At 37.1% G+C, this 138277-nt stretch overlaps 7 protein-coding genes and 1 pseudogene across 14 annotated transcripts; 5 read left to right on the forward strand and 3 right to left on the reverse strand.

Moving 5' to 3' along the window:
- Positions 1-48840: 48840 nt before the first annotated feature.
- LOC140857161 (ethylene-responsive transcription factor ERF105-like) lies at positions 48841-50155 on the forward strand. The gene has a single exon (XM_073255673.1). It carries the CDS (start codon positions 48946-48948, stop codon positions 49822-49824), a length of 879 nt encoding a protein of 292 aa, XP_073111774.1. The 5' UTR covers positions 48841-48945; the 3' UTR covers positions 49825-50155.
- Positions 50156-53717: 3562 nt separating this feature from the next.
- Positions 53718-54966, forward strand: LOC105043733 (ethylene-responsive transcription factor ERF105). Its single transcript, XM_010921409.4, has one exon. It carries the CDS (start codon positions 53829-53831, stop codon positions 54678-54680), a length of 852 nt encoding a protein of 283 aa, XP_010919711.2. The 5' UTR covers positions 53718-53828; the 3' UTR covers positions 54681-54966.
- A 9359-nt stretch (positions 54967-64325) lies between these two features.
- Positions 64326-74375, reverse strand: LOC105043732 (vacuolar protein sorting-associated protein 32 homolog 1). 2 transcript variants are annotated; one of them, XM_010921408.4, is made up of 5 exons: positions 74153-74375; positions 68945-69044; positions 68045-68130; positions 67877-67958; positions 64326-64623 (listed from the first exon to the last, which is right to left on the reverse strand). In XM_010921408.4, the coding sequence occupies exons 1-5, from the start codon at positions 74219-74221 to the stop codon at positions 64619-64621; spliced, it is 342 nt and encodes a 113-aa protein (XP_010919710.1). In that variant the 5' UTR covers positions 74222-74375; the 3' UTR covers positions 64326-64618. The 2 variants fall into 2 exon arrangements, with proteins under 2 accessions (XP_010919710.1, XP_073111196.1); XM_073255095.1 differs by having other exon boundaries at positions 68045-68169.
- A 3251-nt stretch (positions 74376-77626) lies between these two features.
- Positions 77627-86155, forward strand: LOC105043731 (ranBP2-type zinc finger protein At1g67325). Of its 4 annotated transcripts, none has more exons than XM_010921403.4 (8): positions 77627-77782; positions 78004-78049; positions 80916-81034; positions 82585-82801; positions 83067-83134; positions 83219-83300; positions 84096-84208; positions 85816-86155. In XM_010921403.4, the coding sequence occupies exons 1-8, from the start codon at positions 77768-77770 to the stop codon at positions 85969-85971; spliced, it is 816 nt and encodes a 271-aa protein (XP_010919705.1). In that variant the 5' UTR covers positions 77627-77767; the 3' UTR covers positions 85972-86155. The 4 variants fall into 4 exon arrangements, with proteins under 4 accessions (XP_010919705.1, XP_010919708.1, XP_010919707.1 ...); XM_010921406.4 differs by having other exon boundaries at positions 83237-83300; XM_010921405.4 differs by having other exon boundaries at positions 77628-77782; positions 85819-86155.
- Positions 86156-89595: 3440 nt separating this feature from the next.
- On the forward strand, positions 89596-106493 carry LOC105043730 (plasma membrane ATPase 1). Of its 4 annotated transcripts, XM_073255675.1 has the most exons (22): positions 89598-89989; positions 90193-90321; positions 90956-91075; positions 91180-91296; positions 94977-95114; positions 95285-95419; positions 95973-96152; positions 96384-96590; positions 96732-96851; positions 97110-97229; positions 97722-97844; positions 99289-99393; positions 99502-99646; positions 100273-100437; positions 100507-100745; positions 101329-101361; positions 103276-103357; positions 103477-103637; positions 104300-104512; positions 105101-105283; positions 105741-105919; positions 106108-106493. In XM_073255675.1, exons 2-22 carry the CDS (start codon positions 90268-90270, stop codon positions 106202-106204), a joined length of 2916 nt encoding a protein of 971 aa, XP_073111776.1. In that variant the 5' UTR covers positions 89598-89989; positions 90193-90267; the 3' UTR covers positions 106205-106493. The 4 variants fall into 4 exon arrangements, 3 of the variants coding, with proteins under 3 accessions (XP_073111775.1, XP_073111776.1, XP_073111777.1); XM_073255674.1 differs by having other exon boundaries at positions 89597-89989; positions 100273-100745; XR_012140670.1 differs by lacking the exon at positions 106108-106493 and having other exon boundaries at positions 89596-89989; positions 100273-100745; positions 104300-104450; positions 105741-105759.
- Positions 106494-108281: 1788 nt separating this feature from the next.
- Positions 108282-110527, forward strand: LOC105043729 (pentatricopeptide repeat-containing protein At2g44880). The gene has a single exon (XM_010921396.4). The coding sequence runs from the start codon at positions 108424-108426 to the stop codon at positions 110326-110328; it is 1905 nt and encodes a 634-aa protein (XP_010919698.2). The 5' UTR covers positions 108282-108423; the 3' UTR covers positions 110329-110527.
- Positions 110528-111635: 1108 nt separating this feature from the next.
- Positions 111636-115571, reverse strand: LOC105043728 (3-isopropylmalate dehydratase small subunit 1-like). Its single transcript, XM_010921395.3, has 2 exons — positions 114724-115571; positions 111636-112060 (listed from the first exon to the last, which is right to left on the reverse strand). Exon 1 carries the CDS (start codon positions 115496-115498, stop codon positions 114731-114733), a length of 768 nt encoding a protein of 255 aa, XP_010919697.2. The 5' UTR covers positions 115499-115571; the 3' UTR covers positions 111636-112060; positions 114724-114730.
- A 901-nt stretch (positions 115572-116472) lies between these two features.
- On the reverse strand, positions 116473-118891 carry LOC114914139 (protein Brevis radix-like 1; annotated as a pseudogene).
- Between the last annotated feature and the right edge of the window lie 19386 nt (positions 118892-138277).

Genomic DNA, 138277 nt, shown 5'->3' on the forward strand with positions numbered 1-138277 from the left:
CGGCCCATAAAAAAAAAAAGGGGAAACGGAAGGAGACTCCCGAAGGGAGTCTTCTTCTCCGATGAATCCCGATTGGAGAAGAGTTCTAGGACTCTTAAAATTTCAGGATCCTCTATGAATAAGCCTCCCCTCTCCCTCTCAAACCTTCACCGGTGATCTTCAAGCTTAAATTTTCCTCTTTTCTCCGTAGAACCCGCGGCAGCCTCTTCTCGTGTTCATCTCAAAAACTCGTCGGAGACCTCACCGGAGTCAGAGGTAAACCGTCTTCTCCTTTCTCTCTTCCTTCCCCTCCTTTCCATGGCCTCGTGCACCCTCGCCGGCCGTCGGGATCGTCGAAAAATCCATGAAAAGGGCGAATCCTGTTTTGCTCTGTTTCGGCCGGACTCTTCCCTCTCTTTTCCGGCCACCGGCGCCGCCGGTTGCGGCATCTCATTCTCGAGATCAGACCCTCATCTCTCTCTCTCTTTCCTGAAGGTATTGGCCGCCGGTGACCGATCAATGATCGAAAAAAAAAAGAAAAGTAGCGATCCCCTGTTTTTCGATCTCTTCTTGACTCTCGCCGGCCGAACCTTGCCGCCGGCCGTCCCTTGCTCCACCGTCGCCTCCACCTGCTGCCGGACCTCCGACGAAGCCGCCGTCTTCGCCGGAGTCGAGCCACTGAACCCTCTCTGGTCCTCCCCCTGTTTTGGTCCAAGGGAGGCCGCGGGAAGAAGAAGGAAAAGAAAGAAAAAGAAAAAGAAAAAGAAAAAGAGAAGGCAAATGAAAAAAAAATGAAAAAAAAAACAAAAGAAAATAAAAATAAAAATAAAAAAGAAGAAGGAGAGAGAGAGAGAGAGAATTTTCCTCTCTCCTTTCTCTATCTTTTCTCTCTCCTCTCTCTACCTTCTCTCTCTATATTTTCTCTCTCTAGATTCTCTCTCTAAATTCTCTCTCTAGACTTTTCTCTCTCTTTATGAATTTTTTCTCTCTAGAGTCTTTCTCATTCTTTGATTTCATCACAGACCGTAGAATAAACTTGAGATGAAAATAAGATGATCTGAGATTGCTCCGAAATTCGTGCGGTAGATCTGATTCCAATTCGATCCTATTCGAAATTTGTAACACTTGATTCATATTGAGTCACCTTGATAGGACCTCTAATGATCTTGATCATGAGTGCCTCATCGGAAGGATACGAAGGTTTCTCTCTCTACTTTCTCTCTTTAGAATTTTCTCTCTCTTCATGGATTTTCTTTCTCTATAAGTCTTATGGATCAATGGAGGATCCAGATACTTAGATAAATCTTAATTTTGATTAATCCTAAGAGAGATCCTTGATTTGTGTTATCAGGATCAATTATCGATAATTTCTCTATATGTGATTCTTATATTGATCAGAGTCATGAAGAGATGATTGTCTGCATATGATATCGAGTGGAATATTTTATTAAAGAAATTCATAAATCAAAGAAGAACATTGATTTCTGTGTTTGGATCAGTCACCGATAAAGATAAGAATTCCTGTACATGATCACCATTATATATATGCTATTTTACTGTTGGTCTTGCATTATTGATTTTGCATCGTCGGATTTGAGATCGATGAATTTAGTATACCTGAGATACTGTTATTTGATTTGGAGCATGAGTATGTTATGTCAATATATATGTATCAGAGATTGATGGCATGATTATATGGATATGACATATCTGAATTGATCATAATGCAAGTCGGAATTGATTTGATGAAATCAATACATAATGATTAAATGAAAAGAAAGAGATATATGGTATGGACTAGTCTTGTCATATGGAACAGCCCGCCAGGAGCTTATGCCTGAGACAGCCCCACTGGCTTACAGGTGGATCAGCCGACCAGGAGCTCATGTCTAGGACAGCCCGCCAGGAGCTTATGCCTGGGACAGCCTCTCACGAGCTTCGGTACGTGGGACAGCCGACCAGGAGCTCATCCTGGGACAGTCTTGAAAGGCTTTTTATGTGAAAATTGATTCGAATGATGACTGAGGTATAGACTTGGGTAGTCCAGAGCCAGAAAAAAAAGGTTAAAAATCATGTGATTATGAAAAGAAAAAAAAAAGATAAGACGTGAAATAATTGTTGAACAAAAGTATTTCATCTGTTAACATATGATGATGCATCTATTTTAACAAGATAAAATTTATGAATGTTTGCATTATTCTGGACATTGAACATGAGATTTTATATTTTATTGCTTATTCTTATTTTCAGATTATATTATTATTGGTGTGATATGAAAATTCTTACTGGGCTGTAAAGCTCATACCTCTTCATCTTTCTTCTTCTCAGAGTTACAGGATGCTTATGATTGGCTATCACTTGAATTTACGGGTGAGCAGAAGGATAAATAGAGTGTCATAGTATCTGATCAGAGAATTGAAGAAATTTAATTTGTAATTATGTAAGATTTTATGAATTATTATTAAAATTAATTGTTATGGATGTTAAGATTGTAATAATTTATTTTGGCCTTGTATATTTTTTAGGACTTGCTCTAAAGAGTGTGCGGCTATTACGTATCTGATTTGGATGTTAGATTCGAGATGTGACATGTGATGTCATCTTGGATAAATTAGATATACCGACTAAAGATAGCAACAAAATGAGTGGAATAAACTAAAGTCTGTCACAACAAGCGAGTTTACAGTGATGGCAGCCCACGGTGGTAGGTTCGTGAACTCTGGCAAACTGGATGTTGGCCTGGTGCAAGTGGGCGGCATCAAGCTCACTTGCCTTTATTCGTGGATAAGCCATCGTTCTCAGAAGGTTCCAAGTTGGAGTAAAATATTCTGAGAAAAGTTTTACGCGTTGCACTCGCCACGGTGGAAGGACATCTGTTCACCTCAATGTTGCTTAAAACCAAAGGCAGGACGCAAACCAGCGGGAGCCGCTTCCACGTTCTTTTGTCTTATCCGTTGCATTCGTTAAGTTGGATATATTCGTGCTAGATTTATATTATCATTCCACTTTCAATCAAAAAAAAAAAAAAAATTGCGCCCTTGGTATAAATCCCATCCCATCTTTAGTCCAATAAACAAATCCTTATCCTCCATCCCATGTGTTCCAAAAAAAAAAAAAAAAAATGCAGCTATCTGAAGAATGGTATGTTTGTACAGGTAGGCTGTGAATGGGCTCAGAGTTCTATGAATCATTTTTGCATTGTGAATGCAAAGATATAGCGAAATCAAATCAGTTATATACTTCTAGATATAGGTTAACACTTTCCAAATCCACACAAATCTGGGCTAAGTTCAGGTTAAGCATTAAGTGAATTATATTTAATTCACTTGTCTCCCCTTGGGAGAAGTTATCCCTTTACTCTGCCTCTGTCCTTTCTTAAATTAAATATCAGCGCTTAAATACTTGATAATTCAAGATATCTAAATATTTATGACAAGCATTATTGGCGAATCCATTTATCAATTCAGGCTTCTATATAAACAACACAGCAAGAAAAGGTTACTGAATGAATCGTTTGCATTGCGTGTCTTGTGATGGATCTTGGCAAAATAATCTTCATACTTGTCATGTTCTTTTCATATAACTAGTTCATGCATCCTTATGGATTATCATAAGTAGTTTCCACTGTTGCAATTCAAGTGATTCTGTTGATGTTCCTTTTCTTTTAAAACAAAAAGTTCATCTTGTAGGATAAAATGGGATATACAATAGCAGATAGCTGTCCCCAGGTAACAAGCCACAGAAGCCAAACACAAATTGGGCAACAAATCCACTTTCATTGATGCATTATTTATTAAAAACCATGTATGGAATTCATAGATGATCCCAACCTCCAAAAGTAGGTAAAATGCTTTATCCCAAAGAAACCATGGGGAAGGTAGTACTGTTTTATCTTTAGTTGCTTGCACACCACAGCATTCCTTTTTTCAGGAGAAAAACACTATAGAACTCTTCTCAAGTCTTCTTATGGAATCCATCTGGCAACTCTGGTGCATCATGATGCTAGATGATTTGATTCTTGGCTAATAGCACATCATTTTTGTGCACTAACCCTCAAGAAAAGAATTTCCAGTGTGGACATCGTTTTGAGCAATTTGTAAGCATGGTTGTCATGGTCCCAAAATGAGTGGACCACTCCAACCGAGCTGACCGAGAATTCCACCTTACAATTAAGAGTGGCAGGAGCCCATCGTACTTGGTTCCTGAACTAAACGAAATTGGGTGGAAGCTTGGAGCAAAAGGGCCACACCAGCTCACTCTATGGATAAGTAATAAGTCTCTTTCAAGGAAAAGGCAGTCTTCATTCATTCAAAAGAAAACTGCTCCATTTAAATATATTCACCAACTTGTCTCCTCTTATCATAGCAAAGACACGAGGCAGTAACCTCATATCAATCTAATGCTCTGTTTATCAGCCTTCGCAGGATCAGAGTTGAATCAAATATTTTCTACTCTCTGTTCTTCCATTCAGACAAGAGGCAATAGCCAAAACCTAATCCATATCTTAAAAGATAATTTCAGAAGCATCGTCGAAGCTGTTTATGGATCATAGCTTCTTCAATCACGACAAATACCTTTACCTCATTACCATAAAAATGATTGTTTGACGTTGAACTAAGCTTAGTATCAAATAAAAATGACATGAAATTAAGCTTCTTTGTTAGTGATGCATGCATCTGTTAGATAATAAAAAAAATGAATGTATCAGCACGTTTACATAAAAATAAATATATTATCAACAGATTAGTTTTTGTTTATATATACGGGAAAAAAAAAAAAACCGTCTCCTCTCATCACAACAAGGACATGAGACAGTGACTTGATACCAATCCATTGTTCTCTTCACCTTTCTCTGCTGGATAAACAGTTGGAATTTAATATTTTCGCATTATATTCTTCAATGCAGACAAGAGGCAAGAGCGAAAACCTAATCCATCTCTTAAAATATTATTTCAGAACCACCATCAACGTCGTTTGCAGATCATGGCTTATTAAGTCGCAACAAACACTCTTTACCACAGCACTGTACCAAAAAAAAACACTCTTTATCTCAGCACCATAGCATTAATTAGTTGACACAAAATAAAACACTTTTATTAGTGTTGCAATCCTATGAGATTGTTAAACACCACCATTGCAGCATATTTACACTTTAAGAAGAAAAAAAATGTGAGAAAGAAAACTACATCAGCGAATGACATAAAACCTGTACCCTCTCATCCCAGCAAAGACATGAGGTAGTGACCTATTTTTTTTTTTTTTTAAGGTACATGCAGACGATCGTACCACTCTGAAAGTAGCTAAAAAAATTAAAATATAAAAATTTTTGCAAGACCAATAGAATATTGTCATCCTATTGCCAAGCCCAATCTCTAAAGTACACTGCAATAAAAGATGCAATCCAATCTGTTGCGCTATTCATCTCTTGATAGACATACCTCATCACTGTTGAAATGTGCTGTAGATCTCTCTGATTAGAAATGCAATCTTCTAATTAGAGAAAAATATGTTTGTATAATTCCTAAATTGTAGATCCCTCTAATTAAAAATGCAATCTTCTAGTTAGAGGAAAATATGTTTGTATAATTTCTAAATTGTATATCCCTCTGATTAAGAATATAATCTTCTAATTAGAGAAAAATATGTTTGTATAATTCCTAAATTGAGCTCCTGAAAATTAACAAAAAGAGCCCTTTTGGTCCTAGAGAAAGTATTCCTTCTTCCTCTGAAATCCTCGTCTTCACCTTCTCTTCTATTTTTTCTATTTTTCAACATGGTATCAAAGCTCTCTGTTCCATGAATACGCTCTATTCCGCCTCATTTCAATAAAAAACCTGAGCCTCCATCGCTACCACTGCCGCCTCCACAGCCGTTGCCATCAACACCGCAGTCGATGCTGCTGTCACGACCACTATTGCATCTCAAATCTTCTCCGGATCCGGCGTCTACCACACCCTACCATCGCCATCGCTGTTGCTGCTTCCGCCGCCGCTGCTGCCATCGCCACCGCTGTTGCTGCTTCCGTCATTGTCGTCGATGTCACCGAAGTTGCTACTGCCGTCAATGCCACCGCCGTATCCACCCGTGAACCACGGGATTGAGAATAGAAGCCGCTGACCCCCTTCTCATTTGAAGCATCTTTTTTGGAAGTTTCTGAATATTATCGAGATGTCTTTCATGAAAGCAGATATTCGATATTTTTTATTCGTCATCTGAGTTTATCTCAGATCGTTGGTGAGAAAAATTCAAATACCTTTTCCTCCCTTAAGATTGTTCTGGTTTACTTGATCATTTAAGTGTTTTGTTTTGACAATGGGTGATAAAAATCTTTTAACCATGGAGGATTTAGAAAAGTTAATGGTTAGGATGATGGAATCTCGTACCTCGAGTAGTGAGTTTTCAAAGATCACCCTAGAAACTAATCCGATCAAATTGGATGGGCCGGGTACCTACTTGAGTTGGACGCGACATGTTCGTCTAATTTTAGAGTCTCACAATCTTGAGGGGTTTATAAGTGGTACTACAAAAAGGCCAGAAGGAGATGAGATAGCTGTTAGACAGTTGAATTCTAATAACTCTCAGGTGGTAGCATGGCTCCTTGCCTCTATGGTACTAAGTGTTGCTCATACGGTTGAGGCACTGACGAATGCTTATGAGTTATAGCAGGCTGTAGCCACAACTTATTCCTATAAAGGCAATAATATGCATGCCCATAAGATCCAACGAGAGCTTTGGGAACTTACTCAGGGTTCCCGATCTGTAACAGAGTATGTTGGAGAATTAAAAAGGTTGTGAAATGATTTTGATTTTTATAATCCCTTTACCCCTACTCATCCTGGTGATATTGATGTGTTCCGTAAATGGATAGAGCGTCAGTGCCTTGTGAATTTTTTGGATGGACTAAACCCAAAGTTTGAGTATCGACGCTCTTCTATTCTCGGTACACAGGAGTGGCCAACTCTTGATGAAGTTATTTCCTTGGTTCTTAGTGAAGAAACTTGATTAGCCACTATGTCTCTTTCTACGAATACAGTTATACGATCTACACTTGTGGTACAGCCAACTACTCTTGGAAGCTCTTTTCCTATCAATTCTGCTCAAGAAACTCAGCCTTGACCTCGTGGGGTTAAGATTTGTGACCACTGTCATAAGTCGGGCCACATCAAAGCTTACTGCTATGAGCTGCATGGTTGTCCAACTAAAGGCCATGGTCGTAGAGGTGGTCGTTCTGGTAGAAGCCGTGGTCAGTATAATCAGGCTCATTTTTCTTCTATGGAGGATTTATCAGCCGAAGAAATGCAACTTTTGAAAAAATTCAGATCTGGTGTAAATATTTCTGAAAGCAGCACTTCCACAAAAGATTCTTCAAATCAACCAACCAGTTCTCTCTATCAGGATAATTTTGCCCAAATAGGTATCAATGATCAAATTCATGCACTTATCTGTAGTAATTTTTCTCCATGGGTAGTTGACTTTGGAGCATCCAATCATATGACTGGATCCTTTAGAGATTTTATGTCTTATATTCTCTGTTCTGGTCGTGATAAAGTTCATCTTGCTGATGGCTCTTTTACTCCTATTTCTAAAAAAAGATCTATCAAATACACTTCTGAATTATCCTTATCATCTGTTCTACATATCCCTAGATTTTCCATCAATCTCCTATCCTTAGTGCTATTATGAATGATCTTGATTGTGCCGTAATTTTTTTCAAAACACATTGTGTCTTTCAAAAGCCAAAGATAGGAAGAAAACTTGAGACTGGCATAATGCGTAATGAGCTCTACTATTTGGAGGGAGGAGTGTCCGAAGGCTACTCAAAAACCAGTTTGACGGTTTCATCTTCACAAGAGGAAGATCTGTTGCTCCAGCATTGCAGGCTTGGTCATCTTCCATTTACTCTCTTAGCTCATATGTTTCCAACTATTTTTGAATCATATAATAAAGAGAAGCTTGTATGTGATGCCTGTGAACTAGCTAAACACATTAGAAGTACTTATCTAGGCTCAGGTCAGTGTAGTAAAGCAATGTTTGAGGTAGTTTATTCTGATGTATAGGGACCCTGTGGGACCACTGCTATTTCTGGTCATCGGTGGTTCGTCACTTTTATTGATTGTTTTAGTCGTTGCACTTGGATTTATCTATTGAAAAATAAGAATGAAGTGTTTCAGTCATTTAGAGATTTTCATAAAATGATTGGTACTCAATATGAAGCAACTCTTAAGATTTTTCGCTCTGATAATGGAATAGAGTATCTTAATAAAGAATTTGAGGAGTATACACATAATAATGGTATTATACATCAAACAACTTGTGTTGATACACCGGCTCAAAATGAAGTTGCTGAAAGAAAGAATAGACACCTACTTGAAGTGACAAGATGTTTGATATTTTCTATGAATGTTCTTAAGTTCTTATGGGGAGAAGCAGTGTTAACTGCAGCGTATCTAATTAACCGAATGACATTTCGAACTTTGGACTATAAGACACCTCTTGAATGCCTACAAGGAACTAATTCTTTCATAATTTCCCCCAAGGTATTTGGCTGTGTTTGTTTTATTCGGGATCATCGACCTTCGATTGGCAAGCTTGATGCTCGTGCCCTCAAGTGCATTTTTGTTAGTTATTCCTCTACTCAAAAAGGGTACAAATATTGATGTCCGACTGAGCGAAAGTTGTTTATCAGTATGGATGTAATATTTTGAAAGTCTGAGCCATTCTATATATCTTTTATGTCCTCTTCCTCTCCCGTCATCTCTGGAACTGATCGAGAGGGGGAGTTCTCTAGAGAGAGTTAGATGTTGGTACAAATGATGGATCTAATACTCAGGGAGAGTTTATTTCCATTAATGCTAGTTCTGACACTCAAGGAGAAGCATCTAAAACTGCATCTGAGACTCTCTCATAGCCTGTTACTTCAGTTTCATCTGATTCATCTCCTCTCTCAGAGCCTATTATGCATTCTCTAGTCTCCAGGTCTTCCTCTCCTGTCCCGACGATTTCATCTTCTACGACGAATGGTAATTCTCTTGTACCTCTCATTTATTTTACATTAGATAATGATGATCTAAATATTTCTATTGCTTTACGTAAGCCTACTCGTCATGCTGGTATTCCTGCTCGACTTAAAGATGGAGTGGGGTATAAACATGACATTACTAACTTTGTATCCTATGAGTCTCTCTCTCCATCTTATCAGAGTTTTATAACTTTTTTGTCCTCTGTCTCCATACCCAAGAACTGAAAGGTTGTTAAGGAAGATCCTAAGTGGAAAGCCGCCATGCTTGAGGAAATGCGAGCACTATAAAAAAATAATACATGGAAACTTGTATCTTTGCCAGCTGGTAAACAAACTGTGAGATGCAAATAGATTTTTACAGTTAAACAGACACCTGAGTGTACTATTGAACGGTACAAAGCTCGTTTGGTAGCAAAATAATATACACAGACTTATGGCATTGACTATGATGAAACTTTTGCACCTGTTGTAAAAATGAACTCTGTTAGAACCCTTATATCATGTGCTGCTAACTTCGGATGGGATCTGTTTCAACTCGATGTAAAGAATGCTTTTCTTCATGGAGAACTTCAGGAGGAGGTATATATGGATATTTCTCCAGGATTTGCTACCGCTCAGACAGTGGGCAAAGTATGCCAGTTATGACGCTCTCTTTATGGTCTGAAGTAGTCACCTCGTGCTTGGTTCGATCACTTCCAATGAGCAATCATTCAGATGGGGTATAAACAGAGCAATGCAGATCACACACTCTTCTTTCGGCATAACAAGGATAAGATTGCTATTTTGATTGTCTATGTTGATGATATTGTGGTCACAGGAGATGATTCTGAGGAGATAGCTTATTTGAAGGCTCAGCTGGCACAAGCATTTGAGGTGAAGGATCTTGGACATCTTCGATATTTTCTTGGGATAGAAGTTGCTCGTTCTTCGAAAGAAATTTTTCTCTCCCAAAGAAAATATATTCTAGATCCTCTTACAGAAATCGGTATGTTGGGATGTCGATCTATTACCACTCCTATTGAACAAAATCATCGACTAGTAGCCGATACCGGTGTCCTTATTGATCGAGAATGTTATCAACGATTGGTAGGGTGTTTGATTTATCTATCTTATACACGGCCTGATATTGCATTTGCCGTTAGTGTGGTAAGTCGTTTATACATGATCCACGTTCAGTTCATATGAATGCTATGACACGGATACTTCATTACCCCAAAAGCTATCCTGATCGTGGTTTGCTTTATTCTTGTCATGGCAACCTACGGGTGGAGTGTTATACAAATGCTGATTGGACTGGATCACTTGATGACCGTCGCTCTACCTCAGGTTACTGTACTTTTATTGGAGGTAATCTAGTCATTTGGCGAAGCAAGAAACAAAATGTAGTTGCTTAATCTACTGCTGAAACAGAGTATTGAGCTATGGCATATGGCATGTGTGAAATTTTATAGTTGCGAATCTTGTTATTGGATCTAGGTCTTTATCAGTCATCGCCCCTTATGCTATATTGTGACAACAAAGCAGCAATCAATATTGTTAATAATCCAGTACAGCATGATCGGATGAAGCACATCGAGATCGATCGATATTTTATCAAGAAAAAGCTTGATGCCAGAATCATTTGTATGCCTCATGTGTGATCTGCTAGTCAACTAGCAGACATTTTGACCAAAGGTTTTAGTATGCATTCTTTTTCATTTATTCGTGACAAGATAGGTCTTTATGATATCTATAACTCATCTTGAGGGGGAGTGTTGAAATGAGCAGTAGATCCCTCTGATTAGGAATGCAATCTTCTAATTAGAAGAAAATATGTTTGTATAATTTTTAAATTCCCTCTGATTAGGAATGTAATTTTCTAGTTAGAAAAAAATATGTTTGTATAATTCCTAAATTGTAGATCCCTCTGATTAGGAATGCAATCTTCTAATTAGAGAAAAATATGTTTGTATAATTCCTAAATTGAGTCCCTGAAAATTAATAAAAAGGGCCATTTTGGTCCTAGAGAAAGTATTCCTTCTTCCTCTGAAATCTTCGTCTTCGCCTTCTCTTCTATTTTTTCTATTTTTTAACAATCACCACTGCAACAGAGAGGCGAAACACAATCGGGATGTTGGAGAAAAATGGATGAGCTTCTAGCTATCTCGTTCTATCATGGATCCATCCAATGACGGTGGCAGAGTCATTTTCGATGAAAATCCTCTCCGTCCGCGGTTCTTGTTTGGCAAAGATGAAACTCGATTCTCGGAACAGAAAGCCAATGCCTTTTTTACGTGCTTTTGTTGGATCAGAGTTAGAGTCAAAAAAACTTTCTACTCTATGTCCTTAGAGATAGATGAGAAAATGCCAAAACCTAATCCATATCCCTAAACACTAAATCTAATCCATATCTTTGCCCCATAACCATATAATGCATCGAAGTGATGTGACATTATGGGTTTTCTACAGTAGTACAAACCTATAAGATTGTAAAACACTGGACTCTTCTCGGCATGCTAGTTTGCCTACAACCACTGATAAGTTTGTAAAACACTGGACTCCTATGAAAATTATAGTGAATGTTACATATGTGATAAGTTTGCCTACAAACACCGATTGGATTTGTAAATTGCAGTCAACATCAGTCTACAAATCCAGTCTCCCACCATAACAAGGTGACATGACATTATAGAAGACACTATAGAAAAAGTAAAGCTACTACACGTCAATCCTAGCCAGAGGATGCTAAAGGAAGGTTGTAAATGGTCCTAATGTTAGGCTATCATTATGGCGCGGTTCATTTTTAACGTTCCATCAAATTTATGGTTTTAGGAACTCCGGGCTAGTGCTCTGAACCCGATCGGTGATGGCTTAGAGCACGTTTGATTCATGATCAGAATCAAAATCTAAGTGAATTGGAATGAAAATCAGAATAACCAAATTTTCTGATGCATTTGACTCGTGATTGGGATTGGAATCAAAGAGGAATCAAATTTAAGTTTTGAAGGATTAGAGATTCTCATTCTTCTACAAAAATCGAACTTGAAATGAAACTCTTTTCTGACCAATCAGCTGGAATGATGTACCGAATTTTCCTTCCAATGGTGTTGGAAATAGTCGCACCAGCATCTGAACCTACAAGATCAGTCAAATCCCTCCTTCCGCTCGACAAAGCAGTTGTCAACCCGAGTTCAAAGGTGTCGAGAAGCCCAAACTTTGACCAAGTTTTCTTAGTCTCTCTTCTCTGGTCGGTATTGGGGGGCATTCATTCGACCTAAAATAATTGGGATGAGTGCAAGGTTTGAAATTTTGTACATACATAGCAACTGACCAAGGACTCAAATTGCAATGTGTTTTATTGCATTTCAGTTTGTCAAGCAAGCATTGAAAGCTACAGGCTTAAGCCTAAAAATTTCTATCCACGATCCCAAACTGCTACATATTGACTTTGCCATTAGCCCAAGAACAAAAATGGGCGGGTATGCGTCACACCTATGCATCACTTTCTTCTAGTAAATGGCCTTTTGCGGATATCGTGGATGGTTCCATGCACGCTTATGCAAGGCTAGCAAGGAGTGGAAGAAAACAGTTTGGATCTAAGAAGGGGAATGGTTGCTTACTTGAAGGTTGGGTTCAGGTTGCATCTTTTATTCAAAAAAAATGATTCTCTTCCTCCACCTCTCTTTTTCCACGACATCAATCGTTGGATCGTGCAAAGACTATTTCAAGATATGTGTAGACAGTAGAAAAAAAGGATTAAATGCTCTAAAATTTATGAGAGATGCAATCCAAAGATTGCCATCACAAAAATAAAAAGATCGATCATTTTTTTGCATGAAAGATACCATCCGGATCAGATGCGGACCTCTTCCTAACAAATTGATGGAAGGGAATATAATTATTCTGGATAAGTCATCATCCCTGGGAGTGGAATATGGTTGAAAACACGTGCTCGTGATCCCATCAATCACTTAGCTTGGATGCTACGTTCTCGTGCGCGCGAGCAACCTCAGTGGCTTCTCGCCCTGCTAAGAATTGACTTTTCGTGCAAGCATCCGTCAGGCGTTGTCGGATGCACCAACTCCACGCATCAAGAATTACTCCCATGCAACCAAGCGCACCCGGTTTTTTCCAAATATCCAACGGCTCCCATGAATTAGAAAGAGACCCATCCACTTGTGTTGGTTTGGGTGCTGAAGGGACGGCACCGGTGCATGTGCATGCACCCGTCCCTTCCCGTGGAGCCCAAATTGGTCCGGATGCCTGACGTCCCGTTCCCCTCTATCAACTGGATGCAAGTGGCTCGCCGCATTGAATGCGCCAGATCCAAGCCGGGCCCACGTGCTCCCAACCACTGTTCCGATAGCGGCATTGTCCGTTATAGCACTGGGAATGAATCCCTGCGGTACTTAAAAAAAAATCATAGAATACAATACACGCTTCGAGGATGTCCATCACAAAATGAATGACTGCACGTGCATAATATTAAAATAAAAAAATAAATAATTTTCATAAATATTTAAACTATTTAGATAAATATTATATAATATTATATATATAGAGAGAGAGAATCCAACGATAGTTTTTGAGTATCAGAAAGGATCTCGTACCTATAACACTCATCGGCACATATTGCTATCCATCGTCATATAATTTTTGATAATTATTTTAAATTTTTATAATATTAAAATAATTATTTTTTATAAATTATTATAATAATATTATCATTTTTTCATTACGCATTCGATTAGAGAATATTATTTTCTTTCCGACTAAATAATCTCTAGGTTTAATGGGGAAAGTTGATGCAAAAAAATAGTTTTTTAAACATAATATATTATTTAAAAAAATGATGCAATTACGATTTACAATAATATGTTATAACAACCCCTACCTTTTTCTTTTTTTTGTTATTATATATAGAGGGCCTAGAAACTATTATAACAATCTTGATAGCCTCTTACTATATTTTTACAATATCAATAACTAAAATTAATAATTTATTTTTGAATTATATATATATATATATATATATATATATATATATATGTGTGTGTGTGTGTGTGTGTGTAGGGAGAGAAATTAGAATCAGATCGATCAGATTTACATACAAATCCGATCAAATCAAAACTATATAATAGAAGTCCTACATCAATAATTTGAATCATTAAATGTGGTCTACTATTTCAAACTGTTTGCACACAAAAAATTATATGATTTGGAGATCTTTAGTCTATGTATCAAATAGTCAAAAATTAGATGATCTAAATAAAATTAAATTAAATATATTTTTTTATTATTTGATGCATAGATTAGGAATCTTCAAATCATATAATTTTTTTTATTTATAAGTAATTTTGAGATAGTAGATCACATCCAACAATTTAGATCATCATTGTAGGAATTTCATTGTCCAATTTTGACAAACCAATGAGTCCAAATCTGATCGACCTTATCCAAATCTGCCCCTATATATATATATATATATATCTACATATGTATGTATATGTGTGTGTGTGTGTGTGTGTGTGTGTGTGTATATATATATATATATATATTAGATGATATAGTTTGCACCATTCCTATCATTTTTATCACTACTATCAAAGTTAATTTTGAGAAACTTCGAAGGAGGAGGCTCCTAAAAACTAAAAAGAATCTTCTGAATTACTGTAGAAAAATCATGAGAATCTAAAAAATCTAAGACATCAAAGAATGGATTAACAGTGTCGAAACAATCACATTTTACAGCTAAACAAATAACTCTCTATAATATTCGATATGCAAATATAATCATGGTTTCAAAAATCAAATTATTATTAAAAAGCTAGATTTAATTGGCAATATACATCATCCTATCTTGGATAACATTTGCAAATAAATTCAATGAAGAATCATTGCTCATTTTTCAAGACCGCCATGCTCCATCCTTCAAATCAACTTCATCGTTCTTCTGTTCGTCATTGTCATTTCGTACGTTGCATGTACATCCGCATTTTCACTGTACGTAATTGGAATAGCTTTAAAATCGTGTCTCATGTGGTCAATTCTAGATATCAAAGTCTCGCCTAATAAATTTTTTATACTTTCATTTTTATAATCTTCCTATCTTTTTTATATTGATCCTACAAAGAAATAAATATCGTCAACTACCATATGTACAATTGAGAAATCAAGACCACTCCTAAGAACATTTGATTTGTATTTTTTAAAATTTTAATTCTCTTAATTCCTTCTCTATCCATCTATCTTCTATATATATTATAATTTTTTTTTAAAAAAACTCTTGCTCCGCAAGCATTGCGTACCATAACTTATGCATAAATTATAATTATATTATAATAATTTGAAATTTTTTAAATAAATTATATTTATAGCTTCTGAATTAAGATAAATTTTTTTAAATGATCCCTAAATTTTACTCTCCTAACTTTCTGAACCATTTTAATATTGTCCTTGGGTGGATTCCGATCATTTTATCCCACCGAAAGGCTAACATGGCAACCTCCAGTGTTGACGTGGCAAAATCCAATATTTACGTCATAAAATTCAGTATTTACATGACATTAAAAGTAAAAAAAAAAAAATTGCTACCTTCCCTCTCCCTCACGCCCTTCTCCATTGCAGCTGGCCCTCCACCCCGTGCCACCCCCTTCTCTTCCACGATCGCACCGTCGTTGACCACCATTGCAGTCTCCCCTCTCCGACCATCCCCCACCCCATGCCACGCCCCTTTCCTCCTGCGACCACACTGCCCCTTCCCTGCTGCAGCCCCCTGCCACCCCTCTCCACTACAGCCCCCCTGCCACCCTTCTCCGCCATAGCCCTCCAGCCTCCTCCTCCAATCATGTCCCGTTATGCCCCCGTGTGCCCCCATGATTGAAGATGAAGGCCCGAGGGCTGGCAGTGAGAACCGCAGGCATACGTTGAGGTGACGGCTTTGGGATTGGAGGCAGCGACGGTGGTGAAGGGCGCGGTCGGTGACACAGAGGTGGAGGAGAACGACGTCGCGATGCCGGCTAAGAGGAAGAAAAGGATCAGAACCACCGTCGTGACAATGGCCTGGAGGATGAAAGAGAGGACACGAGCGCCGCCCTTGGGCTTTTCCGGTGGTTGGTGTAGATGCATCGTGATGGAGGGAAGAGAACCGATCCTCTGCACTAGGGCAGGGCGGGATGGGGTGGGGTCGAGGGGGGCACCAGCACACAACCCACCGATGCCGGAGAGGAGGGTCGGGGCGGGCATGGTGCAGTTGGAGGGGATGCAGTTGGAGGGGGCAGGGGTGCGACCGGAGGGGGTGTGGCAGGGTGGGGGGGCGCCAGGGTGAGCAAGGGTGCGGCTGAAGTGGTTGGTCAGAAAGGAGGAGGAGAAGAAATATAAAAAAAATAATAATAATAAAATATTATTTTTTACATATTAAATTAATAAAAAATAAAAATAAAAATAAAAATATTATTTTTTATTTCAGATCAATATCGATGACTGCCACATAAACACTGATGACTATCACGTAAGATTTTCAGTGCGAGAAAGATACCGAAAATGAGCAAAAAAATAATATTAAAATAATTTAAAAAATTTAAAATTTAAAATTAAATTTTTATAATTTAAAAATTATTTTAAAAAATTTAATATACTTTGAGGATTACAGATATTATTATTATTATTATTATTATTATTATTATTATTATTATTATTAAAAGGGGCGTCTGCTTGGTTTTAAGATGAAGAGCATGACGAGCTCCCACCATTGGTGACGTTACGGGCTTTCAACCTAAGCTCTTTTCCAAAATAATATAAAAAAAAATTAATTATCAAAATAATTCAAAACCTAACTTTTTTACCAAACTAATGCAAAAGGAGAAAACACCATTCAAAATGATATTTTTTCCCCCTTCCACGTCACCCTTCTTTCCACGATGGCATCGTCCCAAAAAAAAAAAAGAAACGCCTTAAAAATGCCATTCTGAATGGCGTTTTTAAAAACGCCATTCAAAACGGCGTTTTCAATTTTTCCCACCAAAAAAGAAAGAAAAAAATCGAGAAAGAATGAATTTTTTTTTAAAATTTTAAACTAATAAATAAATTAAAATTTTAATTTTGATTGAAATTTAAAATATAAAGATTTGAATTTGTAATTCAAATAAAAAAATAATTTTAGATTTTTTTTTTCAAATTTTTTTTAAAAAATGTCTAAAAAAATCTTAAGAAATTTAAAAATAAAAAATATCGTAGAAAATGAAAAAAAGAGAAAGAAATAAGAAAGAAATAAAAATTTTAAATTTAATTGAAAAACATCATTTCAAATGCTTGTCAAAAAATAAAAAAAATAAATTTAAAAAATAAAATGTACCATTAAAAAATAAAAATTTTTAAAAAATCAAAAAAATAATAATTATAATTTAAATTTTTTTAAAAAATTAAATTTTAAAGATTAATTGAAATAAAAAAATTATAAATTGAACTTTAAAAAAAATAATTTTTTTTAAATTATTGTAAAAAAATTATCTCAAGAAAAAAAAATATTATAAAAAAATAAAAAATACCCTAAAAAAGAAAGAAAGGAAAAAAATAGAATTGAAAAAAAAATTAAAATTTTACAATATTTTAAATTTTAAATTTTAAATTAAAAAAAAAATTTCATTCTTTCTCGATTTTTTTCTTTCTTTTTTGGTGGGAAAAATTGAAAACGCCATTTTGAATGGTGTTTCTAAAAATGCCATTCAAAATGGCGTTTTTAATTTTTCCCACCAAAAAAAAAGAAAAAAAAATCGAAAAAGAATGGAATTTTTTTTAAATTTTAAATTAATAAATAAATTAAAATTTTAATTTTGATTGAAATTTAAAATATAAAGATTTGAATTTATAATTCAAATAAAAAAATAATTTTAGATTTTTTTTTCAATTTTTTTTTAAAAAATGTCTAAAAAAATCTTATGAAATTTAAAAATAAAAAATATCATAGAAAATGAAAAAAAAGAGAAAGAAATATGAAAGAAATAAAAATTCTAAATTTAATTGAAAAACAACATTTCAAATGCTTGTCAAAAAATTTAAAAAATAAATTTAAAAAATAAAATGTACCATTAAAAAATAAAAATTTCTAAAAAATCAAAAAAATAAGAATTATAATTTAAATTTTTTAAAAAAATTAAAATTTTAAATATTAATTGAAATAAAAAAATTTGTAAATTAAACTTTAAAAAAATATTTTTTTTTAAATTATTGTAAAAAAATAAAAAATACCCTAAAAAAGAAAGAAAAGAAAAAAAATTTAAAATTTAAAATTTAAAATATTGTAAAAATTTAAAATTTTATTTTTTTTGAATTCTATTTGTTTCCTTTCTTTCTTTTTTAGGGTATTTTTTATTTTTTTATAATATTTTTTTCTTTCTTTAGATAATTTTTTTACAATAATTTAAAAAAAATTATTTTTTTTAAAGTTCAATTTACAAATTTTTTTTATTTCAATTAATCTTTAAAATTTAATTTTTTTAAAAAATTTAAATTATAATTCTTTTTTTTAATTTTTTAAAAATTTTTATTTTTTAATGGTACATTTTATTTTTTAAATTTATTTTTTATATTTTTTGACAAGCATTTGAAATGATGTTTTTCAATTAAATTTAAATTTTTTATTTCTTTCATATTTCTTTCTCTTTTTTTCATTTTCTATGATATTTTTATTTTTAAATTTCTTAAGATTTTTTTAGACATTTTTTAAAAAAAAATTGAAAAAAAAATCTAAAATTATTTTTTTTATTTGAATTACAAATTCAAATCTTTATAATTTAAATTTTAATCAAAATTAAAATTTTAATTTATTTATTAGTTTAAAATTAAAAAAAAATCCATTCTTTTTTGATTTTTTTCTTTATTTTTTGGTGAAAAAATTGAAAACGTCATTTTGAATGGCATTTTTAAAAATATCCTAAAAATGAAATTGTATTTAATTCAAATTTATTTTTTTTAAGTCACATTTATAAAATACCCTAAAAATGAAATTGTATTTAATTTAATTTAATTTTATTCTTTTATGATATATTTTTCCTAATCTAATTTATAATTTTTATAATTTTAAATTTTAATTTTAGTTTTCTTTCATTTTTATCTTTTTGATATTCTATTACGTATTTTTTTTCTTTTATTTAAAATATTTCTGAAAAATTTATATTTCAATTAATTTAGTTATTTAAAAAGTAATTTTTAATTTCAATTAAAATTATAATTCTTATTTCTTAAAATTAAAAATTATAAACTTTGTTCTTCAATTACAATTGTAATTTCTATTTTTTTTCAATTCTTTATGTTTTTATAAATTTTTTTTAGCCTATTTTTCAAATTTTTTTGAATATTTTTAAAATAAATTAATTTTAATTTGACAAAGTAATTTGAAATAATATTTTTATTTCAATTAATCTCTAAAATTTTATTTCTTTTAAATTTTAAATTATAATTTTTTATTATTATTTAAATTTTTTTTAAAAAAAATTTTAGGATAAGTATTTCGAATGATGTTTTTCAATTAAATTTCAAATTTTTATTTCTTTCATATTTCTTTCTCTTTTTTTATTTTCTATGATAATTTTTTTTTATTTCTTAAGATTTTTTTTGACATCTTTTAAAAAATATTTTAAATAAAAAATCTAAATTAATTTTTTTAATGAATTACAAATTCAAATCTTTATATTTTAAATTTCAATCAAAATTATAATTTTAATTTATTAATTAATTTTAAATTTTAAAAAATTAATTTTTTCATTTTTTCACGATTTTTTCTCTTTTTTTGTGGAAAAATTTGAAAACGGCAGTTTGAATGGCGTTTTTAAAAACGCCATTCAAAATGGCGTTTTTAAAGACGCCGTTCCAAATGACGTTTCTTTTTTTTTTTTTTTTGGGACGATGCCACCGTGGAAATGGGGGGTGACGTGGAAGGAAAAAAAATGTCATTCAAAATAGTAATTTTTTTTTATATTAGTTTGATAAATAAATTTCGTTTTAATATATTTTGATATTTAAGTTTTTTTTTATATTATTCTGAAAAAGAGCTCATGTTGCTTAAAAGCAAAGGCAGGACGCAAACCAGCGGGAGCCGCTTCCACGTTCTTTTGTCTTATCCGTTGCATTCGTTAAGTTGGATATATTCGTGCTAGATTTATATTATCATTCCACTTTCAATCAAAAAAAAAAAAAAATTGCGCCCTTGGTATAAATCCCATCCCATCTTTAGTCCAATAAACAAATCCTTATCCTCCATCCCATGTGTTCCAAAAAAAAAAAAAAAAAATGCAGCTATCTGAAGAATGGTATGTTTGTACAGGTAGGCTGTGAATGGGCTCAGAGTTCTATGAATCATTTTTGCATTGTGAATGCAAAGATATAGCGAAATCAAATCAGTTATATACTTCTAGATATAGGTTAACACTTTCCAAATCCACACAAATCTGGGCTAAGTTCAGGTTAAGCATTAAGTGAATTATATTTAATTCACTTGTCTCCCCTTGGGAGAAGTTATCCCTTTACTCTGCCTCTGTCCTTTCTTAAATTAAATATCAGCGCTTAAATACTTCATAATTCAAGATATCTAAATATTTATGACAAGCATTATTGGCGAATCCATTTATCAATTCAGGCTTCTATATAAACAACACAGCAAGAAAAGGTTACTGAATGAATCGTTTGCATTGCGTGTCTTGTGATGGATCTTGGCAAAATAATCTTCATACTTGTCATGTTCTTTTCATATAACTAGTTCATGCATCCTTATGGATTATCATAAGTAGTTTCCACTGTTGCAATTCAAGTGATTCTGTTGATGTTCCTTTTCTTTTAAAACAAAAAGTTCATCTTGTAGGATAAAATGGGATATACAATAGCAGATAGCTGTCCCCAGGTAACAAGCCACAGAAGCCAAACACAAATTGGGCAACAAATCCACTTTCATTGATGCATTATTTATTAAAAACCATGTATGGAATTCATAGATGATCCCAACCTCCAAAAGTAGGTAAAATGCTTTATCCCAAAGAAACCATGGGGAAGGTAGTACTGTTTTATCTTTAGTTGCTTGCACACCACAGCATTCCTTTTTTCAGGAGAAAAACACTATAGAACTCTTCTCAAGTCTTCTTATGGAATCCATCTGGCAACTCTGGTGCATCATGATGCTAGATGATTTGATTCTTGGCTAATAGCACATCATTTTTGTGCACTAACCCTCAAGAAAAGAATTTCCAGTGTGGACATCGTTTTGAGCAATTTGTAAGCATGGTTGTCATGGTCCCAAAATGAGTGGACCACTCCAACCGAGCTGACCGAGAATTCCACCTTACAATTAAGAGTGGCAGGAGCCCATCGTACTTGGTTCCTGAACTAAACGAAATTGGGTGGAAGCTTGGAGCAAAAGGGCCACACCAGCTCACTCTATGGATAAGTAATAAGTCTCTTTCAAGGAAAAGGCAGTCTTCATTCATTCAAAAGAAAACTGCTCCATTTAAATATATTCACCAACTTGTCTCCTCTTATCATAGCAAAGACACGAGGCAGTAACCTCATATCAATCTAATGCTCTGTTTATCAGCCTTCGCAGGATCAGAGTTGAATCAAATATTTTATACTCTCTGTTCTTCCATTCAGACAAGAGGCAATAGCCAAAACCTAATCCATATCTTAAAAGATAATTTCAGAAGCATCGTCATCATAGCTTCTTCAATCATGACAAATATCTTTACCTCTGTCACACCCCCGATCCGAGATTGTGAATCGAGGGTCATGACAATCGCCGCATACTCATAGAAAACTCTTCCAATAAGCATTCAAGGTATCTTATCATGCTATCCTAAAACAACAGCAAAATAATTAGTCAATAATTTAAATCCAAAATATAACGATCTAAATTTCTTCTTTAATATCTCAATAAATTCAACAATGATTCATAGGCCTTACATCAAATTCAATAAAACTTTCAACTTAAAATAAAAGTATGGAGATTCTGCTTTTGATCATTCTTCCATTCATATCTTATATCATCTTAATTCCTCAACATCTGTAAAAATAGTAAAATATGAGGTAATGAGCTAGACAGTCCAGTAAGCAATGATCACTTTCAACAGATTTCATCAGGTATTTAAGTAAATAATCATTTATAGAAAATAAACATATCGAGTTCATCAATTTGAAATCAATTTCGATTATGCAATATAGTTCATGCCAAATTTATTTCATTTTTAAAATTTGAGTTTCTTTTGAGATTTCAATTTCTTTCCTTCCTAAATTCTTTTCGTCGACCATGAACTATGACCACATTTTTTCTGTGGCAGGGTCATAACACCGCATATCTTTTTGCGGTGAACTGTAAATCATCTGGCAGCAAAGTCCTTCGGAATCGCTAGTCTTTCTGACGATTTGTCGCTGGTCTCTCTGGCGACATGTCGCTGGTCTCGCTGGTGACATAAACTCTCAAGATAAATCAATTGCCAACGTATATGCCCCCATTGGCGGAGTCCTTTACATAGTCAGATTGTCAATTCATATTGTTCTTATATCAGAATTTTTCATAAATCATGTCTCATATTCTAATTTCAATAAGAAAACATATAATCATGTAGTATCGAAATCAATCAATATAATACATCATGAAACCAATATGTTCAATCATGCTTCATCATAACATTTCAAATAAGATATTTTTATAACAAAATATCATTTCATCCAATTCATGCATCGTTTCTCAAATCATGTCAGAAAAATATATTATAATTTACTGATAAATCTAGAAAAAATGAAACATTACTTACCTCGAACATATTTCAATAAATCCACATAATTCTATAAAATTTTTTTCAAAATTCTTCAGTTCATAAATCATATCACAATATCCGATTATCAGGTATCAATGATACCTATACGAAATCGAATTTAATAATCAGAAAGAATACGAATATCATATTTCAACGGTTTAGATTGAGTCCGATCATCTAATTTCATCTAATCAAAATCTAATTAGGACATAAACGATCCAAAATTTGACTATTGGATCAAATCGGATTCGAAGTGATAGGATCGAGATTTCTTCATTGGTTTCATAAAAATCAAGTGGAGGGAGAAAATCAGAGGAGAGAGAATTCATGAGGTACAATTCGAATTGATCACGTGACACAATCCAACATTACGATTGATCCAATATCTCGATTGGTGAAATCAACATGATCAAATTAAGTCATGGCTAGATCAGGATCATGGATGATCAAATCTAAGGATTCGTGATCTGATTAAGGTGAGTGCCAACACACTGCCCAACAATCATGGATCAAGATTCTTCATCAGATCAGAAATATTAAAAAAAAATTTATTGATAAATCGATCAAGAGAGAAAAATCGATCGAGAGTGAAATAACTTTAGAGAGAAAAAATTCTAGAGAAAAAAATTTTAGAGAGAGAAAATTCATCTTGGACTCCTCAGACGATATGATTCAACAAATCCGGTCGATCAGATCAAATTATGCTAAGATTATCATGTGGATAATTCAATAAAATCATGAAAAATAGAATCTTAAAAATATCTAATCTGATCAAAGTGGATGTCGATGTACCGTCCGACGATCGCAGATCAAAACTCCATCACTAGGATCATTTAAATTCATCATCATTCTTCTCAAAATTTTAAAAAATCTTAGGAGAGAGAAATAATCTAGAGAGAGAAAGTAGAGAGAGAAAATCCAATTTTAGAGAGAAAATACTAGTTCAGGCTGAAGAGAGAGAGGAAAAAGAGAGAAACTCTCTTTCTCATATTTATATCATTATTCATTTATTTAATTTTTCTTTCTTTTTTTTCTTCTTCTTCTTTTTTTTTCTTCACAAGAGAGAGAGGAGAGAGAGCCCTATTATTTTATATATATATATATATATATATATATATATATATATATATATATATATATTCTATTTTTCTACTTCTCTTTTCTTCTTCTTCTTCTTTTTTCTTTTTCTTTTCCTTCTTCTTTATTTTTTTCTTTTTCTTCCTTCTTCTTTTTCTTTTTTTTCTTTTTCTTCCTTCTTCTTCCCAGACTTCCTTTGGCCCGAAACAGGGGACCTCACAATCCCTATTGGCTGGCCGACCGGCGACGCAACCAACATGGGGACGGCCATCGCAGGAGGGCGGCGATGGTGTGGCCCGAAAGAACCAAACCGATGGTCGGCGGCGACCACCGACGCTCGAAAACCAAGAAAAACAAAGACGGAACATTCCAAAACAGGAAATGACCTTTTTCAAAAGAAATCCGACAATTGTCGGTCGAAAATTGGGATTCAAGGCCTGAGGAAGATGACCAGAGGTGCAGCACATGGCGACGAGATCATAGATCTCCGATTCGATGATCAACGACGATGGACGATGCCGGAATCAATCAAAGACACGGAGGGAAAACAAGGCATTTGAGATTCGATTTTTTTTTCTTTCCAAAATCGACAAATAAACCACTAAAATCTTTCTTAATAATCCAAAAACTTGATGATGGGCTTCCTCAAAGGATTTTTTACCTGATTTCGATGATGCTCAGCCCAAAATTCTTATAACATAGTGATGACCTTCCGAAACAAGAGAGATGAATAGAGAGAGGAAGACGGCGAGAGAGGAAGGGGCTCTGCTTCTTCTTGACGGTGGAAGTTCATGGAAGGGAGAGAATGAGGGTCTCCTCTTATAGAGGAGCCCAAGAGTTTGATTCAAACTCCCCTTCATCAGAGAAGAGGACTTCGGTCGGGAGTCTTCTTCCTTCTTTTTTTTTGTCGTTTGGGCTGGGGTTTGTTACATGGATCGGGCCATCACATTCTTTCCCTCTAAAAGAAAATTCATCCTCAAAATTTTTCTTGCTTAAGTCTTCATAGTTTCTTACTTGAATCTCATCCACAAATATTTCAATATTCTAATTCTTGATATAAATTTATTTTAAATCATTTCATAAGGAAAAAGTCGATACATCAAATATCGATCTGAAATAGAACCATTCATTTTCTTATTTATAAAAACCAACATCTCAAAGATTTTTAATATTTCAAGATTTTAAAATTATGATTTCATTTCCTATAAAAATAGTGTTCAATATCTCATGACTCAAATTAAAATCAAATCCATCTCTTATATATAGAAGAAAATCAATGTCTCTATTCTTGCATAAGAACTTCATTCATCATCATCATTTTTTTAAAAAAAATATTAATCGCTCTTAATTAATCAACCCATCATAAGATAGCAAAGCATACTTATATGAATCATACAATGACATCCCAATCAATCAAAATTCAAAAATATTTTCGCTTATTCGTACTTTCAAAGGTTAAAGATTTATCATTTCAATCTCATTCTCGAACTTTTGATATTTTAATTCTCAATGCAACTTCATCATTAAGTAATTTCATAAAGATCAATATCATCAATGTAGATTAGAATCAATATCACTATTTCTAGTCATCGAAATTTTTTTACTCAAACCACTCTTAAATATTTTAATCCTTGAAGCAAATTTTATCATTAAGTCATTCCATAAGAAGAATCAATAACTCAAAAGTTGATCTAAATCAAAATTATTTTATTTTTTTTCTTATAATCAAAATCAATGTCTCTATTCTAAGTAAGTATATCAATTTTCTTTATCTAAATATTAACTACTCTTAATTAATCAATTCATTATCAAATTAAATTATAAATAACTCCAATCCATCTTTTGTAGAACAATCGTCAATATCAATAGATAATCTTAATCTTTTCCATTCAGTCAGAGAAATCATAATGATCAAAAGAGTTCAAACTTTAAATTTTATTATACCTTGGAGATAAATATTTGAGTATAATAATCTAATATCAAAATTATTATTCGATAAATAATCTCAAATTTTTCTTAATAAATAAAAAATTATAAAATTTAATTCTAAGATAAAAAAATTATCTCTAAATATTCTAAATCTAAAATAAAAATCAAGGGTCCACTCATCCTAGAATTAGGATGCTAAATATTTTTTTTTAGCATAGTAGACGGAAGTGCTACTTTTGAAAATCACATTAGGGATATCCAAAAATTATTCTTTCCAATATCAATGAATTTCTTATATCAAATAATATCATCTATCATAATTCTTTAACTTAAAGAGTCAACATTCCTGACTTACTCAAAGTAATCCAGATTATCATGCTTCCGCTGTGCATACTGTTCTAACAATCAAATTCTTAGGTTCACCAAAAAAAAATTGATCAAATTATTTTTTTATCTTATCAATAGAAAAGATCTAAAATTTTAAATTTCAATTGAAGTCAAAGATTAACTTTCGATTCTCATTCATACTTTTACTGGTGTACAATAATCTTGATTAACCTTGAGTCCAATATCATATTTAAAACCATCATATAGATTTACTATAATCAATATGAATCAAATCTTAATTCTCATATCAATTCAATTTGATAATTTTCAAATCAAAATCTTTATAAGTCAAATCAATGTAAAAATCCTTCGATGCTCCACCAAATTTGGACATAATCCGAATATATAAGAATTTCAAATCATTATTTTTTTTCTAAAATTTCTATCATCAAGATCCTTAATATCTATCAAGTATCCTTTCACAACAATCATACAAGCCTTAAAAATCAAATCTCCATTTAATAGTAGATTCAATTAGGGACCTCGTTAACAAAAGCAAAGAAACTCCATATCAATTCCTAAATCCAAAATTTCTAAATTATAAATTCACATGGGTCCCATAATCTCAAATAAATATAAATCATATCTTTTATCTTAATCTAAAGATATCAATCTTTATTAACAACCTCAACAATAATATTAAAAAATTTCTTGATCAACTTAGATACAAAATTTTTAAATTAAAATTTTATACACATCATATAATCTCCAAGAGACACAATAAGATCTATTATTTAGATCCAAGGATGATGATTAAAGATTCAGTATAATGAATATCTTACAATCTCATAATCTATTTCATCCATAAAAAATAAGTTTCTTTGTAATATCCTCAAATATGCATTCATCCTAATATACCACTTTATATATATGATCCACATATCAAGTTCAATTTCGATAAATATTCTAATCAAGCATCATAAAAGACTTTCTTAATCCATCCTGGAATAACATTTTATCATCAATTCTTTATCCTCTCAATAATAGTCAACTTCTAAACTAAAAGTAATATCATAGTATTATTCTCACATCGAATTTGAGCTTACGATTCACTTGAATAATCAATGATCAAATTAATAACCACAATGCACAATAAAATTTCATGTCAATCCTTTTGCAATTACTTTTGATCAAAATCTAGCTAATCATATCATGATCAATAGATCATCTATCATATTTCAAATTCTATATGTCATAATCTCTTGTGATCCTTTCATACATAATCTCAATGTTTAACCAAAAATTATAAAAAAAATTTTCCACTACAACATCAAAGATCTACACCATAATGTCTCTATTATTTATCCACTGATACCCATACTATACACATCTTAGTTCATCCACTAATGCTCTGATACCACTTTAATTGTCACGCCTCTGATCCGAGATTGTGAATCGAGGGTCATGGCAACTACTGCATACTCATAGAAAACTCTATCCATAAGCATGCATATAGTTTAATTCAATAATTTAAACAACAGTAGAATAATTAGTCAATAACTATCCTAAAACAACAGTAGAATAATTAGTCAATAATTTAAATTCAAAATATAACGATCTAAATTTCTTCTTTAATATCTCAATAAATTCAACAATGATTTATAGGCCTTATATCAAATTCAATAAGACTTTCAACCTAAAATAAAAGTATGGAGATTCTGCTTCTGATCATTCTTCCATTCATATCTTGTATCATCTTAATTCCTCAATATCTGTAAAAATAGTAAAATAGGAGGTAATGAGCTAGACAGCCCAGTAAGTAATGATCACTTTCAACAGATTTCATCAGCATTTAAGTAAATAATCATTTATAAAAAATAAGCATATCGAGTTCATCAATTTGAAATCAATTTCGATTATGCAATATAGTTCATGCCAAATTTATTTCTTTTTCAAAATTGAGTTTCTTTTGAGATTTCAATTTCTTTCATTCTTAAATTCTTTTCATCAACCATGAGCTATGACCATATTTTTTCTGTGACAGGATCATAACACGCGTATCTTTTTGCGGTGAGCTGCGAATTATCTGGCAGCAAAGTCCTTCGAAACCACTGGTCTCTTTGACGGTTTGTCGCTGGTCTCTCTGGCGACATGTCGTTGGTCTCACTGGCGACATAAACCTCTAGGATAAATCAATTGCCAACGTATATGCCTCATTGACGGGATCCTTTACATAGTCAGGTTGTCAATTCATATTGTTCTTATATCAAAATTCTTCATAAATCATGTTTTATATTCTAATTTCAATAAGAAAATATATAATCATGTAGTATCGAAATCAATCAATATAATGCATCATAAATCAATATGTTCAATCATGCTTCATCATAACATTTCAAATAAGATATTTTCATAACAAAATATCATTTCATCCAATTCATGCATCGTTTCTCAAATCATGTCAGAAAAATATATTATAATTTACTGATAAATCTAGAAAAAGTGAAACATTACTTACCTCGAACGTATTTCAATAAATTCACATAATTCTATAAATTTTCTTCCAAATTCTTCAGTTCATAAACCATATCACAATATCCGATTATCAGGTGTCAATGATACCTATACGAGATCAAATTCAATAATCAGAAAGAATACGAATATCATATTTCAACGATTTAGATTGAGTCCGATCATTTAATTTCATCTAATCAAAATCTAATTAGGATATAAATGATCCAAATTTGACTATCGGATCAAATCGGATTCAAAATGATAGGATCGAGATTTTTTCATTGGTTTCATAAAAATCAAGTGAAGAGAGAAAATCAGAGGAGAGAGAATTCATTAGGTACAATTTGAATTGATCAGGTGACATAATCCAACATTATGATTGGTCCAATATCTCGATTGGTGAAATCAACATGATCAAATCAAGTCATGGCTAGATCAAAATCATGGATGATCAAATCTAAAGATTCATGGTCTGATCAAGGTGAGTGCCAACACACTGCCCAACAATCATGGATTAAAATTCTTCATCAGATCAGAAATATTAAAAAAAAAATTTATTGATAAATCGATCAAAAGAGAAAAATCGATCGAGAGAGAAATAGCTTTAGAGAGAAAAAATTTTAGAGAGAGAAAATTCATCTTGGACTCCTCAGACGATATGATTCAATAAATCTGATCGATCAGATCAAATCATACTAAGATTATCATGTGGATAATTTAATAAAATCATAAAAAATATAATCTTAAAAATACCTAATCTGATCAAAGTGGATGTCGGTGTACCGTCCGGCGATCGCAGATCAAAAATCCATCACTAGGATTATTTAAATTCATCATCATTCTTCTCAAAATTTTAAAAAAATCTTAGGAGAGAGAAAATACTAGTTCAGGCTGAAGGGAGAGAGGAAAGAGAGTGAAACTCTCTTTCTCATATTTTATTATTTATATCATTATTTATTTATTTATTTATTTTCTTCTTCTTTTTTTTCTTCACAAGAGAGAGAGGAGAGAGAGTCCTATTATTTTATATATATATATATATTTTTTTTCTATTTTTCTATTTCTCTTTTCTTCTTCTTCTTCTTCTTTTCTTTTTCTTTTCCTTCTTCTTTTCTTTTTTTCTTTTTCTTCCTTCTTCTTTTTCTTTTTTTTCTTTTTCTTCCTTCTTCCCAGGCTTCCTTTGGGCCAAAACAGGGGACCTCACAATCCCCTGTTGGCTGGCCGACCGACGGTGCAGCCGGTATGAGGACGGCCATCGATAGGAGGGCGACGATGATGTGGCCCGAAAGAACCAAACCGATGGTCGGCGGCGACCATCGATGCTCGAAAATCAAGAAAAACAAGGACAAAACAGTCCAAAACAGGGAATGACCTTTTTCAAAAGAAATCTGACGATTGTCGGTCGAAAATTGAGATTCAAGGCCTGAGGAAGATGACCGAAGGTGCAGCACATGGTGAGAGATCATAGATCTCCGATTCGATGATCAACGACGATGGACGACGCCGGAATCAATCAAAGACACGGAGGGAAAACAGGGCACTTGAGATTCAATTTTTTTTTCTTTCCAAAAATCACTAAAATCCATCTTAATAATCACAAGAACTTATTGAAGGACTTCCTCAAGGAATTTTTTACCTGATTCCGATGATGCTCAGCCCAAAATTCTTCGAACATGGTGATGACCATCCGAAACAAGAAGATGAATAGAGGGAGGAAGACAGCAAGAGAGGAAGGGGCTCGGCTTCTTCTTGACGGTGGAAGTTCATGAAAGGAAGGGAATGAGGGTCTCCTCTTATAGAGGAGCCCAAGAGTTTGATTCAAACTCTCCTTCATCGAAGAAGAGGACTCCGGTCGGAAGTCTTTTTCTTTTTTTTTTTTTATCGTTTGGGCTGGGTTTGTTACCTGGGCCGGGCCATCACAACCTCATTACCATAAAAATGATTGTTTGACGTTGAACTAAGCTTAGTATCAAATAAAAATGACATGAAATTAAGCTTCTTTGTTAGTGATGCATGCATCTGTTAGATAATAAAAAAAATGAAGGTATCAGCACGTTTACATAAAAATAAATATATTATCAACAGATTAGTTTTTGTTTATATATACGGGAAAAAAAAAAAAACCGTCTCCTCTCATCACAACAAGGACATGAGACAGTGACTTGATACCGATCCATTGTTCTCTTCACCTTTCTCTGCTGGATAAACAGTTGGAATTTAATATTTTCACATTATATTCTTCAATGCAGACAAGAGGCAAGAGCGAAAACCTAATCCATCTCTTAAAATATTATTTCAGAACCACCATCAACGTCGTTTGCAGATCATGGCTTATTAAGTCGCAACAAACACTCTTTACCACAGCACTGTACCAAAAAAAAACACTCTTTATCTCAGCACCATAGCATTAATTAGTTGACACAAAATAAAACACTTTTATTAGTGTTGCAATCCTATGAGATTGTTAAACACCACCGTTGCAGCATATTTACACTTTAAGAAGAAAAAAAAAGTGAGAAAGAAAACTACATCAGCGCATGATATAAAAGCTGTACCCTTTCATCCCAGTAAAGACATGAGGTAGTGACCTAATACTAATCCAATGCCCCTTCTTTCTTTTCTTTCTTCTTCTTCTTCTTCTTCTTCTTCTTTTTTTTTTTTTTTTTTTTTTTTTTTTTTTTTTTTTTAGGATACATACAGACGATCATACCATTCTGATATGAGAGCAGTCAAAAAAATTAAAATACAAAAATTTCTGCAGGACCAACAGAATATTGTCATCCTATCGTCAAGCTCAGTCTTCAAAGTACTCTGCAATAAAAGATACAATCCAATCTGCTGCACTATTCATCTCTTGATAGACATGCCTCATCACCACTGCAACAGAGAGACGAAACACAGTCTGGATGTTAGAAAAAAATGGATGGACTTCTAGTTGTCTCATTCTATCATGGATCCATCTAATGACGGTAGCAGAGTTATTCTTGATGAAAATTCTCTCCGTCCGCAGTTTTTGTTTGGCAAAGATGAAACTCGATTCTCGGAACTGAAGGCCAATGCCTTTTTTATGTGCTTTTGTTGGATCAGAGTTGGAGTCAAAAAAAACTTTCTACTCTCTGTCCTTAGAGATAGATGAGAAAATGCCAAAACCTAATCCATATCCCTAAACACTAAATCTAATCCATATCTTTGCCCCATAACCATATAATGCATCGAAGTGATGTGACATTATGGGTTTTCTACAGTAGTACAAACCTATAAGACTGTAAAACACTGGACTCTTCTCGGCATGCTAGTTTGCCTACAACCACTGATAAGTTTGTAAAACAGTGGACTCCTATGAAAATTATAGTGAATGTTACATATGTGATAAGTTTGCCTACAAACACCGATTGGATTTGTAAATTGCAGTCAACATCAGTCTACAAATCCAGTCTCCCACCATAACAAGGTGACATGACATTATAGAAGACACTATAGAAAAAGTAAAGCTACTACACGTCAATCCTAGCCAGAGGATGCTAAAGGAAGGTTGTAAATGGTCCTAATGTTAGGCTATCATTATGGTGCGATTCATTTTTAACGTTCAATCAAATTTATAGTTTTAGGAACTCCGGGCTAGTGCTCTGAACCCGATCGATGATGGATTAGAGCACGTTTGATTCATGATCAGAATCAAAATCTAAGTGAATTAAAATGAAAATCAGAATAATCAAATTTTCTAATGCATTTGACTCGTGATTGGGATTGGAATCAAAGAGGAATCAAATTTAAGTTTCTAAGGATTAGAGATTCTCATTCTTCTACAAAAATCGAACTTGAAATGAAACTCTTTTCTGACCAATCAGCTGGAATGATGTACCGAATTTTCCTTCCAATGGTGTTGGAAATAGTCGCACCAGCATCTGAACCTACAAGATCAGTCAAATCCCTCCTTCCGCTCGACAAAGCAGTTGTCAACCCGAGTTCAAAGGTGTCGAGAAGCCCAAACTTTGACCAAGTTTTCTTAGTCTCTCTTCTCTGGTCGGTATTGGGGGGCATTCATTGGACCTAAAATAATTGGGATGAGTGCAAGGTTTGAAATTTTGTACATACATAGCAACTGACCAAGGACTCAAATTGCAATGTGTTTTATTGCATTTCAGTTTGTCAAGCAAGCATTGAAAGCTACAGGCTTAAGCCTAAAAATTTCTATCCACGATCCCAAACTGCTGCATATTGACTTTGCCATTAGCCCAAGAACAAAAATGGGCGGGTATGCGTCACACCTATGCATCACTTTCTTCTAGTAAATGGCCTTTTGCAGATATCGTGGTTGGTTCCATGCACGCTTATGCAAGGCTAGCAAGGAGTGGAAGAAAACAGTTTGGATTTAAGAAGGGGATGGTTGTTTACTTGAAGGTTGGGTTCAGATTGCATCTTTTATTCAAAAAAAATAATTCTCTTCCTCCACCTCTCTTTTTCCACGACATCAATCGTTGGATCGTGCAAGACTATTTCAAGATATGTGTAGACAGTAGAAAAAATGAATTAAATGCTCTAAAATTTATGAGAGATGCAATCCAAAGATTGCCATCACAAAAATAAAAAGATCGATCATTTTTTTGCATGAAAGATACCATCCGGATCAGATGCGGACCTCTTCCTAACAAATTGATGGAAGGGAATATAATTATTCTGGATAAGTCATCATCCCTGGGAGTGGAATATGGTTGAAAACACGTGCTCGTGATCCCATCGATCACTTAGCTTGGATGCTACGTTCTCGTGCGCGCGAGCAACCTCAGTGTATCTGAGCTCTTTTTCAGAATAATACAAAAAAAAAATTAAATATTAAAATATATCAAAACCAAACTTATTTACCAAACTAATGCAAAAGGAAAAAACACCATTTTGAATGGCATTTTTTTCCCTTCCACGTCACCCTCCTATTCCACGGTGGCATCATCCCAAAAAAAAAAAAAAAAGAAACCCATTTGGAATGGCGTCTTTAAAAATGCCATAAAACGCCATTCAAAATACGTTTTTAAATTTTTCCACAAAAAAAAAAGAAAAAAAATCATGAAATAATGGCAAATTTTTTTTTAAAGTTTGAAATTAATAAATAAATTAAAATTTTAATTTTGATTGAATTTTAAAATATAAAGATTTGAATTTGTAATTCATTAAAAAAATTAATTTAGATATTTTATTTCAAATTTTTTTTAAAAGATGTCAAAAAAATCTTAAGAAATTAAAAAAAATTATCATAGAAAATAAAAAAAAAGAGAAAGAAATATGAAAGAAATAAAAATTTAAAATTTAAATAAAAACATCATTCGAAATACTTGTCTTAAAAATTTTTAAGAAAATTATAAATTTTAAAATTTTTAAAAAATCAAAAAAAAGAATTATAATGTAAAAATTAAAAAAAAATTTTAAAGATTAATTGAAATTAAAATATTATTTCAAATTACTTTCTCAAATTAAAAATAATTAATTTAAAAAAGATTCAAAAAATTTGAAAAATAGGCTAAAAAATTTTTATAAAAATATAAAGAATTGAAAAAAAATAGAAGTTATAATTATAATTGAATAACAAACTTTATAATTTTTAAATTTAAGAAATAAGAATTAAAATTGTAAATGAAATTAAAAATTATATTTTAAATAACTAAATTAATTTAAATATAAATTTTTAAAAAATATTATAAATAAAAAAAATACGTAATAGAATATCAAAAAGATAAAAATGAAAAAAAACTAAAATTAAAATTTAAAATTATAAAAATTATAAATTAGATTAGAAAAAATATATCATAAAAAAATAAAATAAAATTAAATTAATTACAATTTCTTTTTTAGGATATTTTATAAATGTGACTTAAAAAAATTAAATTTGAATTAAATTTTGATAAAAAAAGAAATACATTAAAAAGTTAAAAAAAATGAGGAAAAGTTAAAAAGTGAAAATTTTTAAAAAGTCACAAAAAATAAGAATTAAAATTAAAAATTAAAAAAAATTAATGTTTAATTGAAATAAAAATATTTTTTAAATATATTTTATAAAATTAAAATTAATTTAATTAAAAAAATTTCAAATAAAATTTAAAAATGACCTAAAAAATTTTATAAAAAGATAAAGAATTGAAAAAAAATAGAAATTATAATTGTAATTGAAGAACAAAGTTTATAATTTTTAATTTTAAGAAATAAGAATTAAAATTTTATTTAATTTAAAAATAATATTTTAAATAACTAAATTAATTTAAACATTATTATTTAAAAAATATTTTAAATAAAGAAAAAAAATGGGAGAAAAATTTAAAATTTAATTTGAATTAAATTTTGATCAAAAAATAAATACAGTGTAAAGTTAAAAAATGAGAAAAAATGTGGAAAAAAAATTTTATAAATTAAACTTTAGAAAAAATAATATTTTTTTAATTAAAGAAAAAGAATACATAATAGAATGCTAAAAAGAAAAAAATGGAAGAAAAATGAAATTATAATTTCAAATGATAACTATTTTAAAATAAATAAAAAAAGTATCATAAAAAAATAATAAAATAATAATAAAATAAGAATTATAATTATAAATTTTAAAAAATTTAATTTTAATTTAAATTAAAAATTATCATTTAAATTATTATTTTTATTATTTAATTTAATTTATTTATTAAAAGATTACAAATACATAATTAAAGAAATTAAAAAAAAAAAAGGAGAAAACGCCATAGAGAATGGCATTTTCCCCTCGCCATAGAGAATGGCGTTTTCCCCTCCCCAAACCCTTTTCCCCTCCTTCCTTCTCCCCTCCTTCTTCCTTCTCCCTCTTCTCCTTCTCCCTTCTCCCTTCTCCCTTCTCGATCTTCTCCGGCGTCTCTCCGGCGGCACGACGGCACGGCGGCGAGGTCTCGACGGCGGGGAGCTCTTCCCCCCTCTCTCTCCCTCTTCCTCTTTCTCTCTCCCTCTTCCCCTCTCTCTCTTTTTCTCATGCCGGCGGTGGGCCGCGCATCCCGGCGGCGGGCCGCGCGTCCCGGCGGCGGGTCCCGCATCCCGGCGGTGGCCCCTGGCCCCCTCCTCTCTCTCTTCCTCTCTCTCTCCCTTCTTCGTGGCCGCCGGCCACAGATGGCCGACGGCGGGCCAGGCGCCCCGGCGGCGGGTCCCGCATCCCGACGGTGGCCCCCGGCCCCCTCCTCTCTCTCTTCCTCTCTCTCTCTCTCTCTTCCTCTCTCTCTCCCTTCTCCTTGGCCGCCGGCCACAGACGGCCGGCGGCGGGCTGCGGGTCCCGCGGGTCCGCATCCCGACGGCGGGTCCCACGTCCCGGCGGTGGCCCCCGGCCCCCTCCTCTCTCTCTCTTCCTCTCTCTCTCTCCCTTCTCCTTGGCCGCCGGCCATAGACGGCCGGCGGCGGGCCTCGCGTCCCGACGGCGGGTCCCGCATCCCGGCGGCGGGTCCCGCGTCCCGACGGTGGCCCCCGCCCCTCTCCTCTCTCTCTTCCTCTCTCTCTCTCTCTCCCTTCTCCTTGGCCGCCGGCCACAGACGGCCGGCGGCGGGTCCCGCATCCCGGCGCGGGTCCCGCATCCCGGCGGTGGCCCCAGGCCCCCTTCTCTCTCTCTTCCTCTCTCTCTCTCTTCCTCTCTCTCTCCCTTCTCCTTGGCCGCCGGCCACAGACGGCCGGCGGCGGGCCGCGCGTCCCGCGGCCGCGCATCCCGGCGGTGGCCCCCGGCCCCCTCCTCTCTCTCTTCCTCTCTCTCTCTCTCTTCTCCTTGGCAGCCAGCCACAGACGGCCGGCGGCGGGCCGCACGTCCCGGCGGTGGCCCCCGGCCCCTCCTCTCTCTCTTCCTCTCTCTCTCCCTTCTCCTTGGCCGCCGGCCACAGACGGCCGGCGGCGGGCCGCGCGTCCCGACGGTGGCCCCCGGCCCCCTCCTCTCTCTCTCTCTCTCTCTTCCTCTCTCTCTCCCTTCTCCTTGGCCGTCGGCCACAGACGGCCGGCGGCGGGCCGCGCGTCCCGGCGGCGGGTCCCGCATCCCGTCCTTGGCCCCGGCCCCCTCCTCTCTCTCTTCCTCTCTCTCTCCCTTCTCCTTGGCCGCCGGCCACAGACGGCCGGCGGCGGGCCGCGCTCCCCGGCGGCGAGCGCCGCATCCCGATGGTGGGCCCGGCCCCGGCCCCAGAGACGACACTCATATAGGAAATGATGATTGGGTAGTCGGTGGAATAAATTCTGATAGTCTGGGTTTTGAGTCAAATGAAAATGAAGATGAAGACAATTGGATGGATGAGGACAGTAGCAGTAATGATGATGATGATGAAGATGAGAATGATGATGAAGATGTTCAAGCTAATATTAATATGGAAGAATCTCAATCTCGTTTGCACGAACCTCCACAATATTTTAATGATATAAATTTAGATGATGGTGGTTGTGTTAGTGCTGGTCGAAGATTGAATTCTGACAATCAATTTTGGGACTCTTCGATGACTGAATTTTCTAAAGGTTTAATGTTTGAGAGTAAAGATGACGTAAGGAGAGCTGTTGATCTTTATCACATTATGAAGCATCGGACATACAATGTAGTTCAGTCGCATTCGAAATTATGGTCCGTACGATGCGCATCATCAGATAATGTTCAGCATTGTAAATGGAGGCTTCGTGCTGCATTGTTGAAAAAACATGGATATTTTCAAATCACAAAATATGAGGGTCCTCACACTTGTTTGTTTACGGGATTGAGTCGAGACCACAAACATGTCAGTGGAAAGATGATTAGCACATTAGTCCGACATAATGTTGAGAAAGATCCCGGTGTTAAAGTTGAAGCTATAGTGGCAGCCGTTAATGATCAATTTCAATATACAGTATCATACAGGAAAGCATGGTGTGGAAAGCATAAGGCATTGGTTGATATTTATGGAGAATGGGAGCCATCTTATGCTAAATTACCTTATTATATGGCTGCACTTCAATATGCAAATCCTGGTACAGTTGTTTCATGGAATTTTTTTCAAGCTGTGAATTCCAATGTTCGTGTTTTAAATTATATTTTTTGGGCTTTCGAACCATCTATTCAGGGTTTTATGCACTGCCGTCCTATAATTAGCATTGATGGCACGCACTTGTATGGAAAATTTAAAGGTAAGATGTTAATTGCAACAGGCATTGATGCAGAGAATGGGATATTTCCATTAGCATATGCAATTGTCGATGAGGAAACGACTGCAAGTTGGAGTTGGTTTCTTTTCCAGCTCAGAACACATATCGTTAAAGATAGAAATGGAATATGCTTAATTTCTGACAGGCATCCAGGTATATTAAATGCCATCGCAGATGAGTCTATTGGATGGAGTCCACCACGTGCTTATCATCGATACTGTTTAAGACATATCTGCAGTAATTTCAACACTCATTTTAAAAATGTGCAGCTGAAAAGAGCAGTATGGCAAGCACGAAGTGCTCATCAAGTTCGTAAATTCAATTTTATCATGGGTAGGATTAGAACAGTGAATGAAGAAGCTTGGAGTTGGTTGTCCGAGATAGAAAAAGAGAAGTGGACATTGGCACATGATGATGGCCTACGCTATGGTGTTTTAACTACAAAATTGTCGGAGGTTTTTAACAGTGTTTTACGAGGAGCTAGAAATATGCCAATTACAGCTTGTGTTCAACTGACATTTTATCGTCTTGTCAAATATTTCAATACGAGGCATGCTCAAGCCTTGAGATATGTAGAGGAGAATCAAAATAATCTTTTTACTCCTCATGTTGCAATTAAAATTGCTGAAGATCAAGTTAAGGCTAACCAGCACCGAGTAACAGCATTCAACCTTCAAAGAGGTATATATGAAGTGCTTACGAGAAGAGCAAGCGGAGGATTACGAGGTGGAGGAAATTCTCATACTGTTACATTAGCTGAAAGAAAATGTTCTTGTGGAAAGTGGAGCACGTACAAATATCTATGTTCACATGTTTTAGCTGTGTCAAGAAATTGCTGTACATTTTAGTGCTTTTGTAGATGATGCATATACAATTACAGCATACATGAATGCTTGGAGCGGTAATTTCAATCCACTACCACATGAAGATTATTGGATGCATACACGTATGTTCAAATGTATGCCTGATCATCATCGTTTGAGACCGAAGCAGAAGGGTAGACCAAAGTCAACGAGACTACGAAATGAGATGGATGATAGGCAAATAAGAAATAAGAACCACTGTGGTATTTGTAGGGAACAGGGTCATGATCGTCGTCGCTGTCCTAGGATATTTCAACATACTTCAACTTCAAGCAGTGGAAGAAATTGAAAGCTTCGATAATTTATTGTTGTCATTGTTTTATGAATTACTGTGGGATTGTATTTGAATTTTCGTGTTTAATATGTTGGGATGAACTGAATTTTGTGTTTAAGTTGTATTGTGTGATAATATTGTATTTAAAAAAAATCTAAAATATATTATCTTATTTTTTTAATACATCTGTGATAATATTGCTTGAGACAGCATATTATGGCTTACGATCGACGATATCCCGGTCCCCGAGACAGCAGCATTCTTACATTGCAGGAGCACCATCGATCACAGACTATTTTAGATGGCGGCATAAGCATTACAATCTTATTTACTCTTTAAATTTTTATTTTAAAAATTATGTACGTTATCTAATTATTATATTTTATTACAGGAGTTCAGACATCTTCGTCTACGACGATCCGATGCAGATTTCTGGAGGACAGAGGACATCCCAGATAGAGTGTTAGATTATTTACGATATCTGAGATTTTATGGAATATATCGGATCGGTCGTATACAGATGGACGTTGGTCTTATTACTGCTTTGCTTGAGAGATGGCATCCAGAGACACACACATTTCATCTTCCATTTTGTGAGGCGACCATCAGTTTACAGGATGTCAGCATCCTTACTGGACTACCAGTTGATGGAGATCCAGTTACCGGAGTTGATCCCACACTTACCATTCCGGAGTGGCAGGCTTTGTGCTTGCGATTGTTAGGGTTTGAGCCCAACGCATATTTTTTCGATCATTCACAACTCAGGATTGAGTGTTTGGATGATCGTTATCGTCATTTTCATATTGCGGATGATGCACCAGAGGAGATGGTGCAGTAGTATGTTAGGGGTCAGGTGCTGCGATTGTTAGGTGGTATCCTGTTACCTGATACTTCATCGAATAAGATGAAGTTAATATTTTTGCCATTATTAGAGGATTTAGACTTCGCTCGTCGACTCAGTTGGGGCAGTGCGGTACTAGCTTGTCTATACCGAGCTATGTGTCAGGGTTCCTATGCTGATCAGAGCGAGATTGACGGTTATCTTGTATTATTACAGGTACGTGAATTAAAATTTTTAATTTTTAATATTTAATTATATTTTATATTCGATATATCATTTATTTAATTTTTAAATTTTACAGATTTGGGTATGGGAGCGTATGCCGACTATCAGTCCATTACGACGACAGTTGCTCGAGATGCCATCAGAGCAGCAGGATCCTGATGTTCCATTCAGACTAGACGGACCATTAGGATACAGGTATCGAAATATTATTTTTTTTATTTAAATTTTATTATTTTAAATTTATTTAATATTAGTACATTGTGAAACAGATGGAACGTTGCATTCAACGTTCATCACGTATCGACAAGAGTGGCACGGGTTTATAGGTGCCAGTTGGATACATTAGTTGATACATCTAGACGGATAAATTTTAAATTTTTTACAAATATCAATTTACAGTATTCATAATCTATTATAATTTTTTATTAATTTTTTTTATTTTAACTATATTATATCAGTTTTTGTGGGAGCCATATACAGATGGGATATTGGCTATACTGCCGCAGATGTGTACAGTTGGACACGACATATGGACTGCTAGGGTGCCACTTATTTGTTTTGATGTGGTAGAGTGGCATCTTCCCGATCGTGTCCTGCGGCAGTTTGGTCAGACTCAGAGCATCCCAGAGCAGTTTGATACCAGCCAGGGACTTCATCGTATTGATCAACGAGGGAGAGCTCGTATCGACTGGCGTATCAGACATGCACAGTACATCGATATTTGGGATGCACGTCGACATCATATTGTTCATGGTGATCCTATTTTGAGAGACCGTTCATATACTGATGACTACATGGCTTGGTTTTTTAGCATTACGGTGCGAGTCATTGGACAGTCTCAGTATGCAGTTTCTGGATACGAGGGCGAGAGTTCTACTGTACGTCTTTTGGTAAGATTACGAAAATTACTTCATGTTATTTGTGTTATATTTTTGTTTTATATTGTACACTATACTGATTGTTTTATACTAACTGTTCTATTTTTATTTTATAGACTGATTCTATGTCAGATCTCGTGTTGGACGCTCGTCGTGCTTTATCTACGACTGATGAGGACGAGCGGATTCAGATACTGCGGGAGATGGAGAGAACAGGTTTCGAAACATTGGTGGCGATTGGTGTTGATCCACATACCTGTGCGCCTTGGTATGGAGCAGTTCGGGCGCCAGATATGAGTTATACGCCGTCACCATATGCTTCACATATGCCATCACCGCATATGTCATCATTTGATGCTGCATAGATGCCACCACCTTTTCATCCACAGATGGCAGCGTCTTCTTCTTCGTACATCCCCCAGATGCCATCACCGGGTACCAGTTGGCCACATGAGTATGATACTTTTTTTTCAGGTCCATCCGTGTATCCAGATGAGAGAGTTGAACGGGTCTCTCAGTCCGTAGATGATCCGACAGCATCAGTTATTCCTGAGCAGCATGATCAGCAGATCTCCTCCACTGATATAGGAGAGGAGCCATCACAGCAGGAGCAGCCGGCGAGGACCTTCCTGAGAAGGTCCAAGCGACCACGGGCGCCGCGACGTCCTTGTGGGACTTAGTCTTTATTGTATTTGTATTTAGTATTTTTACATTTTTGTTGTATTATTTTTTTTGTACGTTTGACATTTTTATTCTATTGAATAATATTAAATATTGATTTTATTTTATATTATTTAATTTTAAATGATTGGATATTATGATTGGTACATATGGATACACATACTCGAACGTGTCTCAGAATATTAGGAGAGAAAACGTTATGCTGAAAGGACTATAAAAATTATAACGTAAATAATAATATATCAAATGTTGCTCTTTGAATTGAACTTTAGAAAAAATAAATATTTTTTTAAGTAAAGGAAAGGAATACGTAATAGAATGCTAAAAAGATAAAAATGAAAGAAAACTGAAATTATAATTTCAAATGATAAAATTTTTAAAATAAATTTTAAAAAAAGTATCATAAAAAAATAATAAAATAATAATAAAATAAGAATTATAATTATAAATTTTAAAGAAATTTAATTTTAATTTAAATTAAAAATTATCATTTAAATTATTATTTTCATTATTTAATTAAATTTATTTATTAAAAGATTACAAATAGATAAGTAAAGAAATTAAAAAAAATAAAAATAAAAAAAAAAGAGACAACGCCATTCTCTCCCCTCCCCAAACCCCTTTTTCTCCTCCTTCTTCCTTCTCCCTTCTCCTTCTCCCTTCTCCCTTCTCCCTTCTCGATCTTCTCCTTCTTCCTTTACAAATTTAAGTAAAGGAAAAGAATACGTAATATATCATAAAAATGGAAGAAAACTAAAATTATATTTTTAAATTATAAAAATTATAAATTAAATTTAAAAAATATATCATAAAAAAAGTAAATAAAAGAGAAAAAATGGTAATAAAATAGAAATTATAATTTAAAATAAAAAATTAACTTTAATTTAAATTAAAAATTATCATTCAAATTACTATCCTCATTAAAAAATTTAATAAATTAAAAAAAATAATTAAACAAATTATGAAAAAAAATTTAAAAAATTAAAAAAAAAAAAGAATAAAAAAACGTCGAAGGGAATGGCGTTTTCTCCTTTCCCCCCTTCTTCTCTCCTTCTCCCTCTTCTCCTTTCTCTCTCTTCTCCCTTCTCCGGCGTCTCTCCGACAGCACGGCGGTGAGCTGCCTCCTCTCTCTCCCTCTTCCTCTCTCTCCCTCTTTTTAAAAAATTTAAAAAATAAAAATTACCAGAAAGAAAGTCAAGGGGTCGACTCACAGAGTGTGGCAGCCAAAAATTTTGCGTGCCGTTAAACTCTTTTAGCCATGAGTCGATTCATGGGGTCGACTAAAAAATATAAATCTATTTTTCTTACAAAATACGCTTCCAAAAATATTGAAATTGCCTCTAATAGATTACACATCTTTTGTTCTTGCTTTTGAGACTTCAGAATCATATCTGATAAAATTATGATTTTTTTCTTCATTTTTTAACTTTTTAATGTATTTATTTTTTGATCAAAATTTAATTCAAATTAAAATTTTTAAGTCACATTTATAAAATACCCGAAAAAATAAATTGTAATTAATTTAATTACATTTTATTCTTTTATGAAATTTTTTTTTTATAATTTTTATTTTTATTTTTAATTTTCTTCCACTTTTATCTTTTTGACATTCTATTACGTAATTTTTTTCTTTATTTAAATTATTTTTTAAATATTAATATTTAAATTAATTTAGTTATTTAAAATATTATTTTTAATTTCAATTATAATTTTAATTCTTATTTCTTAAAATTAAAAATTATAAACTTTGTTCTTCAATTACAATTAGAATTTCTATTTTTTTCAATTCTTTATCTTTTTATGAAATTTTTTAGCCGATTTTTATATTTTATTTAGAAATTTTTTTAATTAAATTAATTTTAATTTGATAAAATAATTTTAAAAAATATTTTTATTTCAATTAATCTTTAAAATTTTATTTTTTAAAAAATTTAAATTTATAATTCTTATTTTTTATGACTTTTTAAAAATTTTAACTTTTTAACTTTTTAACTTTTCATCATTTTTTAACTTATTAATGTATTTCTTTTTTTATCAAAATTTAATTCAAATTTAATTTTTTTAAGTCACATTTATAAAATACCCTAAAAATGAAATTATATTTAATTTAATTTAATTTTATTCTTTTATGATATATTTTTTCTAATCTAATTTATAATTTTTATAATTTTAAATTTTAATTTTAGTTTTCTTCCATTTTTATCTTTTTGATATTCTATTACGTATTTTTTTTCTTTTATTTAAAATATTTTTGAAAAATTTATATTTCAATTAATTTAGTTATTTAAAAAGTAATTTTTAATTTCAATTAAAATTATAATTCTTATTTCTTAAAATTAAAAATTATAAATTTTGTTCTTCAATTACAATTATAATTTCTATTTTTTTTCAATTCTTTATTTTTTATAAAAAATTTTTAGCCTATTTTTCAAATTTTTTTGAATCTTTTTAAAATAAATTAATTTTAATTTGACAAAGTAATTTAAAATAATATTTTTATTTCAATTAATCTCTAAAATTTTATTTCTTTTAAATTTTAAATTATAATTCTTTTTTTTATTATTTAAATTTTTTTTAAAATTTTTAGGACAAGTATTTCGAACGATGTTTTTCAATTAAATTTCAAATTTTTATTTCTTTCAAATTTTTTTCTCTTTTTTTTTATTTTCAATGATAATTTTTTTTTTATTTCTTAAGATTTTTTTTGACATCTTTTAAAAAATATTTTAAATAAAAAATTTAAATTAATTTTTTTAATGAATTACAAATTCAAATCTTTATATTTTAAATTTCAATCAAAATTACAATTTTAATTTATTTATTATTTTTAAATTTTAAAAAACTAATTTTTTATTATTTCACGATTTTTTCTCTTTTTTTTTATGAAAAAATTTGAAAACGCCATATTAGATGACGTTTTTAAAAACGCCATTCAAAATGACGTTTTTAAAAACGCCATTTCAAATGACGTTTCTTTTTTTTTTTTTTATTTGGGACGATGCCATCGTGAAAAAGGGGGGTGACGTGGAAGGGGAAAAAAATACCATTCAAAATGATATTTTTTTTTTTATATTAGTTTGATAAATAAATTTGATTTTAAATTATTTTGATATTTAAATTTTTTTTTTATATTATTCTGAAAAAGAGCTCGGCTTCTCGCCCTGCTAAGAATTGACTTTTCGTGCAAGCATCCGTCAGGCGTTGTCGGATGCACCAACTCCACGCATCAAGAATTACTCCCATGCAACCAAGCGCACCCGGTTTTTTCCAAATATCCAACGGCTCCCATGAATTAGAAAGAGACCCATCCACTTGTGTTGGTTTGGGTGCTGAAGGGACGGCACCGGTGCATGTGCATGCACCCGTCCCTTCCCGTGGAGCCCAAATTGGTCCGGATGCCTGACGTCCCGTTCCCCTCTATCAACTGGATGCAAGTGGCTCGCCGCATTGAATGCGCCAGATCCAAGCCGGGCCCACGTGCTCCCAACCACTGTTCCGATAGCGGCATTGTCCGTTATAGCACTGGGAATGAATCCCTGCGGTACTTAAAAAAAAATCATAGAATACAATACACGCTTCGAGGATGTCCATCACAAAATGAATGACTGCACGTGCATAATATTAAAATAAAAAAATAAATAATTTTTATAAATATTTAAACTATTTAGATAAATATTATATAATATTTTTTTATAAATATAAATATATATATATATATAGAATCCGATGATAATTTTTGAGTATCAAAAAGGATCTCATACCTATAACACTCGTCGGCACATATTGCTATCCATCGTCATGAAATTTTTGATAATTATTTTAAATTTTTATAATATTAAAATAATTATTTTTATATAAATTATTATAATAATATTATCATTTTTTTCATTACACTTTCGATTAGAGAATATTATTTTCTTTCCGACTAAATAATCTCTAGGTTTAACAAAAAAAATTGATGCAAAAAAATAGTTTTTTAAACATAATATATTATTTAAAAAAATGATGCAGTTACGATTTACAATAATATGTTATAACAACCCCTACCTTTTTCCTTTTTTTGTTATTATATATAAAGGGCCCAGAAACTATTATAACAATCTTGATAGCCTTTTACTATATTTTACAATATCAATAACTAAAATTAATAATTTATTTTTGAATTTTATATATATATATATATATATATATATATATATATATATATGTATGTATGCAAATCCGATCAAATCAAAACTATATAATAGGGGTCCTACATCAATAATTTGAATCATTAAATATGGTCTACTATTTCAAACTATCTGCACACAAAAAATTATATGATTTGAAGATTTTTAATTTATGTATCAAATAGTCAAAAATTAGATGATCTAAATAAAATTGAATTAAATATATTTTTTGATCATTTGATGTATAGATTAAGAATTTTCAAATCATATAATTTTTTTATTTGTAAGTAATTTTAAGATAGTAGATCACATCCAACAATTTAGATCATCATTGTAGGAATTTCATTGTCCAATTTTGACAAACCAATGAGCCCAAATCTGATCGACTTTATCCAAATCTGTCCCTATATGTATATATATATATATATATCTACATATGCATGTGTGTGTGTGTGTGTGTGTGTGTGTGTATATATATATATATATATATATATATATATATATATATATATATGTCTAGATCTTAGATGATATAGTTTGCACCATTCCTATTATTTTTATCACTACTATCAAAGTTAATTTTGAGAAACTCCGAAGGAGGAGGCTCCTAAAAACTAAAAAGAATCCTCTGAATCACTGTAGGAGAATCATAAGAGTCTCAAAAATCTAAAACATCAAAGAATAGATTAACAATGTCGAAACAATCATATTTTACAGCTAAGTAAATAACTCTCTATAATATTCGATATACAAATATAATCATGATTTTAAAAATCAAATTATTATTAGAAAGCTAGATTTAATTGGCCATATACATCATCCTATCTTGGATAACATTTGCAAATAAATTTAATGAAGAACTATTGCTCATTTTCAAGACCGCCATCCTCCATCCTTCAAATTAACTTCATCATTCTTCTGTTCGTCATTGTCGTTTCGTACGTTGCATGTACATCCGCATTTTCACTGTACGTAATTGGAATAGCTTTAAAATCGTGTCTCATGTGGTCAATTCTAGATATCAAAGTCTTGCCTAATAAATTTTTTATACTTTCATTTTTATCATCTTCCTATCTTTTTTATATCTATCATGCAAAGAAATAAACATCGTCAACTACCATATGTACAATTGAGAAATCAAGACCACTCCTAAGAACATTTGATTTGTATTTTTTTAAAATTCTAATTTTCTTATTTTCTTCTCTATCCATCTATCTTCTATATATATTATAATTTTTTTTAAAAAAAAACTCTTGCTCCGCAAGGATTGCGTACCATAACTTATGCATAAATTATAATTATATTATAATAATTTGAATTTTTTTAAATAAATTATATTTATAGCTTCTGAATTAAGACAGATTTGTTTGAATGATCCCTAAATTTTATTCTCCTAACTTTTTGAACCATTTTAATATTATCCTTGGGTGGATTCCGATCATTTTATCCCATCGAAAGGCTAACATGGCAACCTCCCGTGTTGACGTGGCAAAATCTAATATTTACGTGATAAAATTCAGTATTTACATGACATTAAAAGTAAAAAAAAAAATTACTACCTTCTCTCTCCCTCACGCCCTTCTCCATTGCAGCTGGCCCTCCATCCCGTGCCACCCCCTTCTCTTCCACGATCGCACCGTCGTCGACCGCCGTTGCAGTCTCCCCTCCCCGGCCATCCCCCACCCTATGCCCCGCCCCTTTTCTACTGCGACCACGTTGCCCCCCTTCTCTGCTGCAGCCCCTGCCACCCCTCTCCACTACAGCCCCCCTACCACCCTTCTCCGCCACAGCCCTCCAGCCTCCCCCTCCAACCATGTCCCGTCATGCCCCCGTGTGCCCCCATGATTGAAGATGAAGGCCCGAGGGCTGGCAGTGGGAACTGCGAGCGTACGTAGAGGTGACGGCTTCGGGATTGGAGGCAGCGACAGTGGTGAAGGGCACGGTCGGCGACACAGAGGTGGAGGAGGACGACAGTCGCGATGTCGGCAAAGAAGAAGAAAAGAACCAGAGCCACCGTCGTGACAATGGCCTGGAGAACGAAGGAGAGGACACGAGCGCCGCCCTTGGGCTTTGCCGGTGGTTGGTGTAGATGCATCGCGATGGAGGGAAGAGAACCGATCCTCTGCACTAGGGCGGGGTGGGATAGGGTGGGGTCGAGGGGGGCACCAGCACACAATCCACCGATGTCGGAGAGGAGGGTCGGGGCGGGCAGGGTGCAGTTGGAGGGGGCAGGAGTGCGGCCGGAAGGGGTGTGGCAGGGCAGGGGGGGCGCCGGGGTGAGCAAGGGTGCAACTGGAGTGGTTGGTCAGAAAGAAAGAGGAGAAGAAATATAAAAAAATAATAATAATAATAAAATATTATTTTTTATATATTAAATTTATAAAAAATAAAAATAAAAATAATATATTATTTTTTATTTTAGATCAATATTGGTGACTGCCATGTAAACACCGATGATTCTCACGTAGGTTTTTCAATGCGAGAAAGATATCGAAAATGAGTAAAAAATAATATTAAAATGATTTAAAAAATTTAAAAATTTAAATTTAAATTTTTATAATTTAAAATTTATTTTAAAAAATTTAATATATTTTGAGGATTACAGATATTATTATTATTATTATTATTATTATTATTATTATTATTATTATTATTATTATTATTATTATTATTATTATTAAAAGGGGCGTCTGCTTGGTTTTAAGATGAAGAGCATGACGAGCTCCCACCATTGGTGACGTTACGGGCTTTCAACCTTCTCGGAAGTTCCCAAACCAAAGAGCGCCCACATCCCATGTCATCATTGCCTACCGTCTACCCCCATCCTTTTCTCCCCTCAAGGCCGGACGGGGACTGTATCTTTTGCGCAAAAGAAGGATTCACATTCCTTAACGCGAATCCGCGGTGTTGGGAGTGCTTTGCGATCTGTGCGTTAACCAATCCAAAGGCTGCTTCCGCGAAAGGAGATAAATCGTTCTTTCGCGCCAAAGATACAACCCAGCCCTCAAGGCCCTCCGCCTATACACGACAAACAACTCCACTTTCCTCCACCCATCCTCGAAGGCCCTCCGAACGTCGCCCTGTCTTTACCAAGCAAAAAAATTCAAAACCGTCACTCCTCCCCCCTCCTTTAAATCTCTCTCGCTCCCTCCTCACTCCTTCATCCACTCCACCTCCCTTCCATCTATTTTGCTCTTCCATACGTATCTTCATTCTTCTACTCTTGATTCTTTGACTCTCATTATCATCATCATATATGGCATCCATCGGCGACGCCGTCTCCACCCTCGACCTCATCCGTGAGCACTTCCTCGGAGACCCCACCATCTCCCTCGACGACCTCCTCTTCTCCCCTCTTCCTCCTCCCTGCGCCCCCAACGACATCGCCGTCGCCGACAACCTCCAGGCCACCGCGCCCTTCACCAATTCCTCCGGTGGACAATCATCTTACCGCTTCGCCGATCCGGTCGCCCCCATGATCCGGTTCCCCGGTGACTTGCCTCAGGCCTCGCCACCCTCCGACCGCCACCCGTCGCTCACCATCTCCCTTCCCCCGGTCCGGAAGGTCGAGCTCGAGTGGACGGAGGTCGCGCCGACGGAGAAGCCTGCGGAGTACGACGACGGATCTAGGTACCGCGGGGTGCGGCGGCGGCCGTGGGGGAAGTTCGCGGCGGAGATCCGGGATCCGAAACGGCGAGGCTCCAGAGTTTGGCTCGGGACCTTCGACACCGCCATCGAGGCCGCGAGGGCCTACGACCGCGCCGCCTTCCAGATGCGCGGCTGCAAGGCGATCCTCAACTTCCCCAACGAGATCGGCAGTGCCAGGCACTGGATGCCTCCCCCTCCGGCACCGCTCGAGGCGGCGGCGGGGAAGAGGAAGAGGGAGAGGGAGGCGGCGATCGCGGCCGCGGAGGAGGAGCCTGAGGAAGTGGAGAAGAGGCCGGTCAAGAAGGAGAGGTCTCCCGATATTGAGGAGGCGGTGGAGGAGAATATTCCGTCGCCTTGCCCCTTGACGCCGTCGAGCTGGGAGAGCGTCTGGAATGGAGCCGACATGACGGGGATCTTTAACGTGCCGCTGCTCTCGCCGTTATCTTCGCACCCGTCGATGGGATTTCCGCAGCTCATAGTAAGCTAAGGAGTTAGGGGCCGCCGTTAGACTTCCGAGCAAGCTTCTAGAAGCAAAGCTTTATAAGAGCTGAGTTGAAGGGAAAAAGCGAAGGAAAAATATAAAAATCAGAATCGGTAGACGCAAGCAGGCGTGATTCTCGGATTCGTTTATTCTTTTATTGACTTGATGTTGTGTCTGTGTTTAAATATATATTTTGTTATGTTGGGGAATCCAGATGGAAATATCCCTGGAATGTGGTTTGATATGTAATGAGATTTCCAAAAGCTTGGAGAAATATATCTTGATTTGTTATCTCAAAAGAATTTGTATCCAATCTTACCAAATATTGGCCTTGGAATTCCAATGATACATGGTTGTAAATTGAATCCAAATTTTGAAAAGGCAATTCAAGAAATTTGGCAAAAGAGAAAAAAAGATGCTTTTAATTTCAAAGTGTGAGAATATGTTTGCAATTTTTTCTTTATATCTTCCTGGTTGTATCTTTTTATTTTTTTATAATTTTATTAAATATTTTAATTATGAAAACAAAATATATAGTGGTACTAATAATTATAAGAGTTCATGATTTCCTGCTAAAATTATAACTTTTCTTTTTTTCTATAACTTTATCAGACATTTTAATTATGAAACATATGGTAGCATTAAGTATTATAAGAGTAAAGATGTATGCTAGCACTAAATAATCTGCTATATAGACTTCAAAATTATTCGAAAAAGTATTATGTTGGCTTCAATATATCAGTTTAGTAGTATAACTAGCTAAAAGTTAAAAATATTTATTTGAAAAAATAGAGGTGTTGATCGAGTGCATATCCGGCTTTGCAACTTGAGCTAAGTAGGTTTTACCAATTATGCTGGACTCTTACATTGTCACTGTTCTCCTTTAATGTTGTCAAACTATGTTCCTTAATGGCTTTACAAATTGAGCTAGTTGGTTTTACCAATGATGCTGGACTCTTACATCTGTCACTGGATTCTTTTTATGTAGTCAAACTATTTTGGTTGGAAGGTTATGTATATGCATTTAGCGGCCTAACTATTTAAGAAAAAGAGAGGTACGTGCCAAAGTGCTATCCATTTTTTTTCTAAATTTTTTTTTCTTTTAAATAACATATCCCCTCAAATCCTCATGCTAATCTTCTTTTAAATACCGAGATCGAAGTCCAAGCTAACTTGTTCCCTAGAAACCCCATTCCTCAGTTTCCTTCCCATGCACGGTTAGTAAATCTTGTCAGGAAGGTTATCTCCACTTCAAAGGGACATGATGTTAGAAACTATTGAAGTTTTTATTGAAATCTAATTCAGAACTTCTAGTTTACTAATAACGATCCTGCCCTGAATTAATTATAGGCTAGCCTTTCCAAACCCTTGCTTTCATTTATGTACACTGCTACGGTTGCTTCAACTTTCGAGATGGATTGCTTCAAATATTTTTGGGGACGGTGCCAAGAAAAAAAAAAAAAAAATCTTGGTTGGTATCCTCTATTTCAATATCTTAATTTCAAATCCTGTTCTGGTACCTTGGTCTTATCGCCAAATGCTTCCAAGTTACTTTTCTACCCAAAAAAAAAAAAAAAATGCTTACAAGTTACCCAAAAAAAAAAAAAGGTTGCAACTTACACCACGGGCAGATAAGGCAAAAAGCAGGTGGCTCGCCTAGAGTGAGACACCGGTGCTGAATTGTACCGATTTTAAAATTGCTTGAACACTAGAGTCCAAAATACGTCATAAGCCACCGTTCTCAAGAACAATTGAAAACTTCAATTATTACACCCCCCGAGCATTTGAACGGGCCAACAAATATTATTTATTCACTGCCTTATTTATTTATTTTTTTAATCTCCTCCAACACCCAACTGCTCCAATAAGATATATATACAATAAGGAGGATGACAGACTTCCTAGAGATTTGTTAAAAAGGAAATGAAAGCATGTGATTTGTTCCATGATTAAGAGAAGGGGCGAGAACACGCCGCTTTCAAAGCTCCGTATGTTATGGAATCTGGTTATGAAGCTAGAATAGTATTGATATTGGAGTTAGTACAATATAAAAAGTTAATGTGTTCGGGGGAGGAAGAAATAAATAATACCTTGGACTCTAACTTGAATTCAAGGGCAAGTTGGCTTCTAGCTTCCACCTGACTCATCAGGTCAGGCTTGAGATTCTTGTTTTAGCAGTTCTATGATTTGTTTGACTAAATACAATGCTTGAGAATGGATCCACTGTTTAGTATATTAAATACTTGGGAAGGAGTGGCTTATGAATTGCATTCTTGGTGCATGCAATGCCAATCTGCCATGCATGCAAATCCGTGCTTATCATGATATGGGTTTTCTATCTCTAAGCAATTATGTAACATTCTACCTACAGATCATTCATGCACAATACTTTTTTGTGTATATTGATGGAACAAACTAAATTCATTTACTTACCAAGATGTGCGGCCAGTACACTTTAAGATGGGGACCATTATCCACCCACAAATGTTAGTGAGAGGGTGTGCGATTGAATGTTTCAAGAGTGTGAGCAGAAAATAATTAAAACCAGGAGGTAGAAGAGCATATTAATGCCAAAAGGCTAATTCGCATCATACTACTCTGCTGTTGATTTCTAACCAACTTTTATATGACCGCATAAAATGCTAATTTGCACCCGAAACTGTTTTAGAACTTGAGGCACCCGCCACAACCAGAGAAGCAGGTCCTCTCATGTAGCCTGCGACTTTATAGTGTATGTGACCTTCATCAGTTCCATGATTTGATGCTCCACTAAAAGTTAGATTCGCACAAAATTCATATATTTTGTCCAAAATTTTAAAATTTATATGTAAGTATGCGGACAGATAAGTTGGCTTTTAACCTAACCAAATAAGGATTTTTTTTTTTTTTTTGGTAATACAACAAAATAAAGATCAAACAGAGTGAATGTAACATGACCATACAGTGCAAATTTGCTTACCAAAAAAAAAAAGCAATTTCAAACTTTGAGGCGGCATCTAAGCACTATTCATCATTTTGAATCCTAAAATGAAAATCAAATTTCAAATTTTCTAAGAGTATATATGTCAAAAAAAAATACAAGAAATATTTTGCAATTCAACATCTAATGTGTAAGTTTCAAAAGAAGCTGCTTTCTATATCTTTAGCATTATTTTTGACCAACTCAGAGGTTGAGCAGATTCACGCATCAACGCCAGGATGAGCCAAAAGGCATATTGCACAAAAAAATAAAAAATAAAATAAAAGCTGTGGTAGCCAATAATTGTAAAATTAAGAACACTTTGAGATTTTATACATAACAATTTAATAAAATATATTATAAAAAAAATAAATATCTTTTCATCCATAAAATACAATCCAACCTCAAGATTCCGTCTATGTAATTTGAATCGGCTCATCGAGGGATGCGATCCGATCCGTATAGAATCAATTTTATCCGATTCGATAAAATATTAAATTAATATAAATTAATAAAAAATATTAAAAATAAATTTGAATAAAATATAAATAATAATATATTTTTTAAAAATAAAATCTGATATAATTTTAATTTAAATTATTTTTTAAAATTATAACTATTTTATAATATTTATCTAACGAGCTTTTCATCCAACTCGGTCCGATCCGATTCTTTTTTATCTATCTAATCCAACGAGACTCACATCTATTCTTCATGCAGCTCAGACAAAAATCAGGCGGATATGGATAGGCAACTTTTAATTACGAGATAAATATAAATATTGGCCAATCCATCCCTATCCAATTAAGACACGACAAACCACTCCTCTTTCCTCCACCCATCCTCGAAGCCCCTCGGAACGTTGCCCCTTCTTTTCAACAAACAAAAAAAAAAATAAAATAAAGAAAAGGTCCCCCTTCTCCCCCGCCTTTAAATCTCCCTCGCTCCCTCCTCACGCCATATCCACTCCACCTCCCTTCCATCTATTTTACTCTTCCATACTTATCTTCCTTCTTCTTCTCTTGATTCTTTGACTCTCATCATCATCATCATGGCATCCATCTGCGACGACGTCTCCACCCTCGATCTCATCCGCGAGCACCTCCTCGGGGACCCCACCATCTCCCTCGACGACCTCCTCTCCCCTCTCCCGCCGCCCTCCGCCCCCAACGACATCGCGGTCGGCGACTACCTCCACGCCACCCCGCCCTTCCACGATTCCTACGGTGGACAATCGTCATGCAGCTTCGCCGATCCGGTCGCCCCCATGATCCGGTTCTGCGGCGACTCGCCTCAGGCCTCGCCACCCTCCGACCGCCGCCCGTCGCTCGCCATCTCCCTCCCCCCGGTCCGGAAGGTCGAGCTCGAGTGGACGGAGGTCGCGCCGGCGGAGAAACCTGCGGAGTACGACGATGGCTCTAGGTACCGCGGGGTGCGGCGGCGGCCGTGGGGGAAGTTCGCGGCGGAGATCCGGGATCCCAAACGGCGAGGCTCTAGGGTTTGGCTCGGGACCTTCGACACCGCCATCGAGGCCGCGAGGGCCTACGACCGCGCCGCCTTCCAGATGCGCGGCTGCAAGGCGATCCTCAACTTCCCCAACGAGATCGGCAGCTCCAGCCGCTGGATGCCTCCTCCTCCGGCACCGCTCGAGGCGGCGGTGGGGAAGAGGAAGAGGGAGGCGGAAGCAGAGGAGATGAGGCCGGTGAAGAAGGAGAGGTCTCCCGAGATTGAGGCGGCGGACCAGGTGGTGGAGGAGAATATTCCGTCGCTTTGCCCCTTGACGCCGTCGAGCTGGGAGAGCGTCTGGAATGGAGCCGACGTGACGGGGATCTTTAACCTGCCGATGCTCTCGCCGTTATCCCCGCACCCGTCGTTGGGATTTCCGCAGCTTATTGTAAGCTAAGGAATTAGCAGCCGCCGTTAGACGTGCAAGTGAGCTTCTAGAAGCAAAGCTTTTTAAGAACTGAGTTGAAGGGAAAAAGAGAAGGAAAAATAGAAAAACCAAAATAGGTTGATGTAAGTAGACGTGATACTCGAATTCTTTTATTCTTTTTATGCGCTTGTGGTATGTGAATTTAAATATATATTTTGTTATGTTGGGGGATACAGGTGAAAATATTTCCTATGTAATGAGATTTCTGAAAGCCTGGAGAAATATATCTTGATCTGCTATCTCAGAAGAATTTGTATCCGATATCGCCAAATATTGGTCTTGGAATTCCAATGATACATGGGGTGTAAATTGAGTCCAAATTTTGGAAAAGCCATTCAAGAAATTTGGCAAAATAGAAAAAAAATAGCCTTTAATCTCATAAGCACGTTGTGCTTTAAATTTTAGAGTATGAGGAATATGTTCATAATTTTCTCTCCATACCTTCTTTTTAAATGAGACATATAGTAGCTCTAAGTATTATAAGAACAACGATGTATACTAGCAATAAATAATCTGCTACATGGACTTGAAATTATTCAAACAGCATGATGTTGGCTCCAAGATATTAGTTTAGTGGTATATAAGCTTTCTTTTTAATGATTTCTTTTGTTAAAGCAAGACTTCTTACCAAATTATTTTTTGTTTCTTCATAATAACTCGCTAAAAATATTTTGTTATCCATGTACATCTTTGAAATAAAATGATTCTGTTAGCTTATTCATCTCTATCTTGATATCTAATGGGAGAGCTTTTGAGCTGAATTTTTATTTTCATTGTTTGAGAAAATAGGAGTAAATCAATTCCTGCACAGGTATAGCCAACATCCGAGCGTATATCCATACACAATGGCTTTACAAGTTGAGCCAGTTGGCTTTACCAATTAAGCTGGACTCTCATGTCTGTCACTGTACCCCTTTATTCTAGTCAAACTATTTCGGTAGGAATGATATGTGGAAGGAAGCATTTAGTAGCCCAACTGCTTGTGAAGAAGAGAGGTGCTTGCCAAAGTGCGCTGTCCATTTCTTTTCTCTGTTTTACCTTTAAATAACATATCTCCTCAAATCCCCATGCTAATCTGCTTTTTAAATACTGAAATAAAAGTCTTTTTTTTTTTTTTTTTTTTTGGTGAAGAGAGGAGACTAATGGCGTAAGACCAGTAGCCATCTTTTATTATTTCAACAAAAGAGAATATACAAAAAATGAAATTTACAAGAAAAAAAAATAAGAGAGAATAAGTACAGTTAAGATAGAGAAACCAAGCAGATCTCAAATAGATTATACCAAAACAACGGACACAGAGAATGATCAAGAAGACTCAGAAGTGCAGCATCAAAATGCTCAAGAGGGATCCCAAGATTGCTCATAAGGCTGCTTAAAAACTCCATCATTGTTTCCCAAAAAGAAAAAAAAAAAAAAAAAAAAGGATCAATCAAGAATTCATGAAAATAGGAACAAGCGGATATAAAGAGAGCAGCCTAAACAAAGAATAGAAAGGGCTCCCTCAAAGGACAATAGCCATCAGTTCTATAGTAATAATATTATAAGGTAATTTACGCGGCTCAAAAGTATACATCAATAGTACTCATAACTGCATTACCTCTCCAAAATAAATAATTTATGACTCATAGAACAATGTAGATGGCAAAAATTGACAAAACAGATACGTAACTTTGAAAAAAAGATTTGCTCTGAAGACTGAGTATGGAGATCCAAGTCTCAGACCTAAAACTGTGCCCATAGTGAGAGTGGGTCACCACATACCAAGCGCAAGATTGATTGAGAACAGCCGTCTCAATGACCTTCTTCGGACATCAAACAACCGACCCAGAACTGATACGGATAAAAAGAATCCAACTGTTTAATTAAAATAAAATATTACTGTCACGCTCCCGATCCGAAATTTTGAATCGAGGGTCATGGCAACCGCCGCATACTCATAGAAAACTCTTCCCATAAGCATGCAAGGCATTTTATCATACTATCCTAAAACAACAGCGGAATAATTAGTCAACAATTAAAATCTAAAATATAATGACCTAAATTTTTTTTTTCTTTAATATCTCAATAAATTCAACAACAATTCAAAGGCTTTGCATCAAATTCAATAAGCCTTTCAACCTAAAATAAAAGTACGAAGATTCTGCTTCTGATCACTCTTCTATTCATATCTTGTATCATCTTAATTCCTCAACATCTGTAAAAACAGTAAAATAAGAGGTAATGAGCTAGACAGCCCAGTAAGCAACGATCACTTCTCAACAGATTTCATCAGGCATATAAGTAAATAATCATTTATAGAAAATAAGCATATAGAGTTCATCAATTCGAAATCAATTTCAATTATGCAATATAATTCATGCCAAATTCATTTCTTTTTGAAATTTCAAATTTCTTTCAAGATTTTAATTTCTTTTGTTCTTCAATTTCTTTTCGTCAACCATGAGCTATGACCATATTTTTCCTGTGGCAGGGTCATAATATTACGTATCTGCTTGCGGTAGGCTGCGAATCATCTGGCAGCCATGTCCTTTGGAACCGCTGGTCTCGCTGGCAGTTTGTCGCTGGTCTCTCTGGCGACATGTCGCTGGTCTCGCTGGCGACATAAACCCTCAGGACAATCAATTGCCAACGTATATGCCCCCATTGGCGGGGTCCTTTACATAGTCAGATTGTCAATTCATAATGTTTCTTATATCATAATTCTTCATAAATCATATTTCATATTCTAATTTCGATAATAAAATATATAATCATGTAATATCGAAATCAATCAATATAATGCATCACGAAATCAATATGTTCAATCATGCTTCATCATAACATTTCAAATAAGATATTTTCATAGCAAAATACTATTCATCTAATTCATGCATCGTTTCACAAATCATGTCAGAAAAATATATTATAATTTGCTGATAAATCTAGAAAAAGTGAAACATTACTTACCTCGAATGCATTCCAATAAATCCACATAATTCTATAAATTTTCTTTCAAAAATTCTATTCGTAGATCATATCGCGATATCCCATGATCAAACATCCACAATCCTATACAGAATCAATTTCAATAATTAGAAAGAATACGAATACCATATTTCAACGGTTTAGATTGGGTCCGATCATCTAATTTCATCTAATCAAAATCTAATTAGGACCTAAACGATTCAAAGTTTGACTATCAGATCAAATCGGATTCGAAGTGATAGGACCGAGGTTTCTTCATCGATTTCATAACATCAAGTGGAGAGAGAAAATCAGAGGAGAGAGAATTCATGAGGTACAATTCAAATTGATCAGGTGACACAATCCAACATTACGATTGGTCCAATATCTCAATTGGTGAAACCAACATGATCAAATCAAATCATGGCTAGATCGGAATCATGGATGATCAAATCTAAAGATTCATGGTCTGATTAAGGTGGGTGCCAGTACGCTGTCTGACAATCATGGATCAGGGTTCTTCATTAGAATCAGATCAGACTTATTAAAAGAAATTTCTTCATTCACTAACCTTTTTTAGAGAGAGAATCAATCAAGAGAGAGAATATTTTAGAGAGAGAAAATTCTAGAGAGAGAAATTCTAGAGAGAGAAAACTCATCTTGAATTCTTCAGACAATATGATTCAACAAATTCTGATCGATCAGATCAAATCATGCTAAAATTATCATGTGGATAATTAAATAAGATCATGAGAAATAAAATCTAAAAATACCTGATCTGATCAAAGTGGATGTCGGTGTATCGTCCGACGATCACAGATCAAAAATCCATTACGATAATCATTTAAATTCATCATCATTCTTCTCAAAATTCTAAAAATCTTAGGAGAGAGAAATAATCTAGAGAGAGATTTAGAGAGAGAAAGTAGAGAGAGAAAGTCCAATTCTAGAGAGAGAAAAATACTAATTCAAGCTGAAGAAGAGAGGAAGAGAGAGAAACTCTCTTTCTCATATTTTATTATTTATCTCATTATTTATTAATTAATTTTATTTTTCTCTTTCTTCTTTTCTTTCTTTCTCTCTTTTTTTTTTCTTCATGGAAGAGAGAGGAGAAAAATTATATTTATTATTATTATATTATTATTATTTTATTTTTCTTCTTCTTTTTTTTTCTTTTCTTTTTCTTCTTTTTCTTTTCTTTTTTTTTTTTTCTTTTCTTTTCCTTCTTCTTTTCTTTTTCTTTTTCTTTTCCTTCTTCTTCTTCTTCTCTTTTCTTCTTCTCCCGTGGGCTTCTTTTGGGCTGAAACAGGAGACCTTGAGGTTCCCTCGTTGGGTGGCCGGCCGCGGCGTGGTCGGCGTGAGACGGCCGTCGGCAGGAGGAGAGGCGATCCGCAGTAAGAGGAGGCCAAACCGGTGGTCGACGGTGACCACCGGCGACGAAAAATGGCAAAAAAAGAAGATTTTTCCGCAACAAAATCCGGCGACTTCGGTCGCCGGCGAGCGTGCACATCGGCACGGGAAGGAAGGGGGAGGAGAGAGGAAGGGGAGGAAGCTTACCTCCGACGCCGGCGAGGTTTTTCCGGCGAGAAATTGGACGGCACAGCGACGGATCTCCGTGAGGAATCTCCGACGATTGCCGCCGTTTGAGCTTAGGATTTTCGGTGGAAAGGAGAGAGGAGGGATCTCCTCCTTAAATAGGACTGGAGGGAGATCGTTTCTGACTCTGATTGGGAGCCGGCGAGAGGAGGAAGAAGACTCCGTTCGGGAGTCTTCTCTCATGTTTTCCTTTTTTTTTTTTTTTTTTTTGTTTTGGGCTTTGGATTCGTTGCTTGGCCAGGCCTCACAATTACAATGTGAATGCTCATGCAATGTGATTTTTGTCCGGTACTCTAAATATCAAAGTCCGGCTAACTTGTCCCTTAGAACCCCCCTATGTTGCATGTTCTGTCATTTATGCATTCCAGTAAATCTTGCAAGGAAAGTTATCTCCACTTAAAAAAGGGACATATTATTAGAAACTACTAAAGTTTTTATTGAAATCTAATTCTAAACTTTTAGTTTACTAAGTGTCCTGCCTGAGTTAATTATTAGCTAACCTTTCTAAACCCTTGCTTTCATTCATGCACACTTATACGTTGCTTCAAATACTTCCCAGATGGATTGCTTCAAATATTTTTGAGGACGGTGTTGAGAAACAACTCTTGGATGGTATCCTCAGCTTCAATATTTTAATTTTTTTGGTAATAATCAATATCTTAATTTCAAATCCTGTTTTGGTACCCGGCCTTGTCGTCAGATGCTTACAAGTTCTCCCCCCCAACCAAAACCCAAACCAAAAAAAAAAAAAAAAAAAAAAGGAGCTTACAAATTACACCACGGGCAGATACGGCAAAAGGCAGGCGGCTGGCCGGCGAGACACCGGTGCTCAATTGTACGATTTGTTGCTTTTAGAATTGCTCGAACGCTATAGTCCAAAATACGTGGTAAGCCACCGTTCTCAAGAACAAATGAAAGCTCCAAATTATTAGACCACCTGAGCATTTGACTGGGCCACCAAATATTATTTATTCTCTGCCTTATTTATTTATTGTTTTTAATCTCCTCCAACACCTAACTGCTCCAATAAGATATACAATAAAGACGATGACAGACTTCGTAGAGGCTTGTTAAAAAGAAAATGAAAGCATGTGATTTGCCCTATGATTAAGAGAAGGGGAGATAACACGCCGCTTTCAAAGCTCCATGTGTTTTGGAATTTGGTTATGAAGCTAGAACAGTATTGATATCGTAATTAGTGCAATATAAAAGTTAATGTGGTTGGGGGAAGGAAGAAATAAATAATACCTTGGACTCTAACTTGAATATAAGGGCAAGTTGGCGTCTAACTTCTACCTGACTCACCAGGTCAGACTTGAGATTCTTGTTTTAGCAGTTCTATGATTTGCTGACTAATACAATGCTTAAGAAGGGATCAACTGTTTGGTATATTAAATACTTGGGAAGGAAGGGCCTATGAATTGCATACTTGGTGCGTACCAAGCCAATCTGCCATGCATGCAAATCCGTGCTTATCACGATATGGGCTTTCTATCTCTAAGTAATCCTGTAATATTCTACCTGTAGATCATGCACGCACAACACCTTTTTTTGCGTATATTTGATGGAAAATACCAAATTCATTTACTTACCAAAATATGCGACCGGTACACTTTAAGATGGGGACCATTATCCATATCCAAATATTAGTGAGAGGGTGTGGGATTGGATGTCCTAAGAGTGTGCGCAGGAAATAATTAAAACCAAGTGCTAGGAAAGCATATTAATGCCAAAACGCTAATTCGCAGCATGCTACTCTCTGCTGTTGATTTCTAAACAACTTCTATATGACAGCATAAAATGCTTATTGCACCTGAAACTGTTTTAAAACTTGAGGCGCCCATCACAACTAGATAACCAGCTCCTCTCATGTGGCATGCGACTTTATATTCTATGTGAACTCCGTCAGTTCCTTCATTCGATGGTCCACTAAAAGTATCATTTTCGCACAAAATTCATCTATTTTGTCCAAAATTTTCGAACTTATATATAAGACCAGACAAGTTGATTTTTAACCTAACTGAATAAAAATTCAGATAGAGTGAATGTAACACGGCCATACGGATGGATTGCCGCACAGTTTTTAAAGCATGGTGTCAGTTTTGTGATCTATGCTATGGATGGAATGAAGCGATTTATCGTGCTTCGAAAGATATGCAAAATACAATCCAATGGTTGATGTTGCGAAAGAAAATCAATCATTCTTTCGTGCAAAAGTTACAACCCAGAACAATTGATGGAATTGGTGTGCGGATCAGGAGGCTGAATCTTGTTGTAGTTAACAAGAACATATGAGCGCTCTCTGAACTCCAAACCATGCTCAAGCACGTGATCAACCGGACTTATTGAACTTTATTTATCACAGAAAAGAAAATTCCCATTCAAGGACTTGGCTCAAACTGAATAAATTCAGCCTCAGAAGTAGTTGACCATTGACATCCTAGGCAAAACTGAACTGTCCTCACCTCGATCAACGGCCTTCTGCAGAAGAGAATGTTATTGAGAAGGTGAGGAGGTCAAACGCGAGTCAACAGGCCCTCATAGCCTCAATCATCAGTTAACATATCACTGTTAATGGTCAGCCTTTTCTGCGTTGGAAGTCATGTTCTATTGCTCCAGAAACATGTGCTCCTTTAATTTACGAAGACCAGTTCAAATATCCTTTCCCAACTAAGAATAAATAGGTTACATATATATATATATATCGCAAACAGCTAACCTGATTTCAGGGCCGGCCCTGGGGCAGGTCAAATGGGCGACCGCCCCAGGCCCCAGGCCTAGATCTTATATTGATGTTCCAATAAGGTGCAAGGATGGCTTTCTACAATATTATAATAAGAAAAATAATTAAATAGGTTAATGATGGATTTTATACACTGCTTAACGAATATATCTATAGAAAATTATTGCACGTAGATTAATTTTTCAATGATAATTAATATTTAAAGTATGTTAATTTTTAATAAAGAAAATCTCATTTTTTCATTTAGCCCTAGGTCTAAAAAATATCAGGACCGGCCCTGCCTGATTTGCAAAATAAAATTGGCAAGACTTTTTTCAGATTAGAAGAATTTAAACATGATCAGGTTAGTCAAGAAACTAAACTTTTAAGGTTACAACATAGAAGATCATGAGGCAATTATTCTCAAAATAAATAAAGAAAGGGGAAAATAATTAAGATGATGACCTTTAATTAAGGTTTATTTAGCACCAGCAAATAGAAGAAAAGAGATAGTTGGACCTGATCATGGCCTGGATTTGTGCCCAGAACATATCAAATTTTATATAGGCCTAAGCCCGAAGCCTGATTAAAAATGAATAGACTTTAGATCCGAGACCTGACTCACGATCAGCTCTAGAAACAGCCATAGATGTCATGAGAAAGTCAGGGTTAAACAAACCTAGACGATGCTTTGAGGACAAGGTTTGTCAATAAAGCTGTGAGAAGGGTTCCGGAAATCTAGTGTGATAGTTCAAGAAGAATAGTTAGCAAGACCAATCAAATCTACTGAGTGTTGGAATAGAATGTGAATTCCAGCTGTGGCCCGTTTCAATTATTTGATATCGCAATAAACTCAAACAAATCACATTTCTTTTGTCAACCATTTTTTTCAATCAAAGGAATAGTAATTCCACTCTTAAATGAGAGGAATGTTCATTTCTGAGGATTGAAATGAATGAAATTTTTGAAAAATGAACTGAAAAAAAAAACACCAATGAATAGTAATTTTGATATGAGTCAATTATCAATAATTATGATATAATATACATTATTGATAATTTAATTAGAATTATTATTATATTTAAAATACTAAGTAACATGCAGTATAATGTTATATTAATTGTTACTTAAAGATTTAATATGTATTATACCAGCAAATAAGAATTGTGCAATGCATGTTATGTGAAAGAACTTATAAAAATATAGATATAAATTATTAAATAGTATTAATTTAAAAAATATATATTAGATAAATATTAAAAATATAAAATAGAAACTAGAAGAAAAAAAAAAAGGAGAAAGCAATAGCATAATTCGTTGAATACTAAAAGTATAAAACTAAGATATATGAAATATGTAACTTAAATTCTACAAAGTATGAACAGAAATAGGAATAAAAATATAAGAAAATAAAATTATAATTTAAAGATAAAATATTAAATATATATACAAATTAAAAATAAATAGTAAAAAATGAATTATAATAATCAAAGGAAATATTCTAAATAAAATAAAAGGTTAAATAAATAACATAAAATTGATAATATTCTAAATAAATAGCCAAATTAAATATGAGGGTTGAATTGCTATTCGTTTTCGATCCATTCTTTCATAGCATCAGAACAATGAAATAGAAATCATAACTTCAATTCTCTGCCTTCTATCCCAATTCCCATTTAGATTCTCTCTGATTTCTGGAACCAAACAGGGTATTAGAGATTCTCCAGGCAAGCTGACCAATCAGCGGGCTAGTCAGATGTTCAAGTTGGTCAGTACTAGCCCATTTAGATTTTATCTCAATATTTATATTTCCCAGAGCTATTCCTTTGGAAAAGGATATAGCTAGACGGCCCAGACCACTGGAAAGCAGCAACATTCATGCAACAGTCCAGTTTAGTACCTGCAGTAACCAAGAGACACATTGGGGGACTCGGAAAGGCAAATCAGAGATTCAGATCCACTGTAGAAGTCCATTGCAATATTTCCCCAAGTGCACTTGGATGCTTCTCAGACTCATCACACAATCCATTACTGATAACTCAAGCGGCACTTTCCAATTCTACACCCAGAGAAACTTCTTTAGCTTCCAAAAACACAAAAGCATCCACCTCCACTGAAAGATCATGTAAAATGGGAAAATAGTTTCTACCATAGCTCAGACATAAAGATAAAACACCCGGCATCTTGCATTGAATTAGGGAGCTAGTGCTTTCCCCAAGGCTCACGGGGGCTTTATGGTCACCCATATTCATATAAGCAGGTAACCGATTCCTGTTTAAATTTGCGGCTGCATTTATTATCACCGAGTTATTATTTAACCCTATGTCAATATTTTGAACGAAGGCACCTCAATATAACTCAACCCCAGTTTATAGGTTCATTTATAAAGGACCTGAATGTTACCGAAAAAAAGAACCTGAAAGGCATGACAACAAGAAATTTAAACTGCAAGTTTCGTTGTACGGGATTATATACACCAAAATGGGAGCGGGTCAGACATTCGTCATCTATACATTGAATGAGACATTTCCTGGATATCCCACGAAAAGAGTTCTAAAACAGCCAGCTCTCTCGATCTTTCCATCAGTAGCTGCCTCATTTTCAGTTAATACTCCATTTAATGGCACAAGCGTACCTAGCTTCCACCTCAGGCTGCGGTTACAAGACAAACTGTAAAAATATGATAGCATACAATTGAATAACTATAAAAATATCAAAAAAAATACCCTTTTTAGTTCGAGAATATGAAATGATTCTGCGAAAATGCTCATATTCTGCCCTATGGACTACTAAGTCCGGCAGAAATCATAATTTGAATGCTTCATTTTGGATAATTGTACAAAACGCTCATAAATTGCATTTTGGACACTGAAATTAGGCATAACCATACTTGGACTAATAAAAGCTTATAGAAGTTATTTTTATCTTGAAATAATTTTGACAGTTCTCATCTAACTGATCAGTTAGACATTAACGATCAACAAGCTAGTGTAATTGACAAGGTCTTTAAATGCATGGATATCAGTCATCTCAGTATGCCTGACACTGAGATGAACAGAGATCCCAATTTTTATATCTCAATATGGAAGATGAGGTAATTTTGCAAAAGAAGTGAGAAATTCTAAGATCTCAGCTGACACAGATATTGGATATCAATACTTGACCAATATAAGAAAACCAAGTATTATATTTAGCCATCGATTCTGATATTTATTTGTTCAAAAAGTCATCTAATGTAGAAAATGAAAGACTGAAAACTTCTCAGCTTATATATCAAATGTTGTATCAGCAGATGGCTCAGAACATTTTAATTTATATTGACCAAGACAGGAAGAACCGAGATTTTACAACATGGGATGGTGAGCGGCCAACACCAACATGAACGGATATCTTGGCCAAGATTTTGGTCAAGATGAAATCCTTGGTGCTAGTTCAGCAAATTGAAAGGCATTCTTACGAGTATGTTGCTTAGAGTAGTATATCTGACAGGATCCACTGGATTGGCAATCTGTCAGTGTCCCTTTTGTGCCACCAAAACTTCCCTCTAAATTTACTTCCCAATATATATTATGATGAAGGTTCTTTGTTTGTCCAAGTGAAGCTAGGGCGCACTCGTTAACTTGGTGTCATCATTTGTAACCAAGGATAGCCCGGACTGAACATACAGCCACAAAAAGAATGGGGATACAGCATCTTGCAGAAATTTCCTCCATTTATTATGATCACCCCCCAATTGACCTGATGCTTCGAGATCTGCATCCTGGTTGACGAATAATGTGTGTCCTCCTTGGAGGGGAATTTTCTTTTTCTAAAACTATTTGTGCTCTATTTGGTTGCTAAGAAAGTGAAAGAAAAGAAAATTTGTTATGAAAGAATCTTCTTTTCATTGTTTGGCGGTTAAAAGAAAATATAGGAAGAGAAAATCAGAAGCAAAAATATAGGACCAAAATTTTCTCTAACAAGCATAGGCTAGTGACTTAAGATATCTTAATCCTTTCTTACCCACTTTCTCAACAATTTTCTTTGCAATTTTATGAGTTTAAACAAACATGAGATAATACTCAATTTCCTTTCCTTTTTTCCTTTTCTTTTTGTTGTCCTGCTGGTTTGTCTTTCTTCTCTTTCGCTTTCTCATCAACCAAGCAGAGCCTTCATGGGAATCATGAAGGAATGGAATTTGAAATGGATTTTATACCTGACATACAAATCACAACAGTACCGCAATGCATTGCAGGAAGTACAAAAGAACTGTGTAGAAGAAGAAGAGAATAGAGAGCCAAACACCCTCCACCAATAGGTCTGGGAGGTTGATGAGGATTCCATCTTAAAAGGCAAGTGGAATCATTAGTGTAATCATTCAACCATGAAAGAAAATAAAATTATTATTTACATTCCATCTAAAGTCACCTTATTACCTCAAAATATGTAAAGACGCACTTAAGGGCTGTTTCAATGCCTTCTTTTCTCATCCACGAATAATTTACCTTGATGGTTTTCACCATCTCAAATAGACAAGAAGACTTGCAGCAGCCTAATCATTTTCGTTCTAGTACTACTATGAGCCATTAACTTGGACATTGAATAAGCTATTTAAAACATGAAGAACTTCTTAGTCAAAATATTGCATTAAGGTTGAAAACTATAGTTTTGATATATAGATAATTGAGAATGTATTGACCAAGCCCATAAAATAGAGACCCTTGACCTTAAGGTTGCATTCAGTAGCTGGCAATCTATCCAAATTGCTGGCAATTTAATGTGATAATCTGTATTATTGTATTTGATATGCTTTTTAGGTGATAATACAGATTACCTTGGCAATCTAGATTGCCTCATGGGAGGCAATCTGAATTGCCTTGAGGAGGGGTGACTATTCAGATTACCACTTCTTTGGCAATGTTACAATAAAAATTTTGGACAAAATTATCCCTCAAAAAAATCACACAAAACCTATTGTCCAACCATCCCCCCTCACCCCCTCCATGTGTACCCCCAGCCCGCGGCTCCTCCATCTCCCTTTGCCTACCCGTGGCTCCTCCGCTCTTGTCCCCCACTACTCCCCTGTGGCTCCTCCACACCCATCCCCACCACTCCTACGGCTCCACACGCACCCGCCCCCTCTCCACCCCCCAATGCCCGCGATTTCCCACACCCCTCGGCCCGCGACTTCTCTGCGCCACTGCCACACTCACATTACTCCCATTATTTCTTACCAAAGAAAAAGAAGAGCACCAAGGCAAAATTTTTTAGGGTATTTTGGGAATTTGATTTCACATTACCGATAATCTGATTGTCATACCAAACATTTCAATCAAGATTTTCAATAATTTTACTGTAACATTACCTGTGTATACCAAACACAGTAATCAACATCACTGGCAATTTAATGGTGGCAATCTATTTTGAAGGCAATCCACATTGCCTTCCAAGATTGCCTGGCAATGCACCAAATGCAACCAAAAGTCATCTATTCTCTATCTAGCAACACATCATCTATCAAGCAACAAATGTAATTTCTTGGATTATCTAAGTAAATTCTTGATTTCTCTTATTGTTTGAATCCTCATGCAACCTCTTTGTTATAAAAATAATCTATAACAGATATGGAAATTTTCCATTCAACATGGTTGTGCTTGCAACTTGATCTATTTGTTGTTCTATTTGATGGAATGATGGAAATCTTCTGTGTGATATCATATCCTCATTTCCAATACATATTCATCACAGAAGGCTACATGTGACCTTAACAGCCAAATAGATTTAATTGGCATTAGAGAAAGAATCTCCTTGTTAACCTTACATACCCATCTCACAAGCAAATAATAACCACAGTGTAGCTTAAACATTACCACAGAATATGCAAGGAATCTAGTTGAAAATTGAATAAAAAGAGATGCAGTCTTACCTTCCAAGTTTTCTTTCAGATTAGTTGTCATCTGCTGAACCTGTCTACAGTGAACTGATGGTTTCTGTGGTAACTTTTGCTCCTTCAGCATCATAACAGAAAAATGTATGGTGAAGTCAAAGAGATGCTTCTGACAAAGAAAGGATGACAATGGGGAGTAACCTATACCTGATCACGAATGTGCGACTGAGAACTGCAAAGTTGCTCCATTTTACCTTCATAAAATTTCTTTCTCTTCAAACACTGCATTGCCGCTGCAGAATACAACTGGTACATATGCTTATACTTGCACACTAGAATATAGAATAGTTTATTGTTGACAAATCATAATTAGTCCCAGCAGTAAACAATAAAAATACCAGACTAAGGTGTGCAAGACCACCTAAGAAAGCATGCAATGAGTTTTGATGATATAAATAAAATGTAGAAGAACAGCAAGCGGTGTTATCTTAAAACACAGCCATATTTTTAAAAAATGAGAAGACATCATGTTCTCAGCCTAGGAGTCAAATTCTGCATCAGTAATTTCAAAATTAAACTCTTTACCATGCATATGTACAGATCAAGCTGCTTGGCAGCTAGCTGAAAGAAGAAGCGTAGCATGCCCGAACAAATTTGCATAAACCTCACATATTCAGCAAGCCATTAACAAAGTGGAATTCTGCACATCCCATACCATGAGACTAACATCTAAATAAGTGGCACCGAGGGGAATTGCAGAGCCATGTGGTATGTATTATGATGATTGTATGAGTATCATGCTATTAGTATCAGCAGCTAGGTTGACTGGATGCACTGGGCGTAGTTTCTCAAGCCAATGAATTCAGTGAAAACCAAAACTGAGGTGGCATTAGTACAGAGTCAGTGCACAGTGACAGTGATACTACAAGAGGGAATTGATGAGTGTCTAGGGTCATCTGGTAATCTTTTAATCATGCATATATCTACTTTACAACATCAGCTCCCTTTGAAAAGTCACATGGCAAGACATGAAACAGTATTTTTTCTCAGATCTGGTTTATATAGCATTGGATATTTAAAAATTTTTCAAGAATTTGATCACCGAACCTTGTTTGTTCCTTGCCCTTGTAAATTCTTTTGCTCTCTCAACCTCTACAGAGATCTTCTTCTGCAAAATAATCTCCTTTTTCTCAAGCATTTCTAGAGTCTGCATATAGCAACATATTTGCAAGTGACCATATATATCAGCATTTCTCTCTCAAATCTAAGAAATTCAAAAAACAATATGAAGTCTTAATTATTCTACCTATCTCTCTTTAAAAGTTAAGTCTAACTACAAAATCTACCATCAGAGCTTAAAATCTTGGATACTCAATTCTATTCAACAATAAAAAATTCACAACTGTCATAGCGCACAAATATGTTTCTCACTGCAATGAAAAAGGAGAGCATATTTGATTAATAAAAGTGTTTCTTATGCAACTATCTTATATCAATACATGTGCTGCTGAACATATGTATAGGTAATGCAATAGCTTAAATGCAGAAATGTGGAAAGCCTTAGTATAATTGAAGTATGAAGCCGACATTTTGAACATTAGAAATGTCATCTATACAAGAAATCTGCAAAAGAAATTTCATCATACTTATATCATTGCATCAATCTTACTAGAGACCTGGGTTCCAATCTCTGTCTTCACCAGGTTTGTGATGTCGGGGGTATTTGGAGGAGCCAGGAGGGCTTTACAGCTTGTTGTGGAGCATAATGCCTATGGACTTCTTTCTACCAAAAAAATGCCCCTAATTCATCAATCCAGAACACCTCTAAACATAAAACTATTCATAAAATACAGACATATTAAAGCTGGAAATCTTCCTTCGGGTGACATGGAATTAGTCACAGTTGAGTCCTTAGTCAAACACTTCGTTGGTCTAAAATCTGTGAGATTTTGAACAAGATTTAAAAGAGTCAGTCCATTAGAACAACGAATTATGATATATGTAGGCTACCACCACCACCCCTTGCTCTCTCAAACCCTACCACAATTGCTGGCTCAAACTTTCACACATAAGAACAGCGTAAAAAGGCCAGCTCCAAACTCATAATAACAGTATGGAAAAGCTTGATCTCATTAAAGTTCACATTCTAGAAGTCCTCTTAACCTTTCATTTTGTTTTATGATAAGCAAACTTTTTTCTATGGCTTTTTCGTTTTGGGGCCCTTTTCCAACCATTGGAACACCCCACTTAAGGAAAGAGGAGAAGGGAGGTGATTAGGATTGAGGATGCATGTTAGGACCATGGGCACCATAGTTATAAAAAACGGATAGTAGACCAACAAGGAAAAGGGTCAGGGTCACCCCAGTCGCTGTTCCTACTTTCGAGCCAATCAATCTGACCGATTTAACATTAAAATATATTAAAATAATTTTAAAACATTAAAAATATTAGATATACTATAAGAATAATATGCACAACCATTGATAAGTTTAATACTTTACATACTATTGAGTTACATATATCTACATTCTACACTTGAAGCATGAACAATAGTTAAAATTACTTAATTTTTACAATATAAAAATATATATTTAAAATGGTGTAAATACTTAAAATTAGAAATATCTAAAAATAACAAATAGTATTATTTTTTATCAAAGGAAAAAAAATTGACTGTCAAAAGAGCTAGTCTTGCACACTTTAACAAAAGTGTTAAAGTGCAACCTTTATCCTATAACATATATAGGTAAGTAAATATTCTATTGTACTGAATGGTGTACATTAGTACCTGAGGTCACATCAATTTGAAGCAGGCTTTCAGCATGCATATTTAAGTTTATCTTGAATCCGGTTGAGTTGGTTTAACCCATTCAATTTGCAAAGATTTTATGAAAACTGGGTGGCTCAACCCAGTTTTTATTGAATCAACCACATTTCTGGTCCCTTCACAAAACTGACCAATTTGCCTATTTGTTGACCGAATCAATCAGTCTAGTCTTAATTTTATAACCATGATGAGCTATTTCTAATTATTGTTGGGCACTAAAAATAGAAGGAATCCTAAAATAGGTCTAGCTACCACTCATCATAGGAATCCAATACGAAGAAGTGTTGCTTAAACTCTAAGTGTATTAAATATCTATTGCTTAAAAGCAGCAAGATTTAAGAGAATGACACCATGTCTTATACAATGTCTCGTACATGGGATTATCTATCTTACAATTATAGGCAGAGTAAAAGTTGACTTGTAGGCTTCTTTTTCTCTTCTTTCATTCTTTTTATGAGATGCAAGGTAGCCCCACCACTATTTCCATCAAAGATAGACACTCACCCGCAAACTCCTATTGTTGAAGGAGCTAGAAATGATATTGGAGAGAGTAAGCAGGATATGGAAATTAGCCAACTTAAATTTCATTGGAGAAAAACTGAGTTCCTTATTGTCCTTCTTTATAAGGATTGGCACTGATATAGTTATTACATCCTTGAAGTATGCATGGGATGCATATAGAGGGAGCACCATAAGTCATAACACAACAAAATTGTTTAAATATTAAGAAAAAAACGCAATAACCATCAAGGTTTTTAAATCTTGATGCATCAATCATCTCGATGAGTGACTGAGATGAACCAATATCTTGATTTATCTTGACTGATATGGTAAGTGGGAAAATTTTCAATGCAACCAAGATTTTCCAAGATCTCGGTCAAAATATTCAAACCAAGATATCGAAATCCCAGCCGATATATAAATCCAATATTAAGAACCACATCTAAATATTGATTTTGAGATTTATTGATTAACAAGTCTATTTAAGGAGGCAAACAAGTGATTGAAAAATATCGGCCACAATGAGTATATCGTATCATCTGATATCGCAGATTTTATCGATAAATAGGTCCAAGGTTTATACTTATATCTTATCGGGAGGTGCCCCATACCAATACAAACGGAGATTTCGGCTGAGATGAAACCCTTGGTAGCCATTGTATTGCCACTTGGACCAGTGGCCTTTTGCAACCAATATCTTACCATATATTATTACAAGAGATAGGTTTCTCAGAATATCTCAAGATTTTATCTTCACTTCAAGAGAATCCTACTTAAATACCATGAAACTAATTATTTCCTCTCCCTCCACTTCCCAATAACTTCTTCCACTCGTGCAGTGCACGTGCCAACTGCTAGTTATATAAATGCACTCCTCATCCTTAACCACCATTTTTTAGCACTTAAAATTATTAGAGGACTTCCATGGCATTCAATTGGCAATTTTTAAGATAGTTCAATAAGGATTATTGTGACAGTTATTCAAAATCAAGATATGAATTGCTCATATACCCGCAAAGGAATGAGTTAAGAGTCCATTTACAGAAAGGAGGTTATAAGTTGAACATTTATGGGAACAAGGTAGCATTAATAAGAGGCAACTATGGGTAGTATGAAATTTTGTTACAAATCATATTGGATGTGCAAACTAAATCCAAAAGCTATATTTCACATGGAATTCAACTCTATCATGTGTTCTCCTTTTCAATCTTAGCAGTTCATCCAACTTAAACTCCTACTTGGTTCATTTTCCTAAGATTTATCCCTCTTCTCCACTCTTCTAATTCATTACACAATAGTGGCTAGTTCATAGATAATTGTTTCCTTATCCACACAAACCAAGTCTTAACATTGTTTTCTTTAAATTAATCAGCAGCCGGTACCACTTATCAGACACTCCCATAAGAGGTCTGACATAAAGTAAAAAGCACAACCACCATTTAGAATCATCACAATTGATATGCTCCTGCTTATGTTGAGGTGCAAAACAGATTATGGGTGTTGAAAGTGGTTATAGGAAAAAAAGCACTTGGCAAACAAAAGAGTTTTGATATATTTATAATAAAAATTCAGGAAAGCAAGCTTGGGAAGAAAAAAAATTACAGAAAGAAGTATAAAAGAGACAACTGTAGCACTTTTGAAGGAATTGATCAGGGGTATGTTGGAAAAATAAAGATACACAATTGGGGTATTTTGGGTTTAAGAGATATATTTCTGGTTCCTGTCCAATTGTTAGGATAACATAATTGTGGGAGTGCCAATTTATCGATCATTCCCTTCTGCATGTCAAATATCAGAAAATCACCTCCCAAGGTTCAAAAACAACCTACCCCGGATGGAAGAGGTATCCAATCATGAGGGTATAACTCAATCTGTTATTTTCTTAATCATATTATCTAGTCTCTTTACTTCATTTAACTTTTCTTCTATAAAAAGAGATTCTCTGTCTAACCAACAGAGTAGACTCATCCTCTTCTGTTGCATTTCATTCATTTTGGCTGGCGTTTTCAAGCATCTAAAGAGCACCTGTATGTTCTATTCTTTGCATGGACAACAATTTCTGACCTTATTAGCCATTCTGTAGCAGGGAAAGTAAGAATCAATTATGAAAAGTAGATATTATTCTGAATATATATCATTTGCGTCTTTCATCAGCAGTCAACCAACTAGTGAACCTAATCCATCAGTACCTTCCTCACAACCAGGGCCAAAGATTGACCCATTATCAACAATATCAAACTTTACATGAGATAAACCTCAATGTGGCAAAATATACCACTGATCCTATATCAGATCTACACCTCATAACAAAATTTTAAATTTTAAAAAAAAAAAAAAATCTTGGGTCAAAACCTAATAATCCCATGTATTCCCCTCTTTGTCGTGATTTCTCCGAGTAAAAAATCTAAGGAATATCCTAAAAATCCCTTCAAGAACCTTCTTTTCTTCATGCCTTGGATCTTCAAAACCCCAGACACCTCAGTCACCTCCCTCAATATCACTTGCTTTCAACTCCAATGGAATGCTTTTTCACCCCAGAAAAGAAAGCTTCATGCTAAATTCAATCCCTAAAAGCCAATAGATTACAATCATAGACATTACTTCTCTTTCACCATATCTACTTTTCCTCAGTCAAGAATCATAACCACCCAGCCCTAACCCAACTGTTACGATATCAGCCCCAAAAACCACCTCTAGTGGCAGTTTTGTCCCCCGTTCTATCAATTAACACTTAAACCAAAACAAAATTAAAAATTTCAAGAACAACTCAAATCGATGATTCCTCAAAGGATCGTAAAAATCTTAGCAACCAAACTGCAAGAATATCAACATTCTCTGAAATGTATGATCTAAAAAACAAGCAAAAAAAGGAACATAGTAAAAGCGAGAAGAAAGAAATTTTTGCAGCAACGATTACAATGCCCTAGTTTGATTAAAATTTGCTCGAAAAAATAAGAAAATGATGAGAAGAAGATGAAGGAGAAAACCTGCTTCAGCTTGTCGGAAGAGGACTTTGACGAGTCTTCTCTGCAGCCGTGGAAGAGCTTGGAGAACATGGCCGGGCGCGAGGCGGGGAGAAGAGAGTGGGAAGAAGTGGAGAGCTGAAAGCAAAGAGAAAATTAGGAGAGTCAAGGAATAAATAGAGAATAAATGGAAGACGACGAGCGGGAAGTCCTTTTTTGTTTAGGCCACGACTTTCTTCTTTTAGGGTTTGGATCCCAGAAAAGTTACGCCTGTCTTGCGCCAACGGAGTGCGTAAATTGTGCTGTTAGGAGGGGTATTTTGGTCATACGGAGAAAAGAAGTGGGACGGGTGCGGTGAGTGGTGGTCCGCGCCGGCTTGGCTTGCATTGCGTCTGCGATTGGTTCCAAAGTACGGATGAAGGATTCAGATCACCGTTGGCTGGTTCATTGGGTTTTTGCTTGATTGAGATCGGGTTCATGATTTATATTTTTTTCTATTTATAATAACTCATGTTTATCCCATATGAATTTATTATCTATTTAATTTAATAAATATTTTAATTTTTAAATCTAATATATATATATATGAAAATAAAAATTAAGAAAAAATAAAGTAGTCAATTAAGCTAACCATGACAGCAGTAAATTTTCATCTATAAATACCATGTAGATTAAAAATAATTTTTAATATGTTACTTATCTAATCTCTCCTATCTAATAATCTTTCTAGCATTAAATGAAAATATTATATCATTGATGAATGAATTGAAATCCATTTATGTATATTTAATTATGTTATTAAAATCTGCTATTATTGATATTAAGAATATGAATAGATTTATGTTACTATTTATAAAAAATATTTTTTAATAAATGATCAATTCTGTGATGTAGAACCCATGCGCAACAAACGAGCTTACAACTAGTGTGGGTGGATTGTTAGAGTCAAAGTAAATAGTTTCAATGTAAATAGTATAAGAGAATGAGAAGACAAAGAATATGCATATTATTAATAAACATCATAAAATATCATAAAAGATTTTTAGCTGATATTAAAGAATATTATGAAATATAAAATAATATTAAAAAGATTTTCAATCGATATATCATATTAAAGGATATCAGAAAAATATCAAAAAATATAAGAAAAAATTTTCAGCTAATATACCATATTAGGAAATACGGCAAATTTTTGCAATATATATTTTATGTTCTGAAATTATGAGATCCCAATTCTATTTATTTATTGCATTGAAATTATGAAATTTTGATTTTTTGAATCTCCATACTTTTGTGTGCATGTGTATGTGTGTATATCATCAATGAATGCAAAAATATAGCAAAAGTTTTTGCTCAATTCCAATACATATTTAATTAGTATGCGTGTGTATCTATGATTCATATGTCCTTTATCCTTGTTTTATTTTAAAATAAATTATAATGTAAACGGTTTTGATTCAAATCAATTCGTATTCTATTTGTATACTAACTGCTGTGAAGAGTTTAATCCCACATCGATTGTGAATCAAAGATACTCTACTTTATATGAAATAGGAGATTCTCTCTCTCGAGACGTCTTTTCAACTAAAGTTCAGAAACAAAACCATGAGACTCGACAGTCACAAACGTACCAACTACACCTATGAATCACAAGTCTATAAGCTATGGTATGTACACGATCAAACGGATAATATCTCTTGATGAGCCCTCTGTCCGTATAAGTATCAGAGTTTCTTAACCACAACACTAACCAATAAGAAAATTTAAATCTCTAAATTAGACTAATTCCAGCTTGAAAAAATTTTATGCCATGACTATTTTGCAACAGACCATGTAAGATGGATATAGATAAGTTATAAAAGGCCTTCTCTTACATTATAGCCTCGGTGTATATACTCTCACTGGTTAACTCTGACTATAATTAAACCCTACAATCCTGTCTCAGTGGTACGGGCTAATAGAACCTATCTAGGTACTTATTAGTTTATAGCACAAAGAATTGCAACCATATAGCCCACTTCATTCAATCTTGCAAATTGGAAGATGAGCAATTAGTTCAAGATTAGTTCATGAAATGGCATCCATGAAGAGGGAAAAAATAAACAAATGTTCCATCTCTCGTTTACCTTTCTTTTTGGTGGAACCTTGTTTGCTCCTTATCATATGAATATTGCAATGTAAAGGTTGATGATTGAGTGAATGATTTTGATTTACGGAGAAAAAAAAGATCCTTAATGATAACCTTAGATTTTACTTATATGAAAATAATATAATATTTAGCAAAATTTATCTTTACTTATTTTAATTATTTATGATGAAAACATCATAAATAAATAAAAAATAAGCTACAATAATTTTTATTGAATATTTTATTATTTTCATATAAACCATGAACTCGAGATAACGGATAATGAGATACAATTTATACAGTAGCCTTTGCTTTATTTCTTATATTTTTTTAAAAAAATATATTATGTATAATGCATGCCCACCATATGCATCAATACTACCTACCGCATGCATTTAAATTGTAAACTATCTCCTAAATGCACAAATACTATAAGCTGCCAGTGTTGTATTTTGCTTATTTTCAAGCATTCCGCTCTTTCTTATCTCCTTAAGTACTTATTTACTATAGTTTATAACGATGCCTCTGTTAATTGCCCTATATTCAAAACAAACTCATGATATGACTAAAATTACTGTTCATGCAGTATTATATATACATATGAAACATTTCATAGCATATTTATAATCTTATAATTATTCATTTTGCAGATTTATATCATATATATATATATAGAGAGAGAGAGAGAGAACTTCAAACTATATACTAAAACTAAAATTATTGAAAAAATTTGAGTTGAGTAGTCTATCAAAAAAATATAAAATTACTCTTAATATTAATTTTAATAATTTTACTTGCAAAGTATTATTTTTAAATTTAACATGAACATCAGAAAGTAGGAATAGAAATAAAAAATATTTGATGAAATTTATTTTCTCACCAAAAAATATAAAAAGAAAATTTGAGAAAGGTAAGAATAAATGTAGAGAAAAGGAGTTAAAAATTTAGAAGATCTAAAACGATGGAAAAAATAATTTAAAATAGAAAATTTGTCAAAAAAATAGAGATAAATAAAATACAATTTTGATGGTTGAATAAAGGAAGATTTTGACAAAGATGAAATGATATAATGCAGTTTTTAGTTAAAAAAAATAACTCTATTTGAGACCAGAAGAAGACTTAAAAATACAGCTTGCAAAGAGACCGGAGAGACTTCTAAAGTTTAAGAGGTATTATAGAAATTTGGAAATTTTCTACCCATATTTAATCAGGATTAGTTAAAGTGAACCGATAGAAAAGAGCAATCGGAGCTGATTTAAATGTTTCCTTAAAAATGTAATGGTTATCATAAAATAAAATAAAAGATAATATCTAATATATGATTTCAGAAAAGTATAGTGACTTTCATGCAAAAAAACCAATATAAGACCGTCATAAACCTAGAGGCCGATGCCGATGGAAAGACTCCGAGTCGCACGCAAAGGAAGCCTTGCTATCTCCTTTAGCAGCTGCACTTGAATCAGTCTTTCGCCGTCACGCTCCTCTCTCCGTCCTTCCCTCACATCCGCCCCATGGCTTCTGCCAAGGTAAGCTCTCTCGGACTCTCTCTCTCTCTCTCTCTCTCTCTCTCTCTCTTTCTGTTTGTATTCCGGCAAATTAGGGTTTCAGCAATCATCTCTACAGATTCTATTTGCAAGTTCCTTCATTCCTCTAAAATATCCTCCTAACCCTTCTTCTTTTGCTAGTAGTCCAATTAGTTGGATAATTTTACTTCAGTGTCCTTTACGTGTTATTTTTCGTCATGTAGGTGGATAATCGTGGCTCGTTCGGATCCAAGAGGTCCCGTAATGAAGGTGGGTCACAGTGATTTATCTGTCGTTTTTTTTTTTTTTAATGATGACAACCCTGAACATTAGATCAATTAGACACAGATTACCACTTTTTGGGTAATGGTAACCTTAGGTTTGTTCTGCTATCAATTTTGATCTCATTACTTATAATTGTAGATATTACTACCGGTCAACTGTTGATTTTATATATTCTTTTCCTAATCAAGTCCGTTGAATTATGATCAATTTGGCGGCATCTATATGATGCTGGATTCATGATCTTGAAAAGTTAACCCAAGCGATTGTTGGGACTGGGTGGTCTAGTAATAGAAGTCTTTCCGCTATTTTGAGGGCCTGGATTCAAATATTGAAGTGCGTGGCGAAACTGCTACAGCTATGTCTAGTTTCCATACGAAAACGGGAAAATGAAAAATGGAACAATATCTTCCTATCTAGTTGTAATCACCTTCTTGCATAAGGCTGAAATTTTAGCTGGTTTTGACTTCGAGATGAGTGAAATATTTGTTGATTGTTGGTTCATTGTTAGTTAATGGAGGCCAAGGAGAAGCTGCTATCTTTTATGATTGCCATTGATGATGTAACAGTAAAGAGGAAAGAAATTTCTTTGGCAAGATATATAGCATAGCTTGTGTGGATAGCTGAAGGTGGAGAATTACTAGCCATTGACTTGTGTAGTTTTATTCATGAGGTTCCAGTATATAATCAAGCGTAAAGAAAGACTAAGAATCTCTAAACTCTAATTGCTGCAATATTGAAGTTATCTAAGACTATGGCTGAGAAGTGTCAGATATTACCTGACAATGTTTGCTTCCATATGTGGTTTGGATTGCATTCAGATAGAAATCCTTGTATTTGATTGGATCTAGATACATGCTTATGATTTTTTCTGGATATTGGAACCGGATTTGGATTTTAAGGATTTTTCAGACCAGATCTGGATATCCGGTAAAAAAGTGTCTGCAAACCACCAATAGCAAGGAAACTACCTGTACAATGGATCAAACCAATGTCCTCCCAATTGGTTAACAACCACTCAACCATTGTGACAATGTTCAATTTTGTCATATAATTATGGTTTATTATACTTATTCAAAACTTATTTGTATCATAAAAATTAGTCATTAGAAATATTTTGTGATATTTCATATTTTAATAACCGCTTCTTTTTCATAAAAAATCCAATCCTTTTCCCTTTGATAAAAAACGGAGATATATAATTTTTTCCTTGCAAGTTCTTTAAGAATATATTATATTATTAATGATTCTCTTTTATTTATGTCAAAATAAAAAAGTAACAATGATCTTTAATGTAGAAAATTTTTAATACTTTTATATTTTATTTGAGTAATTTTACATGTTTTATATATTTTTGATACAAATTCAGATCATTAATCTAGATTCTTGGCTAAATTGGTCTCCATGCCTTAGACCATTACCTGGTTAATGCATCACATGTTATCTTGATAGTGGATTTCATTCTTATCCTTTATGCTTATGCCATTTATGTTAGTTTTCGTTGTTGATTTTTTCCTCAAAGTCTGATTTATATTTGAATAATATCCTGTTTATCTATTTATTCAGATAGAAAAAATAGGGATATAATTAATATCCAACTTGTATCTATATTTGTTTATAACAAATATGGATATGCTTAATGTCGTATCCATGTCCATATTCATATTCCATGAAAAATATGGATGCTAATATGGATATATCCTAATATGCGATCCATTGTCAGCCCCGTCTAGAACTCTGCTCTCCCTTCATTCAACTATGTTCATAGTGTGCAACAATGAAATTAAAATAAATGTTTTTTTTATTAAAATAGTTTTGATGAGTGATTAAATGTTAATGGGATTTAAAAATAAAGTAGGTCATAGTGTTAGTTGTTGTTGTTTTAAAATAAATTGGTCATCATAGATATTAAAGTGAGTCTACATTATCTTGTGTCAAATAAACATGTTAGAGAGATAAAGTGGGTATATATATATATTGTGTGTGTGCTAGAGAGAAAAGAGAGAGATCTTTTTTTTTTTTTTTTTTTTTTTTTGTGGATATATGCAATGAGAGGTATTGTAAAACATATATTATGCAATAAACCTCATTTACGAATGGTAATGCCTTCTTGGAAAACTGATGGATGGAATCTCCCAATTTCTTTATAAAATTCTTCCAAAAATTACACTAGAACGATGCCTCCACAAGTTCTGGGAATATTTGTTAAGGGAATGCAGTTCTAAGCATCTTTTTCTTCACTCATTTGATTGGAAGATGGCAAATGGTAACTCTTATGAGGATTTTCTTCCATGGCCCCAAGGGCGCTGAAATGGTGTAAGCACTAAGCAATGCATATTGTTGAAAGGAAGAATAATGAATGTAGAATGCATATTATACTTTTTTTTTTTGAAGGTTTAACTTTCAACAATAGAACTTAGAAGCAGCCCTAATTCTGATAAGTGTGTAGGTAACATGGTTCCATTCATTAGTGCATGTTCTACTTATGTGGTTTTGCTTCCCTTAAATAAAATATATTTTGGAGCTACATCTGGACCATACTTAGTCTTTTAGTCTTAAACTAATATTACTACTGCTGGTATTATTATTACTACTATATTACAACTGTTATTATTATTATTATATTATTATTACTACTATATTACAACTATTATTATTATTACTGCTATTTCTTACTACTGTTATTGCTATTATTACTACTAGTACTACTATTATTACTTTTATTACTATTATTACAATTATTACTACTATTATTACTGCTAATATTATTATTAGTATTACTATCATCATTGTCATCATTGTTGTTATTGTTGTCTGTCTTATTTTTATATATCATTGCGTTAACGATCATCAGCTTCTCGGAGTGAGGGAGATTGGACATGCCCTCAATGTGGTAACATGAACTTCAGTTTCAGAACTGTATGCAATCGTGGAAAATGTGGTGCTCCTCGACCGTCAGCCAGTCCAAGTCCAGTACGTTACTGTTGCTCCTTTTCATGTTAGTCCGCTATGGCTTAGAATTGAAGAATTGTTTTTCTTTTGTTAGATAAAGATGAGTTGTACATCAGTATGTACGCCTTGCACAAACTCTAATGCATGTGAATTGTAATTATTTTGCTTTATTTTCTATAAGTTGTTGTCAGGATTCTAAATGCTGTAGCATGAGCTGATAGGATTCTAGGACCTTGCAAAATTAATAGGCATAAAAAATGAGAACAAGAGAAAGATAAGGAAAGAAGTCGAAGCAATGGTCATGCCAAGTGCTTTGGACCAAGGTCTGCAAAATCAGAATCAAGAGCCATACTGGCACATACCAGTGGTACAATAGGGTATGTAGTAGTACAGATCCCATATCGAGACATGCTCTCAACACTTTTTCCTCACTTAGTCATGGTATTGCCCAAAATTGGCGGTAAAGGCTGGTATAAGGTGGTTCCACTTAGTTTAGACCATTACGGACCTGCCTATTTCATATACCAAACTGAATCTCATTATCTATAGGTACCTTTTTGGTATGATATGGTGTGGTCGGTATGGGGTGGTATGACAAACCTTGCTTTGGGCCAAGATAATCCATACAAACTAATGAGGCTAACCACTTATGGTAAAGGAAATGGATAAGCATACTCTTGTTTACATTGTAAAATTTATATAACTGACAAGCCTTCAATATCCAATGATTTCAACATAATGGCCTATGGGTAACAATTTGCCAACATACAAAGTTATTTATCACATACAAAAATGTTTTGGATGTTGATCTAGCAGCCTTGATGCAGTATGTGGTAGGTGGAGTGATTTCTTGAGCTCCATCAGAGTTACTGCAATTGTTGTAGCTTATACCATGTCTTGCTGGTTGCATGTCAGTATAGTTTGCAGTTTGTGTGCATTACATTGTTTTAGTGTTGTGCACATGAGTACTAGACTACTACAATTATTTTTTTTTTCTATCACATCATCGTAAGATGGTGATGTTAGACATGTGGGGTGGATCCATCCCCACATTTTTAGCAAAAATGTTATGCACGATATTATTTTTCCCCCATTTTTATTGTACAAGATGCCTTTTGCAGACATAATTTACATATTACTATACAAGCTCAAAGCAAAGCCACATCCCGGCGTATTTGATTATGATACCACTCTCTCTTAGTAATCGTAGCAAGTCTAAAATGGAAAGATAAAACTATCCTCAGTGAGTGGAACACTAACTAGAATGACTATGGTCCAATCAACACCATTAAATCTTCAACCATATACATTGCCAAGATTTAAAGCAGAATTAGTTCATTTATGAGTGGACATTTATTTGTATATAGGTTCGTATCATTGGTTGTATTTGTAACCTTAATAATGGTTGCCATTTTCATTATATTAGCATCAAGAACATGATGAGCAAAAGAGTTCTTACGTGTCGGCACTTGTCTTCTTTGCTTTCAGTCTGGTGTTATTCTGGATGTTCAATCTGATCAAAGGTTGATATAGCTTAATATTCAGATGCTAACTTTTTGTTGTTTCACCAGAGAATAGGGCAAACACCTGTCCCTGGAACTTTTGATCATCCAGCACCTCTTTATTATGGAGCTGTTGGAGCACCACAACCCATGCCACTTGGAATGCCTGGTGGCTATGGTGCTCCAATTCCACATGCTGCCATGTGTTATGACTATGGGCAGCAAAGCAGTGCTTCTGGACCATATGGTCTTTTATCTCCATATGGTGCACCAGGACCAATGGGAGGTACTCTCTCTCTCTCTCTTGTGCTCGCTCCCCCTCCCAACCCCACCAAAAAAAAAAAAAAGTGCAAATGTACATGCATGTTAGCACAGTATACATATGTGCATGTGTTTGTGGGTTTTTGTTTCCTTTTATTAGAAGGGCTGGGGAATATGGGGTTTCTATTTCATTGTCATGCACGTGCAATTAGCTCTTAGCATACTTATGTATTGATGTATCTTTCATGGATCTGATTTTGTTCTTTTGCTAATGCTTGTGGGTGTTGCAGGCATGGGTTACGGTCCTAGCCTTGGTATTGCCCGGTATGGATATGGGTACCAAGGATCACCAGTACCGGTATGCTTGTATTTTCAAACATAGACATATGATTCTATATGCTTATTCCTCTATAAATTTCTTCAAGGTTGTCTGATTATGTAGTCCATTTGGGTTCCGAAGGTCCCTAGTCCTTGGTCTGGAGGAGCTCTACCTGATAACAATGCTTCACGAAAACGTCGTGGAGGTAACAAAATAGCCATCTTTGAAGATATTTAAAATCTTCTTTAGCTTGGTTCATTTATCTTGAATAGTAATTTAATTGTCATAGGCAATTTGATTTACTTGTCCTTGCATACATGTGCATTGTTCGTGTATGTTATCATATTTTGATACCAGTTCTTTCTAAATACTACATGCAAAGTTTTTTTTTCCCCAAATATAAGCTTTTAAAATATATTTACCATTAATTGGATATTCGTCTGTGTTCTTTGCCATTACTAACTACTTAATGATTACCCTTAGAATATTCAGCGCATGATATATTTTTAAAATCTTATCTGTGATATGCATACGTTAGAACTGTCACGCAATTGCTTATTGGAGTAAAAGGTAAATTCATTTTAAATATTTCATTATTCTAATAGGGAAGGAGTAGTGGAGTCTTGTTGGATCAGATGAAAGAAAGAGTAGGTGGCACAAAAATTGGGGGAAAGGGTTGGGTTTGGATTGTGCTAAGCGAGTGTGTGGTGATTGGTTGGTTTCCTGATCAGGAAATTCTATATGTATATTTGTATGGGTACATGCGTAATGTATACATGCATACTTATGTATGCCTGTGGTGCTTTTCTCCTATGCACGGTGGTATTGTTTAATGTGGCTAGAGAAGACTTTTCAAAAGATCATTGCAAAGTTGAAATAATTGTTAGTAGGTCTTACGTCGTGTTATGTCCCTCAATTTGCATGTTATATGCTTTCAATCATCTATTTGTCTCCATTTTCATTTAGGCATGGTTTTCTTGTTTGAATGTTTTTTTTCTAGGGCCTGATGGGTTGTCAGAAGGTGATTGGATCTGTCCTAAATGTGACAATGTTAACTTTGCCTTCAGAACCACTTGCAACATGAAGAAATGTGGAACTCCCAGACCTGCTTCTGTAAGTGTGACTCTTGTTTCCTGTTATCATTTCTGCTTTTCTGTTTCAATACATGTTTATGCCCAACAACTGCCCTTCACCCTCCCTATCCCCACCCACCTGCACTTCCTCCACCTGGCATCATGCATATGTGCGATATCAAAATGTCCTATGAAGGATGGATGCTGACTTGTATCTACTGAGTTATGTTGCTCATGTAAGTTATTAAAAGTTTGCTTTATGTAAACATAAGGGCTGCTAGTGTTAATTGATAGTGCAAAAGGTTCAGATATTAACCTCAATCAGGTGGGCAACAAGTTTAGCTACATTTTCTGTATTCCTTTTTGTACACCTTGATTGTCTTAATCTGAGCCCTAACTAAAATGGATAAATTTAAGTAATCTCCCACTTAAAACTTGTTCTGTTTCCTTTATGTGGTTTGCATGAAAAGTAGGACAATTAGTATGATAGAGCTTTTGGCCAGAGCTGATACATTCAGCATGATTGAAATGTAAATTGGAAGTAACAATTTGAATATCTTAATGAACAAAAATATGGCCGGACACCACATTCTTGATTGCCTCATGCCTTTTTTTTTTTTGGGTTACCAATTGCCTCTTATGCTTCTTGTGAAGTTATTTAAAGCAGTCAAGGTGATTGATACATAAAACACTCCCGAAAACATAATAAGAATTAATGATTGAGCTCGATTGTTAAACCTGCTATGAATGAAATCATCAACACCTTTTCTTCATTGGCTTGTGGTTATCATAGTTTTTTTTTTTTGGTTATTTAAACTTTTTGGTGGTAATGTTTTTGATGCATGAGATCAGATTTTTGTTGGATATGCTCCACTTCTCCCTTACTTGGAGGAGCCATCCTCAATGGCGTTTAAAACTATTTTTACAAGTAAACTAACAGATTATCCTAAGTGGACTGCTCTTAGCGCTTCACAATAACTGGCTGCAAGTGGAAGATCTTTTTCTTGTGGACGTGGGTAGGCCTTGAACTAGATTATGTCATCGAAGTTGCATGTCTATTCAAATATGAATAATCCTTGTGATGTTTCATGCTATGAATATGCATTTGATGGGCACCAAGACGTACTGCTTAATGTATGTCATATTAATAGATGAGGGACATGTATTGCCTCAACACGTGACTGTACCTTTTCTATTCCAGTTATTCTGTGAAATATGCATGCGCGCACACACATGCTTGTTAGCCATGCATTAGGCTAGTTGATTATGGGGGTGAATGCTCAAATGGCCTTCTATAAATAGTTTTTATTTGTTATTAGGTTACAGATTTCTTTTGTAATATTAGTGCTTACAGTTTTTAGGTGATATTCTATTAATGTACCAGGTATATGCATCTCTTTAAATGCATTACCTTTGCACAATGGTAACATACTTGCATTCAGAGCTTTTTATTCTTGGTTCCCTTTACAAGGGTCTCTTAGGGTGCCAATAACTACTCCATATCTATATCGCAACATATAACTAAGGAAAATATATATCTCTTACAGCGATGATGGTTTCTATGCTTTTATTCAACTCTGTCTACTTTTGTCTTTTTAAAATTTATTTAATGTCCATCCCCATTTATTTTCACTTGTTTATTTATAGCAGGCATCTAATCGAGGTACGTCTGGTAACAAGGATTACTCGGATGCACCAGAAGGTAGCTGGACATGTAATAAATGCAACAACCTTAACTATCCATTCCGAACCGTCTGCAACAGGAAAGGATGTGGAAACGAGAAGCCTTCAACAACGGAATAGGCAATTAACCAGATCCTGCTATTAATTGTTGTTTGAGAATGAAATGAGGACTGGATTTTTGATTTTGATGAGATAGTTACTGCGAAGACTGAGATTGTTATCCATATGATGATCAAAAGTTGCTTTTATCGGTTTTGGACCATTTTGTGGCTTATACTGTAGTAATTTTTGAAGTTATTATTGGTATTTTTTGTTGTTTTGGTGGTGTCGTATGATGAATATGATGCATCTTCGCTATGGTTAGATCTGTGCCACTTTTCACCCAATGCATGAAGAAAGAAAGTTTTTTAGAGATGGTAGAATCGATCCGATTCGATGGGTATGCATTCTATCCAAATTCAATCAAATCCGAAAAATAAAGTTTGATCGGGTCCGAAAATTGTAGTATGAGTATGGATAGGGTATGGATAGTGCTGTTTTCTATCTAAATTCAAATTCGAATCTGATCCGAATTTATGGATATGGATAAAATTCAGATTCATATTCAAATATATATATTTATAATTTTATTTTGATAATTTTGTATTGATTGATAATATGTATAAAATTATTTTGATTATTTGTACGTTCTATGTTGGATTGTAATTTTATTTATGTTTGATTTCTATAAATCTGGATTTATAAATTATATTCTATGTTGAATTGGTAATTTTATTTTGGTTGATAATATGTATAAAATTATTTTGATTGTTTATTTTTTTTGGGTATAGGATAGGCATGGGATGGATATAGGTTGTATATGGAAAAATGGATTATTTGTGGGTATCTCCGAATTCATTGAATATGAAGATGCGTATTTTTTTTTTATCTCAGGAAGGATTTGAGTATAGGATATGAAGTTTGGATTTGAAGATAGATATATAGTATCTGATTCAAATTTTATCCATTGCCATCTCTATTTTTAGGCTTTCTAAATCTTTTTTTGTACACAAATTATCTTAAAATATATATATATCTTACAGTAACTTAGGTCAGAGGTACGAGGTCCTGGACTCTTAGACAACCGAACGCTGCTTCTACCTCAAGCTCGCAAGCCTTCTCAGATTGGGCAAATTTGGGACTCTATCAAAAAGGATTGAGTGTGACACCAAGCCTTGGGCTTCTTTTGGGAGAGGAATCGTGCGCTTTTGTTCTACTAGAACATTTCAAGCCGTTTAAAAAGCGGAACAGATCAAGATTTCTAATGGCTGGATTTGGTGAAATCAACATTTATGTATTGTTAAGTCTGTGTTTGTATGTTCGGTAACTGAAGCTGTATATGTTTTATTCCATTGATGCGCTTCTATTCTGACATATCACTGTTACTCAAAATATTCATAATTATTCATACACCATATTTTCTGATTTCAAGATGATCCCATCATGAAACTCATATTGGTTGCATGAAAAAAAGAACACGCTGCTTGGACTTTCATAATATTTTTGCCAGTTTACTTTTCTAGTACTTGGGAAGGATAGATTCGTGCGAGCTCTGTAAGCTACTACTTTAACATGTATATTCTTTAACATGTATATTGAGGTGGAGGTCGCTCTCCTACCGACATGAAGATAGTTTTTAGTGGAGTTAAGATGCTCATTTAGGGATACCTACCAAAAAAATTCACTCATCAGAGATTTTCTAATTAGAGATCCTTATATGTTTAAGTTAACTAGAGTTTCATCAAACAATGGAACGAAGAGTAAAAGAAATGGCAAAGTTTGAGCTCTGCTATTTGGAGAAAAAGTTACTTACTTGAGGATTCTCTTTGTTTCTCTTTATATAGAGAGGAAATAGCTATCGTTACAATCAAGCTTAATAACTATTTTAAAAAATCTACGCCCATTAAAGATAGTGGAATCTCTGTTATATGTGTCAGGTTCAAGGGAGGATTATGCAGGATAGCATGCAGTAGTTAAGCCCAAGGGCGTGTGATAAGGAAAATAGCCCTAGGATCTTCGGATAAGCAATCGGCTTCAATTATTCACCAAGCAGATAAATCATCGTAGCTTCTAGAAGCAGATGGTTATATATTGTTGATCGAATTAGCTTTTTGATGTGACATCATATTTTACTCAAATACATCTGAATCTCCATCTGAAGGAAGTAAGAAGTTATTAACAGTGTCATTAGTACTCATGGAAGGCTTAGTAGATTCCAACTTGAATTCGCCTTCTACCACCCATGTTTGAGGATCTAGATCTCATCGCTCAAAGAACAGAGGGTTTTGATAACTTAGTTGGTACGCAATTGAAGTGAAACCTCGCCTAAATTTGAAGTCAGTCAATCCTGTAGTTGGTTGGTGTACGATCTCCAGATCAATTATCATTTGAGATTATATTTCCTCTTGAGTTGAGATCATTTTGGGATTCTTTGATCTTTGTGCTTTCCTTCGCTGGGACAATAGCGGTGAGTCATCTTCTCATCTAATGATTGAGTTGTTATGGTCGGAAAAATGACAATCTCTCGACAATACCTAAGTAGGAATTGTAGTGAAAACTAATAAGCCTGACCAGGAGATTTGTTTGTGAAGACTATTGGTCTAAATGCAAGTGGATTCAAACAAATACCGGTTATTCTGATATAGCCATTTATATAGAAGAAATGTATCCATAAAAAATATAAAAATAATGTAAAAAATTAAAACTAATAAAGTAAATAATTTTAAAAATATCAAATAAAAAGAATAAATAGATAATATATAAAAAAAGCTGAGGTTCTCAGAATGGAAATAACAGATTCTTTGCTAACTAATTTGCAAGATATTTCTTTTAGATGGTGTCTAGATCATAAATTCTATGTTAATTATTTTGCAAGAAATTTCTTTTAACTGTCATCTAGATCACATCTATGATTTCTTCGATACATGATTTTATTGGTATGCTATGTTTTTCAAACAAAAATATTATCCTACAAAATTAAGAATTAAGTCAATAAGATCGAGAATATAATTTGAATTTGCTTGGGAGAAAAGAAACCCTATCAACCAGAGATTGAAGGGCATATGCATTTTTTAAAATGACCTGACAATAGGTTGAAGATTTGAGGTTTTCTTTTTTCTTTTATTTTCTTTCTTTATTCTAAAATTAGTTGGAAGATCTTTTTACCAAAAAAAATTAATATATGACATTGTGTAAAGAATTTTTAAAAGTTCCAACTATTGTTTTATAACTAATATAGATAATAATAATATAACTGATATAAATAATCTAACTGGTCATTCCATTACACATATGCCTGAGAAAATGTTACCAAGATGAGAGCACCATTACTTGCGAAGGTGCTGTGATTCACGAGTACTTACCCACAAAATGCCACAATAGTAGGCTACATGGTGGCACCTTATCAGGCCTTTTTTTTTTTTTTTGGGTACAATCAGGCCATTTTTCAGACAATAAAATGACAGTTTTTCCACGTCCCGCTGCCAACTTTTCATGCCAATGAAAAGATCAGCTGAGACCGCACAGCAAACGTGGTAGCTAATAACTCAACATTATTATAAAAAAAAAAAAAAAAAAACTGACCCCGTACCCTTCCAATTAGCTTAGTAATAGTGTTTGCTGTTCGGGAGGAAACACGCATCCCCAGAGAAGCTGCCTTCGTAGCCCTCCTTGGAGGCAACGGAGTATAAAATCCGGAGGGAAGAAGGTTCGGAGTTGAAGAGACTTAGAGAGGACGGAGCTCCAGAGGCCTAGGGTTTCGTCTTCTTCCAAATAGCCTTTGCCCGTATCACAGAGTCCTTCTCTTCTCGCTGTCTTCCATCTGTTCCTCTTGTTTTTTTCTCTCTCCTCGATTTGATGGGCAGGCTCGCCATTCGCCATTGCTTCTTTAAATCCCCGTCTCGGCCGTCTACTTCGTTACCGACTTCTTGGTGGAACAGGAGGAGCAAGAAGGGACGGCGGGCATCAAAGAATCTTTGTTTTTTTTTTTCCCTCTGTTTCCTTACTCCCTGGGATCCTGGATCGGTTGTTTGGTGAGGACTTGGATTTTGAATGTAGGGTTTCGAGAAAGGAGAGAAGATTGATTGCATAAATTCTGGAGGTATTCATATACTTTTTTAGGTTTTGGATATATGGCTTGTTGGGATCATCGTACAATGGGGGAAGAAGGAATTTTTGATAAGGAATTGGGTAGAATTCCGTCATTAAAAGCATTCGGTTCTCATGTTCCCATCTTTGAGCCTTGGATTTTATATTTGAAGTCGTTCTTGCTTCCTTTTAATATATTGGACTGCTTCTGGTTAGGTTTGCAAGGAGAGTTGCCGCTGCAGATAGTTTCATCTTGAATCGCCTGGCAGGTGAAGCCAACTGAGGGCAACTATGGATGATAAATCAACTGTACTTGAAGCCATTAGCAAGGAAATTGTTGATCTGGTATGGAGGCATGGATAATTACGAGGTGTTTGAAGCTTATATTGTATGCCAATTCTCGTCTTGCCAGACAAGTCTGAGTCTAGATGGCACCTTCATGGTTATGCCTATTCGTTCTATGGTTTCAATTCCTGATAAAGTGTTCTTTCTTGAGTAGAAGTAATAAAAACTTTTGACGCTAGTGACGTGTTTCAAAATTTCAGTACTTATCATAATGGTGACTTGCTTCACCATATGTCACTCCATTTTTCCTATTTCTACCTATATTTCTTACTTATGTTGTTTATTTAGGCCAGGATTTCAATTTTTATACCCCTTTTTAGAGACATTCCATTCTTATCCTTATGGAGGATTGATATATGATAATCTTACCGAACCCTGACATGCTTCTATCATTTGAGTAGAGCAGCGGTAATGCTGACCTCTGCCTTCAGTTTATGTCTTTGACGCCTTCCCTGAACCTTACATCTCATCTCAGGCTTACAAGAAATCTCAAGAAATGGTGTAGATATGTCTACATTCTTTATGAAAACGTTGAAAAAATTACCTCATTTATGTTTCTTGGAGATCGCGAGTGCACGAACTTTGTGCTGTTCACATTTCATGATTTATTGAAATTGGGATTCAATTCTTTCAGGAAAACATTCCCATCGAAGAGGTTTTTGAGAGCCTTAATTGCACAAGAGAAGGTCTAACATCTGAAGCTGTTCAAGAGCGGCTGGCTGTATTTGGTTTTAACAAGCTTGAAGAAAAAAAGGTCAAGCATCACATATATCAATGTAGCAGCATGAGCTTCTGCATTTAGCTGCTGGTCTTTATATATTTCCTTTTCCCTCAATTTTCTCTTCTATTATTTTGCAGGAAAGTAAAATACTCAAATTTTTGGGGTTTATGTGGAATCCATTATCTTGGGTCATGGAAGCTGCAGCTGTCATGGCCATTGCTCTTGCACATGGAGGGAAAGATATAAGAGGACAGGTGAGGAATTTGTAAATCAACTAGGGTAACTATTAGATTTTGGTGTTTTGAATATGTAAAAGAACATGTGCTAATTAGGAAATTTTGTGAGCGGTTAAATAATTGTTTTCTCTCATGTATGTCTTACATTATACTAAAGCAAAGCTCGAGAAATTTAAGTCTTGAACTGCACGTGTGTGTGCACACACATACACAATATTATATAGATAGATAGATAGGGGTGGGTGGGTGTGTGTGTGTGTGGGGGATTCGTATGTTTCATGGAAAGAACTTTTCTTTTCAGGAAGTAACTTCCTGAAATGTTATTTTCTAGGAATAGAATTTTGATATGTTTGGTTGATCATGGGAAAGTGACTTATTGAAAAATGGCTTATGTTTGGTTGAGCATCCATTTTTCTAGGAACACCGTATAGAATACATATTATGCCCTTAAGAGATATAAGACCATACATTTTGCTTCTAAACTTTATATAAATAATAATATTATATTTATATTAATGTAAAAATAATGTTAATGTATTATAATATAATATTAGATCATAATAATTTATTGTATTAATATAATATTAATATATTAATATAAATACTATATTAATATTAATAAAAATATTATATTAGTATAAATATTAAAATATAATAAATATTATAATATTAATATAATATTGTATTATCACTATTTAGTATTTCATTCTAACCATCCATGATATTTGGCAAAATCTCAATTGTAGATCTTAAAAGGATATTTTGGGTAAGAAAAAAGCACCACCACTTTCTATCCAATGGGAAGTGCCAAAATCCATCTCCTCAGTGGGTTTCCACTTTCCATGAAATGTGGGAAGTGACTTTTCATGGGAAGAGCTTTTTTTCATTATCTCTCCTGTTAAAACTCCAACCAAACAAGAGGCCTCCTCTCCACTTTTCAGAAATTGCCTCTTCCCCCTCCACTTCCTGCGAACCAAATGAGTCCATATATATATATATATATATATATATATATAGAGAGAGAGAGAGAGAGAGAGAGAGAGAGAGAGAGAGAGAGAGGGGCTAGGGTGCACTCTAGTGCATTTGGCCCCAAATGCTTTCAAGTGGACATTAATGGTGCACCTCTTAGAATGAAAATCAATGCTGCTAATCATAATATATGGTGTACAAAATGTCTAGAGACTAACATCATCTATTTTAGAGGTCTTTTTTGCTTATACATCAAACGAGCATGAAACGAATGGTAGCAATATAGCTAGTGATCTAAAGTATGTTGTACATTGTATAGTTTGCAAATGTAAACAGCTGATCTTGATCTATATGCGTAAAACATATTCATTTGATTTCGATACATCCATAGTGTAGATTAAATGAAGACATGACATCATTTTGTTAAAGTTGTTCATGTTTCATTGGTTTGATGCATGAGAAAAAGATTGTGAAACTGCATGTTTTCTGTTTCTAGGCTTATGCACCAAAGATCATGTTCATTGGTGTTTATTGTCTTTTTGAAAGGTCCATCATTGATTTCCATTAGGAAGCATTTGGGTCCAAATGTACTCAAATGCATCCTAGCCTAACTCTCCCCCTTCCCTACAACCCAAAAAAAAACCCCCCCTCCATATCATGTTTTTAAGGTCCATGTCTTTTTTTCTTTTTTTTTTTTCATTTTTCATCACTTCTTTTTTTTTTATCATAAAAATTTTGCCTCAATTGGTATAGGAGGTCTGATCATTTAATCCTTTGACCCATTCATTTGCTATATTTGCAGTGGCGGATCCATCTTAAGAAATGTGGGGGTCAATTGACCCCACAAAAAAATCAAAAAATATTAAACATATATATATATTTGTATATACTACTATAAAAAAAATTAAAATTGATTCCATTAACTTTATGAATTGACCCCATATCTCATGTAAAATTTTAAAAGTAAAGAATAAAAAATATCACATAATAATAATTATGACCCACTGTCTTTCTTTTTAGTAACTCAATATACCACATTAAAAATAAAAAAATAATTATGACCTACATTCTCTCTCTTTAAGGACTACTCCTCTATTTATTTTTTAATGCCTCACCTCAACCCCATGGTCCCCATCCATTCATCCCTTACATTTAAACCACACATCAATTTATTTTTTTATACCTTAATCAATCCATATGCAATAGAAAACCATTTGTTCCTCTTGTCTCTTTCTCAATCTATATCAGGTATGCATCTTTTAGCTTCTTTTATTTTTATCTTTTTTTTTTTAACTCAAATCAAATAAGACATTTAAGATATTATCTATTATTTTTTATATATTTTATTATTTTTTAAAAAAAATTCTTTATTTTTTTCTTTCTTCTTCCTTCCTTGTGACTTCTTTGCTTGACCGTCTCCCTCTGTGACTCTGCCCATGGTTTCTCTGCTCCCACGTCCGCCACCTCCTTCGGCTGTTGGCGCCAACCATGGTTCCTCCACATGGACCGCATCCCCCGACCCCTCGCTCGCTACATCCCTCGGCTCTGCCTGTAGCTTTTCCGTGCCCTCCCCCCGGCCGCCTGTGTCTCTTCCTCCTCCAGCACCCCCCCCACCGCCCTCGGCTTGTCCGCATATGGCTTCTCCGCCCTTGGTCTCCCCCCACGGGCCCCACCCGCCACCTCGCTAGTTCTCTACCCATGGTTCCCTTCTGCCCTCCCCCCCACCATGTAGGTCCTCCGTCTATGGTCTTATCCTTCCCTGAGGGCCGGCGCCCGTGGCTCCTCCGGTCACGGTCCCCCCACACCAAACCGGCACTTGCGGCTCCTTTGCCTTCAATGCCCCATCCGACCACCACCATGCCGCGCAACCGTGCCCCCATCCCCCTCCCCACCCGCTCCTCCCACCTTGGTAGGCTGCCACCCATTGCTCCTCCACCTTTTATGGCCCACGGCTAGGGAGAAGAATTTTCGAAAAAAAATAAATGCGTTTTGATTCGAAATTTATCTTTTATTTTATTTTGACCCCATAAAGTAAAATTTCTAGATCCGCCATTGTATATTTGTGCAAAACTGAGAAACCGACATTCAACAGAGAAGACATTGACAATTAATTAGGCTGCATAACCTTCATTAGTTCTATCTTCTCTATATATCTCAGTCAACGTTCTCTTTTCATGCACAAGTTTATGAACTGTTTTGCATAATCTTTCTATAAATGCTTATATATTCATGCTTCTTTCCACACCTCAGCCTGTAAAGGCACATTATTTTATTTTATTTTTTGAAAAGAACAAATTCCCAATTACAAATATTGCTTTTGATGATCAACACTTTATTTTCATCTTTATCCAAAGAAACTTAAAAAAAAAATAGAGACGGAATTCTGCTGAAGCATGTATCATCCAAATGATGGACTATTTGGCCAATGCTCATGATTGTACGACAGCGGCATTCAGATGATGGACCATCACACCTAAACCTATCAAAGTCTGCCCATGGTATCGTATGATGGGAATGATGGCTAGAGCACCTGTTCAACTAACAACTTTTTCTAAAAGAATAAATTTTAAGATGTCATTAAGGAACACTTTTTCCCCTTTTTTTTAAAACTTAGCCAAAGAATAATTGGTTATTGGTTATTGAGTGACTTAAATTTGCTACTTGAATGTTGACATTTTCTTGTTTGTTTATCTATTATGATTTCATGCCCTGACATGGATTTCTTGCAGAAAAAGGATATTGATTACCATGATTTCATTGGGATTGTGACTTTACTCCTTATCAATTCCACCATTAGTTTTTTAGAGGAAAATAATGCGGGCAATGCAGCTGCTGCTCTAATGGCTCGGTTGGCACCGAAGGCAAAGGTATTTTTTCTGCTGCAGCACATGCACGGACAGATGAATAGACATATGTACACGTATGCAGACATGCATACATATGTATACATGCATATATTTATGTACAAAAATACATGTCCGAAGCAGTTCTTTTTTTTAAAATTTTTTTTTTATTGACCTTTCAAAGAATTCCTTAGGTTTTACGTAATGGGAAATGGAGTGAGGAGGATGCATCGGTTCTAGTTCCAGGTGATATAATCAGCATTAAACTTGGTGACATTATTCCTGCTGATGCACGTCTTCTGGAGGGAGATCCTCTGAAAATTGATCAGGTACATGGTCACCTTCGCTTTTGATCTTCATGAATAATAATCAGTTAGTTACCACAACTTTTTGTTGAAAACTGATAATGAATTAGAAACGAATATTTAAGTCGGACGGTCATAAGTCACATTGATAGAGGATAATTGACTAATGTGATGTTACTAAAAGGGTGCTCCAATGCACTAGGCTTCCATCATTGTGGGATCTGGAGAGGAGCCTTGCCCCTCATGCAGAGAGGTGTCTCTGTGCTTTGCATCCGTGTCCTCCAGGTCACAATGGTGCAACCTTAGTGTTGCGGCCAGAATGAAGCATTGTTCACTCATTCAGTGAAATCTGACCGAAACAGTCTTCAAGTGTGAACATTAATGTGACTGGGTTATTTGTGGATGATCAAGCATGTGGCTGGACCATGTGGTATATCTATTTGATTTTTAAAGAATGGCCAGTTCAGTTGTTGATAATGTAGATTGCCATGTCTTGTTTTAACCTTACGAAGGTAACTTGGTGACTTTAAGACCTGAGATTAATTATTCAACAAAGTGAAATACATAATTTTTTCAGTCTGCTCTTACGGGAGAATCGCTACCAGTAACTAAGAACCCTGGTGATGGAGTTTACTCTGGTTCGACGTGCAAGCAAGGTGAAATAGAAGCAGTTGTAATTGCCACTGGAGTTCATACTTTCTTTGGGAAAGCAGCTCATCTTGTAGAATCAACTACTCATGTTGGCCATTTTCAAAAGGTCAGGTTTCTAGAAACTATATTGCTTTTGCAAGTTTTGCCTGATTGGATCTGATATTGGTGATGTTGCTATGAACTAATCAACTTGTAGAGTATTCCATTTGCAACATATGCTCAACCATTAATTTTAAATTGATTTGGGATTTGTAGTGGTGCGTCGATAATACTGTACCATGAGCAACGTTGTTAATCAACACATCCAAGAGATTAACCATTGTTTGATGTTTTTCAGGTTTTGACTGCAATAGGGAACTTTTGTATCTGCTCAATAGCTGTTGGAATGGTCATTGATATAATTGTGATGTATGGTATTCGTGGAGAGGCATATCGAACTGTCATTGATAATCTTCTAGTGCTACTCATTGGTGGGATTCCAATTGCCATGCCCACAGTTCTTTCTGTTACAATGGCCATTGGATCGCATCGCTTGTCCCAGCAGGTCTGTGCACCATTGAACTTGTGAATTTTGAGCGTCCTAGCCTCCTACCATTGTTATTGCTTAAATAAGCTAAATCTAAACTCTCCATCTGATTGCTGATACTTCAGCATTCAGCATAATTGTCCTACTTCTGTTGTGCAGGGTGCCATAACAAAAAGAATGACTGCTATTGAAGAAATGGCTGGAATGGATGTTCTATGTAGTGATAAAACAGGAACTCTAACTCTCAACCAGCTCACAGTTGACAAGAGTATGATTGAGGTATACTTTTTATGCATCAAGAATATGTACTGCATATATTTGCATAATCTTGTTCAAAATATGAAAACACTACTCTGTTTGATAAAAGACAACATCAGCAAAATTTAGATAATTGTTTGGAAATTAACATATATTTTTACAACTAATAAGTGGTCTGACCTACAGCTTAATTTTTATGCCATTTTTGATTGTCTTTTAAGCATTTAGGTGGGAGAATTCTTGTATCAAGCAGATTTCAACTCATAAATGTCATTGCAGGTTATCGCCAAAGGCGTTGACAGGGATCAAGTTGTCTTGATGGCTGCAAGGGCTTCAAGATTGGAGAACCAAGATGCTATTGATTCTGCAGTTGTTTCCATGTTATCAGACCCAAGAGAGGTAACAGAGTCAATTCTCCATAAACTAATAGCAAGACTTTCCTGTATAATGTGGTTGGCCAACCTTTTGCTCCAATCAAATCTTGAAGTTTGTCATGTATGCACCTTATGACATTCAGTTGCTGGACGCTATGTCATCAAAACTGTAGATTTATTTCTTTTTCCCCTGGTAGGGGACCTGAATATCTTTTATATGTAAACTAGTGATGCAGTGAAATGTGCATGGGCATTTTTTCTCCTCCAATCACCCCCAGTATTAATCTTTTGTGTAAGATGGATATTCTGGGAAAATAAAGATAATGTGCATGTGTGCTAATACCATTTACATTAAAAAGATCCTTTTATATGCAATATGGCTAATCTGATTGAAAACTAGCTATCTACATGCTCTTGACCTTTTTTTTTTTGTTTTTTTTGCTGTTCACATATTTTTGAAATGTTTTTTCCTTTCCTCTGCGAACTTTTGTTTGAACCTTTTTTAAATTTATTGAAGGCACGTGTGGATATTTGTGAGGTTCACTTCCTTCCATTCAACCCTACTGACAAGAGAACGGCACTTACATACTTGGATGCTGCTGGCAAAATGCATAGGGTGAGCAAAGGTGCACCAGAACAGGTATACATTCTCTTGACTTTTAATATCAATATGATAGCACTGCGGGATAATCTGCTGCATATAAATATCAGATCTTTCTGACTAGACATATAATATCTATTTGTATAGAAATACATGTACACCACCATTTAGTTTCAGTATCAGAAAAGAGGAGCTTCCACATAACCAGTTTAAAAGGCAGTAGAAAATACATGTGATGATATTTTCACTAGGTTTCCTCTGTAAGATGAAAGTAGTCAACCACACTGATGCTTTATTAAAGGAAGTTGATCTGTCAAGACTTAATTAATTGGATGACTATTATAGTCAATCAATGATTTAATTTTACCTATTAGTCGAAAGGAAAATGGATCTAGTTGGACTAACCTGACGGTTTGATTGGTGATGCATTGCCATGGCCACACTATTCCCATGGTTAGCCTGCACTTTACAGGTAGAGTTAAAATCATTTTTTTATTAAGCTGACGAGAGGGGAACTCATAGAAATAGTTTTTTTTTTTAAAAGTTAAAATCAACCAAAACTAAGGAGAAGTTTATTGAAAGAATAATAAAAACAATGTAGAAACTTCCAATGATTTCAGAGATTTTTGTCACTTGTCTTGGAGGTGGTATGAAAGAGGGTAGAGAGAGGAAGTGAGACAGACATGCATATGCTTGATATTGTTAGATGTTAGGATGCATAGTTGTCTCCAGCATGGTTCTTGGAAACGTAAATATTTGTTACCAAGGTAAGTCTCGTAGTTGAAACAAACAGCATGTAATTTATTATTTTATTGTTGCACTATATTAATTTTGCCACATGAGATCATGTTTCAATCTGTTGTCTTTTTGTCCCCCTTTCTTATACGAACCTTGTAATATCTTCTCTTTATCTAGACGATGTCCAAGAGTATGGAATTTGTGGAGGGTTCCTTCTTGCGTGAGCTTATATGACTAGTGAAGTGGGTCTTCCTACCCACCAGCTGGCCTTCTCGATTGTAGGATAGTCTGTTTTCTTGCCTTAAATTGCCTTAACCACAAATTCCACACCAATTCTTAGAGGGTTATCATATCAATAAATGGTCACAAAAGCTTGCTCAATCCTTCTATGAAGCATTATCAGCATAGATTTTTGCTCTGTTTTGATGGGAAAAGGATTCAATAATGGTGCTAATTGGGATGGATTTGAAATTAATACTACATTCATATTTCTAGCTGGCCAAGAATGGCCCTTACTCAGACTGAAGTGTCTTGGGATGTGAAAGGAGGCTTGAGCCTGGTCCAATGTTTGAATATTTGAATCCTTAGCATGGTGATTTAGATGCCTGTTCAGTGGGCCTGGTTGGTCTCAGATTGAGAATGGCTGTATATTCTCAAGCACAAACTAGGATGCAGAAGATAAATCAGCAAACAATACGTATTAATTCCTGTGAGCACTGCTAAAACTTTTTCTTCTTTCTTGTAGATTCTCAATCTTGCATGGAACAAGGCAGATATTGAAAGAAAAGTGCATGGAATTATTGACAAATTTGCGGATAGAGGGCTTCGGTCGCTTGCCGTTGCCTATCAGGTAATTTAGCTTCTCATGTTCATTTCTTTTAAGCTTCATTCTTACTTCTTAGTATTTCTTTCCAACCATAACCAATGCCCTAGCTAATTGTTTCCCATTTTGATGCAGAAAGTGCCTGCTGGTATCAAAGACAGTCCAGGAGGACCCTGGGAATTCATTGGCCTTCTTCCTCTGTTTGATCCTCCGCGTCATGATAGTGCTGAAACAATTCGCAGAGCTCTGAACCTTGGAGTTAGTGTCAAGATGATTACAGGTGTTTACCACTGTGGAGAAGACCTCTAATTTTCAAGTTACGATATGCATGCGTTGGTTCTAGAATTGACATATATTCCTAGTCTATACACCATAACCATAACCATCAAGCCTTTTCCCAACTATCAACAATGTCTATATTAATCTTCAAACTTTATTATTTGGTAGTTGCGAGTGAAAACTAAAATTTTCAGAGTAAATTAAAATTTTATTATCTTGTCTCATGATGTAACTATTGTTAGTTTCTGATAATTATAAATATACATTCGAATGATTTTATGACTATCATGTAGAATTGTCGAGTTGAATTGCACCCGTAGTGGCCGAGTGGTACACTTGTTGTCCCCTCTGTCTACTTGTATGCTTCTGCTTCTTTGTTGCAATTGAGTTTCAAAACTAATATTCTGAAATTTATGAAATAAGATGCCCAGCAGATTGTCCATAAGCAGAGATGAAAGCAGACATCAGGTAGGAGTTTGGAAATTTACACGCGCTGCCCCTTATGTTTCCACAGAATCATGTCATTCAAGTTTGCAGCTCAATCCCATGTCATTAAAAAATAAAAAAACTTCAACAACTAGTTGTCTCTCGTTCTTTTACTTTTTTGACTTTCTTTCAAACTTTTAGGTGATCAGTTGGCAATTGCTAAGGAAACTGGTCGGAGGCTTGGAATGGGCACTAACATGTACCCATCTTCATCTTTATTGGGTGAGACCAAGCATGGAGAAATTGCAGTATTACCAGTTGATGAGCTAATTGAGCAAGCAGATGGTTTTGCTGGGGTGTTCCCAGGTAAACCTTATTTTTACTTTTTAACAATTTTGAATCTTTCATATGTTTTTCTGATTTTGTTGTCTGCAGAGCACAAGTATGAAATCGTGAAGCGACTGCAAGCCAGAAAGCATATTTGTGGGATGACTGGAGATGGAGTCAATGATGCACCTGCATTGAAGAAGGCGGACATAGGAATTGCAGTGGCAGATGCAACAGATGCTGCTCGGAGTGCCTCTGACATAGTTCTTACAGAGCCTGGATTGAGTGTGATTATCAGTGCTGTCTTAACCAGCCGTGCAATTTTCCAGAGGATGAAAAATTACACGGTAATCATGCATTTCATCATGTATGCTGTCTGATGCGTGGTAGTACTTAGAGGCCACAATATGTGCTTCCAGCCTCCTTTTTTCTGTAGTGTTTTTTTTTTTTTGTGGTTCTAGTAACTGTGGCATGGATACACTGCATTGCAATCTATGATGGTATCCTTTTATGAAATTGAAATTCAGTCAATGAAAAATCTCAAGAAATTAAAATAACTACAACAACAGGAAAGCAGCATGAAACAACATTTGCTTTCATCAGATAATATACCATCAACCAATGTTTGTCTGAGTTCCTCACAGTTTTTGATACTTTTATATATATTTACATTGGAGTTCTGTTGATACATCATTATGATTGGACACAATGCTAGAATTTTATCTTTGAATTTTTGTTTTAGAAATTTCAGATCAGTAACTCTGCAATCACATGTCCTGAATTTGTTGAGGTCATAGATTTCTTGCAAGAAAACTTCATCAGTACTTGTTTGTACATAACCACCTTTTCTGCCTAGCTTAAAAATTGGATGTGCCTAGGGGCTGTTAATTTGTAGAAACTGATGGCTGTACTTTCTTTCTCATCATGCAGATATATGCTGTGTCAATAACTATACGTATTGTGGTAAGCTGCAAGCTATGTTTTTCTGCTCTGCTCAACTAGTAAATTTCGGTAGCTTTCCTGTATCTTTTAATATTGTTATAGCATGTTTATGGTGCTGTAGAAGGGTATAATAATTTGATAAAAGTTTATAGGCACATGGGTGCACATAAGGATTCCTTTACTAAAGGCATGTGCGAATGCACATGAAATTGGGGAATACGTGATGTGTGATACGAAGGTGGACTGGTTTCTATAATGCTAATATGGTTGTGGTAGGTAATTTATGTTGCAGGTTGTTATGGGGAAGACAACTTCTTTGATGAATTTTTTAGAATTCTTTCACAGTTCTTCAGATACAAATCAAAACTAATATTAGGCATTTGCAATGCATGCGTGAGAACAACTCAAGAATAGTGGTCTAATCAAGAGAATTGGAGGTAGAGATCAATGGGAAGAAGAAGAAAAAGACATACATCAAGTGTATGGATGATCAAGATTAAGATCAAGGACAAATTTGACTAGCATTACACTATCATGTGTGCTCTTTGATTAGCTTTACACTATTATATATGCTCTTTTTATTGCTAATTTTCTCATGTTATTGTTTTTCTTTAATAAAATAATGCTTATATTTCATAACTGATGCATAATATTAAGAGATCTGAAGTCAGTTATCTGGTCAATGAAAATACGCATTCCATTGTTCATGTTATGGATTTTAAAGTGAAGTTTACAGCATATTGAAATCTAGAAGTAGACCCCAACCTGTACTTGAATCCATGGAAGACGTCTCATCCAAATATACATCTTGCTTTTGTTATCATGGACTGGGTGTGTATAAGACAATCAAAGCAAATTTGAATCAAGAAAAAGGCCTTACAAAAAAAAGAAAAAAAAGAATCAATTACACATTAGGTTGAAACCAGTCCAGATTCACATTTGGGTCAAGCTTGGGCCCAAAAGCTGAATCTTTTGTCTCAATTGGACAGGGGCTGGATCATATTTGAGTCTTATGTGACCTACTTGAGTACACCCATAATAGAAAACGTTAAGGTTGCATTTGGTAGTTGGCAATCTATCCAGATTACTGGCAATTTAAAGTGGGCCTACTGGATTGCTGTGTTTGGTATGCCTTTTGGGTGATAATCCAGATTGCCTTGGCAATCCAGATTATCTTTCATTAGGCAATCTGGATTGCTTTGGGGAGGGGTGGCTATCCAGATTACCACTTCTTTGACAATGCTGCAATACAAATTTTGGAGAAAATTATCCCTCAAAAAAATCACACAAAACCCATCACCCAACCCTCCCCCTCCGTCCCCCCACCCCACTCCGTGCACGCCCCCTGCCCGCGGCTTCTCCTCCTTTTGCCTACTCGTGGCTCCACTCTCATCCCCCCCCCCCCCAAGCTCCTCCGCACTTGTCCCCACCACCCCTATGGCTCCGCACGTGCCCGCCCCCTTTCCACCTCCCAGTGCCTGTGGTTCCCCACGCCCCCCACCCCGCCATTTTTCTGCGCCATCACCATACCCACACTACCACTGCCACTTCTCACCAGGGAAAAAGAAGAGCACCAGGACAAATTATTAGGGGTATTTTAGGAATTTGATTTCATATTACCAGTAATCTGATTGACATATCAAACATATTAATCAAGATTTTCAGTAATTTTACTACAACATTACCTGCGTGTACCAAACACAGTAATCAATATCACTGGCAATTTAATGGTGGCAATCTATCTTAAAGGCAATCCACATTACCTTCCAAGATTGCCTGACGATGCACCAAGCGCAACCTATAGGTCACATGGGGAATTATGGATGTAGACAATAGTGGAAGGTTATAACAAGTTTACATGTGTTATCAAAGTGCAATTCTTTTGCCATATTAGACTATTATTTCTTCTTGACATGATGGATTTTTCTGTAACAGCTTGGATTTATGTTGCTGAATGTCTTCTGGAGATTTAACTTTCCTCCATTCATGGTCCTTGTGATTGCAGTTCTTAATGATGGTTAGAACCAAGAGTCTCACTCGAACTGCCTCACTGAACTCTTTTTTATTCACGTCAAAATCTTCTTACCTCTATTCTTTCTGTTTTGTTTTACTATCGTTAATGTATCTCATGTTCAGGTACAATCATGACTATATCCAAGGACCGTGTCAAGCCATCTCCACTTCCTGATAGTTGGAAACTTTCTGAAATATTTGCAACTGGAGTGGTCATTGGTTCTTATCTGGCTCTCACCACTGCCATATTTTACTGGGCAGCTAATGAGACTGAATTTTTTGTGGTATTACACTATTCTGTTCCTCATTGCAATAGCTGGTATAATATAGGATCATGATACCCTTTCGAATAATGTAGGATTTTTCACACACGAAATAATGTGCAACTTGGACTGAATTTTACACGTACAAGCTTCAATGTTCATAGAAATTTTCCTATAAGGCAATACTTTCTATTCCCGAGGGAAGTAGATTATGTTGTGGAGGGAAGTGAATGCCAGGTATCTTTAATGGTGCTCTTCCATAGGATAGGTCTCATTATTTTCATTTGGCAGGAAACCTTTTGTTTCTCATACCTACAGTCTCGATTTATATAGTCTGGAAAAACTAGATTCTGAGGATTAAGAGTTTTATATTTAGTATTCTGTTTCTGACTTCATCTTTTGTTAGCAATTAACTAGGTATAAATTACTAGTATGCTTATTTCTACAAGTACTTGTACCTTCCATACATCTATGTGGGGCTTCAATGATCATAACTATTGAAAGGGTACAGTACTGTTGTGTAGTGTTGTCACAAAATTAAGATCTTACATGTAAGATAAGAATGCGAATTTTTATGGTCTATTAAGAATATGCTGACATTGTATTTAAATTTTGATATGCACCTTCTCCCAGGGCATTTCACATGTGTGGTCGCTTATAGATTTTTCATGATAATTTTGCAGCACATCTTCAAGGTCAAGACTTTCAACAAACACAAACTCGATGTGTCAAACAATGATGTCCGCTTTGACAACACAGAAAAGTTGGCATCTGCTGTATACCTTCAAGTGAGCACCATTAGCCAGGCATTAATATTTGTGACACGTTCCAGAGGTTGGTCTTTTTTGGAGCGACCTGGCCTTCTCCTCGTTATTGCATTTGTCATTGCACAACTGGTGAGTTATTTGATAAGAAGAATTGAAGTCTGTAAATGGGAGCAGTTTAAAACAGCGAAAACAAATTAACTAGTTAGATTGCCTCCATAAAAGGTTGAGAGTTGCTTAAACAGAAACTTTCATGCAGAGCCCTCTCTTCACAGATTATGCTACCTCATTGATGGTCCCAGAAACATTAGCAAACACATCCACCTCTTTATCTAAATATTTTCATGCAAGAAAACGGTGCAAGTGGTCATGCTGTATTATGTTCTTTCCTCCGCTGACCTAGTAATACTGTAATAACCATTCCTGGGCATTCTTCCACCATCAACTATCTTCATTATGTTTATATGCATACTTCAATTTTTTTCTTAGAGTCTACAAGCTTCCACTTCTAGTTATACATTTTCTCTGATTCTTATGACCATTTCAATAATGGTGGGAAATGGACCTTCAAAGGAACTAGATCCCAAACTGACTGTACGAAACTTGGGAGAATTAAATTTCAGCATTTATTTTTCATCGTTTTGACATCATGATCTTGTTATAGCTTTTATAAGAATACAAATAATTTCATAGGCTTTGATTTCTCATTTACCTTTGCAGGTTGCTAGTATCCTAGCTGCCCATGCAACTTGGGCGTTTGCTGGAATCAAAAGTATTGGTTGGCATTGGACAGGGGTTATTTGGGCTTACAACATCGTTATCTACTTGCTCCTTGACCCAATCAAACTTGGTGTACGATATGCACTCAGTGGAAAAGCCTGGAATCTGGTCTTAGATAAGAGGGTCTGTAGATCTCAACTCCAAATTCATGCTTCCTCTAATAATGACATCTTCATGAAACTTCTTAAGAGTCCTATTCAAAGCGAGATGTTTTACCAAGGTTGATAAAACTTGATATCTTTGCCATCTTGGTGAATGGTCCATATTGATATGAGCTGAGCTTTTGGTTTATCTCTTCTAAGATGGTAAGTTGAGTATTTACAGAAGGAGCAGAGATTTACTGAGATCTTGGCTGATATTATCAGGACTGAAACACTGCAGTATCGGCATATTTAATATTGTCAACATTAATTACATTTTAAGCCATTAATTTTACTATTTGATCATTATTAAGATTGTAAAAGAGAGATCAGAAAATTTTAGCCAATATGTTGACATCATATTGGTTGATATCCTGGAATACATCAGTTAATTTCTCATGCCCTTTTCATCTCATGTCATGATTTATTAATCTCCTCAGACGGCATTTACCAGCCAGAAAGATTTTGGGCGGGAAGCTCGGGAGGCTGCATGGGCCCATGAGCAACGAACACTGCATGGCCTGCAGCCTGCAGAACCAAGAATGTTTTTAGAGCGGGCCACCTTCAATGAAATTAGTCAAATGGCTGAAGAAGCTAAAAGGCGTGCAGAGATTGCAAGGTTGTTTGTAGTAAATGTTGGCCCTTTATGAATCATAATTGAGGTTTCTTACTTGTTTAGTGTTTAGTTGTTTGTAGGTTTTTCTGTTTCTGATTCTTAATTCACCGTTCCAAATTGCAGCCTAAGTATCACTCTAATGGCAATACTTTCCAAATTTGCTGATATATTTTATTGATGACTTTGTGCAGGCTGAGGGAGCTGCATACATTGAAAGGAAGGGTGGAATCGTTCGCCAAACTTAGAGGGCTAGACATTGAGGCCATTAACCAGCACTACACTGTGTGACAGTGTTTAAGGAGATTTAAAAGGTTCCAGGCATCTTAGATCTTTTTGCTCATTAGATTCGTCTGGTCCAGTAGTAATCATTATTGTAATAATTTGAGTTCGTTTATTCAAATAAGTAGTGTCTACTTTCTAACAGAGACAATTCGTCCATAAGATGTAAAACAAAACTTCTTGCCATCAGCACCTGCTGGCAGATGAGGAGAAGCATGCTTCCAGTTTGCATGCCACCTTACTTATCTTTAAAAAATGGTCTTACATGCACAAATGAATCCTGAAGGGCATTTGCATATATCTGATTGCGATCTTGATTTTTTTTTTTTGGCCCTCCGTTCAAGAAAGATACTTCATGTGCAAAACAATTGCATTCCAATTGCAACAAGCAATATACAGCTAAAAGCTAGAAATACTTGTGCAGCTTAAATTGGAGGAAGAACTGTGACTACAATAAAATGAAATCAAGTAGCTAGGCATTGTTCTGTAAAGAGGGAGGAAGAAGAAAAGCAGGGCACTGCCCTACGGAGTTTTTGATGTGGTTTATAGAGCGTGCCAGCGTTTAGCTAAAATCTAGGTCACGGACAACGATCAGCTCCACATGAAATAGGAGATACTAAATGCGAAGAGGATCGTGATGAGCTCCCCATGCATGTATTTCATCCCGTTCGGTTTGAAAGGCGTGACATTTCTGTGCCCTGGTACGAATTTCATCCCATTCGTCTTCACTCTGGTACATTTTCAGTTTAAAAGGCATAATAATATTTAGAAGAAATAATTAAAAGTTGTATAATATTTTTTTTAGAAAAATTAAGAATTGTTTCCATTCTGAATGGCTAGCCAAGGAATGGTTTGATTTAACCATTTGTAACAACGCTGTAGCGATATAAGTTGTTTGCTGCTCTTTTTACCTTTTTGAGGCCAGTGAAATAAAGTTACGGAAAAAGCGAAGAGCAAAAAGAGAGATGAGAAAAGTTGGTTGTCAACTTCATCTTTATATATATATATATATATATATATATATATATATATATAAAATAAAGTTAAGTTGAGCAACTTTTGGAGGCTTTGATTGGATATATTTAATTTCACTTTTGGGCGACTGGCTGAACTAATAATCTGTTTTTACCCAGCAACAGCGGATGCATTTGATTATATTTTTTATTTTTAATTTTTAAAAAATATTTTTTATTTTTTTTAATTTTTATTATTGAATAAAAATAAAAAAATAAAAAATATGTTTGCTAATTATATTGCTATAAAGTAAAAAATAACATTTAAGGATGGCAGGTGAAGATCTCGATGAAGGAGGAGTTCAGGAAGGGAGGGAGAAGAGGATGGAGAGGTAAAGAGCTCGACGAGGAAAAATGATTCAGACTTTTTATCTTTTGGTTTAGCGTTTTAGAGGTGCGGAAGTCAAAAAAAAAAAAAAATAAATTTTGAAATTTTTTTTTATTTTACATATAAAGTAATTATTTTGATTATTTTGATTTTTATTTTTATTTGATAAATATAATTTTTTAATTTTATTTTTTAAAATTAAAAATATATATATTTTTTTAATGACTAACCAAAGGGACCCTCCTTGTTCTGGCAGAGCTCACAGTTTGTCTTAGTATCGGGCACTTTCGAATGCAAGCTCTCGAGCAATATAAACTGATAAAATTTGATATGTCCGTTGAGATAATATGAACAATCTGATATATTCATAGAGATAATATAAACATATTGTGAGAGAAACTCCACCTATATATTGCCCAACCAGTATTATGTTGATTGCAGCCATAGCTTGGAAGAAACAAAATTTAAGATTTTTTTCTCAATAAACAATCTTCAGAAGGCTAGATATCCTGGGGTGTTAGTTTCAGATTTGGCTCTAAATTTTTTTTTCTCAACATCATCGTGTGCATTGACGACAAAGATCAACATCAATTAATGATGGTTTTTTTTTCAATGCGGGATTTCTTATTTTCGGATTTTAATACTAACTTAACTCTATTATTTTTTTTAATAAAAATTTGAGTGGCTAAGCCTTCCTTTATCTCTATGGAAAACCAACCGGCCAAACGAGCAGACATTAGATAGATCCTTCGGACATAAAAAGCAGCTCCCGGGGTTGCTTCGAATAAATAAATCTACGCTCTCTCCTTGTCTACGCAGTGAATAATGACTCCCAAACGCGGGAGGAAGAAGCTACCTGCAGGTGGGTGTGAAGAGCCCATCCATCCATGGTTACAATACGAACGGCGTGGCCCAGGGGAGGCGAACTCTGGTCCCCAGAAGAGAAGCTCTGCTTCTCCCTTCTCCAGCGAATTCCCTCTCCTCCGCCCGCCTCCGTCGCCGCTCACTTGTCATCCCTCCTCCAAATCCATGCCTTCCTCCTCCGCCGCGGCTTCGATGCCAACCTTTCCCTCCTCACCCGCCTTATCTCCTCCTTCTCCGACCTTGCCGCCGCCTCCGCCCGCCCTCTCGCCGCCTTCCGCCTCCTCCTCCACGCACGCCGCGCCTTCGATCGCCGCCCCGCTCAGGACACCGTTCTTTGCAACTCCATGATCCGCGCCCTCGTCCACCATCGCTGCTTCCGCGAGTCCATCGCCCTCTACCGGGACCTCCGGAGAGGGCCGCCTCCCCCTCTTAGCCCGCCCTTCTCTCCCGATGATCATACCTTCCCCTTCCTCTTAAAATCCTGCGCCTCTCTCGCCGGCTCGTCCAAGGAGCCAAGGGAAGGCCTCCAGCTCCATGCCGACGTGATCAAGCTGGGATTTTGCCGCAGTATCTTCGCGTCGACTGCACTGGTGGACATGTACTCCAAGTCTCGGGACATGGCATTTGCAAGGAAGGTGTTCGATGGGATGCCTCAGAGGAGCCCGGCGTCTTGGACCTCGATGGCTGTGGGCTATGCCAGGAGTGGGGATGCGGGCGCTGCGATGGAGTTGTTCACGTGGATGCCTGAAAAGGACACGGCGGCCTTCAATGCGATGATCGATGTCTTTGTCAAACTAGGCGATCTGAATTCGGCGCGGCAGTTGTTTGATGAGATGCAAGATAGGAATGTGGTCTCCTGGACCAGTTTGATATCAGGGTATTGCAAGGTTGGCGACATGGAGGTAGCTAGAATCTTGTTTGATAAAATGCCGGAGAGAAACCTCTACTCTTGGAATGTCATGATCGGTGGGTATTGCCAGAATCGACAGCCGCACCAGTCACTGGAACTGTTCCGAGAATTGCTGTCTGAATCATGTCAATTTGAGCCGGACGAGGTGACAGTCGTGAGCATTATCCCTGCAATTGCAGATATGGGTGCAATTGATCTTGGCCGATGGATCCACAGCTATGCTCGAAGAAAGGGGTTGGATCGGGTGATCAGTGTTTCGACAGCATTGGTGCACATGTATGCCAAGTGCGGGGACATCGACAAGGCGAAGCAAATTTTTGATAGGATGCCAAGCAGGGAGACGGCCTCTTGGAATGCAATGATCAATGGGTTCGCAGTAAACGGACGGGCGAAGGAGGCATTGGATGTATTTGAGGAGATGCATAGAAAGAGGATCTCTCCGAATGAGGTGACGATGATTGGGGTATTGTCAGCTTGCAGCCATGGGGGTCTTGTTGATGAAGGGAGAAGGTGGTTCAGGGAGATGGCAGCATTTGGGATTGAAAGGAGAATTGAACACTATGGTTGCATGGTGGACCTCTTAGGAAGAGGCGGATATCTGGAGGAGGCTGAGAGGATGATCAAGGAAATGCCATGTGATCCCAATGGTATAGTGCTGAGCTCTTTGCTCTTTGCTTGTGGGTGCCATGGGGATGTTGCTAGGGCCGAGAGGGTGATGAAGATGGCATCTGATATTGAGCCCGGGAATGTAAGGAATTATATTATGTTGAGGAATATTTATGCCGGGAAGAAGTGGTGGGGGGAGGTGGAGAAGATAAAAGAAGTGATGAGGAAGTTTGGGGGCAAAAGGGAGGCAGGGTGTAGTGTTATTGAGGTCGGGAGCAGGGTTTGGGAGTTTGTTTCGGGGGATAGAGCTCACCCCGAGTGGGAAATGATATGTGGTGTGCTTGGGAACCTACAATTGCTTATGAAACGCAAAGAGAGGAGCAAGGAATTTGACATGATGGCTACCTTTTAACATTGGTAAATGAGGATTCATGGAGGCACGGCTTACGGTAGGGATAACTTTGATGGTTATGGTGATGGCTTCTGAGGGTGATACACCCTCCTCAAGCTTGAACTTTAGAGGATGCTTAGAGCAATATTGCTTTTTTTCTTTTTTGTGGGAAATTTGGACTGCGATGGATGTTAATATTGGTACCGCAGCTCAATCTATTTATAGTCAAGCAATTGGATGACTGTTTGGTCAGTGATCCGTGCCATGAAGACCATAGTTGAAGGGCAGCTCGTGGATGCTTAATTTGAGGAACAGAAGATGGTTTTTGAAAGTGCTTTGATGTGGTGACAGCAGGCTTAAAACTAAGATATGAATACTATAAACAATTCATCAGACGGCACTGGCAAAAGTGATCCCTGCTTCTGGATGTATGCTTAATTGAAGAGTATGAGTGAGAGCAAATGAAAATGGCACTTTGTAACTCGGTTAATGAATCAGAGGAAGATCATCACAGCTTTCCCAACTAAGGCACAGGGAAGGCATTTTTAAATTTCAATGGTGTATTGTCTTATAAAAAATTCTGAAATTATTTCCATCACTAAATTTATTGGAAGTCCTAGGAATTTTGGGTTTAGGAGATCCAAAATTTTGTTGTATCAATTCTTTTTTTATTTTTCATACTGAAGTATCTGAAGAGACTTGGATTACCTACAAGAAGGGTTTCATGATGGTACTTGCAATTTTGTCTGCCACGACCTAGAATTCTTTCTTGAAATCCAAAATTTTTGTTGTATCAATTCTATTTCTTTTCTTGTGAAAGAGACTTCGATTCCCTGCAAGAAGGGTTTCATGATGGTACTTGCAATTTTGTCTGCCACCATCTAGAATTCTATTTATTGAAAGATATCGCTTTCTAGTAAATATCAACAAGAAACGGATGTAGGCATGCATCATTTTCAAGTAAATATAAACAAGAAACAGATTTAATATTAACGCATGTTGAGGCAATCGATGGAATCACTGATATGCTTGCATGATCAAGGTATCAGCTAAATAAGCTACAGTCATCTTAATCAAGTCCGCTACTAATATCTGAAGCTTGATTAGAACACGCAGTCATAGGATCAATTAGGAAAGAAACCACTTTCTGGAACTGCATTAAGAGTTTGAACATTTCTTAGCAGGACATTACTAGGAAATTTGCATCTCACCATAGAAATCTGAAGACCGATCAAATACTTGCATGCCTATCTCCTGTGAATGACAGAAGAATCATGATGCATCACATAAAGTATGTTGCTAAACTAGGAAAAAAAGTTATAGCACAGTTACATGAACAAGCCAAATCTGCATTTAATGCTTATTCCAGACATCCAAACAAGTTGCAGTTCCACATCACATGTGGACATAAAGATAACACTAATCATTTATACATAGAGATACAAAACGAGTTCCCCCTTCCTAGGCTCTATCATTTATAGAGATGCATAGATGATCTTGCAACTCAAATAGAGTAACATAGTTACATGGAGCAATAAAGACTAAATAGATGACAGCTATAATTCATCAAGAGAAACTGACAAATCTGATAGGAGATGCAGTGAGAGTATGATGTCCTATATTTTGTGCTCAAAGAGGAAAGCACTAATTCTGTCAATTATTAGAAGAACGACGATCCCAGATCTCCATGTAAAGTTGCTCTAGCCTGAGTCCCATAACTGCTACCAACACTGACGAACAGAGCTCCACCGGCCTGAACAAATGATCAAAACTCAAATACCTCCAAATCAATGCATTGTACATAGAAATTGATGCAATATAAAGGATAAGATAAATTTCAATTATTTCTCAGATCAACTTGAAAAATTTTAAAATCAAAACATTGTTGTCTATCAGCCATCTTTCTATGTCTACAGCTCCAAATACACCCCATTATATGACTGACAAGCAAGTGTTGCACAGACAGAGATATCAATCAAATTTTGTTTCCCTCACTTTCACGTGTCACCATGTCGGAACTACTACTTGTAGTTCTCATGTCTGTGTTTCCCTCTACAAGGTCTAGTGCACATTTGTTTCTAATTGCAAAATCTCAGCAAGCAGAACATACAAAATAGACTAGAATGGTCAAATCAAGTTGTAGCATTCCATAGAGATGCATCATTGGAAATATCACATCTATACATGGTTGGCTTTGTGAAATCTTCTTTGAAATCTACAATGGTACAAATTATAATAGAGATCACATTATTCAGGTTTGGCATTTTGAATTCTACTTTAAAAAAAAAAAAGTCTTGTAGTTGTATCTCTTGTATCCAGTTTTCCTATCTCCAAAATAATTATTAGTTCTTTGACTAAGTTAAAACACTTCTTCATTTTCTTTACCGAGTATCCTAAAGAGCACAACATGTCATTCTTCTGCGAATATGTTTCACATCTAATCTTTCTAAACAGAAATATCATTTCTATGCTAGTATTATCTTTATTACAAATTTTTAAGTTTTTTAAGAAAATCTCATATCGAATTTTCATTCACCAGTACCACTCCTTTGGTCTTCTTGCTCCAACTCAAAATTATGGACAACAGATAAAAGTATGCATAAGAAGACAAGGATATACAAATTATTAATTAAGCTATAAAGACACATGCATATTTCACATACCCAAATTTTGGAATATTACCCAAGGTGACCTTCATGTTGGATGATATCCATTCTTACAACGACCATCTACATCTCATTTCACACACAGAAGTAATCATTAAGCACTTGTGATGCTAAAAGGCCTCTGTCTCTCTCATATGCCAGCAGATGAGAGAAGCTCCAGGAGAAAAGTCTAAGGCCACAGTTAATGGAGATGGGGTGAACACATTGAAGCAAGTTATGCTTTGCAGAAAAGGAAAATTAGGTAAGCATCATTTTCAGATGCCTGTACTGAACTTTAAATGTATACGGTTGATAATATACACCACCATCAAAACATGTTCTCTGCAGTATTTGGTAAGGACAAGCAAAGGCAAATTCTGAAGATGTGGCAGCATTTTGCAAACATCAAAGCCACTCAATTAAGGCACATGAGAGTGGAAGTGATAAAGGCCAACCTACTCGTCCAAGGGAAGGATTAGACATCTTGTAACAGCCAATTTATGTATAAACCCATAAAGCCTTAAACACAAAGGGTCAGCTTTGAAAAGAAACCTATGCAAAAGGAAAAGGAAAAATGGAAGATTACCATGGCAAGAAAAAGTTTTTCCAAAGATATAGTAATAAGCTTTCAAGTTGTCAGTTTTATAGGACATTTAGTTTCCACACAATGTTTATCGAACCAACCAGATCCTAAAATATTCTGCAGTGGATTCCAGAAAACCCACATGCTTGAGCACTATGATACTGAGATGCAACCAAGATTCCCCAATATAATCAGCAATGAGCAAAATGTAATTTTAATTATCATCTTATAAAGGAAAGGGATGAAATCCATTATAGCCCATCAATTCCGGGGGTGTAGCAAAATGAATATCCTTGAAATCAAACAGACTGATTGGTTTAACAGGTTTCCAAATTACAGAAGTGGTAAGAGCACCAAGGAAGACTAGGAAACTGGGGCTCTCACTGCAGAAAAAATGCAAGCTAAGTATCTCCATATATGTAAGAACCCAACCTCTATTTTGACCTATCCAGTAGAATGCCAATGTCGAAAATCAGAACAGTCACAATAGGCTAGTTTTGGATTTCAAACTTCATTTTCTTTGGTACAAAACCTTGTTCTACCACCCTTTCCATATTTTCAGCTCTGCTTAGAAGTTATTCATCAATTTTGAAGTGCAAATGAGCTATGTTCTTATAAGATTGAATTGTGAGCACTCCTTTTAAAATCGCATGGATATTTTCTTATTTATCAAGATCCCATTGAAAAGGCTAGCTATCAAACCAAGCCATTCCAGCCTCAACATTGCATATAAAAACTAGAATTGCATATACTAGACATCGTAGCATTCCGCATTTGTATTAGTCTTGTCGTCTACTTCCTCAGTAACTAATGGCAATAGAATAGAACACGAGCGAAGAGTGTTGGCAAAGCGGAAAAAGCTTTATGACACCAAAATTCATATTTTGATATTCAAAGCTATTAAAATGATGCAATCATCCAATCATCCCGGGGAAAAAAATAAAGACAAAATCGTTACCAAATTTCTGAAATCCAGGGCTCATGTTAAGAATCAGTAGTAAAATAACATATCCCATTTGATTCCACAATTTGAATTAGATACGGCAAATTAAACGACACTTTCGACCATATCTGTAACCAAGATAACCAAGATACGCCATAAACCAAACCAAACCTTATACCCATTTCATTCATTACTTCCCCTAATTTCCATGCAAGAATTAATATAGGAAGAAAGAAAGATTCCACCTTTACTTTAAGCCGTCGATGCCGAAGCAATCATCCCAGTCTTCCTCGCATAGGCGAAGATCCCCCCAGCCTCGATCACCGGCCCCGCGTCTCCGATCGGCTTCAACCGGTACTCCTTTCCCGTGGTATGGTTGATCAACAGGTTCTCGGCGAGATCGACGGTCACGATGTCCCCGGTGTTACACTCCTTCCAGATCCCCGTCTCTTCAGACTCCAAGGGGTAGATCTCGCCGGTAGCGACGGAGTTCCGGAAGAAGATCCGAGCATAGTACTCGGCGACGACGGCCCGGACACCGGCGGCGCCGAGGGCGACAGGGGCGTGCTCGCGGGAGGAGCCGCAACCGAAGTTGGCGCCAGCGATGACGATCGGAAAGCGAGTGCCCTCAGCGCCCGGGGCGATGAAAGGGACGGGATAGGCGGTGGAAGGGAGGCCGCAGAGGGCGAAGGAACCGAGCTTGCGGTACTCGTCAGGCTTGGAGGGGACAAGGGTCAGGTGCTCGGCCGGGATGATCTGGTCCGTGTCGATGTTGTTGCCGAGGACGTAGCAGGGACCGTGGTAGGTGGTCGGCGAGGGGGACGAAGGGGTGACGGTTGCGCGGGGGGCGGTGGAGAGGAGGAGGGTCTCGGGGGCAGATCGTGAGAAGGAGGGGTATTTCGCAAAGTAAGGGCGGGTTGGGAATCGGAGACTGGGGGTGAAGAAAAGAGGCGAGAGGGTTTTATGGGAATATATAGAGGTTTTGGAGGCCTTCGTGGCCGCAGCTGCCGCCGGCGCCATCGCCACTGCGCCGCCGCCGCCATCGACATGGTAAGGGGTCTATCGATCGGGGGGCGGGGATGCGCCCTCTGTAGTCATAATTTCATAATAAATATTGACGTATGCGACTAAAACAGTGATGTCGGCAACGGAAACGACGAGTCAAATTTACTGTACTTAATCATGTCTGGGGTCTAGAGAGAAGGTTAGGCGAGGGGCGAGTAAATATCCATTGCAATAGTGGTATCATATCAAATTTACCGTAATCCAATGATGACGTTTGTATTTCATTAATTACTGTATATTTTATCAATTTTCATGATAATATCTCATTGTCTCACTACTACATCAATTTTTGATTTTTAATTAATTTATTATAAATTTGACAATAAATATTTACTCACGATGGGTGCCGAGCTAAGAGCTAATATGGATTAGATGAAAATATCAGCGATAATTATGTCGAAGGAGGCCACAGGAGAGATGCCATGGAGGAGAATGGAGCCATGATGGAACAGTGCTGTGTTGGAGTCGGGGACATCAGTTCAGGTGAAGGGAACGCAAAACAGTTAATGATGGCGATCGCAGCATGTTGTCTGGTTCAACTGGACCGAAGCGGTGAGCAATGAGCATGGTTGTCGAATGGATGGATCTAGTAGGCAACGACGAGAGATTCAAATGTTATGGGTGGTTAGGTTGGGCTCGTATCTGCCCGGGCTTAAATGGTGTGCTTTGCTCCTTCTCTTTCCCTTCTAATCTTGAGATGATGCTTCCATTTTGAACAAACATCTGTAGATAAAGTGTTTGGGCGTTCAAATGCCCATGACCAAGATTGTACCATTACATATAATAGGGTTCGTGCCTCCATGTCACTCAAATTATGCGTTTCATAAGCATAATTTGACCAAATACAGCATTTCATAAGCATGCCTAACTTACAGTAGTAAAAGAGTAAAAAAACATATCAGAAACCAACCTGTTTTCCCGCTGGATACCTATACGTACTGTTCATATAATCTGGCTCTGTTTTCTTCCCACCATACCTTTGCCTTCACCTCTCCGAACACCTCCCGGCTGCAACAACGATTCGATACAGACTAGTCAGCCAGAACAACAACGTGATGTGGGCTAGAATTCTTACGGTAGTTTTCTTTTTCATATCATGTTATTTTACTTGAGCATCAGGGGCTATGTCAATATTTCAATGATATGTCGTTCTCTTAGCTCAATAGTCCGGTACAGTGAGCTCCTGAAACGCTCAACAAGCAATGGACTAAGAGTGTGAGGCTTACTCAATCAGTACTTTCTTCAACTAACCAGGCTAATGCTTAATTATAGCAAGTATCAGCCATCACAAGCCTTAAATCACCTGGCTTATTTTGAACAATGATAGCTTCCATGACCAAAGTTTGCAATTTAAGACCATTTCTGAAGATTATGAGGCTCACCTGAGTTCAACGCGCGTTAGCTCTCTGGAGCCATCTGGCAAAGAATGAATGGTAACAAAGACACCAGGTTCGTCTTCCACCACCCACTCTACCACCTTGCCCTGGATCCCTCTTGGAACAGTTGTGGTCGAGCTTTCTCCCGCTGGAGCACTGCTGCATGGTTCCGTTCTTGGTGACTGCGGTGATTCTGTGGAGTTGTTAGGGGTTCCTGCTGACTCCTTTAGTTCATAAATTTGAGCTGAATCGATTGGATTCTTCTAGGAAAAACAAGGAAAGACATAATGGAAAGATATTGTTAGAGCCATGACATAACCAGCTAAGAACTGTCATTAGTCTTTTTTTTTTTCCCCTCTTTTTTTGAGTAAAGAACTGTCATTAGTCATGCTACCGAATTTGGTATGATACAATTTTTACTGTTATAGGAGGAGCTATCAACTTGCAATATAGAACAACATTACCAAGGTCAGGATCTTATTGAAACTAAGCTTACCTCGTCGATGGAATGAGCTGATGGTGTCTGAGGTATTTGACTTTGAGAAATGCTATAGAGCTCTACAATTTTGTCAAAGTTTTCACTCCACCAGTTCTGAGCTGCCCAGGCATCAAACAGCTCCAAGCTGGAAGCACAAAATTAACTATCACACTATCATAATTCTGCACAATGTGACACATGGTCCCTGTTTCTAGGTGCTGGTTCATATAGGTTTACTGGCTAGCGTGGCTATTGATGGTGCAATGCAACATTTTGCATTGTCCTGCAAGTGCAACTCAATTCCTTGTATTCATTCTGTGTCAATTATGTACATATTTTTTCTTTTTTAAAGAAATATTGAACTCATGCCACTATACAGGTTTGAATTTAGGACCTCTGTTTAGCGTTTTCATTTATAATCAACATAAAAGTAATAAAAGCTGTGTATATAAAGAAATAAAAGAATAGCAAAAAAAAAGTGTGAAAAATCTTAGAGAACCTGACAAAAAAACTATGTAATCCTCTATTCAGGATCTTAGAGGCCTAATTTATCAAAAAAGAGAGAGCCAAAAAAAAATGGCAGTAGTCATAAAAATGGGGTTTGAAGCCAAGAGACCAAAGCATCCATTTAATCATAATTAGGATGAAGAGACAGAGTACAAATTTTTCTTCTTGAAATCTTTGAGAGAAATACAAAAAAGAGATAGGACGCTAGCCCCATTAATAGGAAAGCCATTTTTTTTTTCTAATTTAAAAACAATCATCCTCCTTTGATGCAAAGCATATTTTGACAACATAGATATTGGGACAGATCTTTTTTTTTTTTCCAGAGATTATGTTTAGGATATCCAAGTTCTTCACTAAACTTCAACCTATTGGAAGATACAATCTATTGTATTGTTGAAAGCAAACCCTGAGCTAAGTAATCATGGTCACCGTTCAAGAGTTCATCCATCTGCAGAGCATGCACATAAGACCTAGCATCTCCTGGTACTACTTTGAAGAAGATAAATAAGATGCCCAAGAACATCAATTTAGGTACCTAAAACGTATTCTTTTTATATGGTTGCCTCCGTTAGGCAGAGGGATCAAGGTTATAAGAACCCCATGCTCGGCTCTGCCACCCATTCCTTTTCCTCTTCTTCTCCTTTGGCCTCCATTGTAGCTGTTGCTTCCGAACATTCCGGCTTCCTCCTCCGTTGACCCGCACAACCTTCAAGGACAGTCCTTAATCTGCCATTTCACACACAAAGGAGGAAAAAGATCATCATGTACACAAGCCTGGGCTTATTGGAAGACCAATGAACTGAAGAGTTTATTCGGAATAGAGGAAGAGCTAAGGAGGGTTACATGGTTGGTGATTTCCTTGATGAATCCTTTGGGACCGGGACAAGGAATGCATGTAAGCATCTCTCTCTCTCTCTCTCTGCGCTCTGCTCTGCTCTGGTATCTCGGGATATAGTGATCGAAATTTTGGAAGCTTTGCTGGACCATGGCCAATGGAAAGACCTTGTTTCGGGCTTTTTAATGGAAAGAACCATTCCATGCACCATTCCATGCTTGACTTCAGCTAAATAATTAGGCTAGTGATTATGACCGTAAAAAGTTTGAAATTTGGAATGTTTTCCTTCTATGAACCGGCTGGAGGACGAATAGGCAATTTGGCTCCACCGCATAACCAAATCGGATCCAGCAAGACTGAAACCTTTGAAACTAGTGCTTCTGCTCTATCTTTCAAAGTTGTTCTATATGTATATATGCTCGTGTCTAACTCCAAGAATCTATTTCCAGTACGTGTTGGACACTTGGATATTTATTCATATTTATTTATTGCAGCTTTTATAGACAGATTGATAGTCTGACTCCTCTGGTATGAATGACTTGAAAGTAATCTTTCATTTTCTTTTACATAGAATTGAAAAATAATTATATATTTTAATTTAAAATATTTTTTCCATGGATTTTCCGACCTTCCTTTTTCCTTCCTACGAGGTCAGATGCTTGGGCACAAGTCTGAATCCAATTCTTGCATTTGCTTTTATGCGACATTGTTTCAAAATAACTGGTTGTAGAATCATTCACCAACAGAGTTTACTACTCGCACATGTACGGAAAAATAAGAGGTAAGATGAATGAAATACCTTATTAAAAATCTCCATTGTTATTCATGTAATTTGATAATCACTCTCAGGTTTGATATGTGCTTTCTTTTTATTTTCTTCATTAAAGTGAAAAACTTGGTAAAATGGTATAGGTTCATCAAAGTTTAGTAATTTAGATATGATGATATGTAAGCCTCTAGATAGAGTGATGCTTAAAAGTTTACAATAGATTCAGTTTGCATTTGGCAAGTTGCAGTTGTAGTCGGTTGTAATTGAATTACAGACAGCTAAGATAAGTGTTTGGAGTCTTGCAAATATACTTACAAGCTATAGTTTGGCTGTGAATGGGGCCAAAATCTTGTGGTTAAAACTCTAGTAAAAAATAGTCATAATCCTAATTATAATATTTCTTATAAGTAAGAAAGCTCTTCTAATGAATTCCCTCATGACTCCTAACATTCTCGTTCTCTATCTTCCCACTGTCCTTTTAACTATTAATAGTTATAATATGTAATTCATTATATATAATAAAAAAGATTTTTTTGATAAAATCACCATCAAAAGTTTTCCCAAGTGGCCAATTGTCACTTCGTTTCCTTCTCACTTGATGTGTAAAACTATAATTATATTGGCTTCTGTCATCCATCTAGCAATATTCTTCATCAAGGAGTCTGTGCTAACATGCAAGTAGAAAGTTGAGGGACTCATGTGATAATAGTGCTAGAAAAATGATTAATTATCATAGCGCATATTGTTTTTTTAGGGAAATCATAATGCATATTGTTTTTGTGGTGAAGAGGACTGAAATTATATTAGATGAAAAGGAAGGTAAGCTTACAAAGAGTTCCAAAAGTAGTAACGAAACACTTACTACATATAGGTAATAAAAGTGGCAGTAATCCCTAATCACATACAGGTAAGTGGGCAATAGGAAGTAAAGTAGGAATACAGAACTATGTGTAGATATATACATGTATTGCCACCAAAATTCCCAAATGATTGAAGCCTTTGATGGTTCCTGTGATAGCGCCTTCTCAAAACAAAGAAAAACAGATGCAGACCAACAGGAAATCTGCCTGTCATGCCTCCAGCCCGAGATCGCGAGCAGGAAGTCGTAGCAACCACCGCATACTTATGAAGAACTCTCTCCATAAGCATACAAGGTATCTCATCACGATATCAATGATCACAGCGGAATAAATTCAAATAATTATTATTCAATTTAATTCAAATAATTAAATCAAATATCTTATATCCAATAAAATTTACTAAAAATAAAATAATAGATCTAAGTTCAATGAGGTTGACAATGCTAAATCTCGTCTCTAAAAGCTCTGTCCCAATATTAATTCCCACGCTCGCAATTAATTATCTGAATCTGAAAAATAAAAAAAAAGAAATGAGCTAGACAGCCCAGTAAGTAACAAATATCTCAACTAGATATTTCAGATATTTATATAATTTTCAAGAATAATACTATGAATAAACATAAAAATATATTTCATGCTGATTCAATACAAATCCAATCTTTTCAATATAATCATAAATCCGATTCGAATTAAAACACTCGTAACTCAACAGCCTCTACTATGACCAACGTTTAACCCCCATTGATGGAGTCCACTGAATAATAGCGCACAACCCCACTGGCAGGGTCCACAAACACCAGCGTACAACCCCCACTGGCAGAGTCCACTAAATACCAGCGCACAACCCCACTAGCAGGATCACTGAAACATAGTTAGGCTGAGAGCATAAATCCGATCTGTATCAAAACACTTTTGTATCATAACATATCATAATTTTTACTGAACATGTGCATAAACGACGAACCATAATATTTCAAAAATATTTTTTTTTCAAAACATAATTTCATAAATTATGCATAATTTTAAAGAATAATTATTTATTTTCATAACAAATATGAAATATCTCGAGAAGATGATTCACTACTTACTTTTCACAGAGCACTGAATGAACAAATCGACTAACTTCTAGAAATTCTTCAGTATCTATTATCCAAAATTATATTCTTACATTAATTTTAATTCAAAATTAAATTTAAATAAATCCTAATCAAAATCTCACTTGGAATCGGACTCTTCCCTAAACTCGATCAAAATCATCAAAATGAAGTCTTTCACTATGCTAATCTTAGAAGGATAACTTTGGAGAGAGAAATCCATCAAGAGAGAGAAACAATTAGAGAGAGAAAATTTTAGAAAGAGAAATAGAGAGAGAAAATCCAATTCTAGAGAGAGAAAGTAGAGAGAGAAAGTTCAATTCTAGAGAGAGAAAGTAATTTTCAGACTGAAGGAGAGAGAGAAATTTTTTTCTCATATTTATTTATTTATCTATTTATTTATTTTATTTTATTTTTCTTTTTTTTTTTTTTCCTTCTTTTTTTCTTTTTCTTTTCTTTTTCCTTTTTCTTCTCTTTTTTTTCTTCCTTCTTCTACTTCTTCTCATGGCCTCCCATGGGTGAAAAAAAAATGAAACAGAGGACCGAATGGTCCCCTCATAAGGTTGGCCGATCGATGGTCGGCTGACACGAGAATGGCCGGCAGCCGGAGGAGAACGCACCGCCATCCGAAGAACCCAAATCGATGGCCGGCGATGACCACTGGTGTCCGAAAATCAGAAAAAACTGAACCCTCTCCCACAATAAAATCTGACGACTCTGGTCGCTGGCGAACGTGCACACCAGCACGGGAAGGAATGGAGAGAAGAGAAGAAGAGAACCATATGCTTACCTCGAGCTCCGACGACCTTTTCGACGAGGGATCGCGGCAAGCACGATGAGGATTTTCACGGGCGATTTCTGGCGATCTTCATCGTTTCGCTCCAAGTTTTTCACGATGGAAGAAGGGAGAAGGATCTTCCTCTTAAATAGAGCCGGAGGAGAGGAGTTTGACTCCTCTCCGATGAGGTTTCCAACTCTGATTAGGAGCCGGTCGGGAGAAGAAGACTCCTGCGGAGTCTTCTTCATTTTTTTCCTTTTTTTTTTGGACTTTTGGGTTTAGGGCCCAATGGGCCGGATGTTACATTGCCTCTGAAACATCTTCAACATGACATGATGTAGAAGAATGCAGAATCTAACCTTTGAACTGTAAATTTCTATTTTGATGAAACCAAATCTGTTAGATATCGTAAATTTTTATTTTGGTAAAAATCAAATCTGATCAATATAGTAAATTCTTATTGGTGAAAACCAAATCACAATTAAAACCATTCTAAATTGGCCCAATGTATATCCTTTTATATATCTTTTTTTTATTTTTTTATTCCTTCCTAGAGTCTATTTATATGATGTAAACCATGTACAGAAAAAATCAATCAATATAATTGAATTCCACTTTTTCTTTATATTTTGTTATGGTATCAAAGCCATTCATCCCTTTCTTTCTTTAATCCCAGCCATGGGATTCATTTCTCATCTATCTCTCTTTCATCCTGATCGTGGATCATTCTTCATCTTCCTTATTCTTGCATTACCTATTTGTGAGAGTTCTTGCAACTTTTCACCTTTTTGCAATCCATCAATGGCCACTGAAGATTTGAGAGAATCTTCTCAACCTGTGAAGGTCATTTTTTATGGGACCAATTATTTATTTTGGTCTCAACAAATGATCAGTTTTTTAAAGAAAAGGAAGCTGTGGAGATATGTCACAGGTGACATTCTCCAACCAACAAGAAAAGTTGATGAAACTGACGAAGCCTTGCTGCTAGACTTGATGATTGGAATAGCAACAATCACAAGATTATCATGTGAATCTCGAACATGTCCAGCATCGTTATTGCCATGGAATTGGCAAATATGAAACATCAAAAAAAGTTTGGGATCATTTTCGTGCAAGGTATATAGCTCCTGATCCAGCTCGAAAATATAAGTTAAAATAGGATTTGCTTTCTCTTCATCAAACTACATGTCAATCAGTTGTAGACTTCTATTCCCGCATGTTTACACTATGGCAGCAATTGGATCAGATGGGACCAAAACTCAAAAACAAAAGAGACATGATGGAGAATGAAAAACATCGAGACATCGATAGATTTTTCGAACCCTTGATGGCGCTTTCTCCTGAGTTTGAGTCTGTCCGTGCCTCAATACTTCACAAAGATTCTCTGCCATCTCTCTCCAGTGCTTTGAATGAACTCCTTTCTGAAGAAACACGCAAGGGCCTTCTATCATCAAACCAACATCATCAAAAAGCAGTGTTGTTTGCTAGGAATAGGATCAATGCCCCTTCATCAAAAGGCACCAGTTCCTTTTCCCGTCGATCAGATGGCAAAGTCGATTGGAGCAAAGTCGAATGTTACTTCTGCCATGAGTTTGGACATACCGCAACCAAGTGTCTCAAGAAAAATAAAGGCCCACTTGCTCCAACATGACCACCACAACCAACTGCAGCTGTAGCGACAATATCGAATACATTGAACAATGAGTCTGATCATAAGGGATCCACTTCTACATTCACGACTGCTGAAGTGGAGGATATTCTTGTTAAAGCCCTTGCACGTCAGGGTAATATTAATTCTTCCTCTGCTTCTGTCTTATCTGCCAACACAGGTAACTCTTGGATTCTTGATAGTGAGCTTCTAATCATATGACATTTAACGCTACTTATTTTTCAACCAAAAAACCCATTCCTCATTTCACCAAGATACTTACTACATGTGGAAACAATCTTACTCCTAGTCATATAGGACATGTCAACATACCTTCACACTTATCTGTACCTAATGTTTATCATATTCCCAATTTATCTATGAACTTGCTATCTGTCGGTCAACTTGTTGAGAATGGTTTTGAATACATTTTTTCTAACCATGATTGATAGGTATGGGAGCAACAGTCAAGAAGGTCATTGGGATTGGCCGTAAAGTGGATCGACTTTTCAAGATTGTGTGGCTATACACTCCTCAACATTCAATGGTCACTTCATCAGTAATAACTTTTCATCTTTGGCATCTTAGATTAGATTATGTATCCACCTCTTATTTGAATAAACTCATTTATGATGGATTGTTAGGTAGCGTTGCGAACAAAAATATTGATTGTATCCATTGCAAATTTAAAAATTATCTGCATTACCTTTTAATAATAGCATCCATAGTTCTACTGCACTTTTGATCTTGTACACTCAGATGTTTGGGGACCATCTCATGATCCCACTATGGATGGATCTAGATATTATATTATTTTTATTGATGATTTTTTTTGCTATATATGGATCTACTCGCTCAAATCTTGTTCAAAGTAGTTCTCAAATATAAACATTTTGCAAAGATGGTTTATACCCAATTTTTAAAAAGGATCAAAGTCTTTCTTTCAGATTCTGAGGGAGAATACCTGTCAAATGAGTTTCGTAACTTTCTGTCTTCTAAGGGGACAATCTCTCAATTATCTTGCCCTCACACTCCCAACAGAATGGTATTGCAGAAAAGAAATATAGACACATTATTGAAATCACTTGTACCTTTCTTTTATCTTCAGGACTTCCAAAATATTTTTGGGGAGAAACTATACTAACTGCTATTTATCTTATAATTCGGCTCCCAAGTACTAGTATAGGAATGATCTCTCCTTTCTTTAAGTTATTTGGCAAACATCCAATATACAATCATCTTAGATCCTTTGGGTGCACTTGCTTTATTCTACTTCCTCCAAATGAAAAAAATAAACTTTCTGCTCGTTCCAACTTATGTGTCTTTTTAGGTTATGATATAGAACAAAAAGGTTATCGATGTTTTGATCTCAAAGCCAATCGCTTGCGCATCTCACAAAATGTAATTTTTTGGAAACACATTCCTTTCACAAAGCTCTTTGATTTCAACTCTCAACAATCATCTCGCCTGCAATACTTGAAGTAGATGACAGTATCTTTACAGATGATGATCCACTATAGGCTAATCCTACTGAGACTTTCACGACTATTGCACCAGTATCTCTAACTTCAACAATTGAATGACGATACCCTCAACGACAACGTACATCTAATGTACGTCTCACTGGGTATGACATCTCTTTCATTTTCACTTTACTCTCTTATCGTGAGCCTAAATCCTACCTAGAAGCATCCACTAATCCTTTTGGCAGAAAGCTATTAAGGAAGAATTGAATGCCCTTACTCAAAATCATACATCGGATCTTACAGAATCGCCTCCACATAAAACAGCTATTGGATGTAAGTGGATCTTTAAGATCAAAACTCATTCAGATGGATCTATTGAGCGCTACAAAGCTCGTCTAGTGGCGAAAGGCTACAATCAGGAACATGACATTGACTATGAAGAAACTTTCACTCCAGTTGCCCGGCTGACATCTGTTCGAACCCTCCTTGTAGTAGCTTCTGTACGACAATGGAAGCTTTATCAGATGGATGTTAAAAATGCATTTCTTTATGGCCATCTTGAGAAAGAGATATATAGACCCCACCACCTGAAGTATCTTACCACCTAATAAAGTATGTTGCCTTCGTCGAGCACTTTATGGGCTTAAACAGGCACCAAGAGCATGGTTCTCCAAGTTTAGCTCTACCATTTCATCTTTTGATTTTGCTCAAAGCTCATATAATCCTGCATTGTTTATTCGAAAAACTGACAAAGGTATCATCTTATTACTTTTTTATGTTGATGACATGGTCATAACAGGAGATGACTATGAGGATATCTTGAAACTGAAGGCTTCACTGCATAGCAAATTAAATGAAAGATTTGGGCTCTCTTGGCTATTTTTTAGGCCTTGAAGTCACTACTCAATCCTTCGGCCTAATTCTTTCTCAAATTAAATATGCTTTTGATCTCATAACTTGTGCAAGGTTAACTGATGATAAAACAGCCGCAACACCCTTAGAGGTTAATGTCAAACTTGGTATAAATGATGGAAAACCTCTTAACAATTCTACACTCTACAGAGAACTTGTTAGTGGGTTAATATATCTGACCACAACTCGTCCTGATATAGCTCATGCAGTTCATGTTGTTAGCCAATTCATGGCCAAACCTCACACTGATCACTATGCAGTAGTTCTTCGTATCATTCGCTACTTAAAGGATCATCTTTTTCAGGGCATTCTTTTACTATGCACATCTAATTTTCAGTTGCGTACTTATAGTGATGCAAACTGAGCCGGCGACATCAATGATCGATGATCTACAACCGGCTATTACATCCTTCTTAATGATTCCCTAATTTCATGGAGAAGTAAGAAGCAAGTAACCATCTCTCGCTCTAGCACCGAAGCAAAATATCGAGCTCTTGCTGATACTGTCTCTGAAATCATCTGACTTCGTTGGCTGGTATCTGAAATGGGGGTTCCTCAAGATCGAACAACTTCATTATTTTGTGATAACAAGAATGCCGTTCAAATTGCTTATAATGAAGTCTTTCATGAACGTACAAAGTATATTGACATTGATGGCCACTTCACTCGTCAGTATGTTCGTCAAGGAACTGACACGCTTAGCCATATCTCTTCTTCGAATCAACTTGTTGACTTATTCACAAAACAGCATCCTGGCTTTTGACTTTCTACATTATGTTCCAAACTCAATATGGTTTCTTGCCAAAACCCATCTTGAGTTTGCGGGGGGTGTCAGATATCGTAAATCCCTATTTTGGTGAAACCAAATCTGTCAGATATCATAAATCTCTAATTTGGTGAAAACCAAATCTGACCAATATAGTAAATCCTTATTGGTGAAAATCAAATCACAATTAAAACTATCCTAAATTGGCCCAATGTATATTCCTTTTATATATCTTTTTTTTAATTTCTTTTTTATTTTTTCTGAAGTCTATTTATATGGTGTAAACTATGTACAGAAAAAAAGAATCAATACAATTGAATTTCACTTTCTATTCATATTTTGTCATGAACAACAACAAACCTGCCTCTGAAACATCTTCATTGAATCCAAACACAGATGTAGAAAAATGTAGAATCTAACCTCTGAAACATCTTCACTATCAAATCCAAACACAAATATAGAAGAATGCAGAAGCTGAGACATAATAAGAAAAGTATTTAAAGTCAAAAATCCACTGTGCTTTGAAGTAGTCCCGTCTTTTGCACTGAGAAGTATAGAATGAAATATGCACTGTTTCCTGTGCAGTCAGAAGCTTGGATTTATATTTAAACCAGTAGCATGTAAAGCAATCTATGATTGAACTTGGATGGGAAGGTAGCTGATGTAGTAAGGAGCACTGGCTGAATGATAGCAATGAGACCAAAATACCATTGTAATTGAGAAAGAGGCCTAAATGATCCAGACGGGTAGACCCTTGGACCAAAGGCATTGGAACATACAATAAAACCAAAATAGCATTTGGTTTCTGCTTGTTACAGGTAAACCTGAGACAGTAGACCTGCATAAAAATCAGAAAACAAGTTAGCAAAATCCTCACTGCTCTCCCCTCTATTTTTTTAATTATGTTCCTCATCCTTTCTTTTCTTCGCAGTTTGTTCATTCTTTCAAATTTTCTCCATATGTTTCTGGGTCTATTAAATTTTTCTCATGTCATTCGCCCTTTTACTTATTTCTACACCATAAAGAAGCATGCATTTCATGTGCATCCCTTCTTTGTGAAAGGGAAGCACATCAGCCAATAAGAAGAGCCGCGGACTAGCAGTAACAGCAACCATACGGCAATAAAGAAAGCAGCAGAGGTTCACTCCGTGTGGTTCAATTATGAACAAAGCTGAGAGAAGACCAATTCTGTTTGTTGAGGTAAGGCAACACAAAATAAGCCATAGCTGCGTAGAAGAGAAAAAAGAAAGCAAAACAAGTTTATCATAAGCGAAGGTAGTTAGTGCCATTTGCATCAGCTTGAATGAGAACATTAAGCTCTGGGGACATTGGACTCAGAGGATCATAAATCTCATCATTGTCCCAAGCATGCTTTTATATCCAATTAGCCACCATATTTGCTTCCCGAAAAGTATCAGTGCAAATAAAAAATTTAAGGATTCTTCGAATTTGTAATATATCCCTCAGAATAGGATGGCCTTCACATTTAGAGAAAGAGGGTGATGTAATCCAAGAGATAACCACAGATGAGGCACCTTCCAACAAAATTTGATCTTGCTTAAGAACATGCACAGCTGCCCACAACCCCGCCCAAGCACCAACTAGCTCAGCAAAAAGCACTGAAGTAGGATTTAATCGAATCCCCGCTGCTTTACGGGGATATCCTCTCCAGTCTCTAATGATATAAGCGGCTGAAGCTTTTTGATTTGAAGTGAACCATCAAAGTTAACCTTTACTGCACCAAAGGGTGGGGGTAACCACCTAACAAAAAGTGAAAAAGATGCAGATGATGACGTTTGTGAGCTACCCCAGTATGATGGCGCCAGCAAAGGTCGATATGAAGGAACAGAATTAAAGAATGCAGCATGGTTATCTTGCAAACAATAATATAATTGCCGAAACAGCTATTCAGCCGATACAGACTGCCGTTGAAAGATCCTCTGAATTCGAGCAGACCATGAGAGCTACAAAGTATAAAGCACTATGACCTTTATCTAATTCTCTACCTGGGCACTATTGAGAAGAATCAATAGAGCCGGCAAGAATGGACAAAAACTTTGTAGTATGTAAATTTAGCCACCAGCATCCATAAGGAAGAAGCAAATGGACAAGTAATGAACACATGCTCAATATCCTCAAGTTGATTGGTACAAGGTAACAATTAGCAGCAATTGATGGAAGATACTTTTTGCAGCTAGATATGATCTCGTGGGTATGCGTGATCATAAACTTCCATGTAAAGAACTGGACGTTAGCTGGCAATTGAAACTCCAAAGCAAGAAAAAGAAAGGGTGGGGGGGCGCAAAAGTTGAAGGTGCATAACAAGACAATGTCATGCATAGAGACTCGTGTCACTCTCGTCATGCTTCAACAAATCTTGCAGGCCCAAATCCATAAGAAATAGAGATATTTTGAATGATAGATATCATGTTAGCTGGAAAAATGCCTATCAAAGCCTCATGGTTCTATATGTGATTAGGAAGAATAAAATTTCGAACTCGAGTGCTCTGCAAATCTACCTCTATATTGAAAAAAATAAGCCAAGTGTTGCGGCCAATCGCCTCATCGTCCGGTCGTCGGGAAGCGTGCACCTGCAAAATGAGAAGTCCACACTGACCGGAGGCGGCTCCGGCGGGGACCCTCCGACGGTCAAGTCAGAGAGGTGACTGGGCAACAGTGAAATGTAGGCAGAGAGCTCTTATCGAGAGAGAGAGAGAAAGAGGGGGAGCAAGCCTGTGGTTTTGGAGTCGAGAAGTGGGGGAGCGGATCCCTCGCACTGTTGCCTTCCCCGGTTTATATAGTGGAGCACGGTATGGTGCCGTCATTAATGGCGCGGACAAGTGAGGAACTGTCAACTCACTGTGGACTGTCAGAGTCGCCGTGAAAATGTCACGTCGCCGTGCGGCTGTCAAATCACCAGGGTTGACCATGCCCTCAACGGGACAATGCCCCTAGGTAGCCGTGCCGCATGTCGCTGTCAGAGCTGACAAGGTCTGGCGGCTGTACGGCGATCGGAGGAGTCGGCCGACCCTAGGTCGGTGGCCAGCAAAGTGGCGTCGGTCGGCGAGTTTCACGTGAGTCGGCCATCCGGCCTCTGGGTTCAGTTGGTCGGGAAAGATACGTCCGACATATCCCTAGTCGGCGATGGACCGTTGAATGATCGGTAGTGGCGTCCGTCAGTCGGGCGCCCCCGGTTGTCGGTTGGTCGGTCCCTCCGGCCGTCAGTCGGTCGGTCGATTCCTCCGTCAGTCGGTCGTTCCGACCGTCAATCGGTCGGTACGCCCGTCGGTCGGTCGGGCAGTTGGTCGGGACGTCAGTCGATCGGTCGGTTGGCGGGTATCCCCCAACAGTTGCCCCCCTCCACTCCTAAGTCGTACGGTGAGCCGGCGACTAGGAGTGGATTCGTCGTATGCGAAGATCCGACCGTACCACCGGTTGATACGGTGTCAGGCGCCTCATAAATGTCGAGAGGCTTGCTGGCATCCGTCGTCTAGTCGGCGTCAGACGTCTCGTCCCATCAACGTCAGGTGTCATGTCGGCGCCGGACGCCCCGCCGTGTCGGGTATCCCGCTGGTGTCAGCGATAAAATCGGTGCCAAGTGTCCCGTCCCATCGGGAAGGGGAACCGTCATTCCCGCCGTCCCTTCGGGAACACCAAACGTCGCGTCCTGTCGCGTCCCTCGCGCCACGTGGCGTGCGGCCATTGGTTCACGTTCGGTGGAGCGGGTGGAGGTGACGTGGCGCAATCTGAAGGGGGGTGCGTCGAACCGTCGGACCGTCGGGTGGCCCTGATGACGCCACGCGGCAAAATCTGGGGAGCCTTCGTTGGCCGTGCCTTCATCTCGACCGTTGGGGGCACTATATATACAAAGTTACCCCCCAAATGGTTTTTTTTACCCTTCTCGTTTTTACAGTCGAGACTCTGCTCGCGTGAGTCTCCGTTCCAGGTACTCCTCCGCTCCGTTCTCCATTTGCGATTCTTTCCTTTCAAGGGCTAGAATAGCCTTTGTCTTCTTTCTTTCCTTCCTTCCTTGCCATTTCCTTGAACTCATGGCTAGGACGTCCCCACGAGGTAGTCGGTCGGGCGAACCGACCGAAGATACTCGATCGTCCCCGGAGGTGGAGGCTTCTTCACTTTCGGGGCCGAACGTCGATCGGCTCCGGGAGCAGTACCGCATCCCGGAGCAGTTTCGACTGTTCGCCCCTGGCACCGATGGTCGGGTTAATAGCCCGCCCGAGGGTCAGGTGGCGTTCTATCTGGAGGATCTCCGGGCCGGCCTTCGATTCCCGGTTCCGGAGTTCGTCCGAAACATTCTGGACTATTACGGGCTATGCCCGGCACAACTTGCGCCGAACTCGGTTCGGCTGATAGTCAGTTTTGCCCTCTTGTGACGGCTTTTGCCGACCGAACCTCGGATCTCCCTTTTCCGAGTTTTCTTTGTCCTTCGGCCCCACCCTAAAGCCCGAGGGTGGTGGTACTTCGTCCCTCGGAAAGGGCTCTCCTTTATTACTGGTCTTCCAACGTCCATTCACGGATGGAAGAACCAGTTCTTCTTTGCGTCGTCCTCTGCCCCTTGGGGGTTTCCCGTCCGTTGGGGGAATCCCCGAACCGATCCAAATGAGAACAGTCGGGTGGAGGCCGATGATCGGGAGGACTTCCACCGGTTAAAGGACATCTCGGTGCCGAAGCAGAGCGAGCTCGTCACCGAGCAGGCCTTGTACGACGCCGGCCTTAGCCCGGTCCCCCGTTTAGGTCGGTTCGTATTTTCCCGACATCTCCATTTTCTTTTTTGTCTTTCTCTTCAGCTCTGACCTTTTGTCGTCTTTTTCAGATATGCCGCCGAGGATGCGACTGTCGGCTGCCGACATTCGTCAGCATGCCGTGAGAAAGAGGCCGGCGGCAGGTGCCGGGCCGTCGCAGCCTCCCAAGAGGCCCCGCGTGGTTCCGCCGAGCGAACCAGCCGGGTCGGAGGCGGAGCCGGTGATCGCACTGTCAGCACCGACAGTGCTTGTAGATGTCCCGTCCGAGGGACCGTCGGGCGGGGGAGCCGCTTCGCCCGACCGACGAGCAGCCGATTCTGAAGGGATATGCCGACCGCCTAGCAGCCTCCGGAGGTTCGGGAGGAGGTCCGCGAACCCGAGCGGCCGACGCACGCCACCGCCGCACCGTCGGTCGAGACTCGATCGGGGTCGAGTTTGCCGTCGATCTCCGACGTCAGGGCCTGGACGACTAGTCGAGGTAAGGCCCCCATGGCATCGGGTGACGAAGGTCGGTCGGCGGGCGGGTCGGCCGACTTTCCGCTTCCTGAGGGTGCGTCGGGTCTGGCCAACCACGACTTGGCCAGAAGACTATGCCAAGCACTCCTTCTTTCCGCCGACATCGAAGCGATGAAGAACCAGCGTGTCTCCGACATGCTGTCGTCCTTCTACCCGATGATGATCCGAGTAAACTCTCCTTCCCTTTGTTTTTAACGTAGCCTCGCAAGTTCGGCTTACTAAAGGTCGGTTCTATTTCGTGCAGCTGGTCTTCAACATATCCAAGCTGGAGGCCGGATATCAGAAGTTCGGGGACATGCGCGCGGCCTGGAGAGATAAGGTCGCGGGCCTCGAAGCCGAGAAGGTCATCCTTGTCGACCAACTTCAGCAGTCGGTCGACCGGGAGAACCGACTCGAGGGGGAGGTCTCCTGACTTTCGGAGGAGGTCTCCGGACTCAAGGAGACCTTGGCGTCGTCAGAGTCAGAGCTTAAGTCGGCCAAGGACGACGCAGCAAAGAAGTCCCGAACCATCCGTCGGCTCCGACACGAGCGAGACAGTGTCGGCAAAGAGCTGGAGGCCGAGCGCGAGCAACTCCGAGCAAGTCTCGGGGACCTCGCCAAGGCTGAAGAAGGCTGGGCCACCGCCCAGGCTGACGCAGACGTCGCCAAAGCCGAGGCAGAGTCGGCAAAGGAGGCTTTGGGTCGGGCGATTGAAGTCTTCCGGGACTCGGAGGAATACCGCGAAGAGCTTCTGGAGAGCGGCTACCTTTCGTACCGAGTCGGGTACGAGGATGCTCGGGAAGCCGTTCGAGGCCTGTTCCCCGAACTCGATCTCAGCAGTGTGATTCTGCCAGAGTCGGAGGCCCCAGCTGCGGAGGAGACGGCCGGACCAGCGTTGGAAGGTCTCTCCGCCAGGGCGTAAGCCAAAGATGTCGCAGAGCCGGTTGCCGAAGATCAGTCGGCCCCGACGGCTGAAGTCGGAGCAGATCCGCCGACCAACTCCAATCGTCGTCCCGTGGAGGATGTAGACTCCGACGACTAGTCGTTTTTGCTTTGATTTGCAATCGGGCTTCGGCCTTTACTTGTAAACTTTCTTTTATCTATGGATGAAATTTTTTTAAGTCTTGAATGAAATCTTCTTTTACCTTCTCCCTTTGTTTGTAATGTCGAGCATTTCTGCAATGTCGAACATGAGTCGCCAACTTAGGTAAGTCACCAACTCACGTAAGTCGGTAGGACTTCAGTAACTTGTGCAGCCCCGAAAGTAGAGTGCGTTCCGACTTTAGGTCGGACTTCCGATAGTCGAAGTCGTCAGTCGGGCGCATCTGTTGAGTCGGGAGCCGACCGAACCTGGTAAAGGTTCGGTAGTCGGGCTTCCATAGATGCGTTTAGTCGGTCGTCGTCCGGCACAGTGTCGGGGGAATGACAACAAGTCGGATCCCCATGCTCTTGCGTCGGGTATTCGCTCTTTATCTTTCGACATACGGTGGCAAGCCGAATGTCGTCCAGCCGGCCGTAGGTCGGTCGGCAAGTCGTGGATGCGACTAAGGTCGCGTTGTGCGATAGACGGTGGTAAGCCGAATATCCCTCGATCGGCCGTAGCCTGGTCGGGAGTCGCGACGACAGTCGTGTGGGCTTTTAGCCTCTCTTTGGTCGGGGCCCGATCGACCTGTCGGCCGATGGTTCGGTCCGAAAATTCGACCGTAGAAGGAGTATGAACTCCCGTCGCAACAGATGCATCGGCCCTTGTCAAGGGCGGATGTGTTGCCGAAAGTCGAAGGAGTGCGACTCCCGTTGATATGGATACATCGGCCCTGGTAGGGGTCCGATTTATCATTGATCGTCGAAGGAGTGCCAACTCCCGTTCTTGTAGATGCGTCGGTCCTCGCAGGAGTCCGATGCGTTACCGATGATGAGGTCGTCGATTTTAGGTGGATGCTAGGTCCACGTCAATACGTTGGGGCTGAGCACCGATCATTAGTCGAAGAGCTAAGACTCCGAGATTTTAAACTGAATTTGTATTCCGACTACTGAATTACAAAATTCACTGGCAATACAGCTTCAGGTTGTCGGCGTTCCAAGTCCGGGGAATGGGCTTCCCCTCAAGGGTCTCCAGCCGATAGGCTCTCGGCCCGAAGGTGTCTGCAACCTTGTAGGGTCCTTCCCAGTTTGGAGCCAACTTCCCCTGGTCCAAGGGCTTTGACACTTCTGCCTTCCTCAAGACCAGGTCGCCAGGCCTGAAAAGCTTCGGATCTGACCTTGGCGTTGTAATACCGGGCGACCCTCTGTCGGTATGAAGCCATTCGGATTTGAGCTCGTCTCGTAGTTCGGGGAGGAGGTCCAGGTCGGCCCTCCGACCCTCGGAGTTGTCCGGCTCTTGGTATTGCTCGACTCTTGAAGATGGCAGACCAATCTCGAGCGGGATCATAGCCTCTGTCCCGTAGACCAAACTGAACGGCGACTCCCCGGTCGGGACGCGGGGGGTCGTTCGGTAAGCCCACAGAATGGAGCCCAGCTCGTCGACCCAGAGACCTTTGGCTTCATTCAGTCGGGTCTTGAGTCCGTGGAGCAAGGTTCGATTGGTCACTTCGACCTCGCCGTTGGACTGAGGGTGCCCGACCGAAGTCAGTCGGTGCCTGATGTGGAACCTGGCACAGAAATCTCTGAAGTCTCGATTGTCGAATTGCCGTCCGTTGTCGGTGACGATGGTGTGCGGCAATCCGAACCTGAAGATGATAGATTTTTGGATGAAGTCCTCCATCTTCCGCTCGGTGATCTGCGCCAAGGGCTCGACTCGACCCACTTCGTGAAGTAGTCGATGGCGACAATGATGAACTTCCTCTGGCCCGACGCTGGCGGGAAAGGGCCAAGAATGTCGACTCCCCACTGGGCGAAGGGCCACGGAGCGACAATGGGAGCGATTTGGCTGGCCGGTTGGTGCTGAATATTGGCATACTTTTGGCATGGCTCGCACCTCTGGACCAACTCCGCCGCATCCTTCTTCATGGTCGGCCAGTAGTAGCCTTGTCGCAGGACCTTGAAGGCCAGGGACTTGCCCTCCAAGTGGTTCCCGCAAATCCCTTCGTGAACCTCTCGGAGAGCGTAGTCGGCGTCGGTCGGCCCCAAACACCTGAGCAGGGGAAGGGAGAACGACCTTTTGTAGAGTCGGCCGTCCAAGATACATATTGCGAGGCCGACCATCGGAGTCGCTTGGCCTCCGTGGGATCTTCGGGACTGATCCCGTCGGTCAGGTACCGGACGATCGGGTCCATCCAACTTGGTTCGACGTTAGCTGCGTACTTCCTCGACCCGATCGATGCTCGGCTGCTGGAGGTTCTCCACGAACGTCCGACCCAAAGAGTCGTAGGTCGACGTTGCCAATCTGGAGAGTGCGTCGGCACGGGCGTTCTCCGACCTGGGGATGTGGGAAATTTTGAAATACTCGAGGCGGGCCACGAGGTCCTTCACTTTCTGAAGGTACTTGATCATGGTCGGATCTCGCACCTCGAATTGCCCTTGACCTGCCCCACGATCAGCTGAGAGTCGGAGAAGGCCCGGAGGCTGCGATGCCCAGCCTTTCGCCATCCTCAAGCCAGCGAGGAGTGCCTCGTATTGGCTTGATTGTTGGAGGCCTTGAAGTCGAACTGGAGGGCGTATTCGGTGACCACCCCGTCCGAATTCGTGAGCAGGAGCCCGGCCCCGCTTCCCTGAGCGTTTGAGGCTCCGTCGATGTGGAGTACCCAGGTGGAGATCGGGTCTGGCTCAGAGACCGCATCTCGTCCCGGGTCTTCAGCTCCCGACCCTTGGTCGGTCGTCGGGCATTCGGCGATGAAGTCGGCCAAGACCTGGGCCTTCAGGGAGGCCTTGGTCGGTACTGAATGTCGAACTCGCTAAGCTTCATCGCCCACTTTGCGAGTCTCCAGATGTGTCGGGTCGGCGCAGTATCGCCTCAGGGGCTGGTTGGTGAGTACTACTATGGCATGGGCCTGGAAGTATGGTCGAAGCCGTTGCGCGGAGACGGTCAGGGCGAAAATCATCTTTTCGTCTCCGAATATCTGGCTTCGGCGCCGTGGAGCACTTTGCTGGTGTAGTAGATGGGCTGATGAGTTCGGCACTCATTTTTCGAACGAGCACCGAACTGATCGCCTCGAAGATGTGGCCAAGTAGAGATACAAGGTCTCCCCGACTGCGGCTTCAGAGCAGCGGCGGGGAAGCCAAGTACTTTTTCAGGTCTTCGAAGGCCGCTGGCACTCATCCGACCAAGAAAAACCGTTCGCCTGGTGCAAATCTTGAAGAACGGGAGGCACCTTTCAGCTGATCGGGAAATGAATCGGCTAAGAGCGACGATTTTTTCGTTCAGCTGTTGGACCTCCTTCTTGGTGTTCGGATGGCGCATGCCGAGGATCGCCTTTATTTTCTCAGGGTTGGCCTCGATCCCTCTCTGTGAAATGAGGAATCCGAGGAACTTTCCTGAGGTCACCCCGAAAGCACACTTGGTCGGGTTGAGCTTCATTCGATGCCGTCGAAGGGTGCGAAAGGTCTCCTCGAGATCCTGAACATGGTCCGGGATCTGCGTGCTCTTTACCAGCATGTCATCCACGTACACCTCCATGTTACGCCCGATCTGGTCTTTGAAGACCTTATTGACGAGTCGCTGGTAGGTGGCGCCGGCGTTCTTCAATCCGAAGGGCATCACCCGATAATAGTAGAGGCCCTTGGGAGTCACGAACGCGGTATGCTCTTCGTCTTCAGGCGCCATTCAGATCTGGTTGTACCCGACGAAGGCGTCCATGAAGCTGAGCAGTCGAAATCCGGACGTCGCATCCACCAACTGGTCGATCTTCGGAAGTGGGAAGCTATCCTTCGGGCAGGCTCGGTTTAGGTCGGTATAGTCGATGCAGATCCTCCACTTCCCGTTGGCTTTCTTGACCATGACAACATTGGCGAGCCAATCGGGATACGTAGATTCTCGAATGAAGCCTGCTTCGAGTAGCTTGTCCACTTCTTCGTCGATGGCCCTCTGCCTCTCTAGGGCGAAGGACCTTTTCTTCTGCCTCACCGGCTTCATCGTCGGGTCGATGTTGAGTCGGTGAGTTATTGTTTCTGGAGGGATGCCTGACATATCCGCTGCCGACCAAGCAAATATGTCGGCATTGGCCGTCAGCAGTTCTGCCAGTCGGCATCGTTCGGTGTCGGGCAATTGAGACCCGACCCAAACTTTCCTGTCGGGATTTTCTCCTATCGGGATCGCCTCGAGCTGCTCGACCGGCGAACCCCGTTCCTCCTCCTCCCGTTGGTCCAGCTTGTCAATCGTCAGAGATCCCCTCGACTCGTCGCTTTGAGCGGAGATTTGGAAGCATCGTCGGGTGAGCTGTTGATCTCCGCGCATCTCCTCGATTCCATTTTTGGTCGGAAACCGAACAAGGAGATGGTACGTCGAGACGATCGCCTTGAGGGCGTTCAGTCCGGGTCGTCCAAGTATGGCGTTGTAGGCCGAAGGAACTCGGACAACCGCGAAAGTGAGGGAGGCCGTGCTTTGCCGTGGTTCGGTGCCAACCATCACGGGCAGGGTAATTTCTCCCTCTGTCGTGACGGCATCTCCGGCAAAGCCGATCAAGGGTATGGAGACCCTCTTGAGTCGGTCAGTCGACAGTCGCATTCGGGAGAAGGTCGAGTAAAACAAAATATTTGTTGAACTTTCATTATCAACAAAAATTCGTTTTACATCATAATTGGCTATTGTCGCCGACACAACAACAGCATCGTCGTGGGGAGTTTGGATGCCCCGAACATCATCTTCCGTGAAGGTGATCACGTCGTCCGGGCGCGGCTTTTTCGTCGGCTCCCCTCCTGCAGAAATCCCGGGCCCAGCCGCTTGGAGATCATGTTGATGACTCCGGCCGTCGGCTGGTTGGTTGCCGCCTCTTCAGTCGGCTGGATCGACGACTGGTTGGGTCGGCGGACCCTTCCAGAATTTGCCGAGGTACCCC

This window comes from Elaeis guineensis, chromosome 4, assembly GCF_000442705.2.
Source record: "Elaeis guineensis isolate ETL-2024a chromosome 4, EG11, whole genome shotgun sequence".
Classification (NCBI taxonomy): Eukaryota; Viridiplantae; Streptophyta; class Magnoliopsida; order Arecales; family Arecaceae; genus Elaeis; species Elaeis guineensis.

Bases quoted from the DNA above. Each gene is read 5' to 3' on its own strand.
- LOC105043730 (XM_073255674.1), top strand. From the start codon at position 90,268: ATGGATGATAAATCAACTGTACTTGAAGCCATTAGCAAGGAAATTGTT. The intron at 96,153-96,383 runs GTCAGGTTTCTA...GATGTTTTTCAG, and splicing joins ATGTTGGCCATTTTCAAAAG to GTTTTGACTGCAATAGGGAA. The intron at 96,852-97,109 runs GTATACTTTTTA...ATGTCATTGCAG, and splicing joins TTGACAAGAGTATGATTGAG to GTTATCGCCAAAGGCGTTGA.
- LOC105043732 (XM_073255095.1), bottom strand. From the start codon at position 74,221: ATGTTCTCCAAGCTCTTCCACGGCTGCAGAGAAGACTCGTCAAAGTCC. The intron at 69,045-74,152 runs GTTTTCTCCTTC...TGCTATATGCAG, and splicing joins CTTCCGACAAGCTGAAGCAG to ACTCTAGAAATGCTTGAGAA. The intron at 68,170-68,944 runs GTTCGGTGATCA...TCTATATTCTAG, and splicing joins AAGGGCAAGGAACAAACAAG to TGTGCAAGTATAAGCATATG.
- LOC140857161 (XM_073255673.1), top strand. From the start codon at position 48,946: ATGGCATCCATCGGCGACGCCGTCTCCACCCTCGACCTCATCCGTGAG.
- LOC105043731 (XM_010921403.4), top strand. The intron at 83,135-83,218 runs GTATGCTTGTAT...CTGATTATGTAG, and splicing joins ACCAAGGATCACCAGTACCG to TCCATTTGGGTTCCGAAGGT. The intron at 84,209-85,815 runs GTAAGTGTGACT...GTTTATTTATAG, and splicing joins GAACTCCCAGACCTGCTTCT to CAGGCATCTAATCGAGGTAC.
- LOC105043733 (XM_010921409.4), top strand. From the start codon at position 53,829: ATGGCATCCATCTGCGACGACGTCTCCACCCTCGATCTCATCCGCGAG.
- LOC105043728 (XM_010921395.3), bottom strand. From the start codon at position 115,498: ATGGCGCCGGCGGCAGCTGCGGCCACGAAGGCCTCCAAAACCTCTATA.
- LOC105043729 (XM_010921396.4), top strand. From the start codon at position 108,424: ATGGTTACAATACGAACGGCGTGGCCCAGGGGAGGCGAACTCTGGTCC.